The sequence below is a fragment of the Balaenoptera physalus genome (assembly GCF_965194825.1).
Source record: "Balaenoptera physalus genome assembly, chromosome: X".
In the NCBI taxonomy this organism is placed as follows: Eukaryota; Metazoa; Chordata; class Mammalia; order Artiodactyla; family Balaenopteridae; genus Balaenoptera; species Balaenoptera physalus.
In genome coordinates this window covers 97,589,989-97,711,884 of record NC_138903.1, presented here as the reverse complement: position 1 = coordinate 97,711,884, position 121,896 = coordinate 97,589,989, and the positions used below count along the sequence as shown (strand labels likewise).

At 44.7% G+C, this 121,896-nt stretch overlaps 2 protein-coding genes and 1 long non-coding RNA gene across 5 annotated transcripts in view; 1 reads left to right on the top strand and 2 right to left on the bottom strand.

Moving 5' to 3' along the window:
• Positions 1-10,676: 10,676 nt before the first annotated feature.
• Positions 10,677-25,184, bottom strand: RTL9 (retrotransposon Gag like 9). Of its 2 annotated transcripts, none has more exons than XM_082447518.1 (2): positions 15,720-21,672; positions 10,677-15,175 (listed from the first exon to the last, which is right to left on the bottom strand). In XM_082447518.1, the coding sequence occupies exons 1-2, from the start codon at positions 19,785-19,787 to the stop codon at positions 15,059-15,061; spliced, it is 4,185 nt and encodes a 1,394-aa protein (XP_082303644.1). In that variant the 5' UTR covers positions 19,788-21,672; the 3' UTR covers positions 10,677-15,058. The 2 variants fall into 2 exon arrangements, with proteins under 2 accessions (XP_082303644.1, XP_082303643.1); XM_082447517.1 differs by lacking the exon at positions 10,677-15,175 and adding an exon at positions 25,166-25,184 and having other exon boundaries at positions 15,294-19,864.
• Positions 25,185-27,091: 1,907 nt separating this feature from the next.
• On the top strand, positions 27,092-43,837 carry LOC309653247 (uncharacterized protein). Of its 2 annotated transcripts, none has more exons than XM_082447812.1 (4): positions 27,092-30,420; positions 42,389-42,449; positions 42,957-43,103; positions 43,315-43,837. In XM_082447812.1, the coding sequence occupies exons 1-4, from the start codon at positions 30,207-30,209 to the stop codon at positions 43,340-43,342; spliced, it is 450 nt and encodes a 149-aa protein (XP_082303938.1). In that variant the 5' UTR covers positions 27,092-30,206; the 3' UTR covers positions 43,343-43,837. The 2 variants fall into 2 exon arrangements, with proteins under 2 accessions (XP_082303938.1, XP_082303939.1); XM_082447813.1 differs by having other exon boundaries at positions 43,196-43,837.
• A 72,082-nt stretch (positions 43,838-115,919) lies between these two features.
• The window catches only part of LOC309653271, a 29,939-nt gene continuing 23,962 nt past the window's right edge, over positions 115,920-121,896 (bottom strand). Inside the window, exons 2-3 of the long non-coding RNA XR_014259057.1 lie at positions 116,769-116,825; positions 115,920-116,673 (exon numbers count right to left, since the gene is read on the bottom strand). This is a non-coding gene — a long non-coding RNA (uncharacterized lncRNA). The remainder of the gene's footprint in view (positions 116,674-116,768; positions 116,826-121,896) is intronic.

Below are 121,896 nucleotides of genomic sequence, written 5' to 3'. Positions count from 1 at the left end.
AGGTATCTGAGTCCTCTTCCCATAGACAGCAGTTTTGTTCACCCAAGTCTTACCTTCTTCAAACAAAACATTGCTTATTCTTTAACCACACCTCTCAGGCCCAGCCTGTTTCACTGTATTGTAAGTCCAAGTGTGTTGGTAATTGTTTAACCAGCTCTCTGAAGGAGGGAATTTGGGGTGGGAGAATTCTTTGCAGCATTTGCCAATTATTTGTAGCATTTGCCAATTTCCCATCATGGCCTACCATCATGATGATTTTGGATGCAGAGATGTACATAATCACTGCTCAAGAACTGGTGCAAGTCACCTCCAGCACACCACTGGTCTTGGACCCCTTCTTCCCTGCTCAGGCTTTTGGAGTCAACTCTACAGAAAACATTTTATTTGCCTTGGACCAAACCTTAATCCAAGGAACATGGGATCATGGCAGCCATATATACATGTCCCACCTTCCAGTGCAAAAGCAGGCTTTCTGCATTCTCCATCATTCCCTCTCTGTAAATGAGTAGAAATCCAACAGCCCCTTGCCAGATCAGAAAACAGTCAATTGGAAAGTTACAATGTCTTCATCATAAGATTGGCAATGAAATAGTGTGTTCTCTAGTGATCAGAAAGACTTAATGTGGCTCTCTGGACTCACATTACTTTACCTATATGTCGTGGCCAATCTGCCACAGGAAATTCTGCGTGAGTCTATAAGAGGAATTAGGTTTAGGGTATATATAATTCATTTCTGCTAAAGACATAGTTAATTTCATATACATCCTATTCTTTAGTCCTCGTTTTTCAGAAAGCAACTCTAAGCTTTCCATTATCTAGTCTGAGAACTCCAAACTCCAGCTTGCTGGTGCCAGTAACACAGACATGGCCCACACTGCTGTCTGGGAAACAACAGGTCTATTTGGTCAGGTGTGCAATTGACTTTACTCTCTTACATGAAAGTCTTGATAGATCACCTTTTAAGACTCACTTGACAACATGTTTCCGTCTTCCAGTGACTTTTAGGTGCCTTACTAAAAATGAAAAAAATGGCATTTTGTAAATAAATACACATCCAGGCGTTCAGAGGAGAATGGATCTGCCAAAACAGAGGCTAGAGGCAAGGTTCTGCCTATGGTTTACCTTTCATTCCAGCTGCTTGGGAGATTGTGTTAAGCTCTCCTCATCTGGCCTCATGGCCCAGGGATCCCTTAGATTCAGTCTCTTTTGACTTTTCCTTGTCCTGCTGAAAGACAAACTGGTAGAAATAGGTAAAAAGAGATTGTTCTCAGTCAAGTAAGATTTTTCAGAGTTAAAACATAGCAATACACAAAATTTATTTACATCAGTGATTCTCAGTCTTGCTCTACATTGAAATCATCTGCAGAGCTTTAAAAAATATTGATGCTGGGCTTCCCTGGTGGCGCAGTGGTTGAGAATCTGCCTGCCAATGCAGGGGACACGGGTTCGAGCCCTGGTCTGGGAAGATCCCACATGCCGCGGAGCAACTAGGCCCGTGAGCCACAACTGCTGAGCCTGCGCGTCTGGAGCCTGTGCTCCGCAACGGGAGAGGCCGCGACAGTGAGAGGCCCGCGCACCGCGATGAAGAGTGGCCCCCGCTCTCCACAACTGGAGAAAGCCCACGCACAGAAACAAAGCTGCAACACAGCCAAAAATAAATTAATTAATTAATTTAAAAAATATATATATTGATGCTTGAATATCACCCCCAGGGTTTCTGATTGATCTGGGGTGTGACCTGAGCATTAGGATTTTTAAGGCTCTACAAGTGATCGTATTACACAATCAAGCTTGAGAACTACTGATTTAGACAATTCCTTAATGTAATAGTTTTCCTATTGCTGCTGTAACAAATTACCACCAACTTAGTGATTTCAAATAACACAGATTTATTACCTTGCAGTTCTGAAAGTCAAAAGTCCAACATGGGTTTCGCTGGGCTAAAATCAAGGGCCAGGCAGAGCTGCATTCCTTCTGGAGGCTCTAGGGGTAATCTGCTTCCTTGCCAATCCAGCTTCTAGAGGTTGCCTGTATTCTTGGGCTCGTGGCCCCTGTCCTCCATCTTCGAGGCCAGCAACATCGGGCCAAGTCCTTCTCATGCTACATCACTCTGGTTCTCTCTCTTCCGCCTCCCTCCTCCTCTTCTAAGTACCTTTGTGGTTACATTGTCACACCTGGATGATCCACAATAATCTCCTCCTTTCAAGGTCAGCTAATTAGCAAACTTAATTCCATCTGCAATCTTAATTCTCCTTCGCCATCTAACCTAACTTATTCAGTTTCCAGGGAGTAGCATATAGACAGCTTTGGGGAGCCGTTTATTTGCCTACCAGAATTGAGCCTCTCCTGGATCATCTATAATAATTCTACATGGAAGGTGGAGGGGTTAGGTGGAGGAAGAGGAATATATACCAAAAGGAAAATACCCAAATCCATTTTTGTCTGTCTTTGGAGCATCTGAAGAGAGACACTGTCACACACTTATGCTCAGGTGCTCATTTAGTTTTTTATATATATATATATGTAGTCAGTAAACACTTTGGACAGAGCCTCATACACACTAGTCACTAAATAAATGTTCAATGAATGCATGGATGGATGAATGGCTGATACTGGTTTTGAATGTGCATTTTCTCAAGTTTTCCATACTTCTCTGTCTTGAGTTACCTGTGCCCCAGTGAAAAAGGTGATCATTGTCTTATCAAGCTCAAACTTTTTTGACACAGTTTGAGTAAAGAGAGAGATTTAGAGGTTGGGTATCCAGACTAGGGGTAGAATCCTCCGTAGCAAGGCCAAGTGAGAACAATAGCTACAGCAAAAAAAAGAGTGGCTAATGCTTTCTGGGCCTCATCAGAGGACAACTGCATTCAGGGATGCACCTGATACCTCCTTCTACTGGTGTCAGAAGTGAAGATAGTACTGGATGTTCTATAGTGTCTTGAAGGTTTAATAGATCAGTAAGTCAAATGCTATACAACAACATTCCTGAAAGTTAATAACATGAAGCAGTTTTTTGTTTGTTTTTTTGTGGATTAAGCCATCCCCATTTGGCTCCACTCGAGAACTGCAGCTCCAAGTCCTTGCAGACCCATTTCTACCTGGGTCAATTTTCATCTCACATCTGTCTTTCTAGCTCGAAGAATTTGGCTTTCCCACGTGGTTCAAATGTTCATGCTCTTTAGATCATGAGAATGTGGCCATTTTAATGGGGGTCTAGAGACCCTAATGCTAATTCAAATGCCAGTGAATGACCTCTGCTTCTGTCAGGGTTCCTGTGTGCTCATTTCAGAACCTGGGGTTGGGGTGCATGGAATTCTATGGTGAAGTGAAGGGGATGATCCTCCCATTGTATTTACACTCTGTTAAAGGGATGTTGAGTTAGGGACACAGCCGAATGACAGATGCCACAGTGTCCTCCGTATCAGTTCTCCTCTCCCACACTAAGGATAGACAATTGAACCAAGCTTGCAAGCCTAGCTTTCTCTCCAGGTGGGATGAATTCTCCCAGGAAATTTCCCGGTCCCTCACGCAAGTAAACTTATGTGCAAGGATACATCTGAAACCTAGTCATGGTCATAGTTTAAACTCAGAATGGGACCTTTTGCTATATAAGGTTGATCTTTAGGCCCTTCCCAAGTATCACTAATCAGTGAACAGTCTCTCCAGAAGGAAAATAAAAGCTTAAAAGAAGGCCAGGAGGGCAATTGAGATCTTGGCCTTGCTAACACTTGGATCCCATCCCTAGGTAAAGCCTACACCTTTTCTTCAACTATCACCAGTAGATTCAAGGGTTTTTAGCAAAGATCACATATCTCAATTATTTTCAGGCAGCCAGGGGATTTTTTAAATCAGAGATTCTGGGAAAGAAGTCTTGAACTATGATAAGTAAAGTAAGGAAGGAGAATTACATCAGAGAACATGGATACATAGAAATACAAATATTTCTTTTGAGTCCATCTACAGGTGGATCTAGAGTCTCAAAATACTTCTGAGGAGAGAAGAAGTTGGTGACAGGTCAAATAATTAGTTTTAGAGTTTAAAACAGTTAATTATTTTGCAATTAACGAGTTAGCCTTGAGTTGCTTGCTTTTAAAATACCTAGCTGCTTGAAGAAAATAAACTGTCATTTGTGCCCTTTTTTCCCCCAACTTGTTGGAATATATGTGAAAACAAGAGTAAATTGTTTTCCTAAAAAGTAAGAAAAATTAGTGGATTCAGAGTAATTGACTGTAATACGGAAATATCGAGACAGGATCATTCAGAAGGAGAGAATGGGAATCAAAATCCATCATTTTAGAATTTGTGAATATGAACCACATGTACAAAAGTGAACTCTGAAACATGGGCATTACCACCAGCTTTCTGGGTACTTCTACCTTGCAATGCCTGATTGAAGCTCATCAGTTTGATGAGCTGAACTTTTAATTTTTTAAAGAAGAAAATTACTTTCTCATAAAAAGACAGAAGGTATACTAATTTAGAGGTCAGATTGGATTTAGATAGACCTGGCTTCAAATCCCTTTTCCACCATTTACTAGCTGTATGACTTTGCAACATTTCTGAACATGCGTGATAGGGAAGGATAGTGGCCCACCGAAATTTGTATTCCCCGTTCCTTAGAGTACAGTTGTTACAGGGAAGTAGCCACCTGGCCATATTTTCCTGCCCCTCTTTCATCTAGATGAGGCCATGTGACTAGTTTTCACCAAGGGAATGGAATCTGAGGCCCTAGAGTATAGCCAAGGCACAACATGGAAGGATCCAATGTTCTTGAAACATCTCATGGAGGAAAGCTACCCACTAACCAAGAATACCCACCCTGGGCTGTTACATGAGTAAGAAATAAAATTCTATTGTGTTAAGCTAATGAAATGTTCAGGTTCATTTGTTGCAGTGGTTATAGTTCCCCTATGCATGTCTGATGCCCCATCTCTAAAATGACACTACCTGTACGTGCATGTTCCTGGATTTGTTATCTAAGGTCATCCGAGAGAGCTGCTTAGGGAAAAAACTAGATCAGCAAGCAGACTGAAATAATAGTTTCTGCATCCAAATCTAAGCTTTAATACTACCAGCTGTGACTTTGGACAAATCGCTTCACTTCTCTGTGCCTCAGTTTTATCATTATTATTATTACCATTATTACAATCTACACGTATAGAAAGGGAGATGCCAAGAAGACAGAAAAGAAGATAAGGCTCAGAGTCAAACGGTCTAATCACAGCCAGACTCTGCCCCTGGTCAGTTTCATCATCAAAACTAGGTCATTTGGTATCTCTGGGTCTCAGTTTCCCCACCTCGAAACCGGGAATAGGATCTACCTCATCTACAGGGTTGTTGGCTATATTCAAGAGAAGCAACTTTTGTGAGAAAGGGTTCTTTAAAATATAAAATGTTATTTTAGAGTTTGGACCACCCAGTAGTCAGACTGTTTTTAATGTACATCCAAAAGCAACACTTGAGTGCCTCCACATGCCAATGAACATGGTACGTGGGATCAGTCAGTGCTGGAGACTACCCACTTAGCCTAACAGTGGATGCTACTGCAATAAACACTTCTGGAACCTCTCCTAGGGACATAATAAAACTAGTATCATTGCTTTACATCAACGCCTCTTTTCAAAACAAACTTTTAGTATTACCCAGCTTAAGCACACATCTCACTCACTAGACTTGACCCTCGGTGATTTCTGACTCTTTCCAGAATCAAATCTACCTGGTCACATGTATGATGAGCAGAAGCTGGATGTAATTGAAATAGCTTTGCTTGAAAATAAGTGTATATCATCTTCCCAAATGCCTATCTTGAGGGAAGAAACAGTCTTTTGGTTGTATATGATGCTTATTTACAGGTCATTTGCCAGTGACAGCCTTGCCCCAGCTGAGGTGACAATGACTGAACTAAGGGAATGATACCTTAAGGATGGAGAAAAGTGGATGAAGCTAGAATCAATAGAACTTGCTACAAAATTGGCTGTGGGAACTAGAGGGTTTTTATAAAAAAGGCATTTAAGAAGATCCCAGATTGGAGGAGATCTACTGCCTTATTGATCCAGTAGCCCCCTCCATGCTTCTGGGAATTGTCTCTCAGGCTACCCCAACTTTTTGTCCCATCTGGAGCTGCTTTGTTCTCATGTGACTCTCCTCCACAGGCCACATAGGAATGCTCTAGGGGCGAGTCTCTGGTCCAGCTTCACCAATAAGGTCCCTTTATCTCATATTTTGTGCTTCTTTTGAAGAGAATTCAATCACTCCCCGAGTAGCTATGTAAGTTGTAATGCTATAAAGCAGAGCTGCCCAATAAAAATATAGTGCGAGCCAAGCATGTAATGTTAAATGTTCTAATTGCCACATTAAGAAAGGAAACAGGTGGGATTAATTTTAATAATATATTTTATTTAACACAATACAACCAATATGTTATCATTTAAACATGAAATAAATGTTTTTTAAACTAAGAGGATATCTTACATTCTTTTTTTTTTTCTAGTACTCAGTCTTCAAAATCCAGTGTGTGTTTCACACTTAACAGCCAGCACATCTCAACTTAGACTAGCCACATTTTGAGTGCTCCATAGCCAAATGTGATGGGTAGCTGCCATATTGGACAGAGTAGTTCTAGAGGCCCGGATCACCCACTATGGGGAGAAAGCCAGCCTCCAGAGAAGAAAGAAGTAAGTCAATATACAGAGAGCTGCAGACATGAAAAGCAAAGAGAAAAACCAAGAATACTGGTGGCATTCAGGTCTCTGATTCTAAGAGTTCTTGAGGATCAGCTACACCCTCCCAACCAGGACAAGCCATAGCCTGGATGTTTTTTGAGATATCCCAGTTCCATTTCAATAATATCCTACTTTGCTATTAAAAATATTATTTTCCTTATTATTATCATTATTAATAATAAAGTAAAGCCATTTGCATGAATTATCTTAAGGATGGCAATTTTCTCGATTTGTATACCCGCACCCCTGTTCTTAGCAGACATTACTAATGAATTGTTCATTTGCCCTCTTTCTTATGGATTCCAAATATGACAAGAATCCTTCTCAACAATGCTCTAAGCAGCTACTACCAAATAATTGGAGTAAACATGTAAGTGGAAAAGTATCTACCACCACTGCTATAAGAGCTGCAATGCATCCATTTTATTCTTTCCCTTAATGAATTATGAGAGAACTATATGAGCACATCACAATGAGACAATCCCTAATGCTCTTAGACAAAATGTGTGTGCATAGTGAGGTTGGGGGAGGAGCATGACCTCATAGAGAACCGAAGAAGAACCTGCAACAGCTGAAGGAGACACAGCTAGAAATAGATGGTTTGAACAGTTATTGCAGCCATATACATTTTTTGCCCCAGACAGATGGCTTGGGATGTCACCTAGACATTCAGAAACTTAGCCACTGTGAAATATAGCAAGTAATCAAAAGATTTAGTGGCAAACTTATGGATGATTCTTTATAACAAATCCAGTTCCTAAGTATTCCATTTTGGGGTTGTAATAAATATCAGCCAAGGAAGGAAGAGACTGAAAATAATAAATGCCCTAGTAAGAAATTCTGTCACTGAATCCGTGAACCAAACCTTGGGAAGAAGTTTCAAATAAATTTGAACACTTCCTTCGTGGTGCTGGTGGAATCTTCAAAGAGGAAAAGATATTTGTGCAATTGTATCCAAATGAGACCAAAAGTAAACAGGTTTAATTAAAAATTAAAATGCACAATCTTTCTTTTCAATCTTATTTTGTTAATGGACAATGAAACTTGCAGAAAGTCAGACATACTCTTCTTTCTCTGATTTCTATGTGGATTTCCATGAAATAGCTTCCTTTTGTAAGAATGCCATTTCTGGGAAAGGAAAAGACTACATTTTTGGATTAAAGAATTCTAAGGCGACCACACCTCAGCCAGTGCCCTTAGAATAATTGCTGATACAATGCTGCCCTCTAGCAATGGCTCAGACTGAGCTTCCGCCCCAGTAGTCCTCTCGCTGGGCCACTTAGACACCTTCCTACTTCCGGAGCATGTCCAAACAGGAAAGGAGTTATCCTCTTGTCTGGTTCCCTAATGAGAACTGAACAACCATAAAGATGAGGTCACTGAGGCCCAGAATGATCAAGTGACTTGCCCAAGGTCACACAGGTTGTCCTTGACTGGCACAGCTGGAATTGCAATGCAGATTTTCATTTTGTTTTGTTTTTCTTTAAATTTTTAAAACTAAATTTATTTATTTATTTTTGGCTGTGTTGGGTCTTCGTTGCTGTGCGTGGGCTTTCTCTGGTTGCGGTGAGCGGGGGCTACTCTTCGTTGCGGTGTGCGGGCTTCTCATTGCAGTGGCTTCTTCTTGTTGCAGAGCACGGGCTCTAGGCGCACGGGCTTCAGTAGTTGTGGCACACGGGCTCAGTAGTTGTGGCTTGCAGGCTCTAGAGCACAGGCTCAGTAGTTGTGCTGCACAGGCTTAGTTGCTCCGTGACATGTGGGATCTTCCCGGACCAGGGCTCGAACCCATGTCCCCTGCATTGGCAGGTAGACTCTTAACCACTGCGCCACCAAGGAAGCCCTTCATTTTGTTTTATTCTCTCTTTCTCTCTCTCCCTTTCCCTCTCCCTCTTCCTCTCTCCCTTTCTCTCAGGGTAGAGGATGGTAACTTTTGGTGAGCTGGGTTATGGAGAAAATCTGAGCAGTGTCAGAATAAGAGGGTCTTAGCCCAGTGAATGACCACAACAATGAATTATTTGTTTGGGTTATTTTAGTTTGGGGTTGAAGGAGGAAGAATCCACAGGAAAGAGGCCACATTTCTCTGGGAATTTTCTTTTGAGCCAGGGCTTCTGGGCCTCCAACAAACCCCAAAATACAAGCCCATACTCACCTTTGTTCTGAGGCAATCTTTGTTACAGAAGGCAGCAGTCTAAAGAAAGTAGTTAATGGATCTGGGAAGGACCATGAGAATTTGCCTTTCTAATCACCCCCCAAATCCTGAAAAGGTTTGGGGCAATAGCATTGTTAGGGTGGGCTGGAGAGCAAGGGGAGAAGTAGCTTCTCCCAGAATACTCTTAAAAAGTGAAGCCTCTAACAGTACTTATGGTAACATGTTGCAAGATAGTTGAGTTTGTAATAAAAATATATTGGAGGGAAGCTCAATATCGTTAGCCGTCAGGGAGGTGCAATTCAAAACCACAGTGAGATACCCACTAGAATGGCTATAATCAAAACAGGTAATAACGAGTGTTGGTGAGGATGTGGAGAACTTGGATCTTTCATATCCTGCTGATGGGGATGTAAAAATGGTGCAACCACTTTGGAAGACAGTTTGGCATTCCTCAGATGGTTAAACATAGAATTATCACATGCTCCAGCAATTTTAATACTATGTATGTACCCAACAGAAATGAAAATGTATGTTCACAAAAAACTTGTACAAGACTGTTCATAGCAGCAGTATTCATAATAGCCAAAAGGTGGAAACAACCAAATTGTCCATCAGCTGATGAACGTATAAACAAAATGTTGTATATCCATACAATGGAATATTATTCAGCTAGAAAAAGAAATGAGTACTGAGACATGCTACAACATGGATGAACCTTGAAAACATTATGCTAAATGAAAGAAGCCAGACACAAAAGGGCACATCTAACATGTGGTCCCACTTGTAGAAAAAGTCCAGAATAGGTAAAACTATAGATACAGAAAATAGATTAGTGGTTTCCAGGAGCTGGGGGGCAGGGGGAATGAGGAGTGACTGCTTAATGCGTACAGGGTTTCTTTTTGAGGTGATGAAAATGTTCTAAAATTAGATTGTGGTAAAATATAAAATAAAATAAAATTAGATTGTGATTATGGTTGCACAACTATGTGAATATACTAGAAAAAAATTGAATTGCACACTTTAAATGGGCAAATTATTGGTGTGTGAATTATAGCTCAATAAAGCTCTGACCAAAAAAATAATACATTAAAAAAAAAGATACTAGAGGATATTGTGGGCAAGCCAGGGTCAGTCTGTCCAGTACCCATTTATACATCAATGCTTAGACCAGTAAAATTCTCAGCAAAGGTTGTCAAAGCGTAAGAGTTTTTTTTTTTTTTCTTTTTAAATCTTGCCGGCTTCCCCAAGCCCAGCCCAGCTCTAAGGGCAGCACTTTTCATATGAATGGTGAATTGATTCAGTCTTTCTTGGAAAATGTCTGCATTTCATACTGACTCTCGAGTGACAGTTGAGCAGTGTATAGAATTAGAAGTGCACAGTTTTGCTGCTCAAGTGCTATGTAAATATTCTATTGTCGGCTAGCCTATATCTCTTCTGGCTCGACCACATTCACCCTGGAGGACTCCAGAGCTTATTGGTCTGCCATTAAGATCCCTCTTTGTTTTTTGCCCCTGGGGATTTTCCTTTCTTTATTTCAGGCCCAGCTGTGAATTTCCCCCCACACTTTATCCAGCATTTCTTTGAGTTTATCATGGGAGCAGCTACTCCAATTTATCTCTACCAAGTTGCTTAAACTGGGAGTGTCTGGTGCTTTTTTTTAATGTGAATACTTCTATTTTGTATCAGCAATGCCTCTAGAATACTTTAAATATACTCTGATTTATATAGACCCTTTTTTAAAATTGAGGTAAAATTGGTATATAGCATTGCATAAGTTTCAGGTGTACAACATTATAACTCAACATCTGTATACACTACAAAGGGATCACCAACAAAGGTCTAGTTCACCCATTGGGGAAGGGGGTTGAGGGGTGGAGGAGATGGTGCCTTTTAATGTGTGCACTCACACCAGTGTTAGATCTAGGATCGCTTTCCAAGGCAGGGGTAGGGGAAGGCAGAAGAGGATGGCATTGGAAGGCAGGGGCATGGAGTATCTAAATGATTGATCGTCTTCCTTCCTTACCCACTTCCCCCCTTTCTTGAGAGAAGAGTGACAAAGAGGGGGAAATAAGTACTGAGAAAGAATAGCCAGCTCTTGGTGTAACCACAAAAATCCCTTCCACTTTCAGAGATGCTCGGGCCCAAGATGCATTTTTTTTTCTCTGTGGGAAGATGCCCAAGGGAGAATCTTACCTTCCTTCTCTGGCTAGAGCCTAGAACAGAGGTTGTTCTACTTTGCGGCTGCAGCTAGCCCCTGGGCAGAACCCCCTGAGTTCAGTAGCATCCCACAATGATTGATTCTTTTCCTTGAATATTAAAGAGTTTTTCTAAATACTCTCAGGAGGATTCACATCTGGATCTAAGATAGGGAAGGGGGAAAGCAGGGCCATTTTTGCTCAGGCCTCAGACTTTATGGGCTTCAAATGTTGGCTGCTATTGGGCAGCAAATTTGTTCAGGGTAACAGGGTAAGTCTTCACAGTGGCCATCTGGCTCTGAGTAATGAAGCCATGCCTATATAGTGGAGTGGTTGCATATGGGGGCTCTGGGGTCAGACTGCATGTGTTCAAATCCCAGCTCTGCTCATTTTTAGCCTTTAGAAGTTATTTAACTTCTCTGTGCCGGAGGTTCTTGGTAAAAGAATAAAATAAAATAGGATCAATGAGAGCGCCCACTTCACATGGTCACTTTGAAGATTACATAGGATAATCCAGATGAAGCAGTTAGTCCAGAGCTTGGACTCCTGATAAATGCTCCATAGATGGCAACATTAAACTGTGGCTTATGCCAGTCTTCAGCCAAGGATTTACTTTTACATCTTCCCCCACAGTTTAAATAGCACCCCTGAAGAGACTGGATGCTGAATATGTCCCAACTAGCCCTATCCCACCCACTTCCCAACCTCCTCAGGGCCGAGCTTAGGTTAAGGGTAATAAGATCTCAGGCGATCCCAATGTGAGACTCAGAAATGTTTGGAAACTGTCTGAGGCATCAGTCATTCAATGACAGCCCGAGCCTATACTTTCATGGAGACAGTGATCTTCAGGAGAAGGTTCTATACACTATTGGTCCCTGAAGGGCAGAGACAGAGACCAGGTGATGGGGGAGAGAATGGCAGAAGGAGAGAGGACCAGGCCAGGGTGACATTTGCTCTCCACCTGGGCCCTAGAACTGGGCGTTTGGAGAGAGTCCCTGGCATCTATTCACCTGGAAGATAATGGTTTTGACGAGATCTGCGGACTTCCAGTGCCTTAAGGGGCAGGGCTAGAGATGCGGAAATAGGGGCTGAAAGTGGGGTCCAAATGGAGGACTTATTGGCTTTTGATCTCCAGACACAGGAACTGAGTCTGAAAGCCTGAGCCAGGGCAATGGGGGCAGGGGCAGCAGGGGAGAGTTTGCTGCAGGAAGAAACTGAAGCCCCTCTTCTCACGTGGGCCTCACTGAGGTACAGGGTAGAAGCAATGTGGTTTTGGTGTCCAGGTGACAAAGTGTGACACGGTATGAGGAGGGGAATTATCACCCCGACCCCCAACTCCGGTGAACCCATCAGTGGCTTCAGCCAAAGCTGAAGGGAAGACAGCAACGTTTAGGCCCTTTGTGGATTTGCAGAATCCTTGTACCACCCCTTCAGGGGCCTCCGTGTTCCCACAGCCAGAGGCACCCACCAGCAGCTGGGGCGGGGCGGAGCGGCTGCCCTCGCTAGCCGTGTGGGCAGCCAACCTCCACCGAAGCAGGGTAGGAATGGACGAACAGGAGAGGACTGTCAGAATCTGGGAGACTGCCGGGGTCTTCCACAAATAAGAGGAGGAAACCTTCGAGGGGCTGAGGTCCTGTAACACAGGTGGGCACGGGGGTCAGTGACATCTGAGTTTTTACTGCTTATGGGACCTTATTTTTACCCATGGGCCAGTGGGGCCTGGAGAAACTTGAAACACCATGTTACAGCAGATGAAACTGTCTTGAGTACTTGGGCGTATGATAGCCAGCTCCATGTAGATGCTGAGTGGTCATTTCTAATTATAACTTTGAGGTGGGTAGAGGAGCAGGGACAGGGCACTGGCAGGGTGTGATTGGGCTTCATTTATTCCACTTATCTCTAGTGACGTTAGCTTAAAGGAGAGGAAAGGCAAAAGCAAAGGGAAGAAAAATGACTGGGGAGAGAAATAAAGCAAAGAATTGCGATGGTTCTCCATTATTGTGGTTATCAGAAAATTAGCTTCATTTTTAAGACATTTTCCTTCCCATATATATTTTCTAGACTCAGATTGTGATTCTGTATCATCAATTTCTTTTTCAGTAGAGAGTAAAGTCAACAACACCCTCCTGAGCTAAGAGCAACTCTGGCTGAACAGGGAGATCAGAAGTCTGCACGGGTGTGGACTGGACCAGGTGTGAGCCAACAGGGTCAGAGAAGAGGGGAAAACTGGGTCCCCAGAGGCCTACTACCTAGAATTTGGTTTTCCCAACCAATGGCACCCTCTTTTTCCCCCCCGAGGCACCAGTACTGGTGATTGATGCATCCTCAGGCAGCCCGGAGAGCCAGATTCTTATCTCTATCACCATGGGGCTGCCAATTTGTCTGCTAATCTTTGTTTTTTCTGAGAATCATTTTCCTCTTCCTGGAATCAGACCCAGTGTTTAGGGTAATGGAGCAGCGGACTTGAATCCTCAGAAAGAATTTCGTCTCTGTCCTTCTCTTTCCATCCCCACTGCCCTGGCCCTAGATTGAGTCATCTGATGAGTCAGTCACCTGTACCATTGCAGTAGGGGGCTCGTACCTGCACTCTGACCCTTTTCCTATCCTGCATCCAAACTGTTGCCAAGTTAGCTTTCTAAAATATGTTTCTAATCATGTCACTCCTACTGTTTTTAAAAGATCTTTGAGTAAACCAATTACATGGACTATTATTGAATAAATAAAACGGCTCTGTTAGTATCAAGTTCCCCATTATTCTTAGTTCTTGTCTTTATAGCCTTCACCATGATTCCAACCTATCTTACGTATGCGTTTTCTTGCTTATTGTCTGTCTCCCTCTTCCATTGGAATGAAGTTTTCATTTGATCAAGGTTCTTATCTGTCTGTCCCCAAAACAGTGGCTGGCACATGTTAGATAATAAATATTGATTGAATGAAGGACTCAATAAATCAAATCCTGTTAGCCACAGTTAATTCTTCTTTTTCTTTTCGTAAATGGACTTTATTTACTTTTACGATTACAAATGTAATACATGCTTACTGTAGAGAATCTGGAAAGTACAGAGAAGTAGAAAGAAGAAAATTAAAACACCCATAATCCCACCACCTGAAGGCAAACACTGCTCATATTACGCTCTATCTATGCCTGTTTAAAGACCAAGATCTTTATCAAGAGGGCTGGCCACAAAGCACAATAGCCAAGGGGGAGTGAGGGCAATTAACAACTGAGGGGTCACCCAAAGGTCAGAGCTAGAGATTTGACACTGAGGGACAAGACAACAGCCACCCCGACAACAGATCAAGACGTAAGAAGTTGACAACACAAGAACAAGTCGGGTTATGGTAAGAATGTAGTGAGATGATGCTTGTCAAGAGTTTAGCCCAGTAACTGTCACACAACACATAATCAATAAATGTTAGCCATTACTAAGATTACTACTATGGGTCAAAACGAATGGTTCAGGATGGAGACTATAAACAGGGCAAGGGCCCTGGAGACCCGTCTTAGGTGCTATGAGTTGGGACATATAGGGACAAGTCTACTGGATGAAAAGGATGGTATTGGAGTGGGCTTCACTCTCCTTATAGGCTCCCCTGCCAGGTGAAATGGGACCAGGGCTTCCTCAAGTTTGCCTCATGACATGTGGCAAGACATTCTAAGGTGTTTTTGAGGTAGGACACGGTTTCTCCTGCCTAGACTTCTCCCTGGACCAGGAACTAGGACTGGCCTCGATGGTAATGGGAGTTCAGAACCTCATACACCAAACACTCTTGAAGTCCACGCTCTGATTGTTGGGGCAGGTCAAAGGCATGTGGGGTGAAAGAGAAGGTCAAGTCAGCCAAGTGGGAGATAGGGTGGGATGTGCCTGGAGGGGGATGCTGAAGGGGGAAGGCCACAAGGTTTAATGATGTAATTGAATGGAATGGGTCCAGGAACAAGTCCTCAAGTTAGCAGTCAAGCTGGATATCACAGGAGAAGAGTCCAGGTAGCATTACTTGTTAGTGGGGGCCTTCTGATGGCCTGTGCTCTGTCGAAGGTGGTCGTGCAGACCCTCTTGAGGGTCTCCATGCTCTTTCAGGTAGTAACAGCGTTTGGGAACATGCTGGTGCTGGGAGTGAGAAAAAACAAAAAATGGCAGAGGTAAGAGCCATGCTTACTGTGACGAGCGGGGTTCTGCCTGGATAATTTCAGTAACTTAGCAGGTCAAGCAACTTGGCTAATGTACCTTATTTGTATAAAGTGTGATCGAGGACTAGACTGGCCAGATTCCCTAGTGACCTGGGCCTATAACACCCGTGGCTGTAGGTGGGACCCAGTCGCCAAAACGTGACCCCTCTTTTAGAATTGGACCTGGAATAAGTGCAGAGTTGGGACTGAGCCCAGCCATTTCCCTCAGAATCAGAAGACTTAGACCTTTAACCATCCCAGGCCCTCCGTATCTTGGGTAGGGCATGCCTCCTCAAAGTGGTTAATACACCCAAAATAAGTACATAGCCAGGCCCGCTGATGAAACTCTAGGTTGGGGGTTAGGGTCTAGGAGCTCAATGCCTCTCCCAGCCTCTTCCTTAGGCTACTCAAAGGAGCAGGGTGACTTTGCCATCATTACCTCATTTTTCTATTCAGAAACCTTGAGTGTGTTTCCCCATCATTACCTCCTCGGTCTGCTGTGGAGAGTTCAGTTCATTCTCCATTGCCTCCTCGTTATTCCGCTTACAGGCTGACGGCAGAACCTGGCTTGAGCTGCCCGGGGAATCCTTCTCTCCAGCCAGCTGGCACTCGGTATAGAGAGACCTGTCTATTAGCTCCTTTAGGCTGCCGGCCACCTTCAGGAAGATCCGGCCCATTTTGGTGGCAACAGCTTCCGAGAGTCCTTCCAGAAACCTGGTCCGCAGAATGGCATCAGACCAAGACAAATGCCGGGCCAGCAGGAGGAAGTCAGTGGCATACTGCCTGACTGACTTCTGGCCCTGCTTGGGATGGCAAAGAACGGCACTGAGGATGTCTATTTCAGATAGGGAGTCATATAAGCCCTGGGATCTGCTCAGGAAAGATTTATCTTCATTGGAGAGGGGGTTTCCTACCTCCATCTGCAAGATGGACCACCTCTCTGCTGCCCCCAGATGAAGAGACACCAGAAAAGCCATTTTCTCTGAATCGTTCAAAAATCCCTTCACTTGCTTCTCCTCATCAATCTCCATCTCCTCCTCCACAGAGCATGAACCCCGGGCTGCTTCCTGTTCTGCTAAGAGGTAACAGAGTGCTGGGGTCAGCATGCCAAAAGATGGGACTTCCTCTGGCGGTTGGTTCATTGTTTCAGTGGTCGTGGCAGTCACGTGTGGTGTGGACTTTGATCCAGAGGCTCTGACGTTGATGTGAGAGGCAGATGTTTCCCCAGAGTCTGTGGCTTTGATTTCCAGAGTGGACATCATTCCAGAGGCTGTGGTTGCCATTTGAGGTGTGGACGTGGCTCCCGGGACTGGAGCCCTCATTAGCGGCATGGATACCCCTCTAGAGGCCGTGGCCGCCATCTGTGGCATGGACATCCCCCCAGAGGCTGTGGCTCTCAGAAGTGGCACGGACATCATTCCAGAAGCCGAGGCTCTCATAAGCGATACGGACGTTGCTCCAGAAGCTGAGGCTCTCATCGGTGATGCAGGCATCCCCCCGGAGGTTGCGTATGTCATTTGTGGCAGGGAAGTGGGTCCAGAACTCACAACTCTTTTTTGCAGTGTGGACGTTGCCCCAGAGGCCATGCTTTTCATCAGCGGCATAGACATCTCTCCAGAAGCCATGGCTGACATCAATGGCATGGGCATTGTTCCAGAGGCCGTGGCTCTAATGAATGGCTTGGACATCCCTCCAGAGGCCACAGCTGTTGTTTGTGTGGTGGACATCTTTCCAGAGGCTGGAGCTCTCATTAACTCTGTGGACGCAGCTTCAGAGGCTGAGGGTCTCCTTAGTGGTGTGGACATAATTCCAGACACTGGAGCCCTTAATAGTGGCGGGGACATCACTCCCGAGGCAGGGGCTCGCACTGATAGCATGCACATCTCTCCAGAAGCTGTGGGCATCATCTGCGCAGTGGATGTTGCCCTGGAGGCTGGGGCTCTCATCAGTGGCATGGACACCCCTCCAAAGGCCGCGGCTGTCATTTGAGGCACGGACATCACTCCAGAGGCTGTGGATCTCATTAGCGATGTAGATAGCTCTCCAGAGACTGGAGCCCTCATTTGTGGCTTGGACATCATTCCAGAGGCTGTGGCTGTCTTTTGCGGAGTAGACATTGCTCCATAAGCTGGGGCTCTCAGAGGCGTGGCTACTTCTCCAGAAGCTGGGGGCCTCGTTAGTGCTGGGGACGTCTCTCCAGAGGATGAAGCTCTTGTTAGCTGTGTGGGCATCTCTGCAGGGTCTGAGGCTCTCATCAGTGGTGTGGACACCGCCCCAAAGGCCGGGGCTCTCATTTTTGGTGTGGACATCAATTCAGAGGCTGGGGCTTGCGTCTGCAGTAGGGACATCCCCCCAGAGGTCATGGATCTCCTGAGAGACATGGACATCCCCCCAAAGTCTTGGGCGCTCATTGGCTGACTGGGCATCTTTCCAGAGGCTGTGGATCTCATTAGCGCCATGGGCATGGCTCCAGGGCCTGGGGCTCTCATTAGAGGCATGGACATAGTTCCAGGGGCTGCGGCTGTCATTTGTGGTGTGGACATGTCGCCAGAGGCTGGGGCTCTCATTAGCGGTGTGGACATCGCTGCAGAGGCAGTGTCTGTCATCTGCGGCACGGACACGGCTCCAGAAGCTGTGTCTCTCATTAGCACTGTGGAGATCTCTCCAGAAGCTGCAGTTGTCATTTGCTGCATGAACATTGCTTCTGCGGCTTTGGATGTTGTTAGTGGCTTGGACAATGCTCCCGAGGCCATAGCTCTCATCTGTGGCACGGACATCACTGCCGAGGCCGTGTCTCTCATTAACAGTGTAGACATGGATCCAGAGGCTTTGGCTGTCATCCGTGGGGTGGACGTGGCTCCAGAGGCTCTCATTTGTGGTACAGCTGTCACTCCCGAGGCTGTGGCTCTCCTCTGTGACACAGACATTGCTCCAGCGACAGGCGCCCTCATTCGCGGTGTGGACACTGACCCAGAGGCTGAGGCTGTCATCTGTAGCATAGACATTGTTTCAGAGACTGGGGCTGTGCTCGGCAGTGTGGACATTGTTCCAGAGGCTGGGGCTCTCATTCGCAGTGTGGACATCGCCCCATTGGCTGGGACTCTCATAAAGCCCATGGACGTGGCTCCAGAAGCTCTAGCCATTGCTAACTGCGTGGACATTGCTCTCGAGGCTGCGGTTGACATTTGCTCTGTGGACTTTGCTCCAGAGGTTGCAGCCGTCATCAGCGGGGTGGACAGTGCTGCAGAGTCTGGGACTGTCTTTAGCAACGTGGACACACTTCCAGAGGCTGGGGCTCTCGTTCTCGGTTTCGACCTTGCTCCAGGCTCTGGGGCTCTCACTGGCGGTGTGGACATCCCCCCGGAGGCTGTTGCTCTCATTGGTGGACTAGACACAACTTGAGAGTCGAGATTTTGTGTTAACCGTGAGGACATCACTCCAGAGCCTTGGGCTGGCATCAGCTGGGTGGGCATCCCGCCAGAGGTTAGGGCCATCATTACCAGTGGGGACATTGCTTCAGCGTCTGGGTCTGGCTTTGGCAATGTGGGCATTTCTCCAGCATCAGGGACTGACAGGAGCAGTGAGGACATTGCTCCAGAGCCCGGAGCTGTCATTAGTGGTGAAGACACTACTCCAGAGTCTGGGCCTGACATTAGCTGGGTGGACATTTCCCCAGAGTCTTGGGTGCTCGTTGGCTGGGTGGACGTTGCTCCAGAAGTTAGGGCTGACATTATCAGTGAGGAGATCGCTTCAGAGTCTGTGCCTGACATGAGCAGTGAAGAGATCTCTCCAGAGGCCAGGGCAGTCATTAGCACTTTAGACATTGCTTCAGTGTCTTCGTCTGTAATTTGCAATGGTGACATTCCTTCAGAGCCTGGAGCTGGCATTGGCTGTGGGGACATCACTCCGGGGTTCACATCTGGCATTAGGAGTGGGGAGATCTCTCCAGGATCTGGGGCTAGCATCAATGGTGTGGACACCGCTTCAGAGGATGGAGCTGGCATTGCCAGTGGTGATATTTCTGCAGAATCTGGTGTTGCCATTAGTGCTGTGGACATTGTTCCAAAGTCAGGAATTGTCATCAGCCCTGGGGACATTAATCCATACTCTGAAGTGGACAGCAATGGGGACAGTGTTCCAGAATCTGAGGTTGGTATCAACAATGGGGACAGCACCCCAGAGTCTGAGGTTGGTATCAACAATGGGGACAGTGCCTCTGAATCTGAAGCTGGCATTAACAATGGGGACAGTGTCCCAGAGTCTGAGGCTGGCATTAGCGGTGGGGACAGTGCTCCAGAGTTTGCTGCTCCCATTAGAGGTACGGCCATGGTGTCAAAGGCTGGGGATGTCATCAGCTGTGTGGACATCCCTCCAGGGTCTGATGCTGAACTTGAGACCATAGGCTGGACACTAGAATGCAGAATTTGGACCTCTGCTCTGTTCTCTCTCATTGTTCCAGAGCAGGTCGTCTCCCTGTTTGGGGGGTCGACGCTTTCCTCCGTCAGCACATTGCTGAATCGCAGTGAATGTAAGGGTATCGACATATCTGCCATGGCCAAAGGAGAGTGTGGAGGGAACCTCTAAAGCAGTTATATCAGGGATCCTACTGAAGCCCACGTGGCAAGAAAATCTGTAGACAGAAAACAAGTTTAGCAGTCAAAAGCAAATATCAAGAAGATTGGGAAATAGACAAATGATCCACGATGGAGACTTCTTTTATGTGTTGCCAGCTATGTGGCATCGGAGATGGGCCTATCAAGTTAAAGAAGCTGTGCAACATTAAACAAATTTGAAGCTGGAGCAAATATGCTCTCCACCCCTATCCTTTTCAAACCAACCCACCCCGTCACACAGCACACCCTCTCGGTTTATAAAAGCTGTAAACGCGGGCAACTTCAGAGCAGCCAAGAGCCCGTGAGGTCCTGGTTCAAATGAAACAGCAGCACCACCTGCTGGAAAACTGTGAAAAGTGCAGGTTCCAGAGCTCTGCTCTCTCCCACCACAGCACTAGCAAGCCAGCCAAGGAACTGGCAGGCCTGGATGAGAACGCCCTTTGCCCCAGGATGATCATTAGTTCCTCGGGCTCATTGAGTCCTGCCAATGGTTTAGTCCCCATTTTACTACTCTGATGGCCCTGAATGTCTTCCTCAGGAAAAGGAAGGCATTTAACTGATCAATGGTTGAGAACATCATTCCATGAATTGAAAATCCTGTTTATTATCATTTTTATTATTAATAACAAAAATCATCACTATTACTACCACTTATTGCCCACCTAGTGTGTTCCAGGCACTATACTTTAGGCAACTGTACACAACTTTAAACTGTCTATAGTGCACAGAGATGTGCAAGCATTACCCGTTTGAATCTTACAAGAGATAGTAGCATTATTCCCATTTTACCAGGTTTCTCAGATTAACTGGGGCTGGGGCTAGACTAAGAGCACTGTGACAGTAAAAACTGTCTTTGACTATCGCTTCCTCCTCGGGGTTGCCTAGCCTTTGGCATCCCTAAGGCCGCATTCAATTATCTCTCTGATGTCCTAGATCATGGCTCACTGAAGCCCAGTCTCTAGCAAATACAGATTTCAAGTTTCTCTGACGACATGTGGGTGGGCAATCCCAAAGCCTCAGCCCTCCGGCACACTCCCATAAGCAGCCCCCAAAGGGGCTTCTTGTCACAGAGCTTGGAAACCAACACACACACTACACGATGTTGATACACCCCCACAGCCTGCCCATACCCCCAGTGGAGCACTTGCTCATTTGGGACAATGTCACAGAAGTCATCAATCTTGTGCAGTGTGCCTCCATGATAATATTGAGAATACTAGCAACAGAAATGCCAACAGTCAACATTTCTTGAGCGTGCGCTGACTGGCGAGCACTCTGCTGGGCGCTTTACATGCATCGTTTGGTCCTCACAGCAACACTAAGAGATTTCGGTAGTACCCTATCCTCATCTTACAAAGGAGAAAACTCAGGCCCAGAGAGGCTTAATAATTTGCCTGCAGTCACTTGGATTCACGGGTCCACCCAACTCCAGAGGCCCCTACTCTTCTCCACTGTGCTATAATGATCCACCTTGTGTGCCCTCTCTCCCTCTTACTCAGTCACGTTACCAAGACAGCACCCCTCCCCATCTCCAGCCTGGACAACCCCGAGATGGGGTTTAGTAAAAGAAATACTGGCCTCCTGCTGGCACCTTGGTTACTCTAATAATTGGTGCAATGGGAAAGATGAGTCAAAAGGGCAGTGATAGATGACCACCCCCGCCCCCATCTTTAGAAAAATCCCTGAACACGCCACAGTTTCCCACTAGGCAGAAGCCGGAAAGATCTTACCTTGCCAGTTAGGGAGAAGAGAGGGAGTGTAGCTCTTTTGGTCTGGCCAACTTACTTATGCCCCATGCCCAGCCAGTTCATTAAAGTAAGACCCAATACCAGCAGCTGTTCTCTGCAATCTCCCTTAGCTATCCCCTGCCACGCCCCCCTCAGCCTGCCCGCCCACCCGCCCCACTGCTCCTGACTTGCTAGTGCTTGCTCTGTCTCTCTGGTCCCAGATTCCTGCCTCTATATAGGCTCTGACATTTGCCTCTGGCCGCCTTTCACTTGACAGCCCTCCAGAAGCTCCAGAAGTGCATAGCACTTGGCCTATGCAACTCCACCCTGCTTCCCCTCGCCCCCAGTAGCTGCACCAGCTCGCTCTGCCCGCCTCTGGCCGTCCCAAAGAAAACAGGAGAGTCACACAAAGAAAGAGATGAGACCGAAAGTGTCCTAGCTCAGGAAATGAGATGTTCCCTCTGCGGCTGAGCAGACACTGGCGTCCTGGGAGCCAGGCACTGCTACCGGTGGGCCGTGGAAGAGCAGGCAGGGCTTAGAGGGAAGGGAACCGGGGCTGGAGGCTGAGTGGAGCAGTGGCAGGAGAGTTCAAAGACGTTTGGGTGCAGGGAAACCACGGTTTGGAAGGATGGGCCGTGGGGCTTAAGACAGCCCAGCAATGGCGACAATTAAAAAGCCAACTGGCCCCGGTGTCAGAGACACGGAGGGAAATCTGGCAACCAGTGACTCTACCACAGGGCTAGAATTCAACAGCGAGCCTCCAGGGTGTCCAGACAGCTGGCAAGAAAAGCACACCGATATCTTAAGGATACCAGGTGAGGGCTTGTTCATAGAAGCAGGGCTTCAGCCTGCTTTCTAGAACTGGGGCACAAGGTCAGAGTAAAACTAACAGGAAGGTTTGCCAGAGCTCTCTAACCTTCTGAATCAGGAGCCCTCAAACCCCTATACTAAGGGCAGAAGTGGTCCCTGAGCCCTGGATAGGGCAAAGCCTTTAGGTGAAGTTCAAGTACCCCAGGGACTCAGAGTCTAGGGGCTGGCGGGGAGGCATTCAGGTCGTTATAAACCACCCCATGCTCCAACAACCAACAATAATTAGCAACCAACAATACCTGGGCACTCGGGCTAAGCACTACACTTACTTTATATCCTTTGCGCCTCGTGGCAACACCTGCAAGGTAGGCACTGACGCCATTCCCTTTTTGTTTGTTTGTTTTTTGCTTTAGAAATTTTTTTCCTTCATTTTCTTTTTTTCAATTTTCTTTTTTTATTGAAGTATAATTGATTTACAATGTTGTGTTAGTTTCTGGAGTACAGCAAAGTGAATCAGTTATATAGATAGATAGATAGATAGATAGATATTCTTTTACAAATGGGGAGAGGGGCTTGGAGAAGTTATGACCAAGGTCACAGAACTAGTACATGGCAAAGCCCAGATCTGAACCCGGGTCAGTCTGATTCAAGAATCATTTTCTCTCTTTGTAAACAGACAAGTGGTTAGAAACATTCCAAGTGCCACCTTCCTCTTCCCACCCCAACTAATGGCTGAATCATCGTAGTGATAATAATAATAGTAATAATAATAATAATACCAACTGACTTGGAACTCTTCCCATACGCCAAGAACTACACTGAGGGTTTTACAAGCATTCTCTCATTTGATCCTAACAGCTGTTTTTAACTCTCAGTTTACAGATAAGAAAACTGAGTCTCGGTGAAGTGAATTGACATGACCAAAAGCCTACAGCTCTGTTTGACTCCAGAACTCACTATAGTATACTACTCAAAAAGAAAAATTCCAGTCACTCTCCCCCTCCCCTAAAGCAAAAACTACTCACAGGGAACCCAACAACATTTACTGTGCCAGCCACTGTGCTAAGCACTTTACGCGCAAGATCTCATTTGTTACTCACGACAACCCTATGAGGTGGGTACTATCATCACCCTCATTCCCAGATGAGGCACCAGAGGCACAGAGAGGTTAGGTAGCTTTCCCAAGGTCACACAGCTAGGAAGCACTGTTGTTTATGATCATAAAAACTTGGAAACTACCTAAATGCCAATGTTAGAACCCAATCCACTTAATGATTAAACAAATCATGGTGCATCTGCAGTGGCCAGTGAAAATGATTATCTGATTTTTATGAAATAAATATGTATATTTTTGCATAGACAAAAATACAGTTTGGAAAGATATACACCAAAATGTTAACAGTGACCATACCGGAGTGATGGGATTAAAGGGAATTTTTACTTTTGTTTTTCTTAGCTGTATTTTCTCATTTGTCCATAATGGACCCATATTGCTTGTGTTAGAAGAAAAAATATATTTTTCTTTCTTTTCAAAGGTGTGTTCCTCTAGGGTTTTATCTCTAGCCCTCTCCCCTCCTCTCTCTGAGTGTCCCCAGTATCTCCCCGCCCAAGCAATCTTTCTCCCCCAATAGGCTTAATTCTTGCACCACTCAGATCCTTGGTCAGTAGTGACCTCTGAAAACCGTCTCTAATGGCTTGCTTTTATTTTTTTATTATTATCAAAAAAAAATTTCCTGTTTTTCTACTTTTATTTATGCCTAACAATTACACAAGTAATCTAGGAATATATTCTCAGGATAAAAACTTGAAATCCTACCTGCAGATAAAGCTAGTCCAGCACCTTCCCCACCCCCCATCCCCTCAAGTCTGTTCACAGTTGGGTGTGTCTCCTTCCAAACTTTTTCTAGCTGCAATGGCATTCGGAGTTCCTATCATGCAATTGCTTGCAAAACCCAGGGTATGCAAAGAGCTACAGTTAGAAAACCATCCTGACACTGGGCTCTCCAGGAGTTCAAGTTCTGGTCCACTGTGACCCTTTGTCATCAGCCGGCTCCTAAGGCAGCTACTGAGAGAGAGTTCTTGCAGGCTCAGCCCATTTGGGTCACAGACTTCCGTTGTGTTCGTGCCAGTGTCTTTACAGCCACAGAGAGGGGAGGCCTACTAAGGAAGGAAAAGCCCAGAAACTGCTGCTTAGCATCTCAGATCCCTCACGTCTGGCCCAGTCTGCAGTGATCAATACAGCTATGAGGTGTCATGCTCCCGCCGCCTCACAAAAGGTAATTGAGTTTGGGGGATTGCATGGCTAGCTGCTCGGGGGAAATAAGAATAAACAAGACACGGTTCAATATGTCAACAAATAGCTTCCCAGCTCTTGAAAATAAACCTTTCCTGAGATTCTGCACGATATCCTCCCCCCCGGCCCTAGCAAACAGGCACCCAGATAACAGAAAAGAGACAACCTCAGGCTAAAGAAATACCTGATCTACTTGAGGGTCCTCTACCTTCCCTGCTCAATCAGGGAGGGAGAGACCCTCCTCACCCCCTTGCTCGCCCCCTCTCCCAACAGCCCTGATGCTTAAAATGCCCACCCGGCTCTTTATAAATCGAGGGGGGAAATGGCTAGCGTTTACTGAGTCCTTACCCTGCCAGGCACTGTGTTAAGCTCTTTACATACATCACATCATTTATTGCACAATAAACCAATGAAGTGGGTTTTTTACCCTCATTTTATAAAGCAGCTAAAGAACCAAAGTAGAGAGAAAATAAAATCAAGTAACTTACCTTGGCTCCCACAGTTGAGAGGGAGTGAAGCTGGGCTTGTCACTCGGGTCTGTCTGACTCAGCTGGTGCTCTTAACTCACAGGAGAGTCACACACTGTCTTCGAGTCTCTGAAGGGCTGTCATATGGAAGAGAGGGTAGGTGTGTTCTGGGTAGCTCCAAAGAGAAGGATTTGACTGTTAGTTGGGAATTACACTTTCATTGGATGTGCTGCAAATTCCCCAAACAACATGTATATGCATGTCCAACTCTATAGGGAAAAGAACATTATAAGAAGAGCAAATGGAACTGCCTTGCATTAGGTGCTGTCCTGAAGGATCTGTGGAATTGGAGAGAACAGGAGGGATATCAAAGGGCTGCAAATGGGCAGCGGCCCAATTTTCTTAAATAAGGAAACTACAGACCAGTATACTGTAAACTCCAGAGCTGTAAGCTTGATGTCAATCCTCGGAGAGATTCTGCCGCAGATCATGAAGCAGGTAATTTATAAGCACTTAGGACGTAAGTGGTGATAGGAGGTACCCAGAGGTTCTAGCAGAACTGAACAAATTAAACCAGGTTCCCAAGACTGGCAGCTATCGCAAACCAAAAAACTGGGGGACCAACAGTGGGTTGCCAGATTTTTCTTTTTCCAAGTAAAGGAACAAACAAGACAAAACAAACCCAAATTATCATTTCCTAAAAAGGGTTTTCTTTAAACCCCCAAAGAGAAGGAAACAATCTCAGAATAAAGGACAGTCCTTTAAATGAAATAGGTTTCGCTGTACAGAACACTGGCTACGTAGCCCTCTGACTTTCTCACTGCACCCGTGGACTGCTGTGATTTTCACTCAGGGTGAAAATATCAACACAGATAAGATCAGATACCTGTAAGACAGGAAGTCTTTCTGGCCAGAAGAGGGAAGAACAGAGTTTGACCTTAGCCTAAGTGGGGACACTGACATAGATAAAGGAAGTGTCCACAGGAAGGAGCGTGAGAGAAATAAAACTTGCCAAGTGCAAATTCAAGCCCTGCTGGGGCGGGACTTGGCCAGCGCATTTGACCTCTGCCATCCCTTGGACCACACGACTGTCTTGTAGGAATATGTGCCTGATGCCATTAAGCATTTGGCTCACAAACCAGTTTCTGACTTGAGACGCTCCAAGCAACCTTCAGACTATGACTTGTCTCCCCAGGGAGAGTTCCTAAAGGCAGATGAATTCACAACTGGCTCAATACCATGGCTAGACTGGGGTTCTACAACAATCTAGAAGGCGGCTGCTAGCCTTGATCTCGTCCTGTTTGACCCTTTTATCGATGGTGTAAATAAGAGCACAGATGGAATTTTTACACAATTATTCTAGGGCTGAGAAGAACCTCTGTGTTCGCCTAGGAAGTAGGCTTACGTTTTTAAATCCCATGGTTTACAATGTACGTCTCTGCATTTGGTCGTTTTCTCTCCTGTTCTTTGTTGCCAATGCAGTAAGCTCCTGCAGCGTGCACTCTTCGTGGAAAATGCTTAGTGAACATATGGCAGCTGTGAGCTCTGCCCGCTGAACACTACATCTCAGGCCTGTCATCTTCCCCCAGGTAACTGGTGTCAGCGGATACTTTCCCGGATCCGAAAAGAGGACAAACTGATGTCCTCTTATTGGTAGAATTGGCCCCATTTCCAAAAGAGTTTCAACTGGACTTTGACCATATCTGTTGACCTTGACCTCGTTTCTCAAGGTGAAGGCAAAGCAGTTTACAGTACCTGCCATACTCGATCCAACTGCATTTCTCGAAGTGTGGCTGGGAAGCCCTCTGCATGAGTCTCCCCCTGGAAGGACTGTTAAAATGCAGTAGGTCTGGGGTGAGGCCGAGGAATCCGCCTTTTGACCCAAGTGATTCTGAAACCCTCTAGAGTTTAAGAACTGCTGGCTTAGGGGTTTGTACACCCTGATTTTAACATCAAACAAACCTGGGTTCCAGCTCCCAGCACTTCGAGTTACCTCGCCTCAGTTATCTTGTCTTTAAAACAGGGATAATAACAGTACCTACCTCCCAGGGTATTTGAATGTTTTAAACAAAAAACATGTGTAAAGTGTCTGGCACCTAGCTGAAGCTCAGTCATCTCTCCTGGACCTGCTTATTCATGGGCCCTGTTGCCTGCCTTCTGCCCCTGTTGCCAACTGCCCACTCTTTCTGGATCTGGTATTCAAACTGCCCAAGCAAGAGACTCTCATTGGTCCAAATTTAGTCACCACTGCGCTTGTTGGGCAAAGTTCTCATCCCAGGTTCCCTCCTAGGCAACTTGCCAGCCTATAGAGTGACTGCTCTTGAAACAGATGCCCTCTCCTGGCTCAATCGACTATTGCCAGGGGGATGCAGGGTCCCGTGGGCACCAAACATAGCCACCTATTCATAAGAAACTGCTCCTTCCCTCTGCTAGGGTCTGCGGATGGAAACTCCTTTTAGAAGGGGCCCGTGGGTGTGGCAGGAATTCTGAGGCTTAGCCCGTCCAGTACACCTAGGCTTCTCATTTATCCAGCCTGCCAAAGGAATGAAGCGTTCAAGTTCACTGAAGTCTCTATTTAATTCCAACTTTTCATCTCCATCAGGCTAGGAACACCAGTTTTCAAAAAACTAGACACAGTGAAGGGAAAAAAAAAAACAAAAAAACCTTAACCCTAAAAATGAGACCGTCTGTGTCTAGAACACATTTTTAAGTTTTCAAAGCACTTTCGCATCTACTTCCTCATTGCAGAGCTTGCAAACTGGCGGCCACAGGCTGGATTCAGACTGCAGACGGATTTTATTTGACCCCTGCAATGTTTTTACCATTTTTTAAAGTAGTTGCCAACATTTGAAAGTCAGGAGATTTCACCTATGAAGCTGGATTTCTGGCTTCTCTGGGGAAAACAGAAAGGCTTGGATCCTGGTTCTGAGATGGCAAGAGTCAGGTGGAGCTGAGTAAGCCGCTCCCTGTAGATGGGGCACTGGCTCACCATGTGGGCTCAGGACCCACAAGCCACTTTTACTTTTTCAAGTAAAAAGTAACTTGCTTGGCCTCTGTGGGCCTTTGAAGCCTCATTTTAACCCCACGGAGTAGGGAGAGAAGGTGGTTAAGAGCACAGATTCTGACGCCCAACTGTCTAGGTTAGAATCCCAGCTCTGCCCCTCACTGGCTTTGGGAGTCTGCACGAGTGAAATAACCTCTCTGAGCCTCAGTTTCTTCATCTGTAAAATGGAGATGATGATGATGATAATAATGCCTACCTCATAGGATTATTGGCCCAACTAAATCAGTTAATGCATATAAATTGCTTAGAACCACACCCGGTGCATGGCACGCACTAAAGAGACCTTAGCTTCTTTCATTGTCCACAATTCCCTACCTGGCTTTTTGACATCCAAAAGATTCTGAAAACTGAAATTTTGTGGCAAGCTCATTTGGTGGCCAAAGTGGGCCTGAATTGGCATGAGGCTATTCATTTATCCAACTTAGAAATATTAGTGTATTCGATCACAGGATACTTGCCCCAGATCCCACAAGGGGTGTTATATATGTTATATGTACAATATTGCTTTTCTAAAATCTAAAACTTCTGAAATCCAAAACATATCTAGCCCCAGTGGTTTCAGATAAAGGCTTGTGGCCCTGTATTATTAATTTGTATACCCACTTGACAGATGGGGAAACTGAACTCCCGGGCACTAAGCAACTGGCCCAAAGTCCTACGGCTTGGAATTGGAAATAATATTGACCATTAGGCATGAAGCCCCTAGCACCTAGTGCTGTGGTATATATCAGGCTCACTGTAAACATGTTGATACAGGACTCGAGTGGCTACCATTCAGGGTCCCTTGAAGAACTGAAGACTGCCACCATTTACTGAGAGTGACAAGCCCTTCCCCTAGTAGCATTCTTGTGACCCTTTGTATTAATCTCCACTATTCATACCATTGGATTAGGATTAGGATGGGGATGATTGTCTTCATTTTACAGAGGAGGAAGCTGAGGTCCAGCACAGAAAACTGACTTGCCCCAAATCACACAGCAAAAGACAGGCAGAGCTGGAACAAGAAACCAAATGCTGTGCTTTTTCGTCTTAAACCCCAAGGCTGATCCGAGGAAGACATATGCTGAACTTTCTACATACTGACCCACACTCTCTGCAGACAATCCTAAAATTTTCAACATACCTGATTAAAGGAGAATGTCCCAAGATCTCAGCAAATACAAAAATGAGACAGCGTGCCTGGGTGGACCTCATCCTTCCCAGTGCCATAGGCAGCAATGTACAGACACTATCCAGTCAGAAGCCAGGGAGGGGAGATTTCTCAAATCCCAAGGAAATCACAGAGACCCTACTGTTTGCTCTTCTCTGTTGATGTTTTAGGAGCTGACATTTACTTATGCCAAAGGCCAAAAGAAATGAAAAATCTACGGGAAAGGGAATTTCATCAGTTACGGAGCAATATCTTAAAGAAACCTTCACACAGTATCAGTTCCCTTGTTTGAAATGCAGAAAATAGAGCACTGCTATTTCATACTGTTAGCGCATCAGAGACCTGGGACTGAAAACAGCATCCCTAGGACCTCTTGCCAGCCCCCTGTCTCAGCACAGGGGAGCTTTCTGACACCACTGCCAACTTAACCAAGTTGGAAAAGAGAAGGCAGGCCGTGCCCCGGGTGACCTCGTGTCTCTCCTAACTAAGCTCATGGCTTGAGTTCCTCCTACCAACAAATCCGCACTTTGATCACACACCCACAGCGACCCAGATCTTTGAATTCAGCAATTCTTTCTCAGGTTTCAGCGAGGCATTGGCAGCCTGAGCTATTTTGGGACACTTTCTCTGCTGTGGATGCCACTTTCGGAATACGCCAGAGACATGCTCAGCACCAGGAGCTCTCCGTCCTGGACCCGCTTTCGGGTTTGCTCGCTCTCTCTCTTTCTCTGGGCTGATCGTTTGGAGGACGGTCGTTCTTGCCAACCTAATCCCAGGAGCTTGACTACCTTGCCGGGCCAGAGGCTCCAAGAGGCAGCGTGGCTGCCAGCACCCTCACGGTAAGGGGCATGGAGGCACCAGGCAGCCAGGAAGGACAGATGTCCTGGGGAGGGGGCTGGTGGTCTGAGTTTGGATGTGGACTGAAACAACCAGGGGAGGGGCGACAAGATTTTCCAAACATCTTATTCTCACAATCATCACTTCCTAATCTGATGCAACTGACTCAGCAGGCATTCAGGAGCCTGCGGTCTCCATTTTCCTGTCCGAAAATCCTCTGCACCTGTAAGTACCGGGGTTTGTTGCCACTCGTACTGTCTTTTGGGGAGGGGGAGAGGAGGGCAGGGCCTGGGGAAGGTCATCGATATCTGACTCAGGTGTGGGCAAGCCCATGACGTTGGAAGAATTCCTGCACTCTCCCCCCACCCCCCGACGTGCTTCTTAGTTCAGAAAATGAAAATGCCTCCTTGTTCTTTCCCAAGCCCCCAGCATACCAGAAACTCTACCCGGCCTTCAGGGTCTTCTGTTCAGCGGTGCTGTGCACACCTGATGTCTCATGTTGGACTTAATGGGAGAAGTGCACCCTCGGCATTTGAATTTCTTAAATGCAACCACAGCTACTATTGAGGGCACAGCCGCTACCGGCTTCTCCATTTTTTATGCAGCAATTTGTTGAAACGGGGAAAGAGGTACTTGTAAGCAGGAGGGTCGGTGGAAATGAGAATTTAGACACTCCTCCATGGTGAAAAGAGCAGTGTGGCTCGGGCTGATTCTCAGCCCTGTTAGAAACACTGCCACAATGGGGAGGCTCCATGCTCTGCGGGGAGAGGGCCCCTTCCAGTGCCTTCCTATTTTGATGGAAAGAGAGGCCAGAATAGCTACAGGCTCTCCAGGAAAGGAGCATTTCTGATGCTCTTATTTACCACTTTCCTGAGAGACTGGACGCTGTCTCTGGCCAGTTTGTCAGTCCCTGAAGCAGTTCAAATGACTGCTCCAAAGGGGACACTCGGCCCTTTCTTTGGGAGACTAGCGAAGTTCCCTCAAAGGAGCCCCGGATGGGGACTTCCCTGGCAGTCCAGTGGTTAGGACTCCGCGCTTCCACAGCACAGGACTTGGGTTCATTCCCTGGTCGGGGAACTAAGATCCCGCGTGCGACACAGCGCAGCCAAAAAAAATTTTTTTAATTAAAAAAAAAGAGCCCCGGATGACAGAGCCAGGCCCTGTTACCTACCCTTCTCCCCCAACACCAAGACCAAATCATTCTTAGGGGACAGGATATGTTTGGAGGCGAGGGTGAGGAATGCCTTTACAGGAAGTCATCTGGATAAACCTGCCAGGATTCACACTAAAACTTTAGTATGAAGTCCCTTTGGGCTTTCATAATGACTTCCTGGGCCATGAATAAGAACAGAGCGAGGTCAGAAGGTCTTGCCCTTTTTTTTTCCACACAGCACCATAGAAGGAACATTGTCCTTAGCAGAGAAAAAGAAAGGCTGGCTACCTTCAATTTTTCAGACTGGCAAAATAAGCAGCTCCTTATTTGTATTCTGCTATGAGTACCGGGTCTGAGGTGGATTTGAGGAGAAGAGTGTTAATATCAGTACTGGAGAAATGAAAAAAGGAAATTCACCTTGTCTCTGGTGGAGACTGGATTAGTTATCAGACTATAGAAAGAAGCTAGAAGCTCGGGAGGAATTCGGTTTTGCTTTGACTACTGCCTGTTTGTGTGGTCTTTGGTAACTCATGGAGCTTCTCAGCCCTCCTCCTTCCAAAGAGCTCTGAGAAAATGATGCTTGCATCATAGAACTTCATTATCTGGAAGACTTTTTAGTCGAAGCCTTGAGTGGTGGGTGAGAGGAGGGAGATCGTCCTATGTGATGGATTCTGATTATAACAAAATAATCCAGGTTCTGGTTTAGTGGTAGCCTGAATTTGATGTCTACCTTATGGCATTCCGGGATTATTAAGAACATTCCCTTGCCCTTCCAAATCTCTCCCTATCCACTCCCAAGGGCTTGAAAATTCTTAAGTACGTAATTCCTTTGACTCAGGGCTTTGGCATCAGTTAAAATGCCAACCTCTTGGGAGGGTCAATCTGTTAAGCCTCACCTGGATGCATCCCATCTGGCAGCAAATTCTGATAGAGGGGAGAAGAGAAGGAAGGAACATGAGATCATTGTAGGTACAAAGATAAGCCTCAGAGCAAGAGTCTGGAAGCAGGACCCGGGTCAAGGCCAAAATTACCAAGAAAGTCCATTGACAGAAAGGGAAAGTTCTTGCTAAAATGAAGTACAAGACCACTTACTAAGGCAGAGACTCAGGATTTGGGTAATAGGACAAAGACCCACTTAAGGAAATGGGGGACATGGAGGAGAAAGAATCCCATCTACTAGCATGGGACAGGAGATAGGAGAGTTCCCTGCAAGGGCAACCTTGGGCTCGGTTTCCTGAGCCACTGAACTAGGGACTCTCAAAAATGTTGAGGCCTCAGTACACAGAATCAAACAGATCAAATACTCTGTGACTCCTCGACCCTGGCATTTCTCCAGCCCAGGAGGGCAGTTCAAAGGAGGGGATCACACAGGAACCTAGACTTGGAGACTCTGCCCCACCTTTTCCTTCATATGGGACCAGAGTTGAACTCATACCCAAGGGGATTCATGATAGATACAGTCACTCACCTGGTTCACCAATAGCTGTAGGATGCAAAGAGGGGCTGCCCATGAAGAACCACAGGCCAAGGGCCTAGTAAACAGGGTTTCGGAGTAAGACTACCTGGGTTGAAATCCTGGCTCTGCCACTCACTAGCTGTGTGGCCTTGGGCAAGTCATATAACCTATCTCAGCCTCATCTGTAAAATGGGCACGATATTAGTAGGCTCTCTCAGAGAGTGTTGTGAAATGAGATGATGCACGTGAAGCCCAGCATAGTGCCTGGTACAAAGTAAGTACTTAACAAAAATCAGCCACAATTAAGATTCCCAGCTCTCTGCTGTATGAACCATCATCTAAGAATGGGTGCAGATCTAACACCACCAGGGTTTTGGGGGGCTCACCATTTCCTTAAAGTAGCCCTCTTCTCCTTCGCCTCCCAGCCTCACTAGATGAGAGCATTCCCAAGCCTTTCCTCTCACTAATTTTACATCCACTCCATCCCCAGCTAACTAAATAGACAGATTCACTGCTAGCTAAGGATTCATGAAATCTTTTTCTCAGCTTTCCCCAACTGCAGACTGAGCTTTGCTAGCCATTCCCTAGTGGTGAGATGGAGTCATTTCTGGGCGGGCAGGGTCCAGAAGGGTGCGGCTCCCTGAGCACTCAACAAAAGGAAAGGAGTCCCACCTAAAATGTTGGAGTCTCTGGTTCCTGTAAAGCTCACTGCCGCTGTAGCATCAATACCGAGCCACGGTCACTCCTGCTGGGGCTCCGTGATTCTGTGAATGCTGACCCACGAAGGCACTGCCCCCCCACCCCTCCCTCCCTCCCTCAGGACACTCCTTTGTCTTGGCCCCAGGGTGCTGCAGCTTCAAGAGGCTTTCCTTCGCTTCCTCGCTTCCCCCTCCCCACCCTCTCCTGAGGATACAGAATTCACTCTCCTTCAAGGGGCACGGTGGCAGAAAAGAGCTCTGCTTTCTGTGCAGGCGGGCCCTCAGCATGCTCTCTGCATTCTAGCCCTCCCTGACTCTCTGCTGGGCAAAGGGGAGGGGGAGGAAGCCCCCCTGGGCATGCTTTGGGTACCTCCAGAATCAGAAGACAGGCCTCCAGCCTCTCAAAGACTTAAGTGAGAGCGGTTCTGGAACTATTTCAGCCTGAGAGTTTGCTCAAATGCATGTTCCAGCTACAATCTCCATAGAGATACAGAGTCTCTGGGTTTGGGGTTCATCTCTGGAATCTGCACGTTTCAAAAGTTCTCCTTGGGCCACACCTTAAGAAAGATGGCCCTCCGTCTTATGGAACGAGGGCAGGGCGTAGGGAAGAAGATCACTGGGCTCTGATTCCTCTAACCAGCCCCAGCCTACATCTTGACTCTATCCAGGAGCTTGTGTAAATGCTTTCTGAGTCCTGACTTCTCATCCAGACAGCAGCTCCTAGGCTGTTTCACAAAGACCCAGAGCAGTCTTAAATATCTGCACTGTAGACCTAAATCAGGGATGTTACCAGTCCGAGGTGCTAAATGGACACAGAGCTCTCATCTAGAGGTGTTTTGAGCTATTGGGGGCTATAGAAGACCTGGGTGGTTGATAGCATACTGAAGCCACACTGGCAAGCTTTGACTCACAGCCCAGGCCTCTTATAAGCTGTGTGACCTTGAGCAGCTTACTCAGTCTCTCTGTGATTTGTTTCTTCACCTGTAAAATGGAGATAGTAATAACACCCACCTCACAGTGTTGTTCACGTGGAATTAGGAGTTATTTTGTCTCCTGTGTTTAGAACCATGCCTGACCTACATTAAGTTCTCAGGAAACATGACCTGTTATGATTGTTACTATTAATATTATATATATAAACAGGGTCTATAATATTCATGAGGAATAAACGAGTTCATGTGTGTAAAGTGTTCAGAACCATTATTGGTGTGGTCCAGGGATTTAACACAGGAATCAGGAGCCGTCCTCGGGGTTTCAGAGGAGATCCAAGCCATCCTGGATAATAGTTCTACGGGAGAAGTTGGTTGGAGGCTCAGAAAGAAGATGGCAGTTTGGGTCTCTTACATTCAGAGTGTAACTGAAACTCTCGTGGCTAACTTGTTGCTACAGATTTATGGGATTATGGGATTTGGTTATGAGACCCACTAGGTCTAATTAAAGTTTTAGGGTTCCTAGGAGACCCACGGTGGTTCACACAGACTGGATCTTTAAAAATGCCCTCGTGAATGTGCTTCTGGCTCCGCAGCACTGAAGGCTCAGTTGTTTGCACTGAACGCTCCAGGGGTCACCGTGTAGCCCTTGTATTTGTCCTTTCTGTCCCAAATCCCCGGTGGCTAATTTATTGGATTTCGTTAGAAGACATTCCCCCACTAAAGAACTCAAAGCTGAAGTGACTGTCCTTTCCGTGGCTCGCGGCCCCTGCGTGACATGAGTTCTGCGCACAGAGCACCTCCCTTCGCTGGCGGGAGCGCAGCCCTGGAAAGGGGACACTGGTCCCGAGGGGAAGGGACAAGGTTTCTGGGAGGGGCTGGGAGAAAGGTGTCTTCCCACCCTGGGCCGGTGTCCTCCCCACATCCCGCCCCTTTCGTGCTGGGGCTCACCTGGCTCTGTCCCCAGCCCTTGCCCTGGAGGAGTAAACGGGAGAAGAGACACTCCATCTGGTCCCACAGGGTCAGCTAATGCCACTTGAACCCCAATGGTCTCTCAGCCCCACCTCCCACCCCGCTTCCTGCTGGACATGTCCACTCGCACGTCGCACTGCCACCCCAAACCCAACGGGTCCCAGCTGAACTTGTCACCCGTCCCCACTCGTGCCCCTGCCAACTACTAGCTCCCATCTCAGCTAACAGCATCACCACGGGCCCGAGCTGGAAGCTCAGGGTCACTGTCACCTTTGCTCTCTCCTTGACCCTCCATGACACCCAGCCCCGTGGTGTCTGCCTGTTGACACGTCCCTGGACTGGTCCCCTGCTCTCTGCTCCCACTGCCACAGTCCTGGGCCAGAGCACTTGCCACCTCTTGTCAGGACCCTTGAGAGGGCCTCCCAACCAGTCCACCCGCTTCGAGCCTCTCCAAGAATTGTCTTCCTGGCCCATCCCTCCTCTGCCTTCACAACAACCTTTGGCGGCTTCCTCTCGCTCACAGAACAAAGTGCAAAACTCTCAGCCTGGCCAACAAAGCCTTGAACGAGCTGCTCCCAACCCCCTTCTCTGCCCCCTCTGCTGCTGCCAATCCCGCACCCCACCAGCCATCATCCCGCCCTCCAGGACAGGCGCTGTCCTGCAGATACTGCCCCCTCTGCCCGGAACGTCCCTCCCGTCCCTCCACTGCCCCTCCTGGCAAAAGCCTCCATCCCTCACAATCCAGCTCAAACGTCCTTCATCTGAGAAGCCTGCCTAGCTTCTCGGTACCAGGTCACTTACCATCAGTGGCCCCGTGGCGCTGCTACGTTCCTCGACCACAGCACCGTTGGACCGTGAGTGTTCATGTGCGCCCCAGTCCCTCCTGCTGGATGGGGAGGTCCCCAAAGGCTACCAATACAAAGGTATTGGGTTCTCATTTGCATTCTCAGTACCCCCCCAGGCTTGAATATAATAAACTATTGGTTTCCTCATTTGTAAGTTGGGGATGAAAAGAATAGTTGCTACCTCCCCGAGGCAGAAGGATTAAATGAGATCATGCATATAATATGCATGCAGAGAATGAGAAAGAAGATGGCAACGATAAGAAGGAAGAATAGTTACCATCCACTCGGTGCTTTCAACGTGCCAGAGGCTGTCCTAAACCCTTTGTATGGATGAGAGTCAGGTAAATAGACGAGTTAATCCATGGAAACTGATTATGTATGCATGTGTTTGTGTGTGTGTATAAGGATATATTATAGACGTCATTTAGATGACGTATGTATAACATATACACTCCACACTGTGCCTGACACCTAGCGGAAACTCTAGTTTTTCCTTTCTTCCCGCATGTTCCCCATCCTTCACCCTTAGCCCTTGCTACCCATCATTCCACAGGGCTGGGGCAGGAGAAAGGTGAATGCGGAAGGTGTCTCTGCGTCACGGTCCCTGGTAACAGACTGGTTAGCGGAGAAGAGTGAAGCCCTTGGGATTGCCTTTGGACTTGCTGTCTAAGCTTAGTCTCTCCATTCAGGTTGTCATGTCTTTGAGGGCGGGGGCTATGCTGGACCCCTGTTTGAGGCCCCCATAAGCAGCGGTTGAGTGGTAGGCACGCAGCAGGCCCTAAATAAGCTCTTAGTCTGGGCTCAGCTCCAGAGGTCCTAGTTTTCAGCAACTGCCGAGGCAGGTCTTGGAGTCACGGCTCCCGGCTTCTCAGAAGCACAGAGGGCAGCAGCCCAAGCCACCCGGTAGCAGCCCTCTCGGCAGTGCCCTGCTGGGGACGGGGCACCTGCACCCCGGACGCAGCTCTGCCACCAACCGGCCAGATGACCCTGTGCCAGCCTCCCTGCTTGCCTGGGCCTCAGGCTTCTCACCTGTAAAATGCTGGCCCTTGGAGCTGTCTGAGGAGGCACGGCCTGACAGCTGTGAAAGCTCTTTGCCAGAAGGCCGCGCAGAAGTGAGGTGTTGTTAATTTCAAGTGCCGGGCTTCGCTCAGTAGGAAACATTCAGGAAGCGGGGGTGGAGGGAGAGAGCAGGGGCGCTTGTATCCAGGACATATGGGGGCCTATATTTGTTGTCCTCCTGCTTAGCAGCATTAGTGATTCAAGCTGGTGCTGCCTGCGTGGAACACTCTGTCCTTCGGGATCCTCAGGGACAGGAGAGATTGCAGAGCTGCGAGGCCGAAGCCAGCGCACAAGACGGTGAAAAATAGAGTGATAGCAATGAGGGGCCACGCACACAGGTTCATCCACATGCATTCACACTCCCCACGCCCCCAGCGCAGCCGCACAGCAGCAGCTGGAGCCAATTACAGACAGACAGACAGCTCCTTCTCCGTCCGACTCTTTTTCTCAAAAGTGTCAACCCTACCCACACACCCGCCCACCAACCCGCCCCTGGGGATGGCCTGAGCTCTCACTAGGGGTGTAGCTGGCGCCACAGTTAAGTGCCTAGAAAGAACATGGAGGGGGTACAGGGTGTAGGAAGCCGCCATGTGGCTCCCCGTCTTGCGGGGGCGAGGGGAGCAGGCTGGGATACAGATGCAGCTTTGTGTTAACAGATGTGCTCTCCTGGTAGGAGAGAGCCCAGGCGCTCAGCCCCTCCCTCCTCCTTCATCTGAATCCACCCAGGGATCCCCCTCTTAACCCTTCTCCCTCTTAAATCCCCAACTTCCTCTTCAAACTCTGTATGTGGCACAAAGCTCAGTAAATGTTGAATGAATGGACGGATGGATGAATATACGAATGCCCCTCAAACCCACATGACTCCCAAGCCCTGTTCCCACCTCACAGACCATGATAACTCTGCAAGCCCCTTCCTCTGCTTTTCTTTCTATATACTCCCTTCGGGCAGTTTCAACCCTCACCTCTACGCTTCTAACTCCCGTATCTCTTTCCAGCCCAGACCTCGCCAGCTACCTGCATGTTCCACATGCTCCTCAAATGCAACAGGCCCCATATTACATTCTTCAGCAATGACGTCCCCGGGGGTTTTCTAGCAGTGAGTCCTGGTCTGGCCAGGGAGTGGGGGAGGGAAGCACTTGCTGTATGCCCCCTGGCAGGATAGAGGCAATGAATATATCAGCACAGTCACGGGGCAAACTCCTGTTCCCAGGGCCTCTCTTCATTCCTCTTAACGATCGCACCGCCGCACACCCATAAGGAAAGCCAAGTTGGGAACCTGGGTGGCTAACTGCCCAATCTGGACTTCTAAGATTGGCACCAGGCAAGTTGTTTCAGCAGAGAGGAGTCCTTGGAAAGGAACCAGTGTGTACTGAGGAGTTATTTCTTCTCCAACACTCTCCATCCAGACCTCACTCTCATTGCCTTGCAATCCTGGTACCGCCCAATCCCACCCCTGCCATTCCTCACCCAGTACACACACACACACACACACACACAGCCCTCCCCTCACTCCTCAGCTCCATTCTGGAGCCCTGTCCCCAGGCTCACTGCAAACCCCCAGGTAAATATTGAACCAAGATTGGTGGAGACTGGGGATTTCATTCCATCAGACCAGCGCTGGAGGGAAGACTCAATGTTTACTGAGAGCCACACTCAAATTCTTTCCTGGCCTTGGCAAGGATAAGAGCAAATAAAGCCCCCTTTCCTTCAGGCCCTCCTAGATTTGGACAGCAGCCAAAGGGACGGGTTACAAACACAGTGGCCTTTGGTTCCTGACAGCCTCAGGGCCTATGAAGGCAGAATCCAAGTTTCTTCCTTCTTTCCCAGGGGGTCCTGAGTACCATACACTGAGACAAATGCAAGGTGTGACTATACCCAACTGTGTTATGGTCACATCTAGGCATTTTCAGGTTTTAAAGCAAAGTGAAACCTTTATCACCAATTTCAGTCTGACATGCAACATGTGAAATACTTTATTTAAAGCATTCACGTGTTTAATCTCAAATGAATTTTAAATTCATTTGTTCATTCAGCAAATATATATTAAACATTTCAAAGAGCTGTAAACCATGGTTCCTGCCTTCATACTGCTCCTATTCTAGTTGGGGTGGGGAGCTACATACAAGGTTAACTGACAATACAAGACCATGCCATGTCCCCTCCCATACCTGGTGTGGCCTGTGTGACTCTTGCAGTCCCTCTGGCAGTACTGAAATTTTCTACTCTATTGCTACTCTCACGACTATTGCTCTCTCCTCCAATATAAGACAGTGGTTAAATGTATCTCCAGGGTGGGGTGTATCTCTGGGTTCATATCCGAGTTCTGCCATTCACTATCTGTGTGATCTCAGCCTGTCTGAGCCTGGTGCCTCCTCTGTAAAGTGAGGACATTAATAGTACCTACCTCACAGAGTTACAGTGAGACTCAAATGAATTAGTACACACAGTGCAGTAAGAATGATACCTAGCACATAATTAGTGCTCAATAAATGTTAGTAATTATTTTCCTGATGCACGTACTGTCCTTTGTTACCACCAGAGGTTACAAATCTTATTGGGCTTCCAAAAGAACCTCATAGAGGCCTTGTTCATTCATCCATTCAATCAACAAATCCATGTTGGGCATCTACAAGCTAAGCCTGGGTCATATAGACAAATAAGGCACTGCTCCTGCCTTTGGGAATAAACAATTCACTCAGAGTAATGCTGGCTTACCAGTGCCCTGAAGCACCAGGAAGAAGCAAACACAAATTCTTCCTGGAGGAATACACCCTCCATCTGGTTCCAGATTCCCATGGACAGAGTCAGGCTGAACATGAACTCCTAACCCAAAATTACAAAGCACACCATGAAGCCAGAAACAACAGAAACAGAATCAGATCCTCCAAGACTGAGACACTGCAATTATGTGATATAAAATATGTATTTTTTTACGTTTTAGGTGCATTAAAAAACAAAAGAGGATTTTGAAAACATTAGCAAAGAACGAGCTATTAGCAGAAAATAGAGAAAGTATCATCTTTTTATAGATGGCAAAGCTAGAGCTCCGAGAAGGATGTGACTCCTTCAGCATTACACAGCTAATCACGAGGGACTCACGTCAGCCTCTCAGTGTCTAGTGTTTTATTGTCAGACTCGGTTACTGGGGCTGGGGCATATTTTCCCTGAGTCAGTCAATGAGTAAGATGAGTACGAAGCACTGTGTTCGACCTGTAGAAATGACAAAGATGAGCACAAGAGTGTCTCTGCCCTCAAGTAGCTTAAAATTCAGTACAGAGACATGACTACACACAGCCATAACCATGGCTCTCAGGCTGTGTGGTAGAAGCTACTGTGGTCTGGAATGGTAGGAGGTCCCTGCAGGACAGGGAAGAGGTGGATCTGTGGGCAAGAGGAGCTTTGGAGTGGTGACAGGGGTAGAGGAGACTGGGAACAGCCAACGTCATGGAGAAAATGAGGCCACACAGCAGTTCAGGGAACGGTGAGTTCATTTGGCTAGCACGCTGGCTACATGCAGGGGCAGGCCTGTGCCCGATCACAGGACCCTGCACTCACGAGGGCCCCCTGCTTTGTTGAATGTGCTGCTGTTGCTGTCCTGAAAGTCTTAATAATTTTTTAAAACGGGGCGCCACGTTTTCATTTTGCCCCACGGCCCACCCACAAATGATGTAGCCAGTCCTATACTGGGGGGTGGGGAGAGGCATGACTGGAAAGGCAGGGCACTCTTGGGAAGGGCCTTGAATGCCACTCTGATATCTGCTCTGCAGACAATGAGGAATCACTGAAAGTGTCTGAGTCTGAGAAGGCTATGGTGACTGTGGTTTTTAGAAAGCCACGTGGTGGGGTCGGGAGGTGACAGATGGATTGGAGAAGGGAGAGATGGTGGCTGGTCAGGAGACTATTGCAATAAAGCAACGGGGGTCTGGACCGCAATAGTGGCAGCAGACATGGAGAAGGAAAGGGTCTTCACTTTATTCAGTTATCCATTCTCCAGATGTTTACTGAGCACCTGACACGTGCTAGGCCCGGTGCTAGGGGCTGGGATTCAGGGATGCACATGACCCCAGCCCCCGACCTCAGGCTGCTCACAGTGAGGAGGCAGATAAGTAAACAGACCATCACTGCCCCATGTGCTAAGGGCCAGGATCCGATTAAGGTTAGGGTGTTGGGGGAGCCCAGAGGAAGGGTCCCTAACCCAGACAGGGGATTCAGAAAAGATTTCCGCGAAGATGTGATATCTGAGCTGTATGTTGAAGGTGGAGTAGAAATTCACCCCATGAACAAGGCACAGACAGGCAACCCGGGAAGAGGGCACAGAATGTGTAGTAGCCTGCGACGTCTACTGTGTGCCAGGCACTGTCTTTGAGGCTGATAATCCCTGTTCTCAGGCTGGTAGGGGAAGCAGACAACTAAGCAGAGAATAACAAGACGATGGGGAAAGCGCTGTGATATAGCTGCTGTGGGAGTATCTAGATGCAGGGGAGAGGCATCTAATGCAGACTGGGGAGGTCAGGGAAGTGTCTTCTGAGCTGTGTGTTGTAGATAAGAAGGTGTCAGCTAGGTGAAGAGGGGGAGGGCGGAGGGCCAGGGCCGAGGAGAGCTGCGTGCAAATGCCCAGAGGTAAGAAAGAGACTGTCTGTGGCCTCAGAGAATTGTAAATGATTCCCTATCACTCGATTCTAGAAGGAGCATAGGAGGAGCAGGGGGAGATAGGACCAAAGAGATAGGCCTTAAATGCCAAGCTAAGGAGTTGGGACTTCATCCTGGAGAACAGTAGTCCTCAGCCCTGACTGCATACTGAAATCACCTGGGGAGCTCTGAAAAAACACTGATGACTAGCTCCCACCCCCAGGGACTTGGATTTAATAAGCCCGTGGGCGAGGCGTTGGAATGTTTAAAAGCGCCCCGGGTTTATTCTAATGTGCAAGCAGAATCAAGAACCGGGGCTTTAGGGTGGGAGGTCTCAAATTTGAGCACTCATCAGAATCACCGGGAGGGCTTGTCAGACACAAATTGGGAAGGGGGTGCAGGACTCCAAGTTTCTGATTCGGTAGGTCTCTAAGAAGTACCTACTCTTACAGGTTTTCAGAGATGCTTTTGCTGCTGGCGCCACGACCACACTTTGGGAGCCTCTGGTCTCAGGTATCGTAAAGTCAGTACCACTTCAGTGGAGGAGGGGGTGGGAAATGGTCTGATCTGCATCTTGGAAAGATCGCTCGGGCCACTGGGGGGAGAATGGTCACCGAGGGGAAAAAGAGAGGTGAGGAACCAGGAAGCTACTGAAGGAACCAAGGCAAGAGAAGACTGCGAGGGAGTCCTAAACTAAATAAAGCGCTGGCAGGAGGAATGGAGAAAATGGGTCAAATCTGAGGTACGCTTAGGAAGTAGGCTTGGCAGGGCTTAGTGACTGGCTGAATATAGAGGTGAGAAATCAGGATGTGGGAAAGACAACTCTTGGATTTTTGCCTTGGGCAACTGGTGACTCTGATTGTACTGGGCATGCTGGTTACTGTAATCAAAAGCTAAAGGTGTTACCAGGCTTGGGGTGGGAGGTTGCGGAGGGGGGCATTTCTGCCCTCAAATCTCACAGCAGTAGTCCCAGGGAATTTAACAGGCATCTCCCACTGTCCACTTAACCCCTGCTTTCAGCACCATGAGTCTTCACCTTGACCCTAAGCAACTTGGGATTCTCTTCAAAATACCTGGAAAGGAAAAGGAAGACTGTGGTCACCCTGACATGATTGACCAGCCGCCCGAGCCCCAGGTACAGGGCCTGCGCCTCTGCTATTACCCCAGGTGTGTTTCATTCACTTGTTATTTTAATGTGTACAGGGCTGTTGCCTAGAGGGGTTTTTGAAATATTCACAGAGGCCACACTTCACACACAGGTAAAGAATTCATAACCTGCTCTTATATAGCCATGGAAACAAACGTAGCTTAAAGGGCAGCCTGCAAAGGCATTCATTTGGCGTGGATTTGAAATGTGTAAAAATGAGCAATTTTCCAGTGCATCATCGGTCGTGACTACTTGTTAAGTCTTCTCCGTGGGCAAGTGGAGTGCCAGCAATCAGCAGGACCAGGAGCGTGATGGATGGGATAATTGTCCATTAGAGTACAGATAATTTTTGTACCGTGGGAGGGTTCGACAGCATACAGACATGATAGATGGAAGATGAGCTAACTAATGTGATAGGAGTGGCAGCTCCGTTTCTGGTAGTAACCATTCTCTGGCTGAATCGATGATTAATCAAAGACACTTTCCCATCTGAAACTCTTCGCTCACCGGTGCACAACTCCCGCTTTGGGTTAAATTTAATAGCATCATTAAAAACTGCTGTTCAAGAAACTCAGATTACTTTTCGCCAGAAGAAATCGTGCCACATTAGAGAGTGCTTTTGTGAGCTCACGGGCAGGGGCCATGGAGGGGGGTGTGCCTGTGTGTAAACGTTTAACATTGGAATCCTCAATGCTTAGCATAGGGGCTGACACAGAGCACTCAATAAATGTTTGTTAAAGTAAAGTGAAATGAATTAATACGTTTGTCCATTCATTCATCTGTTTATTCCTTTAACAGACATTTATTAAATACAGGAATTAAGAGCTCTGGTCCAGGAACCAGATGCTCCAGGCTTCAAATTCTAGCTCCCACCAGCTGTATGAACTTGAGCAAGTTACTTAGCCTCTCTGAGCTTGCCGCCTCCTGTGGAAAATGGGGGAAACTATAGTACTTGCTCTCATAGGGCTGCTCGAGGGGTTAAATGAGTTAGTGTCTGTAAGTGTTCAGCACAGGGCTTGGCCCATAGTAAATGCTCACTAAAGGGCAACTATTATATCATTATCATCATTGTTATATATACTATGTCTAGGCCTTTCTCAAGTAACCAGGTCCATATAAGAGGCCCAGAATCTCTTAAGAAATGACAGGGCTCTTGGCCAAAGCTGGCTTTCATTAAAGTGGTTATTTATGGTTTCCAACCCAGAGCCCGACTGCCCTAGGCCTGGCAGTCCTGGCCTGGTGCCCTCGTGTGGCGGCTCAGGCTGTCTCTAGGTGGGGAGTGCTCTCTAGAGAAACCTGAGAAATTGCGGAGCAGGAAGGTGAAGGAGGAAGGTAAGGGCTGGCGGGGATCCAATTAACCATCAACTTGCAACCGCTGCCCCGCCCCCAACATTGTTAACTCCCTTGGGTGTCTTTCTGCGCTTTTGTATAGCTCTTCCTGGCAACATTTCTACCTACTAATTGCTATTTCGAATGTTTATCCTCTTGGCTGGGTTGAACAAGACTCTCCTTGATTTTAATTTTAATTTTAATTTTAAGGCAACAAAGTAGAGAACCCTTGCCTTGGAGTTCAGTCAGGAAGTAAGGGAGGCGATGCAACTTAGCGGCTTGAGATGATCTGGTGATGGAAACGATTGGCCACTGAAGAGCTGTGTGACCTAAGGCGTATTGCCTACCGTCTCTGAGCCTCAGCTCCAGAAAAGGGAACGAGAGAATAATGGTCGTCAAGACTAAATGGGGACCACTTAGGACTGTGCCTTTTTTTTTTAAATTTAAGTTTTATTTTATATTGGAGTATAGTTGATTTATGCAGAGCCTTCTTGTTCCTTATTCTCACGATTAAACTAGTCCAGCCTCTTTCAAGCCTTTTACAGTCCCCCGTTTACACAGACTCTAGTATACGAATTACAGGTCATGCTTGTTTTTTACATCAGGTAAATTAATACATTTAAATGTGTGCTTCCCATATCTGTCTACCTGGAAGGTCTTATGAACAACTCGAGATCTGATATGTGCTCAATAACCGTTGGGTGAACGTTGGTAGTTGAGCTAGCAATCAGTAACCTACCCTAGTGGTGTATGTCTTCCATCTCCCAGGTGGCATTCCAAGCAGCACAAAAAAGTGGAATGGCTGCTCTGGACTCATGTGGTCCTGGGCTTGAACTCTACAACTGGCAGCTAGGTATAAAGCACGTGCCAGTGCTGGGAAAATGATAATAGGACCAGTAACCATAGCAGCAGCGGCAGCAGTAGTAATAGCAGTAGTAATTGTAACGATTAGCAAAATGTGGAGTAGGAAATTTTCCTCAAGGATTCATTTTGTTCTCAAGGGCTGTGAGGGGCCTGAAATATGCTATGTGGAGGAATTATAGTGTCGTTGACTCAGATAAACCTGGGTTTGAATCCCAGCCCCCCATATATGGACTGTGTGATCTTGCATTACGTTCCCTGAGCCTGTCTCCTCATCTGTAAAGTTAAGATAATGACAGTACCTACCTCACAGCTTTGCGGTGAGGATGAAATAAGATATGGTATAAAGCATATCATAGTACAGTACCTCACACATAATAACGACTCAAAAAAATCTATTTGAATTAGTGAATATGAATTTTCAAAAACATGGCATGAAAGAAACTCCGGACACCTTTGAGCATCTGCATGAGATCTGAAGGAGGAAGAGAGAATTCCCAGTAAGAGCTGGTTAAACACTTAACCAGCTGTCTCTTCCAATGTAATACCTCGTGTTGGAAACAGTGGGAAATTAACATTATAAGAACAAACCATTCCCAGTGAATGCAGAGAACAAAGCCACTGTTTCACGGCACAATCACCCAGTTGCTGCATCTCAGAGGGTCTCTGAGAATGTGATTAAGTGTTGAAAAGGACAAATTTGACACACACACAGTAGGTCATGTCAGCCCCTCCCAAATGGGTAGCAACAAATGCACCAATAACCAAGGAAGCCAATGCAGAAAAAAACAAGTCAAAGCAGTTGAAACCTGATCATGGTAATGACCTCACTGGACTGACCCTTCACTCTTGGCCCTGGGGTGACCTGCCAGACTGGACAACCTGTCAGGCTGAGCGGTTGACCCTGGCAGGGAAGTCTACTGTCACGATGTCACCACATGTCCTCTCTCCTCTTTATGAGTCGAGGGGACACCGGACATGATGATGGGGTGGGATTGGCTCCCAGTCTGGGATGCAAAAACTACCTTTTTTCCACTTTCTGTTGTGCCGCCTCTGCCCACCCCCCCCCCCCCCCCCCCCCGCCATTCTTGTTTGGGCATGCACCGAGAATGGCATTCAGGATTCCTGCATTCTCTGACTCTTTTTTAGTGTTTGGATTGGCTGTTTGCCAAGGCAACTGAAGAGCATTTTCAGAAAGGAGGTGAGTTTGGGGAAGATCTCGTATCTTCTCCAATATTTTAACTCCCTGCCAATTAAAGCAGTCAGGGACCCCCTTGGAAAGAACATATAAGCACTCCCAGAGCTTCCAAATTAAAATTCCTACAAGACGCCTAACAAGGTGGTCATTTTCAAGGGAAAAGTACCCAGGTATGGCAGCTGCTTTTAAGAAATTTGAGAAGTGACACACAGGTTACATTTCTGTTGCGCAAACCGCCCTGTGTTCCTTGTAAGCAACCGTTTGGGTGGCATTGCTGTCATGGGTGTGAAACATCTGGTTGTAACCAGAATGTGGGTGATTGGCTCACAATTGGGGAGGGCAGGTAAATATGGCTTGGCCTCTTGTCTTGTATCTGGCCCAGACGTGCAAATTCCTATCAGGAAACTGATTCTTCCCTGCCAGAGTTCAATAGGTTAATAGTGAGTGCCACATGGCGACAGGTAAAGGACAACAGAAGGCCGCCAGAGAAGGGAGCTTGGATTGTCTGAGGAGTAGGCGACCTGGCTTGCCAGTCAGGGGAGGGAACAGGCCCTGGTCCGCCAATGTCGGAGGTGCAGGAAACACAACCAGAAGAAGCCTGGACAGGGAAAGTACTACTGGTTGAGCACTCACTCTCTCCCCACCAGGCACAATGCCAGGTCTGGGTAAGTTGTCTCATTTGATCCCAGCAAGAGCCCCATTTTACAGAAAGGGAAACTGCAGCCATAAGGAAAAGACAGATCAAAGGCAGGAACCTGGAACAGCACAAATACCAAAGCGCCCAGAAGGCCCTTGGAATCAGTTGCCAAGAAAAATTCAGCAACCTGAGTTCTTTATAGTCATGGCAATGGGGATTAGGAGATTTGCCTCTAAGCCACTGCGTCGCTTCAGCTGACTCCCTTACTGGACCGCCTGTGCCTGTCACACCTCGAGGTGGCTGGTAAGGGCTGGCTTGGCAAGGACTGGGACCAGACACGAGGGATGGACGGGTGTCTGTAATGGATTCCTTCGAAGAGTACATGAATGGCCACACGCCATAAAACTCCAGCTAGCACACTAGTGGGAGAAGATCAGTGAGCTGCAATAGAAGAATTGGCACATGAATTTGAGCTCTGTTTATACTTCTATAATCAGTGCTAATCATTTCCTTGTTTGCAACTGAGATGTTCTGCCCTCATTAATACCTGTTGATAAGTGCAAATAGGCTTGAATTTCATTCTCAGAGACCCGCGCTTAAGCACACTGACAACTGCAAGCAAAGCACGGGTCCTACCGAAAATAACACACAATAGAAGTTGCCGCAGAACTCTGATTCATAAATTGTCTAAATAGTCTTCCTCCACAGACAGCATTAGCCCTCATTTGTTCTCCAGCCAAAACTGTCCTTGGCTCTGATCAGCAGTGAGTAAATGACACTGTATTGCAACATTCTGCCGCTAGAGTGTACACCTCCACACAGCAGGAAAAGCAGGCGTCTCTCACCTTCAGCCCGCTGTGCCTACAAGCAGAAAAGTCCAAGTGCATGAAAAGAGTTAGATCCTGCTTGGTCTTTTGAAGGGCGAGAAAACCTCTGAAAGGTGACAGACATCAGAGCTATCCATTTACACTGGTTGGGCTGTGACACAAAGTCAGAGGGGTTGGATGAGAACCTCAAATAATGACAACGGAGTTGCATTCCCAGCTGTGCGAAATGACCAGCATATCATGATTGCCTTTTCACGCAAATGTCAATGACATAATCCTAACAGGCTTGCAGCTCTCTCACTGGTGTAATAAAACAATGACCCAATTATTCTGGAGGGCTGAAGCAGCAGATGTGATGACTGGGTAGGCTGTGCCGGGCACTGTGTGTGATGGACGGGGCACAGTAGGGCAGCAAACTGTGTGCCGAGGATTTGAAATTTGCCTCCCAAGCCAAAACTTCTACCATTCATCTGGTTGGAAAAAAAAATAAAGCCATTCAGTATGAAAGTTCCCACTTGTTCTCATGACGGAGGCCAGTTGGGAAAATGTGGCGCAGCGCTGATTGAAGCAAATTCTGTTTAAAAAACCAGCCGGTTTGTGGGTATTTGTTTATTTATAACTCTCCCCTCCTCCTCCTCCACACCCTGCCTCGTTCTGCAAAGGATTTGAGATGGGATTGGAACACTGAAAGTTTGTTTAAGTCCTAAACAGGTCCAGCTACTTTTTAGATGGACGACAAAACGAAATGCTTAGAATCAAGCGCCTTGCTCTAGAGACGCTGCCTCCGTTTTCCCAGTCAGCGCCGGTCCCCCTTGTATCCCGCAGGGAGAGGGACCTCTTGCATCAGAACACACCTTGTCGCCAGTGCTACATTTTAATGTAACGCAGGGAAATAAACATGAGCCCATAAGCCCGAGCCTGAGAAAATAAAGGAACATGGATTCACTCCCTCTCTCACTCATTCACTTACTCAACAAATATTGATTGGTACCTGTTCTGGAACAAGCTCTATTCTAGGCACAGGGGAAGCAAAAATGAAGAAGACAGTCCTTGAACTTGAGAAGCTCCCAGTCTAGCGGGAAGGTTAGCCGATCAGGGCTGTGGCAGGGTAGCTTCGGGGCTGCAGGGGGCGTGCATGATTCAGTTCATGGCCTCAGACTGCCTTGGGTTCAACTTCTGGTTCTGCCTCTCGTTAGCTGCCTGACCTTGGGCACTTTGCTTAACATCTCAGAGCCTCAATTCCCTCATCTGTAAAATGGGGCTAATAATAGAATTGACGTCATCGCATTATTATGAGGATTAAATGAGATAATCTGTGTAGAACACTTAGAACAGTTCCTGGCACACAGTAAGCACCCAGTAAAAAGTTAGCTTTTTATGCTTTCTATTCCTTTTGTTTGACTTTCGTAAGACTGTGTCTGGTGATGAGACTCCGAGGACTGGTTTCTAAAACAAAACTGCTTTCAACAAACTCCTCCCTTTAGCCTGATTTTTTTTTTTTTTTCCATTTCGAATGACACAGTTCTGTCATGATTTTTCCCTCGGCAACCAGATGTCTGGCAAAAACCTCAGGGAGAAAATATTTCCCACATGGTTTTGTTTATGTCGGCCTACTATGTGCCAAGCACCCCTCTAGATGAGAGGAACACATTGCTGAGTGATAAAGACAAGGTCCCTGTCCTCCTGGAGTTTACATTCCAGTGGGAAAGACAGACTCTAAAGAGACACATAGAAACAAACATAATTACCCAGAGAGGTAAGTGGGATTAAAGAACTATGGCCAATGAAAGGAATATTAGGAGGGAACTAACTGTAAGTGGTCGGAGGAGGCGTATCTCAGGAGGTGACATTTAAGCTGAGACAGAAAGGTGAAGAAGAAGCCTCCCGTGTCAAAAGCAAGAGCAAAGGCAGTCCGGGTAGAAGGAACAGCATGCACAAAGGCCCTGGGGCAGGAAAAGACTTTGAGAATGTTGCAGAAGTCAAAAGAACTGCGTGGCTGAGACATGCAGCCCCGACAGGGAGGGAAAGCAGACAGGATTATTCTATGCATTTTGAATGAGGACACGGAAAGCCCAGAGAGATTAATGGACTTACCCACAATGCCTTGCACACAGTAGGCGCTCCACGTGTTGTAGAATTGTCAGTCTGCAGGGCGGGGCTGAGGCCCACCGCTTTCCAAATTCGGACTGAGATTACCCACCACAACTAGGAATCAGCTACCCAGGAAGACTGAAACATATAGTCTTTTTCGTTGGTGAGTCATAGGCAACACGCATTAGAGTGTAGGGTCGAGTGGCCCCAGCTGCCGCCTGAGTGTAAGGGGCGGGGGTGGGCTCAGGCCACGGCTGAAGCTTTTTAGCATGTTTATGATGAGCTGAAAGCACTCACTGCTTAATTTAAAATACCGCTCACACATACACATACAATTCAGCAGCTGGGGGAGCTGCCAGGAATTGAGGCTAAGTGTAGAAAATTGGAGGATCAGGAATATCGGGTACCCGGTCCTGTTTCCCAGCTCGCACGGGCTGTCTCTGACCCCGTACAGTCCCATCTTCCCTAGTAAACTCCTGGAGGTCAAGACGTGGATGGGGGCAGCAGCGGACTGGGGAAGGGAGGCCTCCGCAGAGCCCTTCGTGCCAGCGACACTAGTAGTAGTTCTACCTGGTCTTGAGCTCGCCAGTCTTCCTCTCCATCCATGCCTATTAAAATACCCCCTCAAAGCCCAAACCCACTGTCCTGGTGAAGCCTCCCTTTGCGGCCCTCCCCAAGCCCCCTCACTTTCGTTTTCCCGGAAATCTGCCAGTTGGGAAAACTCATTTGGCCCTGATCACAAATTGCCTGAGCCGGCTGCTGCTTTTTCTAGTGTGCGTATCTTGTCTTTCCAACCACACGGGGGCCCTCGGCGCACATTTGAGGAACCGTGTTGCTTCCTTCTGTCTTCCTCCCAGCTCTCAGCACAGGAGTATGTACACAGTGAGAGTCCCCAGTGCCTTGGCTCATGGGTTACATGACAGTATCATTCAAAAAGCCTTTTGGGTGGAAGCGCCGCTCTTGAGTAAAAAACAAGAACTTCAACTTGACAAAATGTGAAAACACCCTCAGGGGTATCCAGTTTCCTTCCCATTGCTCCCCTACACCCAGGGTACCCTGCCCACAAACTGGATGAACCTGCAGCCTTCGCGATCAAAATGCCCCACAATCCATCTCTTTGTTCATAATATCCCTTCTGACCGGGAGGTGCTCTCTCCCAACTCTACCTATCCAAACCCCGACTCACCCTTCAAGGTCAAATCCAAATGCCACCTCTGCCATGAAACCTTCCCAGGCACAATTCATTGCCTTGTCCCTGAACCCGCATGGCACCCTGTGTCTACCTCTTGTAGGCTATAGGCTGGTGAGTTGGAATAACCTAGGTTCAAAGCTCAATTCCGTCACTTCCCTAAGCAACCTCAGTTTTCTCTTCTGGAAAAGGGGATAACAACCTGCCTCAATGGGATATTGGAATGTGCCAATCAAATAATAATATCTGCAGCCCACTCAGCCCAAGACTCGGTCTAGGGAGCTTAGTGAGGGTCACTTATCATCATCATCTTCATCATCTCTGGGAAGCAGGGTGAAGTCAAGGTTAAGAGTGTGTGGGCTTGGGAACCAGACACATCTAGCTTCCAGGCCTGGTTCCATCACTTCCTAACCATGCGACCTTGGGCTGGTCACTTCCTCTCTGAGGCCCAGTTCCCTTACGTGTGAAATGAAGTTTCCCTGCCCCATCACAGAACCTGTTGGGAAGGTTCAAAGACATACTGTACGCAAGGTATACCGCTCAGCACAGGATCCGTAGCACAAAAATTGCTCATTCAGGTCTACGCTCCGCTACAACCTATAAAACTCCTTTAAGGGCACAGACAGTATTTGACTTATCTTTGCATCTCTCCCTGCCTAGCCTAGCCCAGAACCTCTGCAGCTGGCAGGCCCACAATAAATCATTGTTGAATTGAATTGAAAACCCAAACCAGATGTGCCTCCTTCCCTGTCAAATGAAGCTTTCAAGCTGGTGGGTTGGGCCTGCTGCCCCTTCGACTCCCCTCCCTCACAGCTGAGCTGCCGCCATTGTCTCGCAGGGCTCTGGGGACTGAAGCCCGGTGGCGGGAGGGATGGGAAGTGGGGAGAGCCAGGCGGGATACGCCGGGTAGGCAAGAGAACGCTGTCTGCTCCTGGTGACTCTGAGCAAACTGCCTTGGAAAGGTGCTCTCCAGAAGTCTCTGCTGAATGAAAAGAGGTGGGTTGGATTCCTGAAGTGACACCTCGAAAGCCCCTCAACCCATCCAGGGCCTAACGATTGAGGAAACCCACCTCTTCCCTCCAAACAGCGAAAAATGGACAGAAGCGAAGGTGTCAGGAGAAAGCTCCCTTCCCCTTTAGTAGACCTGGTGAAACTGAGGTTCAACTCCGAAATCATGAGTGGGCTTCAGAACAGAGTTCAGCTGGTGCCACAGAAAAACTCTAACCGCTGAGATACCTTGCCTCTAGGTGAGTCTTGTTCCAGAAGGACAGAGGTATGTATTTACTGCCCCACCGCCTCAAGACCCCTGGGAAGAAAACACAGAGCTTTACTGGGGAAAAATACTGCCCCAAATACAAATCAGTTTTAAAACTACAGAAAGAGGCCCACGTCTTCAGTGTTTCTGAGCCAGAACTATGTAGACAGGGCACAGGGAGCAGCGTGTTGTCCAGCACAGGTCAAGGCGAAGAGCCAGGCACCAGGACATGGCTGTCTGCACTGTAGCGCTGGGTCTGTCACACACTAGCCTGCCTGACCCCAGGCAAGTGACTTAACTTCCTGGTGCCTCTGTTTTCTCACCTGTTACAAGGTGCCAGTAATAGTACCTCCTCACAGAATTGTCTACGAGAATCCAATGAGCTAATGTTTGTAAAGTACTTACCATGCCTGGTGCGTGGAAACACCGTAGGACTATTTGTTAAATAAAAATAAATACATACCTCTTTCTCTCTGGAGCAAGACCAGCCTAGAGGCAGGGTGGTCCAGTGGTTAGACCTTGCCTGCAGAGCTAGCTGAACCCGGCTTCCAAGCCCAGTCTCATGACTTCAGAGCCGGATCTCCTTGAACCTTCAGTGTCACCGTCTGTAAAGTGAACTGCTAGGGGATTCTAACAGTCCCTAGCCCAAAGGCCGTTTCGAGTTTTAAATGAGATAGCTCCAGAGTCCTGAACACAGCGCCTGACCCAGCGGAGTGAGTAAGCACCCAACAAAGGCAGAGTACTCATCATCTGAATCTTGGAGAGTGCTGCTTCCCAATTTTTTTTTTTTTTTTTTTTTTTTTTTTTTTTTTTTTTGCCTCTTCTGGGTTAAGTTAACACACGATATGTAGTTTTGGAAATCCTGCCGCAGTAAAGGAACAATTTCATCGTTTTGCCAGTGAAATTCCTAAACATTTTATTCAAGAGCCAGAAAAGGGAAACATTTTTGGTCATTTCCAAACCACGCGAACATGGGCAATCCATTTCCCCAGTCAGTAAACCTGACCCCCCGCCCCCCCCTCCCCCAAAGTTGCAGAAGTCACTTACTTTGCAGGACAAAAAAATCCGAAGGAATGAGTATTTTACTGCAAACAAAAGCCATCTTTGTTTGCTGCCCAGCTTTGGGAGAAAAAATACCTCAACCCAGGAGCTTGGAAAATTCTTGAAAGTTCTCATTTTATTCCAGCAAATCCAACCGAACTGGCAAGACTCCTGGCCATGTGAACCTGAATCAGAATGAGTCGCCTCTACCCACCACCCTCTTCACAGCACCCAGAACCCAACAGGGTACACTGGGCGTCAATACACATTGGTTGTCGACTCCTCCATGGGAGCCCCAGATTCCACTGCTACAATGTCTGCTACGTTGCCAAAACCCTCGGAAAGCAGCACTAAAGAACATTTTGAAAACAGGAAAAAAAAAAGCATCCATCAACTCACCACTCTAACACAACTCTTAATTTTGTGTGGAAAGTTCTCTTCCAGTCTTTATCCACGTGCAGACATATTTTTACAGCACTGTAGTCATAGGGAAAAACTGCGGCAGCTTCAGCCAAGAACCAGATACCATACAGCTCATGTCACTAAACTTTCCAAGTGAGGGCTTTTTCTTCCCTCATTCACTCCATTCATTCAGTCAGTCAGCCATTCGACAAACATGGATTGAGCCAGGCTGTGGTGCTACGCCCTGGGGAGTGCGGAGATGGAGATGACTAAGTCACAGCCCCCGCCCTCAAGCAGCTCCCAGTTTAGCGGGAGAAACAGACTAGTCAGCAGGAAACTAGAGCGCACTGTCATCAATGCATAACTGCTCTGAAGGCACAGAAGAGAAGCATTAAAGGTGGGCGGGAAGGGGAGGGGGAGCGGAGGACGGGGGAGACCAGGCAGAACATACACAAAGACATGAAGTTAGGAGAAAACAAGGTGTCCTCAGGTAGCAAAAAAAAGAGCTGAGAATGGCTGGATCCTAGGCAGATGGCAGGGGACTCAGCGAGGAAAGAAGCAGGGGGGCAAATCATTAAGACGAAAGGTTTCAGTTTCATTTTGAAGACTGGGGAGGGGGGAGCTTCGGAAAGATTGAATTTAAGCAGGGTAGTAGCACAATCAGACACACATTTGAGGAAGACTGTCCCAGCAACAGAATGGAGGGTAGATGGGAGGATACGAGACAGGTAACAGGGGGACCGTTTAGCAGGCTGTCACAGTCATTGATCAAGATAAGGAGGGTCTAAACGATTGAGATGGCTTCTCCTCTTACACGCTGTGTCATCTTAGTAGGTGATTTAACCTCTCTGTGCCTTAGTCTCTTCTGTAAAGCAAGGATAACAACAGCATTTCCCTTGTGGAGCTGCTGGGAGGACTAGATGAGATGCTGCATGCAAAGCGCCTGGCACAGTGGCTGGTACCCAGAAGACACTCAAGACATGTTACTTCCCCTTCCCCTCATTCCCTTGTCTTCCACCTCACCCTTCCTTAAAGGCCGGCACGGTATGGAGCATGGAAGTGGCCGAGGCAGGATTCTAACCCAGACCGTCTGACTCCAGAGGGCAGTGGAGAAAGTTTGAAAGTGCTGTTGTCAGGACAGTTACTTAGAAGGATTGTTTAGCCGAGTCGAGGGCCCAGCTGAGGTTGGAAACTATGACTTTTGAGTGGGACTAATCAACAAAGTGATGGGATTTCCTCCAGCAGTGTTCCTCCATCTGGGTGTAAGCACAGAGGAGGAGGCTGTCAGTTAAACTTATCCAGGCTTGGGTTTTTGCCTAGTGGATGTGTCAGAAAGACACAGGGCAAGGGAGTTCAGGATATAGGCAAGATCCTGAAGTCTACATTCCAGGACTTAGGCAAACAGACCTGGCGTCAAATCTCATCTCTGTCCTGTACTAGCTGTGGGACTTTGGGTAAGTCACTCAACCTCTCTGAGCCCCAGTCACCTCATTTAAAAAAAAAAAAAAACAGTCCCTGTCTCATAAAGTTATTGTGAGAATTACATGAGGTTATTGAAATGATGTTGTGAGATGCCTAGTATGTGCCTGGCACATACATATTCATTATTATTTTTATCATCATCATCATCATCATCATCATTTTCAAGTGATGGAGAGGGAAGGAAGGAAGGCAGGAAGGGCTGACGGGGTAGGAGAATGAAGGGGGCTCAAGAGCCTGGAGATCCTCTTGAGGCAAAAGGATGAGCTTTGAGGTCAGTGGGCAGGATGTGGATGGTGGGGTGTTCTGAGATGGACCGATGATGAAGCATGGTATGGCTAGAGTGGGGGTGTGTCCTGCACATGGATCATGGATGTCAACTCACCCAGGATGATATCAGGACTTGGGGTGGAGAAGAAGACAGTGAGCCAGATGTCGAACTCTTCCTTGAATGGGTAAGGGGGATGGGGTGGCTAAAAAGAAGAGTCGATGAGGAGAGGAGAGGAGAGGAGAGAAGAGGGTGCTGTAGCCAGATGGCATCAGAAGGAGGAGTTCTTGGCTGAAGGCGGAGGAGTAACGATCTGGACGCAAACAGGGGAAGCTAGAGCACAGACCCCACCTCCCAGCCCTAGGGTGTCTGTGGTGTTGGAGTGTGAGCAGTGTCCACCAGAGGGCGCTGCAGGCAAAGCCGTGAGCTCCTCCGCGGAGACTCAGGTTTCAGCGTTTGCAGGCGCAGAGGTAGAGAACAGTGTTCTGTGAAGCTTATTTAGAGTGTAGGGGGAATTGTTTCCCGTGGGGTGGGCCTTCCAGAGGGTACAGAGAATAGTGGGAGAGGGCAGGAGTAGGGAGATGGAGGAGTCAGGGGTGGTGGGGAACGGGAGCACAGGGCAGAATGGGGACGGTGTGGGAGAGGACAGATGATGGGCAGGGAGGCTCACGTTTGGGCTGTAGCCAAGGACTGGGGGATGTGAGGCTTGGTGGGATTAACTGTCCTCAGACTTCCAAATGAAGCTTTTTTTCCTTTACATCTTTTGTTTATTATAAAAGTAACACATGCTTATTTCAGACAATTCTAATCATTACTGAAGTGAAAATCCACCTTCCCCATCCCTTTCCCCAGAGGTAACCGCTGTTAACAATCTGTCTATCCTTCCAGATTCTTTGCCTGTGAATAACATATAATATCCTTAATGAAAATCAGGTCCTATTATACTAATTTTTCTGCAACTTGCTTTTATCACAATATTATACTGGAGACATCAATCAGTATATAAATTACATCAGTATATAAAGATGTAGCTATGCATATCAGTATATATAGATCTAACTTGTCCTTATTTATGGCTACATTGTCACTGTCATCATTACAGTAGTAGTAGGGGTAGTACTAGGTGGCAATTATTGAATGCTTTGTGCCAGGTACTATTCAAGTATTTCACACGCCATAGGGATTATCTCATTTACTCTTCACAACTTTATGAAGAAGGTAATAGTACTATTATTCTTCCCATTTTAGAGATGAGACCACTGAGGCACAGAGAGGTTTAGGAACTTGGGCAAGGTTACACAGCTCACAAGGGCTAGAGGAGGAAATCAAACCTAGGCGGTCTGACCACAGAGCCCAAATTCTTAATAATTAGCATAAGAGGCTTAGTCTGCCATTATTTGGACATGCTATAGATTATTTATAAGTTATAAATTATGACGCCAGTTCTCCACTGAGGTCATTTAGGTTATTTCTAAATTTTTGCTATTTACAAATAATGTTTAAATGAAGATCCTTTATACATGGAGCATTTCAAAAGGCTAAACTCCTAAAAGAATACTTGCTGGGTCAAATAATATTTCAAGTTGCTCTCCAGAAGTTGTGCTAATTTAGACGCGTGCCAAGAATCAGTATGTGTACCCGTCTCACCATATCCTCACAAACGCTGGGTTTTAGCAACCTTTTAAACTTCTGCCAATCTGAGAAGTGAAAAACAACATTTCAGGCCTCTCAATGCTGTTTTAATTTGCATTATTACTACTTAATTATTACTGAGGTTGTGAACCTTTTTATATGGCCTAAACACTTTGTGTCTCCTCTGTGGATTGCCTGTTCATTATTTTTTGACCGTTTTTCTAGTGGACTGTTCATCCTGTTCTCACTGATCTATAGAAGCTCCCGCATTCATTCTTTCAGTGAGTATTTATTGAGCACCTACTGTGTGCCAGACACTAGCACTAGGAATACAGTGGTGAATACGAGAAGCCTCAGCCTTCTTGAAGCAAACATGCAGGTAGAGGAAGCGGATAATAAGCAAATCATTAAATAATGTAATTGCAGATAATGGTGAGTGCTATAAAGAAAATAGTGCACATCCTATAATGGAGCTCTTGAAATATTATGAATAATAAACCTCTGTCTGCCTTTGACTTTATGCGGGTTTGTCCTTTGTCTTTCAGCTTTGCATGAGATATCTTTTGCTATAGCGAAGGTGTTCAGCTTTTTTCACAGGCAAATCTGTCATTCTTTTTCCTTATAGCTCCTAGGGTTTTTTGTTTCTTTGCAAAGACTTCCAACCTCCATATTTTTAAAAAACATTCTCCTATGCTTTCTTCCATTCTTTCAGTGGTTTCTCTTTTGAAAATCGAAATCTTTGACTAAGCTGAGATCTATTGGGGAATAAGGAGTGAGGTAGAGATTCAGCTTCATTTCTTCCGGTGGCAGGCCACTTGTCACAGTAAGTGGCACCACGGATTAAACGGTGTGTCCTTTTCCCCAGAGATGGTCAAGCGAGGCCCACAGAAAAGAAGAGCCTTGCTCAGGGTCACGCAGCAAATTAGTGGTGGCAGAAGTGAGCAGAACCGTAACGTCCCAGGGGTGGCGGACTCCCACGGCCACAATATGGGACTGAGCTCGCCACAGCTCCATCCATCAGTGCACTTGAACGGCCCTCCCTGACCCGCGCCAGGATTCACTGTCTGCGGCCACGGCGCTTTCCCTTTCCAATAAGCCCTCTGACCCCTGGCTCAGAGATAGGAGTGCAGCGGCCCACGGCAGCTCTGCTACTTATAAATAGGCAAACACCTGCTGATCTGTGCTAAGCTACCTGACATTGAGGCAGTTTGGGCTGCAGAGGGCTGGGGGCAGAGGGCAGACAGATTTGCCGTTGAGGAATCAAACTAGGAAGTGTCTATTCTAAATAAAGAAATCTGGCTGTGTTTTCATTCAGTGGCTGACAGAGCAGCTGCCGTCCCGGGAGCCTTCCAAGGGGGCTGCCTCGAATTAGGTCAAAGTGATAAGCTGTTCTGGAGACTTCTGGGCCTTGTTCTGAGGCCCCAGCTAGAACCATCCTAGGATCTAAAAGGTTATCTTCAAAGGACAAGGGCCTACACCATCTCCACTGCAGCTTGGCCTAGTATTCCATTTCACGTGGCGTCTCCTATACAGGGTTTCCCCCTCCGTCCACATTTCCCAGGGCTGTGGACATTGTCACACCCCCAGGAGAAAGGAGTGCAAGAAGGGGTCTCCAGGGGAAAAAAAAAAAAAGTGATGTGGGAGTTACATCATTCAGGCTACGTGAGGCGACATTTAAAAAAAAAAAAAAAGAAAAACACTCCTATTTTCCCTCAGTTACCAGGAGATTTTTTCGGTCAAAGTGTTCGAACATAATAGGTGGATAATTGCCTCCATTATTTCGCTTGGCTTTCTGTGGATAGACACAGCCAAACATATTGACAAGTTCTTATCGTCCTACTAACCTTGGTGGGTATTTTGTTGCTTCTCTCCTAAACCCAGCAGTAAATTTACTGCTTGTGATAAGGTAAAACAACCTTGTGGCATCCCATCTGCCCTCTACCTACAGGCAAAGTGGGCAGCCAGCCTCTGCGGTGAGATAGATATAAGGTCGGTGGGAAGGGACCCGAGTTCCAGCTCCAACTCTACCATGACTTGCTGTGTGACCTGGAGCAAGTCACTGCCCCTCTCTGGGACTCGGGTAGCTTCCAGTAAAATGAGAAGGTCAGTCTGAGTGGACTCCCTAAGCAAGTTCCTCGTCAAAATCACCAGCGGTACTAATTGATATGCGGATTTCAAGCCCCAATTCAGACTTACTGAATCAGACTGAATGTTAGGGGCCACTGCATCTGTCTGTCCCCAGAACCCCCAGGGATGCCACTGTGCAGGCAGGTTTGCGATCCAGTGACCCAGATGACCTCAAGGCCGCTTCTGCCTCTGACGTTAGGTGGTTTGATACCTCCCTCGGCATTTCTATATTTTATCTCGAAGAGAGGTGCTCCCCTTTACCGCCCCCAACCCTATGCAAAGGGGGGGGGCCCACTCTCTCATCAGGAGCCCTGAAGGCTTCCACCATTCACTTGTCGGACATTGAATAGTCCTTTGAGGACAGGCCCCAGGAGGAAGGGGTACACACATTATTGTTGAGGAAGGGGGCCAGGAGAGAGAAAAGCAACAGTAGCAACAACAGAAAAATGGGGGGGGCTAGATCTGCCTGAAGGTCAAGGCAGCCTGAGACCCCACTAAGGACAGAGAGGACATTGACGTATTATAGGGACCGCACTTGAGGCTTATGTTCCCTGGGGTCGTCTCTGCCTCAGCCCAGGTAACACAACGCAGAGGGCTGCAGCCACACTGGGGAACAGCCTGCTTTTAGCTGGCGAGGTCTTATGTTTCCTGAGGTTGGTACCAGTCAGCAAGGGCGTGAACCCATCTCTCTCCACCACTGGGACCATCTGACCTCAGTCCCTGGGCCCAAGCATGACTCGGGCCAAGAGACCTATAAGAAGCACTGGGCCTTGACATCAGGACACTCTAACTTTGGGGGAAGCTTTGAACTAGGGTCCTCTTCTCATAGCTGGCACCCTGCGCTCTTTTGGCGATCAAGAGTCCCCATCTCCTGCCAGTTTTATCCCCCGACTCTGCCGCCCTAGATCCCTAACTCCCTGGCTCTGGGCTTGAGTCCACATTCATTATTCATTCTCCACTCACCCGTTATTTACTAAGCACTTACTCTGACCTGGCCCTGGGTTAATTAGGCCAAATGGAAGCAAAACAGGCATGGTCCTGGCCCTCAGGAAGCCAACGGGCTAGCACAGTGATTTTCAACCTTATCAGAATCAATACCTCTTTTTTTTTTATCATAAATGTCTTTGGTTGTCCCCCTTTATTATCCTGAAATTACAATCATAGATATAATAACCTGCATGCCTACGTAAGTTCAAGAAGGTCAAGACATCTCCTGCCACACAAAGAGGAAATGAAAGTAATCCATAATCAACTACAATATATTTAAATATGTAAATGCTCATGCAGGACGACACTGAAAAGCTAAACGAAGGAGGCAGAGGCTTGTGCTTTCATCTAGAAGCCCCACAAAAGCAACAACTACAAACACAAACTGGTAAGGGATGTTGCATGGACGACTCGAATTCCAAAAGCAACATCACTACTGTCAATGTGATTTTTGAAATGGTGAACGACTCTGGATAAACCTCAGGGAGAAGGAAAAAAAAGTTTGATCTTCCCTCTCTTTATACAATAGTTTCATTAAAACTGTGTGTGGAGGTGGGAAAGCAAAACCTTTTGTGCATATATGTAAAATATTTACAGTACACGTTCTGATCATTATAAGTGGGGTTTCCACGTCCACGGAAGTCCAACAGAACATTTGAAAATCATGCGGGACGCTGGACTATTCTTCATTTTGCAAGGCTGTCCTGGGCAGTGCAAGACATCTAGCATCTCCCTTTCCTGTCCACTAAATGACCTCAAGAATTTCCCCAAAGTCCCCTAGGGGGCAGTATCGACTCACTTTCGAGTCACTGGTCTAGTCTTTCAGTTTCCATAGAATCGGGGCTTTGTCTGGTCTCCCCAGATTCCCATCCTCTTCACCCCTGCCCCCAAGGAATGGAGTCCCATCCTTGCTACCAGTGTCTGCTGGACTCGTAAGCCTCACCCCCTCTTGATCAGTTCGGCTAGGCTGGGTAGGACTGCTGCTTCCACCAAAGGCAACTGCTTGTCTGGATTACAACCTGTTGTTGCCACTCCCTTTGGGTGACCTCACTGAACTCAGCTCTGGCAGTAGAGTCTCCTACCTCATGCCAAGGGTGCCGCTACTTGCAGATGGCAGCCCTTCAACTCTGTAGCTCAGCCCCCCCGGCCCCCCTCCATCCCCACCCCGGGCCGTTGGTAATCAGTAGGACAGGCCCAAGTACAGCCAGGTTAGAACTTGGGTCTCACCAGATCCCTGTGGTCTTTTGCCCGCAGCTAGATTCCCTTAGGATACTGAAAGACAAAAGCATTCTCTTCTGCAAATAGGAAGACAAAGAGAGTTGGCCACTCTTGCGGCTTTCCTATACCAGTCTTTAAACAGCTTTCTCATCAGCATCACACAGAGAGCCCCCAAACATCTGAGAAGCCAGCCTAGTTCCCTGCAGAGCACTATAGCCAAGAGTGTGTGCTCTGGAATCAGACAGACCTTGGGTTCAAGTCCAAGGTCTACCTCATACCGCTGAGCGACTTTAGGAGCTTTACTTAGACTCCCTGAGCTGAAGTTTGTTCATTTGGAAAAAGATGGCAATAATAATAGTACCTACCTCCATAGTGTCCTTCTAAGGATGAAATGAAACGAATGCCCATGAGATGCTTAGCAGAGTGCCCGGCACACAGCACTCCACCCGAAAATGATAGTTACTGTTGCTGTTCTGGGAATTACATGGTGAGCACTGAAAACTGGCTTTTGCTGACTTGACTTGTCCCATTCTGCATGTTTCCACTTTATCTTCCAGACCAAGTTAGAAGTTTTTGTGAGGCTGACCAGGATGGGACTGCATCTGGGTTGAAGTTCTATCTGCTGAGAAATACCAAGCTGGAAAAATCTTAAGGGCTCTCATCACCCAGGCAAAAAGAATGATTTTTAAATTTTTTGTATCCTATCTCATCCCACAAAGACAATCTGAGAAGTAGTCATTGAGCAGACCAGAATTGGGGAGCAGGATTAATTAGGAACTATATTTAAATATGGCATCCACTTTCTTGTCTGAATTGGTGTCTGGCACAGTTGGCCGCATGGTTAATCACCTCAAGTCGTGTCTGCACGGTGCCAGAGATTTTGGAGGAAAAGGGAAAAACACAATCAATCATCCAGGTGCCAAAGAGAGCATTCAGCTCCCGTGCAGAGACGATATTTAAAAAGTCATCTCAGTGCAAGCAGCTAGGTTAAGGCAACAGACATCTTGAAGGTTCTAAGCCGTTTGTTTAGCATTAACAAAGGGTCTCGAACAACCCAGAAACCACTGAAGGGAACATCCAGACATCCGTTAATCGGTCAATATTTATTGAGCACCTACTATGTGTGTGGCACTGTGCAGGCTCTAGAAAGCAGAGGAATATAAGAATCAGTCTAGAACCTTCCCTTGAAGGTTGCTATCTAATTGGGGAGTGGTGGGAGGGTGGAGAGAACAAATTCCTAGACAAAGCAATAGAAAGCCCATCAGCTAGGTCTTTCAGAGTAGGCCAACATCCTTTAGTTGCTGTAATTACAGTCTCACAAAATCAAGCAACCCAGATGTTCTGCTATTTGGTGAAAGAAAAAGACAGCTGGGCTTATTGAGGTGCCTGTTTGACTTTACAAGGCCTCAGATAGAATGGTTTAAAACCAGATCTGGTGTCCGGCAGATCTGGGCTTAAGTACTGGCTCTGCCACTTTACCAGCTGTGTGACGTTGCCCAGGTTGCCTAACCTCTCTGAGCCAGTTTCCCCCTGTGGAAACTGAAGGTAATGACAGTACTTCCTTCAAAGGATTGTTGTGAGAATTAAAAGAGATACCTTATCTGAAGCACTTGGCATAGAGCCTACCTCATAGTTAATGTTCCCGAAAAAGGCAGCTTACTATAATCATTAAAAGAGAGAAAATGGCCATCACTAGCATTGGCCAAAGACATCTAGAAAGTCTGGAAAAACAATTCCAGCCTCTCCAATTAGCAGTGAGGGCAGGTTCTCCTCCCCTCCTTGGAGCGCTAGCATTCTCAGGGAAGAGCCAGCCAGGCCTGGTGAGACAGGGAGGTAAAGAAAGCATTCCCAAGACAGCTTCTCCTCCCCCAGGTTAATCTGGCTTTTATGTTGCCACCTACTCGCCCAGAAGGAGCTCCCTTCTGCCATTGAGGCCCCTCTCTGGGAGCTCTTGGTCATCCAATTTCAACATTCCTCCCTTTACAACCTCCCTTTGCAATTTGACATCCTACATCTCCTTCCCTGAGGTATAACAACACAAGAAAGGATAGAAACATTGTAATGTGACCTTTTTAAAAAGAATGACCTGTATGTAAAAATCCATCAGCACCTCTTAAAAAATGCATATACACAAAACCCCACAAAAGGCTCTGACTCATGCTTGGGAGAAGCAATGGGCACACCTGAATAGATTTTTCTAATTTGACTGGCAAAAATGTATCTTTGAATCTCCCATCACAGTATGTAGTTTCCGCCCCAAAAGGAAACACTTTGGGTTATTAGGAGAAATCATAATGGCTGTTCCGACAGAATGTGGATGACAGAATCTGCTTCCGAAAATGCTACCATGTGTAGTATTTTGTTGTTTCCTGGTTATTAATACAATACATTTTTGCCTCTGAGTCAAATGTTTTTACTTATGCCAAGAAAAATCGTGAGTTACAGGAAATCTAACAGGCTTAATTAGTGAGGAGTTTAACTTAAGCCAGTGGTTTTGCAATCACCCAGCCCAAGTCAGGCTCACTCCCCGCATTTAATGGGAAATAAATGGTCAGAAATGGCCTTTAGCAACCCTGTTAGAGAAAAGGCACACGAGGGGCATACTAGCAAGGCTGGCTCTCCCGAGGTAAAAATGGCAGGTTGAGGTCACTGTGATTAGCAACAGCACTTTTTGCATGCAGGTTACTATTACATGTGTTACCTGTTGCTTTGCTTTCAACTTTCTGTAATTACAGTTTCTTCTGGTCAGATTGTGCTGCTTTCCCTGCCTTTTACCAACCAGCCCACTTGGGAGAAAGTCATTCATAGCCCCTTGAGTTTGCCCTGTAAGTTTATTTTAAAAGGCAAAGCTTCTTAGCCCAGCCAAATGAAACTGATTAGAAAAGTTCACCATAGAAACGGGAGACCTATTACGTGTAATGGCTGAGCTCTCTGCAGCCGGATCCTAAGCGTTAGGCCACAATTTCAGAATGAAAGAAACTTTAAAGGCTTCGGAAGATAGCCATGAAGACGATTAAGGGATTGGAAAAGAGGCTCTAGGGGAAAAGGTGAAAGGTATTAGGATTAGGAGGACGATTTAGTCCCAAGAGAAAAAACAAACAAAAAAGAATGAAGTAGGCCGACCAGCTGTTCTTCCTTGCTATTGATGGCACAGAATACATGAATGGCAGCGCGAGATACTTTAGGTTAGATGCAGGAAAGAACTTCACAACAATGCATCTCCTTCAACACTAAAGGCCATTCATTCTTCAGTCCTAAAACATTGGTGGAGCCCCAAGCACATGTTGGACTGTGTGCTGGGCGCTGGAGAAGTTCACAGGTTAATGAGGGAGAGACCGCAAATAGATCATTACAAGACAGTGGGATGCATTCTGCAATAAAAGGAATTTGGAATGCTTTGGATTTTAAAAAGGCCAGAGGGTGCATATAGCATAATATTATATATCACCTCCAGTGGGGTCTGAGACAGCACCCAGTAATCAAGTACATTGATATTTAGGGAGCAAAAACGCATGAATATTCACACAGGGTGTGATAAAGAAAGACTATAAATAGCCTCATGCCAGTTCAGGTTTTGCTGCCAAATGAGTTTGCCATAAACTCACAAAAGGCCCTCAGTTTTCAGAGCTTTGGGGGCTTGGGAAGGATAGACATGGGAGTGTGGAGTGAGAGAGACAGGGGACTTTTGGCTGTAGGCAGAGCTTGTGTCTCTAATGTGCTCTGCGGCCTCGGGACCATGGACACATTTTGAGGAAGATGGCTCTGTGTGTGTGTGTGTGTGTGTGTGTGTGTGTGTGTGTGTGTGTGTCTGTGTGTGTGTGTCTGTGTGTGTCTCTGTGTGTGTCTGTGTGTGTGTCTGTGTGTGTCTGTGTGTGTGTGTGTGTGTGTGTGTGTGTGTGTGTGAAGCAGGGGGGACCTCCTCATTACCCCTCAGGTCAAGCCCACTTTCAGGGCCTATATATATATAACGTGGCCCCTGGCAACGTGTCCCGAAGGAATTAACCGAATGGTCAGTCCTTGGTTTTTGTTATGATTATGATGATTTCAAATACTTGGCCCCATGGTCCCTATGGGCAAGGCCACAGAATTTCAGGATCAACATCCACCTACTGCATGGATAATGGAGCTCCTCAAGAGACAAATCGAAAAGCCTACAGGGAGGGGCACCTGAGCGCCTGCTTCTCTGGACCGGGGACCACCCAGTTACCCTCTACCAGCCAAGCGGCTTCACTTAGGGGCTAACCTCCCTTGAGGGGGAACAGACAGTGAACCCTGCCACACCCTCAGAAGTTGTTTGCTTTCCGAAGGAAGGGGGCTGGTCCTTGAGCTCGGTCTCCTGTTCCTAGTCAGAAAAAGGAGACCCCTTTCAGGGGCCGTTTTCTGCTACTACCCACCTACCTGCAGCCGTCACCTACACCTAAAGCTGAGAGACACCAAGGCCCTCTTTCTGTCTTTAGACCCCCCGCCCCCCAGAGTATGGCCTCCTCCTTGGTCCTCCTCTCTGCCCTCTGGGAATCCAAGCCCACATCATTTCAGGATGAGCTCAGCCTACAACCACTCCCTCTGAGGCCTGGCTTCCCAACCTTGGTGATTCCAAAGTTCACATCTGTTGCAACACACAGGGCCCACCCTAGGCAAAACTGAGCCGGAGACACCCCTGCTTGCCTCTTCCCCGGGGAGTCAGCTCCCTATAACCCTTCCCTCTCCTCCCCCTGAGAGGAAAGGCTCTGGTAAAGGAATCTGCACTCAGATGTAAATAATAACCCTGCCTGGCCCAGGCATCCCTGCCAGACCACCCTAGGCAGATGGACTCAAAGGAATCATCCACTGATGGTAGAGATGGTGGCAGCAGTCATGGGCCAACATCAAGTCAGCCCTCACCGTTCTCGTTGTAAGATGGACTGCGGTGGCACTCCTCAGAGGAACGGACCCTGTTTTCTGAATTCAAATCAGCTCGTGCAGTCAGACAGAGTCAGAGAATATCTAGAAATGGGATTGGCCCCAGGAAGTCTGACGGGTAGTTGTGCTAAAAGTTGAGGATGCCGGAGGGAGGCCCTGGGAAAGGAAGGGGAGGGTTTGCAAAAGACCTGTTGGGGGACTTCCCGGGTGGTCCAGGGGATGAGACTCCGCGCTCCCAATGCAGGGGGCCCGGGTTTGATCCCTGGTCGGGGAACTAGATCCCACATGCATGCCGCAACTAAGAGCCCACATGCCGCAATGAAAAGATCCTGCATGCCGCGACTAATACCCAGTGCAGCCAAAATAAGTAAATAAAATATTTGAAAAAAAAAAAAAAAAGACCTGTTGGTGAGGTGAGGAAAGAGCAGCGGGGGAAGAGAAACCTGGATGGCAGTGGGCAGGAAAGAGTTCACATTCTTTGAGTGCTTATTTTGTACTGGACACAGTTGCTGTGTTGTCTCATGTCATCCTCACAACCACCCTAGGAGATGAGAAGTAGTATTAGATCCATTTTACACAGGAGGAAACGGAGGCTCACTGAGGTTCAATAATTTGTGGCAAATCACACAATCCATCCCAGAATGGTGGAGACGAATTCAAACACTTGTTGTTCTGACTCCAGTGCCCTCAGCCCTCTGAGGGAGGGGCCCAGCATCTTGGGGTTGTGGGAGGAGCCTCCATGGTGTCTGTTGAAAGACGTGCCCAGACAACCTGCCCCCCCCCCACTTCACCATAACACAGAAGCACCCACACAGCTCCTGCAGGGGCCACCCACTCCTGGGTTAAAAATTGCATTCAGGGAGGGCACCATTAACATATAAACATGTGCTCTGGAAAAGGTTAGCACAGCCCAGAAGTCAAGGTCTTAGAGGAGTTGGGAAGGACAAAGCTCCCAATGGGATGGGCTACCTTGTAGGAGCCATAGCGGGGGCTTACAGGGGTGGGTGACACTGTGGCACTGAGTCCCCGAGGTACGCTGGGAGTCTGAAGACACTGAGGACAAACTTGACTTAGTTACCGTTTTACCCAGGGCTGGCCCCGTCCTCCATACACACAAAGGAGAGAAGGCATTGGAGACCAACAGCCTAGGTCCAATCATGGCTTTGCAACCTCCCAGCAATGTGACCCTGGGCAAGTCACCACTCTGAATTTCCATTTCCTCATTTGTAAAATATGGATGGACATAAAAACATCTTCTTCAGCATGAGATCGTGCACGTAAAACATTCAGCACGACGCCTGGTACTTAGTAGAAACTCATTAAGTATCAAGTCCATCTGGCCTGTTCTTACCACCCTCTTGGTGGAAAAGGGAGACCAAATTTGGAAGCCCTGAAAATAGCCTCTGAAGATAACCGGGGACTAGGACATTCATGAATTCATTCAACACGCAAGCCCTGAATCCCTCCTTTCTATTCTGGAGAGTCAGACATGGAAAAAAACCAGTCTTTGTTCTCAAGGGGCTCACGCTCTAGTGGGCAAAGATCGAACACACTACTGCCATGCGTTGGAACACATTATAATAGAGGCAGATCTAGGAGGGCTAGGGGGACTCCTGAGGGTGCTGAGAAAGCTTCCCAGAGAAGAGATCTGAGCTAGAACTTGAAGGAGAAGTAGCAATTGTTAGGCAGGCAGGAAAAGAAAGTATATTCCAAGTGAAGAGAATAGCATATGTTAAGTAACAGAACATGGCTGGTTTAGATGGAGCTGGAACGGTGAAGATTGGTGAGACATCACCCTGGAGGAAGAGTCAGATGGGGTAGAGGATTCTTGTGCGGAGAGAGATGATATTAAAAATGTATAATAACCAGTGTGGCATAGGCATGAAACACTTAGAAAAAACCCTGTGGCCACAAACAATAAGTAAGGCCACGATGGGGCCTCTCAGGAAGGGATTCCTCATATTTAGAACAGTTTTGGCCACTGAAGTGAATATAGGTGGATAATTCACGCATTCGCTATTACTGAGGCTTCCATGCTATTTGAATGTTTAGCCTGACATTGACAGTAATATCTGGCATACAAGATATATGTGCAGTGGCACGTAATACTGTTTTACAGAAGCAATTTTCTAAGTTGCATCCATATCTGTAGAGAAGAGATGCTTTACTATCCTGCCAGAACTTGGGTGCCTATTCAGCAAACTGCCAGGGGGAAGAGTGTAGTATCTTCCTAGCTTCCCTAAGCGTGTAGGCCACTGCCACACGTGTCACCTGTCCCTGATCAATGTTGAATTGCTGTAATGTAGTCGGTTGAATTGAATGTCTTTCCTTTGAAATTTGATCCCTGTCAATTTCTTTTAAATGTCTTAGCTAATCATTCGAATTAACTCACCTCTTCCCCTTCTCCTATTCGTTGCCTTTGCTAATAATAATAATGTCAGATAGTGTTAGGTTAGAGAAGGAACATTTCTTAAATTATCTTTGGACCCCATAGAGCTCTCTCTTCGTTAATTATCTTCTGATTCCCCCTGAGTCATCCATGGTCACCCCACACCATCGTCTGATGCTAGCATGGATTTTATTGTCTGACCTGTTGTTTTTCTAAGCCTCCCAAGTGAGAGAATCAGTAATGCAGTCTCAGCGCACAATGAGGTTATATTAATCATTTATTTGTAAGGGAACCAGGTCACCTTTCACGTCAGCTCTCCTAACATGTCAATTTTTAACACATCTAACATGAAACAGCCCACAAACAAATCAGTTCCATCTAGGTAAGGGCATGCAAGCAAATGTTTTTAGAAAATTAGTAAGAACAAAAATGATGGTTTTTTTCACCGTAGTTTAGTCCTAACCAAGTCAATGTGACCAGGGTCATCTCCACCTGCTGTAGGTCGTGAGGGCAAGTTCAACATTGTGTCTGTAGGAAGTGAGAGCCCAGGGTTTAGGCTTTGGAGCCAGACCAGCCTCTGTTTAAATTTCAGCTTTACCTCTTGCTTGCTGTGGGTCTTAGGCACGTTTTTTAACCTCGCTGGGTCTAGGTAAGTTGGGGATAAAAATACCTACCTGTGGGGTTGTTGTGAGGATTGAAGGTAAGGGATGGAAACTGGAGGGTGCTTAGCGCAGTGCCTGGCAGCGAGCAGACACTCATTAAGTGGTAGTTATTATTATTGTTACTGTGCGTCCATTATAAAGCGGAAAGAACTCGAGACTGTGAGTCAGGGGCCTGGGTTCTGTTCTTAGCTGTACCACTAATGAGGCAAAGACACTGTCTCCTCTCTGGACCTCAGACACTCTGTAAAATGAGGAGATTTGCTGAGGGGTGGCTAGCGTGTCACATGGGTTCCACCATTCTCCTCATCAACATTCACGACAGGCATCAATAATCAATCACAGCACTCATTCCTGTGGAGCAAACACATAGACTTGGAATCATCCTCAATGCCGGATCCCGCATAGCCTCTACTGCTCAGTTAAAACTGGCAAGTGAAATGAAGCTTATTTGCCTTCCCTGAATTAAGTGGCCTCAGACGTACGCTTTAGTGCAAACATTCTGTGGCTCTGTGGAAGAAGTGCCTTCTGATAGTTTGCAAGCCAACTCCAAGATGAAGTGAAGGGCTCCAGGTTCAGAGAGTGACTTCCCACCTAACGAGATGGAAACAAATAATTCAACCCAAAGGTGTAATGCAATAAGAGCAACCTGGATTTATGTCTGTTTCTTCTGCTGTGTCCTAGCTCTGTGACCTTGGGCAAATCACTTAACCTCTCTGAGCGCCAATTTTCTCATCTGTAAAAACGGACCTAAGATGGTTATGTAAGATGTTAACATTCGGGGAAACTGAGTTGTCCTTGCAACTGTTCTGTAAATCTAAAGTTATTCCAAAGTTTAAAAACATTTCATTTTTAAAATGTAGGCAGAAGGGCAATTACCTTGAGGGACTGTGAAGATGAAATGAGATAAAGTGTGGAAAGCATGGAGTTCGGTGCTTTTCTTTTTCCCCTCCCAGACATCTCCCTTCACCTACACATGGGGACTTGCTGAACACCTGAGGAATCAGCAGGTATGTTTTCTGGATTGTGATGCCAACAGGTTCACCGGCTTGACGGCATTGCAGTTCAGAGCCTCGTTGCCAAGCCGAAACCCTGCAGGCAAGAAGGTTGGGTTTACACGGTCCTGGGATCCAATGAATGTGTCACACGTTGCCAGAAAGCAAAGTGGCCTATCTTTGTTGGACTCTGAGTGAGGGGCGGGGGGAGTGGGGCAGAGACGTGTGCAGGGGGGTGCGAAATAAGAGAACTGGGTAGAATCTGGATAAAACTTGCAGGTAGCTAGTCAGGGAAGCAGGTTCATGCTCCAACTGCACCCTCCTACTTGCAACTCTTTCTTGCTGTCTTTGGGTAAAAGCACTTTTTCCAGATAGACCCTGTTAGATCCAAATAAATTGGAGGTGGGGGGGCAGAAGGAAGAGTATATTATCAGCCATTAGGTTCATGCAGGTCCCGGGCCTGTTTTCCCACAATCCATCCCTTCCTCTTCCCTTCTCTGCTCATACTGTAGCAGGAGAGGGACAGAGAGGAGAGGGGGACGAGTGGACCCTTGTAGGCTGTTTTCCAGGCTCCCAATGGAAGGCACTGGTAGGACATTGGAAGGAGGAAGAGAGAATCTGGGGCATTTCTCTCCTTCCCTCTCTGCCTCATGTGATGTCCGCAGCAGTGACTGTGTCTCTCTTGTGGCTCCAGTTTCCACTGGGCCACCCAGACCCTAGGTTGGAGCATAGGAGCTCCTTGCTGTGGCTAATCTCTGAGTGGCCTCACAGTCCCCTGTTTGGCACCCAAGCTCTCTCATCAGCTGGGTAAGCAATCCCCTGCGCTGAATTCCTTCTCCCTTAAATACTCAGTGGTTCCTGTTGTCCCAGACTGATCAATCCTCCACTGGCCCACAGCCAGGATTCCTTCTCTCCACTAGCCAGTTTTCATTTTGGAATGCAAGGCTCTGAGAGACTTATCTGGCAAATCTCGGTGGGAGATGAAGGGTAGTGGAAGAGGTCTGGGGAATTAGAGATGGAGGTCAAGCTCGGGAGAGCCCCGGTACCTAAGAAGTCTCTGAAACAAGAAGGGAGCCAGAACAGAAAAGCAGCGGAGCTAGTTTTACTGCTTCTCGAATTTGCCCTGTCTCGACCTGTGGGAGTCCTCTGCTTTGGCAGAGAGCAAGTCAAAGCCTAGAAAGAGAAGAGAGATGAACGCCACCCCCTGCCCCGCCCCTCTTGGGGCGGGCCTGCCTGTAGCCAGCGGCTGCATTCCAGTCAGATGGAGGAGAACAGTCCCACTTAGCCCCTCAATCAGGCAGTCACAATGGGCCATGATCAAACTGTCCCAGGGAGAAGATTTGCTTGAGGCTGAGTGGCAGGATTTCAACAGTAACAGAAACTATGCAGGACTGTCCCCAGGACTGGGGTCCTTTCCCTTAATTTCCTTGCAAAATGTGTTTGGGGCTGTATGGACCCAGCTGCAGTGCTCGAGTCTCATTCATCAGCTACTAATTGACTGCGTGACCTTGGAGAAAACAGGGAGAGGGCAGTTAGGTCCTCTGACTACCTAAGGGGACAAATTGTGAGTACCCGATACACATCAAACTGTAATTCCAGCTAGGAGGAGGTACAAGAACAGATGCCTGAGAAATGTTTCCTGCTGGGGGCCAGGAAAGAAAGCAGAATGGAGGAACTACTCTGTAGTGCCCAAGAGCGTGGTTTTAAAGAAGTTATTGTTAGTTTGGTTAGGGGCAATGGCAATATTGTCATTGGATATGAAAATATCCCTAATTTTTTCAGATGTGTCATCAAGCATGTAGAGGTAAATGATATAACACCTGGGATTCCTTTCCAAATATTTAGGCCAGGTATAAAAGAAAAGAGAAAAACAAAGGGAGATAAATAAAGCTAAGATGAAGAAATCTTGATAGCTATTGAATCTGGTAATGGGTACATATATAAAGGAATTCTTCTCCATTACAGAATATTACAAGATATTTAGTGTAGTTCCCTGTGCTATACAGTAGGTCCTTGTTGTTTATCTATTTTATATATAGTGGTATTATACTATTCTACTTTTGTGCGTATGAAAATTTTCATAATATAGTTTTAAAAGCATGTATTTTAGAGTCAGGCCTGGGTTTGACCACATTCATTCGGGCAACAAATGTGTATGGAGTCATACTGGCTACCAGGCCCTGTGTTTTGACTCAGCAGTGGTGGGTGGAAGGAGCACAAAACAGACCAAGTCGGGATTCTCAAATGGAGGAAAGGCTTTTGATGTTAGATGGCCGGAAAAAAAATGACAAATGTCCACCTCCTCTCTGTAGGCTCTTTCTAATCTGCCTCTGCTGTTTCTGAAGCAACTTTCTGCTTGAAAGGCCAGAGTGCTTTCTGATGAATTCTCCCATGATCCCTAGAAGGACACAGGTGCCCTCTTTTGTGACCTGTGCTGCTGTAGCCAGTGGCTGGGCAAGGAGGAAGCCCTCCCTAGGGAGGACCACTGCCACCTGGGGTGGGCTGCATTTCCAGTGCCCTGAGCAATTCACATAGGCCCACCCAATCCTCGCTCCCAGGAGATTCTGAACCTTCTGTGGGACACTCCTGAGTCACAAGCAAATCGCCCTTTCCCTCCCTCGCCTGTCTCTCTCCCTCACGCCTGCCCAGGATTGTGTACTTGAAATCACGTGGGCAATGAGGCCATCTCAGAAGTTAGACAGACCTGCGTTTGAATCCTGGCTCCACAAACTGACTACCAGTGTGACCTTTTAGCAAGTCACCTCCATTGCCTCTTCTGTAAAATCGTGACAAAACGGCACCTCCCTCACAGGGTCGTGTGAGGGTTAGTGAGGAAATGCAAGGGAAGTGCTTACACAGTGCCAGGTACAAGGTAAGCCTTCCCAAACCTGGGCACGGCTATTACTGAGGGAGAGGAGAGGAAAGAGATTATTCTCTGCCTGGGTGGGAGGGGGGACAGGAGTTGAAGTATCTCTGAGTCACAGCCCGATCATCCAGAGCTCAGGGTTCCTCTTTCACGTAGTCCCTGAGGCAAAAGACCTGATGCACCTCTTCACTAGGGAGAATACAGAGGCCCCGGATGAGGTGGAAACCCTCTGGCCTGGAGGGCACCCTAGGATTTTACAGGAGACCCAAGAAGGAAACCCAGTTCTGAGCTCACGCCAAAGGTTTCAGGCTAATTCCAACAAAGCACCCCAGAAGCAACCCTCACACATTCCCTGCCTTCCAGACCACATGCTTTGCCCAGACCCCAACGGTTATCTAGAAATTGCCCTTGACTTGAGCAGGCTCTTTGGCCCTGCAGTGTTCTAGAACCAGAAGCCCCAGCCAATAGCTCAGCATCTGGGACTGCGAGCCTGGGATAGCGGGTGGCAGGCCCGTGCCAGCTGAATGAATCACACGTAGCCCCCAGCTGCTCGGCATATGCTGGCTGGACACACTGAGGGATGGCCTGCTCTCCCTGAAGGCCAAGTAAGATGTCACAGAAGCAACCTTGACGTGCAGTTTGCAGATTCCACTTTCCAGGTGAAGGGACAGAAGCTCAGAGAGCTTAAGTGTATCACCCACTGCAGTCCAACTCATGTGCAAGAGCTGGCCTGCAGGCCTCCGCATCCTCCAACCAACGTTCTTGCCCTTGACTCCCCGCTGTCTCTGAGGGTAGCTTTGTGGCAGACCCGTCTCAGGCCAGGGTGGGCCATTGGCAGGATGAGGAGAGAAGAGGGATGATTCCTAGAAGAAGAATCCCCCTTTTCAAGAGCAGTGTGACTTGGCCCTGGTGTGTTTGTACATTTGTTTTATTTTTTTATTTGTAGTTCCCCTCATTTATTTATTTATTTATTTAACATCTTTTTTGGGGTATAATTGCTTTACAATGGTGTGTTTCTGCTTTATAACAAAGTGAATCAGCTATACATATACATATGTCCCCATATCTCTTCCCTCTTGCGTCTCCCTCCCTCCCACCCTCCCTATCCCACCCCTCTAGGTGGTCACAAAGCACCGAGCTGATCTCCCTCTCCCTGTGCCATGCGGCTGTTTCCCACCAGCTATCTATTTTACATTTGGTAGTGTATATATGTCCATGCCACTCTCTCACTTCATCACCTCTTACCCTTCCCCCTCCCCATATCCTCAAGTCCATTCTCTAGTAGGTCTGTGTCTTTATTCCCGTCTTGCCACTAGGTTCTTCATGGCCTTTTTTTTTTTCCCCCTTAGATTCCATATATATGTGTTAGCATACTGTATTTGTTTTTCTCTTTCTGACTTACTTCACTCTGTATGACAGACTCTAGGTCCATCCACCTCACTACAAATAACTCAATTTCGTTTCTTTTTATGGCTGAGTAATATTCCATTGTATGTATGTACCACATCTTCTTTATCCATTCATCCGATGATGGACACTTAGGTTGCTTCCATGTCCTGGCTATTGTAAATAGAGCTGCAATGAACATTTTGGTACATGACTCTTTTTGAATTATGGTTTTCTCAGGGTATATGCCCAGGAGTGGGATTGCTGGGCCGTATGGTAGTTCTATTTTTAGTTTTTTAAGGAACCTCCATACTGTTCTCCATAGTGGCTGTATCAATTTACGTTCCCACCAACAGTGCAAGAGGGTTCCCTTTTCTCCACACCCTCTCCAGCATTTATTGTTTGTAGATATTTTAATGATGGCCATTCTAACCGGTGTGAGGTGATACCTCATTGTAGTTTTGATTTGCATTTCTCTAATGATTAGTGATGTTGTACATTTGTTTTAAATAAGCACATGTTGAAGGTTTTATTTAAGTCATTCGTGAGGAAATCAGAAAGATACCACAACTGGTACGAAAGAGAACTGAAAATAACACACATTTATAGTCAGGGAAGGAGTGTTAAAATGAATTTACAAATGGATGTGAAACAGGAAAAAGTGGTCAGTATTCACAGCAATAATCAATTGTATTCCACCAGACACTGGACGTATACAATCCCCAGAGCCTCCAGAATTACGTTGAGAAGATAGCCAGTCATTTCTTTTGCTCATTTCACGATCTTCTATAATTATCCGTACACCTGGAAACTGCAGAGATGTAGGGGGGTCTTGACCTGACTGGTGCTTTTAATGAAGCAAAGGAAATTTTTGAAGCGTGGGTGCAGTGATGATAGAGGAGAGAGCACGGGCCCTGGGAATATGGGAGGGCGGGACTTGAAGCCTGGTTTCCGCTCTTCCTAGTGGTGTGGCCTTGAGCAGGGGACTTCATCTCACTGAGCTTCAGTCTCCTCACCTGCAACATGGGAATAAAGACTGGTAGTATCTGCCTCATCTCGTTGTTGTGAGGCTCGAGGATAAAGCTAAAGCACCTGGCACACAGTAATTGGTCAAGAATCCTAATAGCCAACATTGAATGGGTGCCCATTCTAGGCCAGGCACTGGGATAAACAGTTTACATGCCTTAATTCATTTATTCCTCACAACAACTATGAGGTAAGTACTGTTATTAGCCCTTTTTATAGGCAAGGAAAGTGAGGTTCGAGGAGGTTAACTGGCCCGAGATGACCCAGCTAATTAGTGATGGTACCACTGTTTGAACCCAGGCAATGGACTTCACAGCCCAAGCTCTTAGGTTCTCTACTGCTTCCCTGTTTCCACAGGAGATGTGGTCTCTGGTCAGAGGCAGGCCCAGAAATAGAGGGGCAATGTGCAAATAGCACAAATGTGGTCTTAATCCAGGAAGCAAGTTTCCTGTAAACACAGGCCCCCGTAAAGAAGTTGCAGAAGGGAGACCAAGGCCCAGGCTTTCTTTTTTTTTTTTTCCATGATTATTATAGTATTTATTTAACAACATTATTAAAGCATTCACACTGCACCAGACACTGGTCTAGGGCTTTACACATATTAACTAATTTAAGGCCCAGGCTTTCTAATCCACCCACAACTCCCAACCCCAGCTCACACTCACGCTCATGTACACACATCACATCAAACCTTTTGATTGATCCTCCTCAGTGCTTCCCAGCCTTTTTAATTCCATGGAAAACATAGAAAAGTATATTTTTAAGGTCCAAGGGCCCTTGCTGCCCCAGGCCCCTCCCAGCCTCTCTGAGGGTTGAAGCGATCAATAGCTTGGTACATCAATTGAGTCACTTTGTTGTAACTCCCAGGTACCTTGTATATACTTCAAGCAAAATGATTTGACTGTATGTTCCCTATCAAACACAGACTCAAAAATCTGTGGAAAGCTGAACACTTAAATCTTCCACTACATTTCGGGCTTTGGACCCCACTTCCTTCCACTCACATTAAGAGTTAGTAGATAAATAACTGCCTGATAGTTGATGTGATGCTGTACGTTTTTAGTCATATTATTTTAAGTGAATAATCAATATGAATTCATTTGTCATTCTTTCCTACAAGCATGGATCATAATAAACTCCTCTGTGATTCACAAGAATGTAAAAATTACCCCCATGGGAATTTTATCTTAATTCAGTATTATTGGTCTTTCTAAGTGAAACGTTATCTGTTGCTCTTCTGAACACAGGGTTCATTGATAATTGTTCATTAGAGGAGAAGCATAATATTTTTCATATTTTTTTCAGCCTTTGACAAAGTCATGGGTAAAAACTGGCTGGGTCCGCACGATGCCAAAAGATCTGGATGAATAAAAAAGGAAGATGTGATATTGTTCAATGACTATGCTGTTTGGTCCATGTACTACTTGCCAACATCTGGGTGTTTGGCCTGAGAGGGTTCAGAGTATTTCCTTTTCATCCACATGTTATGGCTTTGTGTATATAGATGGCTTCTCACTAAACAACTTGGGTGCCTCTATTATGAGGGAATATATGGAAGCAACGAGAAGTTGAAAAGAGAAGGGGTAGGACAAAGGGGAAATTGTGGCAGAAGACATTCCTAAAATGGTTCTGCCACTGCCATGGAGTTGGAGCCCGAGCAAAGGAATTTGCAAATTTTCTACATTAAAGCAGTACTGGGAGGCTGCCATAATGATGTAGAAAAATGTGGTTAGCATAACACAAAACATCAAAAGGGGAAGAGAAATCATCAATATTATACCACTTATCAGAAAAGTGTTGAGTCTAAGTTGGCATCTATTAATCCATGTTTGCCATAGACCAAGGGGGTGCCCCTGAACATGATGGTTGGGGAAACAATGACTTGCCCATGAATTCAGCAGTCCAGGGCCCATGGGGCAGTCACATGGACTCTTAATACACTATTCAATTGTAGCTCTGAATTGAGTTAGTGGACATTCACAGCCTCAGTGTGAATGTGCGGAAAACCAAACAAGGGGATTTCATTCTATAAAAGCAAACCCAGAAAAGCTCGGCAGAAACACTGAAAAGTAGCCCAGAAGAGCAGAGCTTTCAGCACACATTTTAGAACTACAGATCAATAGAAAGTAACTTAAAATTATAGAAGGCAAGAGGCAAAGGGAAAGAGCTTCACGGGGATTCTCTCCCCTTCGCACTCCACAGTGAGCCAGTCTCTTTTTGAAGTTGAGGCTACTCTGAAAAACTATGTTCCAGCTGACAAATGTGGAGAGAGGAGAGTGGCGGCCAGCTGCTGTTCACCACTGACGCTGGCTCAAGGGTAAACAGCTTTCAACAGTCATGGGAAGGAGAGGCCTACTGCAGAAAGGGTTTATAAGAGAGACTCGGGAAGCTTCTTTCTTGAAAGCCATCACGGTCAAACTCTAGATGAAAAACCAAGTTTGCCTTCTTGCCTTGATTGATAAGGCAGTTTGACTGGATTAATCGGCTGCTTGGCTAGAGGGACCAAACAATTTAGTCCATACAGCTCAACCCCTCCAGAAGCTAGACAATGATGCAAGAACTCAACAGAGCCATCTCTATTGTGCTGTATGATAGCACGTGCTACTTCTATTCAGCCCTGTGCTTTTGGGGTCCCCAGCAGGAGGGAGTCTCCTGAGACCTTTTGGGCATGTTCAGTTCACCCAGCTTCAAGATATATAGGAGATTTCGATTTCAAGAGAAAAGATTTAAAAGCTACTTCTGAGTCATTACTTCTCAAATATTTTAGTTAAAAGCAGTGCTGATGTTTTTCTTGTCATTCTTCTATGCAATCAAATAGGTAATCAGCATTATTAGAATATATATTTTTCATGCTATTAAATATTATTTGCACTTCGAAATAAAAAAATACAACAGAAAGCTTATAAACATTTTATTTTTTAACCTGAATTGACCCTTATATTTTTTTAAAAAAAGGTTTCACAGAAATGTACAAGGGACCCCATGTTGCCTATATTTATGTACAGTGTAGAAATTCAGCAAGTATTAGTTGAATCTTAAATCCCATCAATTTCTTTTCAAATGATTGTTTAATGTGGGCATGTGTTTTATCTATATATCAATGTAGATACGTTGTGGCACCCTGCCACATACAGCTTGCCACGTTTCTCCACTGGGTCAAGTTTGTGTTTTGTTCAAGTAGAAAAAAAACACAAGTAATGATTAATTGGGGGACAGACACACTTCCAATGCTCTGTGGTAAACAAACAAGCTGACTCAGTGTTCTTGGTGAAACAAAACTTTCTCTAAGAGCCAAGAATCAAATAAACACAGGATGTGTCTACGCTTCTCAGCCTGTTCATTCCAGTTGGAATCATGGTCTGTAATGGCCTGTCTCTTCCTTCCTTCTTTCCTTCCTTCCTATCAAACTCTCAGCATAAGGCTTCTCACCCTTCTGGCTTTGAAGATTGAATACTCTTGAGGACATGGTGAATTCCAGATTAAAAACAAAACTGTGTGTGTGTGTGTGCTCGTCTGTCTGTTTTGGCTGGGGCTACTGGCTACCCCCATTTGCAAGGGAATGATAAATTTCAGTCACACCCATCAGGATAGGAGCAAGTCAACTTGTGGCAGAGCGAAGTGGCAGAAACAGGACAAAATCCCAGACATTTTGATTTCCAGTCTGGTGCTGTTTTCATTGTTACAAGCAGCCTCATCCACTGATAAAATGCTTTGGCATTTGGATGTAAACCGATGAATGTTTCTCAAGCTGTATTCTACAGAAAAATAGCCAGGCATTAGTAAAGGCTCCTTAGTCTACTAAATTTGAGAAATCCTGCATATTCTATCTTCCCTTGGAGATCTGCAGTGCATGTTAGCATTTGAAAGGCTCTGAGAAGACTTGCAGTAAAGAACCCTGTTCAATTTTATTTAACTCAAAAATTTCCAACCTTATTTGACCACAGATCTTTTTTATCCCATTGAATGCCTATTAACATCTTGTATGCTTCCATAGTGTGTAATTTGAAAAACACTAGTAAAATAAATCAGGAACGTGTGGATTAAACTGTACTTACTATGTTTGGACACTGCTTAAGAAAATATCACTGGTACTGGAATCCAGCCCTTCTGGTTTCCTGGCCAGTTCACACTCTCCCCACTGCATACATCACATGCTTTCCCCATGGTCTTTTTTTTTCTTCTGGTTGCTAAGTGTTGCTCAGATCTCTCTAATTAGCTACTCTCTTGAGACAACTACCTTGTTAATCTAAGGCAATGGTTCTCAAAATGTGGGCCCTTGGTCAATGGCATCACCATTACCTGGGAACTTGTCAGAAATGTAAATTCTTGGGCCCCACTCACTTCAGAACTTTTGAATCAGAAACTCTGGGGCAGGCACAGTAATCTGTGTTTTAACAAGCTCTCCAGGGGATTCTGATGAGCCCTCAGGTTTGAGAACCACTGATCTTCTAAGGCAAGGCTTTAAACCATTTTCCCTACATCTTCTATTATTTCATCTTGTCACTTCTTTTCTCTTGTCACTCAGAAAACAGCCAAGACGAAGTAAGGTACATCGCAGGGACATGTGCCCCCTGCCTACCCCTCCCCCGATCAAAAGATGATTCCTTCAACAAACAAATCACTCATTCCCTCCTTTGATATATTCAGTTTAGGATGAAAAGCTTTGCATGAAATATGAAAAGATTATCCTTGAGCCAGCCTATCAATGCCAAGCAGCTTGCCCCACCAAGTCATCGCAAAGCTGAAACTTCTTAAAGGTAACAGACATGTTTGTCTCTAAACAATAAGCACATTTTAACGCACCCAAGTTTTTTTTTTTTTTTGTAATTCCATCTGTTTATATTTTTTAATATGGCTACTAGAGAATTTAAAATTATATATGTGGCTCATATTTGTGGTCTGAACACACCCAAGTTTTGAAGAAAGGTTACACAGTGAGTTCTTCACAATCCTATTGATCAAATAAGCCAACAAATATCCACTGAGTGTCCCTTAAATGCAAAGCACTGCGCTCCACGCTCTGGGCTTTCATGGAACATAATGTGGGCACCTTGCACAATGCGATGTTACAATGTAGCTTGAGAGAGACAGCTATCGTATCAAAAACTGTCCAACAAAACAAAGTAGTGATCAGAAAGTGACAGAAGAATGCAACTAAGCAATAGGCATCTGGACTGGAAAGATAAATCTTTGAAAGAACATTGAAAACGCCTACGAGCTGACCGTCTGAAGAGCAGAAAACTTGGGTTGTAGTTCTCCCTCTTTCACTTAATAGTTCTGTGACCTTGGGCAAGTCTCAACCTCTATGGGTTTTAACTGACATTCTGTAAATTAAGGGTAATGATACCATACATGCACAAAGGCAGGGAACAAAAACAGATGCACTCTTAAGATAGCTTTCAGTCTAAGTCCTCTGACTCTAGGAGATCTCAAACCGATAAGTCTGCAGGTGCATGCTGGGTGGGGCGGGGGGTTGGTGGTGGTGAAATTAGCAACATTCCTAGAGCGCACATGCTCCAACCCAGGGCTGCCGGGTCTTCTGATTTTTGTAGGGAAACAGAAATACACATTTTATGTGAAATTTGCCCATTACAACTTTTTGCAACTAATTCTACAATTTTTTTAAATTGGACCAAACAAAATGTATCTGTGAGCCAGATGCCTCTTGTTGTATTGCTAATTGGTAACCTCAGGACTAGACAGAGGCCACTTAAGTCTTCATAGGGAAGGTGGAACTGTGGGGAATTTTGCTGAGGTTGAAATGAAATGGTGGTATCAGTTTAATCATTAAGATGCCTCACTTCAAACAGAGTCAATATTTTTTTCTCTCCAAGTCTTTGTTTAGTATTACACAGGCATAGCTGCAGTCAATTATAGAGCGCTTAGATCCCTCCTCCTTAAAGCTTTCCCTGACCACGGCAGCCCCAAGTGCGCTCTCTCTCCTTTGAGTCCCCATAGCAATTATTTTCCATGCAATTCATTTGGCAATTAATCACACAGTGCCTTGTGGCATCTTTTCTATTGTGGTCTTGAACTGCTATTTAAACATGTTATAATTATTTAAGTTTCCACATGTTTGCATCTTCTCTTCCATCTAAGTTAGTAAGCTGTTTGAGGATAGAGGCCAGATCTTACTCCTTACAGGGCCTGGCACAGAGCAGAAGATTAACCTGCTTTGGATTTAATTTCAAAAGAGCATAGTAGAGAAGGGTAGTGTACCTAAGAGTATCTCTCAGTTGGTTTTTAGATCTCATCTTCTCCTCTACAGTCTATGCTCTTTATCATACGTGAACTTGTAAATTTCTATTTAATAACAATAGCTTCAAGAAAGTGGAAAGATAACATATGGCATGAGAGAAAATATTTGCAAGCCTATATATGACAAGGGACTTTATATAAAGAGCTATTAAAACTCAATAATAAGACAACTTAATCTTAATATGTGCAAAGGATTTGAATAGACATTTCTCCAAAGAAGGCGTAAGAATGACAGGTGGAAACTAAAACTTTGGTGATGAGCACGCTGTAGTGTATACAGAAGCCAAAATATAATATTGTACACATAAAACTTACATAACTTTGTAAACCAACAAGAAGTATATTTTTAAAAAGAATGGCAAAATTTACAAGCAGCTCATGCAGCTCAATATCAAAAAAACAAACAACCCAATCCAAAAATGGGCAGAAGACCTAAATAGACATTTCTCCAAAGAAGATATACAGATTGCCAACAAACACATGAAAGAATGCTCAACATCATTAATCATTAGAGAAATGCAAATCAAAACTACAATGACATATCATTTCACACCGGTCAGAATGGCCATCATCAAAAAATCTACAAACAATAAATGCTGGAGAGGGTGTGGAGGAAAGGGAACCCTCTTGCACTGTTGGTGGGAATGTAAATTGATACAGCCACTACGGAGAACAGTATGGAGGTTCCTTAAAACACTAAAAATAGAACTACCATACGACCCAGCAATCCCACTGCTGGGCATATACCCTGAGAAAACCATAATTCAAAAAGAGACATGTACCACAATGTTCATTACAGGTCTATTTACAATAGCCAGGACATGGAAGCAACCTAAGTGTCCATCGACAGATGAATGGATAAAGAAGATGTGGCACAGATATACAATGGAATATTACTCAGCCATAAAAAGAAACGAAATGGAGTTATTTGTAGTGAGGTGGATGGAGTTAGAGTCTGTCATACAGAGTGAAGTAAGTCAGAAAGAGAAAAACAAATACCTAACACATATATATGGAATCTAAAAAAAAAAACAAAGTTTATGAAGAACTTAGGGGCAGGACAGGAATAAAGACGCTGACATAGAGAATGGACTTGAGGATATGGGGAGGGGGGAGGGTAAGCTGGGACAAAGTGAGAGAGTGGCATGGACATATATACACTACCAAATGTAAAACTGATAGCTAGTGGGAAGCAGCCGCAGAGCACAGGGAGATCAGCTCTGTGCTTTATGACCACCTAGAGGGGTGGGATAGGGAGGGTGGGAGGGAGGGAGATGTAAGAGGGAAGAGATATGAGGATATATGGATATGTATAGCTGATTCACGTTGTTATAAAGCAGAAACAACACACCATTGTAAAGCAATTATACTCCAATAAAGATGTTAAAAAAAAAAAAAGAATGGCCAAAAAACACATGAAAAGATACTCAACATGATTAGCCATCAGGGAACTGAAAATCAAAATCACAATGAGATACCATCTTACACCTTCTAGGATGGCTATAATAAAAAAGACAGATAGTAACAAGTGTTGATGAAGATGTGGAGACACTGGAACTCTCATTCCCACTACTAGCAGGAATGTAAAATTGTACAGCTGCTGTGGAAAACAGTTTGGCAGTTCTTCAAACCATATGACCCAGCAATTCCACTCCTAGGTATAAAGCCAAGAGAATTGAAACATATCATCACACAAAAACTTGTAAATGAATGTTCATAGCAGCATTATTCATAATAGCAAAAAAAAGTGGAAAACAACCCAAATATCAATCAACTAATGAATGGATAAACAAAATGTGGTATATCCATACAATGGAATATTATTTGACTAAAAATCAGTGAAGTCCTGATACATGCTACAACAGAGATGAACCTTGAAAACATTATGTGAAGTGAGAGAAGCTAGCTACAAAAGACCACCTATGATATGAATCCATTTACATGAAATGCCCAGGAGAGGCAAATCTACAGAAAGTACATTAGTGATTACCCGGGGCTGAGGAAGGGAGTTAGGGATGGGAACGGCTGCTAATGGGTGCAGGGTTCCTTTTGGGGGTGATGAAAATGTTACAGAGTTAGATTGTGGTGATGGTTGCACAACTCTGTGGCTATATTAAAAATCACAGAACTGTACACTTGAAATGGGTGAATTTATGGTTTTATTTATTTTTTTAAAGATTTTTTTTGATGTGGACCATTTTTAAAGTCTTTATTGAATGTGTTACAATATTGCTTCCGTTTTATGTTTTGGTTTTTTGGCTGCGAGGTATGTGGGATCCTAGTTGCCCAACCAGGGCTTGAGCCCACACCCCCTGCATTGGAAGGCAAAGTCTTAACCACTGGACCACCAGGGAAGTCCCTATGGTTTTTGTTGTGTTTTTTTTTAACATCTTTATTAGACTATGATTGCTTTACAATGGTGTGTCAGTTTCTGCTTTATAACAAAGTGAATCAGTTATACATATACATATGTCCCCATATCTCTTCCTTCTTGCATCTCCCTCCCTCCCACCCTCCCTATCCCACCCCTCTGGCTGGTCACAAAGCACCGAGCTGATCTCCCTGTGCTATGCGGCTGCTTCCCACTAGCTATCTCTTTTACGTTTGGTAGTGTATATATGTCCATGCCACTCTCTCACTTTGTCCCAGCTTACCCTTCCCCCTCCCCGTATCCTCAAGTCCATTCTCTAGTAGGTCTGCATCTTTATTCCCGTCTTGCCCCTAGGTCCTTCTGATCATTTTCTTTTCTTTTTTTTTTTAGATTTCATATATATGTGTTAGCATACTGTATTTGTTTTTCTCTTTCTGACTTACTTCACTCTGTATGACAGTCTCTAGGTCCATCCACCTCACTACAAATAACTCCATTTCGTTTCTTTTTATGGCTGAGTAATATTCCATTGTATATCTGTGCCACACCTTCTTTATCCATTCATCTGTCGATGGACACTTGGGTTGCTTCCATGTCCTGGCTATTGTAAATTGAGCTGCAATGAACATTTTGGTACATGACTCTTTTTGAATTATGGTTTTCTCAGGGTATATGCCCAGCAGTGGGATTGCTGGGTCGTATGGTAGTTCTATTTTTAGTTTTTTAAGGAACCTCCATACTGTTCTCTATAGTGGCTGTATCAATTTACATTCCCACCAACAGTGCAAAAGGGTTCCCTTTTCTCCACACCCTCTCCAGCATTTATTGTCTGTAGATTTTTTGATGATGGCCATTCTGACCAGTGTGAGGTGATACCTCATTGTAGTTTTGATTTGCGTTTCTCTAATGATTAATGATGTTGAGCATTCTTTCATGTGTTTGTTGGCAATCTGTATATCTTCTTTGGAGAAATGTCTATTTAGGTCTTCTGCCCATTTTTGGATTGGGTTGTTTGTTTTTTGGATATTGAGCTGCATGAGTTGCTTGTATGTTTTGGAGATTAATCCTTTGTCAGTTGCTTCACTTGCAAATATTTTCTCCCATTCTGAGGGTTGTCTTTTGGTCTTGTTTATGGTTTCCTTTGCTGTGCAAAAGCTTTTAAGTTTCATTAGGTCCCATTTGTTTATTTTTGTTTTTATTTCCATTTCTCTAGGAGGTGGGTCAAAAAGGATCTTGCTGTGATTTATGTCATAGAGTGTTCTGCCTATGTTTTCCTCTAAGAGTTTGATGGTGTCTGGCCTTACCTTTAGGTCTTTAATCCATTTTGAGTTTATTTTTGTGTATGGTGTTAGGGAGTGTTCTAATTTCATTCTTTTACATGTAGCTGTCCAGTTTTCCCAGCACCACTTATTGAAGAGGCTGTCTTTTCTCCACTGTATATTCTTGCCTCCTTTATCAAAGATAAGGTGACCATATGTGCGTGGGTTTATCTCTGGGCTTTCTATCCTGTTCTATTGATCTATATTTCTGTTTTTGTGCCAGTACCATACTGTCTTGATGACTGTAGCTTTGTAGTATAGTCTGAAGTCAGGGAGCCTGATTTCTCCAGCTCCGTTTTTCTTTCTCAAGATTGCTTTGGCTATTCGGGATCTTTTGTGTTTCCATAAAAATTGTGAAATTTTTTGTTCTAGTTCTGTGAAAAATGCCAGTGGTAGTTTAATAGGGATTGCATTGAATCTGTAGGTTGCTTTGGGTAGTAGAGTCATTATAGTATGTGAATTTTGTCTCAATAAAGTTGTTAAAATAATAATAATAGCTAACACTTATATAGCAGCTCAGTGTGACACTCTTCTAAGTGTCCTAGATGTATTAACTCATTTAATCCTCACAAAGCCCCTAGGAGGAAGGTCCTTTCATTGTCCCTATTTGACAAATGGGGAAATGGAGTTACACAAACACTGTCATTAGCCTGAGGTCTCACACTAAGTGGTGGAGCGGGGATTCTGATTCAGGCCATCTCAGTCTAGATAGAGTGTTGCATTCTTCAATGCAGTGCTATATTGGACCCAAATAGTCAATGCTTTTCATCTCTCCATTTATTCTTCTGGAGCCATGATGAAGAGAGTCTGCACAGACATGGGCTACACTGGAAGCGAGTGGAGGGAAGGTTAATTAGCAAATAAAAGGGAAAAGCCTACAGAAGACGCAAGAGGAGTGGATTTATAGACAGTCTGTCTCTGCTGTGATTTTGCAACTCTTTCTTCTGCCCATCACAAGAAGAGTATGTACCCTGTACCTAGTATGTGAGAGACTGTGTCCAATGGGGGAGGGGAGAATGTGTTAGGGTAATCCTTACAGAAAGGATTTTACAGTGATTCAGCTGGCCATGTCTGTTGCTTTCTGGGGGATGGTGCCCAAGTTCAGAGTGACCCATGAAGTAGAGTGGAGATGACTCACATTTTCCTTTTGATTCCTAGGAGGATATGGAGTAATCCTATCTGGAAGATCGCTAGGGTCATTTACTCAAGCACAAGTATTTATTAAGCTAAATACAAGGGGATACAAAGTTGATAATAACAACCATTTAGTGAATGTTTACCGTGTGCTGTGCCTTTCATATAATGGCTTATTGAATCCTTAAAACATCCCTATGGGGTAGATACTCTTATTATCATCCCCATTTTACAGATGAGGAAACTGAGGCTCAGGGAGATTGAGATCATACAACAACTAAGAACAGAGTACAGATTCAAGCTCAAGTCGCTCAGATTCTAGTGCTTTTTCCACTATTAAATACTGCCCCCAGCAAATATTTAATGAGCTCATACTTACACAAGGCACTATGGGGGAGAAGGTAATACAAGTCTCCTCTCCTCAAAACACTTATAAACTGGTTGGGTGACAAGATATAAACACAGTAAAAGTTTTAAAATGCTATAATAATAATAGAATAATAACAAAAGTATACTGTATATACAAGTATGCTATTTATATAGAAACAATACAACATTAGAAGAGATGATGATGATGTCTACCCTTTATTAACATTTACAATTTGACAGGCTCTGTTCTAAAGGCTTTACAAATATTACCTCCTTTATTGCAGTTTATAGGTGAGGAAACTGAGGGAAAAGGAGGTGAAGTAATTGGCCCAACATCGTATAACATCATAAGTAGCAGCGTCAGGACTCAAACCCAGGTAGTATGCCTCCAGAGCCTAGTCTTCTAGTTATTACATTGTACTTCCATGATAAGTATGGTACTACAGTAAGGGTTTGAAAAAATGCTATGGGAACCCCAAGGAGAAGGCCATGAATTCTATCTGGGGCAGTCAGGAGTGGTTTCCCACAGGATGCAGTAGTTGTGCAGGGTCTTAAAGGAGGGTAGGAATTTACTGGCAAGATAAGAGGAGTAAGGGTGTTCTGGGCAGAGGGAACAGCATGTGCATGAACTTCTGTGAAGGCCTCGTTTATCTGAGGAATGTTGAAAAGTTCAGTATGACTGGCGTCTAGAGTATGTTGGGATTGTGAAAGGGTGGGAGTAGCGGTGAAAGTGGAAGATGAGATTGGAGAAGTAGGCTGGGTAGTCAGAGGGTGAAGGGACTTGTGCACAGCAGAACTGATTAAAAAATGAGCTCAAATATGATATCTACTGGGAGATTCTCCCCCTTTTTAATTTGCCCCTGATTTTTTAAAGGGTCCCTTTCCTTTCTGCAAGCTTGGGAAATGAGTTTTGCTAAGCAAGGATAAGAGTTCTTGGGGGGAGGAGGGTTTGAAGGGTGTACTCTTTGGAAAGGAGCTGGGCCACGGTGGGAAAGAAGATTGTAATGGGGAAACCTTCTGGGAGGAACAGCCTCAGATATTCAATTGAGAGACAGAGAGACAGATACCCTTCTCCAACCTACCATTAGGTTGAGTGCAAGCAGAAGTTACTCGACACCCACTCACCCCCCCATACACATACAGACTGGGAAGAAAAATGGTCTGAGATCTGGAGGGAAAAGCTACTAGTTGGCTTGTTTCAAGAGTTTCTCATCACAGACATAGTTCTTTAGTTGTCCCTTTGTCCATGGGTCTGGGGGAATCCTTTGGTTCCTTTGCCACGTCATTGTGCAAAATTGAGGGAGTTCTACTGTGTCCTATAGGCAATGGACCACCAAAGAAAGTCGATAAGCAGGGACGTGTTAGGAGGCTCGGTCTTGAGGCAGATTGAAACCTGAACTAGAGGGAGGAAGAGACTAATGGCCCAGATCAGAGAGGATATGGAATTTAATTAACACAGTGACCCTGTCAGTGGGAGTCAGAAGGACCTTGATTCAGGACAGCCTTCTGAGGTAAACATATAGCAACTTGGTGACCAACTGAATGTAGAGGAGAGAGGACTCTCGGAGATAGCCAACTAATTTGACAAACTAATTACCAGCAGGAGGTTTGTTTACAACACTTGGCTACTTTCAGTATGACCTTCTAATGCTAGTGAGCTTGCCTTGGTTGTCTCACTGGGTTGACACACCAAAACTAGCTACGGGTTACACCCTTCCTTCTTATTTCTCTTCTGTTTTCCTCATTTAGTCTAGCGCTCAACCCCATGGTTCTCCGCTGCCTCCTTTGTAGTTTCTTTTCTGCTCTTTTAAGAAAAGGAATCAGGAAATCTAAAAGTGCCATTTCTGCAACCCTCACCCATGTCTCCCAGACCCTGGCAGCCTTTGTTTCTCGTTATCGATGGTGGTGTTTTGGTTGCTGTTTCTTTCCTTTGCAATTGGTACACTGCTTACTCACACTCTGTTCAATAAAGTTTGTCAGGACCCACTGTGCTCTTTCTTCCCAGACTTGCGCATAAGTATCTTGTGTTTCTGTGTAGTTTGTTTCTTCTGTCTCTGTTTTTTCCACCTAGCCTTCTGAATTTTTGCTACAGTATTTAAAAACAAAGAGAGAATTCTGACCAAAGCACGGGCATGAAATAAGTAATTCTTAGCAAAGAATTGTTTTAAATACTATCAACAGCATAGAGGAGGCATGGATTCAGACCTGAATCAGATTAATCTTCCTAAAGCACCTGTTTGATTATAACATTTTCCAACTCCAAAATCTGTCATTATTCCCTCAGGTTGGCGGAAAGAAGTTCAAATTTCTAAAGCTTGTATGTTCTGTCCCCAACATAATTTGACAACCTTAACTCTTACTACACTCATACACACAGCTACCCATTCCCATGTTTGTACCTGTAGTCATATTATTCATTCTAGCTTTCTCCCCCTGCCCCGTTCCCACCTGTTGAAACACCAGCTGCTCTTTTGTGCCTGGAAGACCTGATGATGATAAGGACTCAGACCTGGCTTTCAAACTCAGATTTACTACTTGCTGATTGCATGATCCTGGGCAAGTCATTTCCCCTCACTGAGACTAAGGTCTTCATTGGTAAATGTGGATCATAATAATCTATTCTCAGACTTGCAGTGAGGAATAAATTACATAACATATGTTTAGCGACATCTACCACAGTGTCCATCATATAGTAGGTGCTCAATAAATTATCGAGCTGATAGGTTTCAGGGGTTTCACAGACCACCTAAAGGTCATCCGTGCATTTCACGTTAGAAATCCTTGAATTTGAATTCATCAGTATTGGGCAGTCTATCTAAATGAAAAATAATACCTCAAGAGTATTTTCTGTGTGTGCACATGTGCAAACATATGCACATGCATGTGTGTGAGAGAGATAGAGTATGTGTGTGTTGCAGGGTAGGGGCGGGGGTGGGTATTTATTTCAGCAACTACATTTCAGAGGGAGTTGAGGAAACAAGACTTGTTTTCAAAATAAGTCAAGTCAGATGCCAGGGAAGTTGAGTCACTCTAAGGAAGGCCCAGAGTGGACTCAGAGGAGTAAAAGAGGACTGTGCAGAAAGCCATGATGGGCTGCAATGTTCTCTACTTCTGAAGTCACAAGTCATCACTGAGGGAAAGTGAAGAGTCTCTCGAAAGAAAGGCAGCAACCTGACAGAAGACTTTTGTGACTTATAATTTAAAAGAACACTAAAAGAACAGCTGAAAGCAGATCCTTTTTTTTTGTTTGTTTTTTTGGTCTCTCATGGAGAATTAACATCACATGAAAATCAGAATCTCACGAAACCATTTACTAAGAAAGTAGACCATGGAAAGGCTCTCCCTGAAAGCTATCAGAGAAATGGAAAGCAATCAAGAATGGAACACTAGAGAACAATTCAAAGGTGCAGTAAAAAGGGGAAGGGGGTGGTGTGATACAGAATATCATGAAAGAGCAAGCCTATTGTTAAGGGAAAACCAGTGAGGGGCGTCAAAATGTCATCTGAGTGGTGAGCAAAGTGACGGGAACAGAGAGCCAGCGTGAGCAGGGGTTGTGAAGAAGCTGTGCTTGCTGTTGGGAGAAGGGATGCTCCAGCAGATTGGCAGAGCCAGCAGTGGGGGGCAGCAGCCGCCATGTCAGTGTCTCTAAGGACCACTCCAATGTGTCTTCTCGGAGAACAATTCACAGAAGGGAATTGGGCAACGCCCAGGGCACGCCCGATTGGTAGCTGATTGCCAGTTGTGGACATAATCATCTCCACCATGGGGTCTTCATAAGCAGCAATTATTAATGGAAATGGGATTGCCCCAGCGAACTATAATCGCTCTAATCAGTATTACTATTCAATTCAATAAATTCAGCATAATATTGAGCCACCTGGTATGTATTCTGTGCTGTGCTGACTCAGACAGGACCTTCCATTCATTTATTGAGCACCTACTGTGTACCAGGCACAGTTGTGAGCTCTGGGGATATAGCAGTGACCAAAACAGACAGAAATTCCTGCCTTCCTGGAGTTTACATACGAATGAGGTCAAAGAAGAATAAAGCAAGCTATCTGCTACTGAGCGTCTTTTATGTATCAGGTACTTTACATACATTATCACATTTAATCCATATAACAACAACATATGAGAAAGGTTATTCTCACCATTTTACAGAAGACAAAACTGAGGTTCAAATAGATTAAAAGCCAGACTAAGATAACACAGCTAGGCAGTGAGAGAACTGACATTGGAAACCATCCATGTCTGTCTCCTTCCAAAGTGCATGGGTTTCTCCTCTTTAGCTTTCTGATCTTCCACAGACCCTTAGTGTCAATTTCAGCACCCTCAAGATTTAACTTTTAGAGACTGCTAACAGCCATTCATAAATGCCAGGATTACTCAAATCAGTGGTCAGAGTCAGATCTTGGGGATATAGATGTGAAAACACATAACCTTTGCCCTGAACTCCTTCTCTGAGTAGGTGGAGAGGCAGTCTGGCAGAGTGCGTAAGAGCCCAGGTGCTGGGGAAAGGCTAAGTGACTTCAAATCCCGGTTCTGCCTCTGCCTGTTACTACCTGCATAACCTTGGGCAAGTTATTTAACTTCTCTGTGCCTTAGTTCTCCCACCTGTAAAATGGGGATAATAGTACCTACCTCACGTGCGGGGAGGATTGTGAGGATCAGGAAGATAATAACAGCATACAATTACATACTGCTTGTTATGTGTCAGACACTATTCTAGCCACTTCATATATGTTAGGTCTTTAATGACAACCAGCAGTTCTCAAAGCATAGTTCAGGGACCCCTGGAGATCTGTGAGGTCAAAACTACTTTCATAAAAATACTCTGGCCAGTTTTGCCTTTCTCACTCTCATCTTCTCACAAGTGTGTAGTGGAGTTTTCCAGAGGCTGCATGATGTGTTATATGATCTTTTTTTTTTAAGAGTATCTTAATGTTAAATTTATTTATTTATTTATTTATTTATTTATTTATTTGGCTGTGTTGGGTCTTCATTTCTGTGCGAGGGCTTTCTCTAGTTGCAGTGAGTGGGGGCCACTCTTCATCGCGGTGCGCGAGCCTCTCACTATCATGGCCTCTCTTGTTGCGGAGCACAGGCTCCAGACGCGCAGGCTCAGTAGTTGTGGCTCACGGGCCCAGTCGCTCCGCGGCATGTGGGATCTTCCCAGACCAGAGCTCGAACCCGTGTTCCCTGCATTGGCAGGCAGATTCTCAACCACTGCGCCACCAGGGAAGCCCTATATGATCTTTTGATTGAATACAAAAGCAGATATGAGAATCCAGCTAGCTCCTATTAATCCAGATGTTTAAAAGATTTGCAAAAATGAAAAATAATGCTATTCTTCTCAGTACGTTTTTCTTTTTTTGGTTTTGGAAAATATAGTTATTTCCCATTAAAAAGATGTCATTTATATTAACCTAAGTAATGCGTTTAACATTGTTATTTTAATACATTGATAAATAATTTTTTTAAAACTCTCAGTTTCAATTTCTAATGAGGTAAATATTGACAGATATAAGCCAAATAAACAAACACCCTTTGAGGTCCTCAATAATTTTTAACCATCTAAAGGTCCTGCGGCCAAAAAATTTGAGAACCAGTAATATATATAACACCTAAAAAGCATTTAGCACAGTGTCTGGCACATAGTAAGCACTCAATAAAGCTAAGTGGTTATTATTATAACACCTATAACCATAATAGGCACCATATGATGAGTATCTTAAATGAAATTCTAAGTGCTGTGGAAGTTCACAGGAAAGAAAGCTCACATCCAGCTGAAGGATCCTGGAAAGGCTTCATGAATTAGGAGGCATTTGATATAGGCATTAAAGAATGAATAGGAAGGTGAACGGAGAATTCGGTAGAGGGGAGTTGATTCCAGGTGGGAGAAACACTGAAGCAGGAGAGCAGAGGGTGTGCTCTGGAAACAAGGAGTGGTCAAGTTTGGCTGAAACCAAAGCTATGTGCAAAAGAGTAATGGCAGAGAAGGCTGGAAAGGAAGATCGGTGAGTGCGTACCTGTGGAGAGCCTTGAATGCCAGGATGAGGAGTTTGCACGTTACCCAGTAGGTAAGGGGGCGGCCACTAAAGATCATTAGCCAAGGGCTGAGATTTAGAGAGATGACTGGCAGCTACATTTAGGATAGTTTGAAGAGGGAGAGGCTGGACGTGGAGGAACTGGTGAGGAAGCTATAGCCACAGTTCAGGAGAAAGGGACGAAGAACTGAGCTAAGGTAATGGCCCAGGGGATGGAGGGGAGGAGAGGGATGTGAAAGAGTATGAACATCTATTAAATAAATATTCAATGAACTTCCATGACGTACTCTGTTTCTCTCTCCAACGTTAAGGACTTCCCCACCCCACCCCCAAAGATAGGTCATAATGGACATATTTCATATTTATGGCCCCTGAACTGTGCCACATTGTAGCCAAAGAAATTGAATAGAATAGAGCATGTCAGGTTTCAAAATGAATGTCCACAAGGAAATTAGGGTCCTGAAGAAAAGGACAAAAGTGGAGAGGTATTGGAAGTGAGGGTAGATATTAAAATCCAGACTCCCTGTACAAATCAAAATGGGTGCAGATATACGGCTTATGCAATCTAGTGGAAAGGGAAGTTATGAGATGAGCCCAAGGCCAAATGAAAAGTAATTTTTCAAACAAAAGCAAAAGAAATGTTCCACCCGTCCTGAGTAAGAAAATACTCTGCAGCACATGGACAGAGTGGGGTGGGGATTAGTACATAACAGTTCCAGCCTTTTGCCCAGTTAATTAATGGTTTGTTTTTGGGCGTTGTTCAAAAAAAAAAAAAAAAAAAAAAAAAAAAGCAGCCAAGCTATTCAGTGATTTACTGCACTGTTCCCTTAGTTCTCATACCATTCTTTCTGTACTGCATAAGGGACAAATGAAGTTCCTGGAAAACTGTGGGCATCTGTGCTCTGCTATGCCAACCATTTCACAGAATTAGGAGGAGGTAGACAGAGGTCTTGCAGACAAATAGAGAGGTATTAAGGTTCTTGCTATTCCAAGTGGCTAACATTTATAGCTTTGCTTGGCAGGCGTGAATTGTATTCTTAGTTCTGATCCTGTGAAAAGTCACCGTAGGTAAAACATTCTCCTGGCAGGATTCCAAGATTGGATTCAAACAGTCCTCTTCTGTGAGGGAGACCTTCAGGGCAAGGGGAAAACCTTGAGAGTCCCATTCTCCTTGAAGTTTCCTTATTGCTGTCCACTAGCGGCTCTGCTGCACATTCACCCACAGCCCACCACCAGTATCGTGCAGTGATCAGGAAGACCCAAGTGGGAAGGGGTTTCTGTATCCCAAGGTGGGTCTGGCAGACTTGTCTACTGAGCTATGAAGTGCTCAAGGAGAAGCAAATGACCAAATGTCATACCTCCCCCTGCCCCAATAATAGAAAGAAAACAACGGCTAATATTTATTGACTTACCAAGTGCCAGATACACTTGACTTGAATCATCTCACTGGAACCTCACCACAACCCGGCAAGGGAGGCACTGTGATCATATTGTAGGTGAGAGAACAGTGTCAGAGTTTTCAGTGACTTGTTGAAAGGCACACACTAGCTAGTAAGTGGCAGAGCCAGGACTTGAATCCACACGTGTCCGACTCTTTCTGTTATGCCTCACCACCACTAAAAGAGGTTTGTTGGTTTTTTAATTGAAATATAGTTGACGTACGATATTATGTTAGTTTCAGGTGTACTACACAGTGATTTGATGTTTGCATACATTACCAAATGATCACCACAATAAGTCTAGTAACCATCTGTCCCCATACAAAGTTATTGCAATACTATTGACCATATTCCTTAGGCTGCATGTTACATCCCCGGGGCTTATTTGTTTTATGACTTCAGGTTTGTACCTCTTAATCCCCTTAAAGAGTCTCTTTTCTTTTCTTTTCTGTTTTCTCCTGAATGCTGTGCTGCCTCACAGGGCAGAGCATGTTTATGGTGCCCCAGACTATCATAGCACCATGGAGCTCCACGTCACCTTGTAGAATTCTCCATCATCTGAAGGCCTTTGAGGTGTCATGTCAGCGACGTCGGGAAGCTACCTTAACCCGTTTGGGAAAATAGAATCTCAGATTAAGGTCATCTGGTCCAGTGCCTCGGTTCATGTTGACTCTTCTCTCTAACATCCCTATCTAGAGGCTGGATCACTTGTGATTGAAAGCTTCCAGCCGGGGCTGTCTTCATGGGCATATGGCTATTTCATTTTGTGCTGGGTCCTGCAAATTATGTGGTGATCCTGCTTCCAGTGAAGAGAAACTCATTAGCTCAGGAGGCAGCCCATTCCATCGTTGGGCTGCTCTGTCTCTTAGCAAGGGCATCCGTATGGTGTGAAGAAATCTGTTTACCCGCAGTTTCTTCCCACTGGCTTCAGAGACAAGCAGACTTGAGGTAAAATTTCTAGCTCTGCAACCTCCAGTTATAAAACAAGTCACAGGGATGTAATGTACAACACAGGAAATATACTCAACAATATTATAATAACTTTGTACGGTGTGTAGTCTATAAAAATATCAAATCACTATGTTGTACACTTGAAACTAATATAATATTGTAAGTCAACTATACTTCAATAAAAATAAATAAGATGGAAATATTATTACCTTCTTTGCAGGGTTTCTTTTAAGGACAGATAGGACATTGTAGGTAGTCAATGAACGTTAACTACAATTAGCACTATTATTACCCCTACTATGAGCGCATTGAGTGCAAAGGACTGAGCACGGTACAGAACACAGATCCTGAAATGTTCCTTACCTAAATTACCTAAATTAGAAAAATCGCTTTACGTGTCTTACATTTTTGCTATTCTTCTTACCTTCCATGCTCAGAAAACTTGATATCATTAGCCCACTTATCATTTTACCTTTAAAGTACTCTAACCAGCCTTCTAACTTGATAAAAAAATATACTTCTCAGTAGTAGCTGTAGTATTTTACCATAGGACTGCTTAGTGTTTTAATTTCGTGTAATAATTTCTCATCCCTGATCTCATCTGAATCTCATAAGAACTCTATGAGGCAGGCAGGGCAGGCATTAGTTCATTCATTCATCTATTCAACCACTATTAACTGAGGCTCTACTATGTGCCAGGCCCTGTACTAGGGGCTAGGGATACCATGGCAAACAAAGCAGACCTGGTTACAACCCTCTAGAGCTCATACTGTAGTAGATTTGCAGGTAAGGAAACTAGCCTCAGTGTTTAAGTAATCGGCACAAGGTCACGTGGTGAGCAGGCGGTGGAGCCGGGACTAGAATTAAGGTTTTCTAGTGATGCTCATTCCAGTGGATATGCCACTTTCCCCGTCTGTCTCTTGCTCCCCTGTATCCAGCTCTAAAGTACCTTGAGTTTGCTATTAAGACTATTCTTTCTAAACACTGCATCTAGTCTTGCCGTTAGTTTGATTACACATAGTTCCCACTGGTCTGGTGGTCCAACATCAAGTCTCCCCAGTGTCTCTGAGCTGTTTCCTGAGCTTGACCACTTGTCTGGATAACCTGTTAGTAACCCCAGAAGGAGAACTAGGGGCCTGCATGACTTCAACCCAGTCTCCTTAACTCCTTTCAGGGTGAGTTAACCTTTGTTTGGCTGGCAAGATAACACAATTTCCTTTTTAAAAGGCTGAAGTGGCTCCCAATCGCCCATGTATGATATCAAGTCTGAACATTCTGCCTGGCTTTCTAGGCCCTCCATAATCTGTTCCCACTCTGCCTTTGCACTTTATCTCTTTATTCCCCCACCTTTCACACGTCCACCCCAAGCTCATTTCTAGCCAAGGCACCTTCATGCACCTCATCACCCTTGTTACCTCCATCCCACAAACCTAGAAGCTCTCTTCTCCTCTATCTAAAATAAATCCTACTCAGCTTGTCTTACTTCCTTTAGGAAGCCTTCTTTAATGGCTCCAGTTCTCAATGATCTCACCAGTAACCGAATAGTTCTACATCCGAGTTTTAAAAATTAATTGCCGGGCTTCCCTGGTGGCACAGTAGTTAAGAATCCGCCTGCCAATGCAGGGGACACGGGTTCGAGCCCTGGTCCAGGAAGATCCCACATGCCGTGGAGCAACTAAGCCCGTGTGCCACAGCTACTGAGCCTGCGCTCTAGAGCCCGTGAGTCACAACTACTGAGCCCACGAGCCACAACTACTGAAGCCCACGCACCTAGAGCCCATGCTCCGCAACAAGAGAAGCCACCGCAATGAGAAGCCCGCGCACCGCAACGAAGAGTAGCCCCCGCTCACCACAACTAGAGAAAGCCCGCGCGCAGCAATGAAGACCCAACGCAGCCAAAAATAAATAAATTAAATAAATTAATTTTAAAAAAAATTAATTGCCTAAGTACATGCTAGAGAAGACCTCATTTGACAGCCCTTCATCTGAAAAAGTCCTGGGGATTTTAACTGGCCTCCTGCTCAATATGAATCTATAGCGGTGATGCAGTTGCAAATTTATAAATAAATAGATAGCTGGGAGTTACAATCTCAGGCTATACTAAGGGAAATATCATGCCTCGATTGAGAGAAATAATGCCTCTAACGACTCGTTAATTCATTCACTCATTCATTTAAAACACATCCATCTCTTTTCAATGTGCTTATGCTTTGTTCCACCTTTAGGAATTCCACCTTTAGGAATCTCTCCCACAGAAATACTGTGCAGCATTATTTGTCTCTAGTAAGTTTTGAGATTTTCCCTTTATCCTTGATGTCCTGAAATTCCATCATGATGCATCTAGAAGTTATCCATTTGTCCTCATTTATTCTGCTCAGGTTTAGGTATAAGATTTTAACCTGAGGACTCATGTCTTATGAGTTCTGGGAAATTCGCAGCCATTTCTCTTCGAGCACTACTTCTTCCTATTTTTTTCCTTCTGGAATTCTATTAGATGTATGTGGAGCTTCTTATCATATCATCTGTATCTTCTAATTTCTCTTCCATATTTAGTATATTTATAATGTGCTATATTCTAGATCTCAGCTTCATTTGTTATTTCACTAATCCTTCCTTCACTCATGCCTTATTTGTAGTTTAACCTGTCAGTTGACTTTTTAATGTTTCAATGGGACTAGAACTAATGTCTTCCAATGATCATCCCATATTTTCTATATTCTTCATTTCTAGAATTTTTCTTTGATATATATATAAATGTATATACCATATACACCATATTATATACCATATACATATATATATATATATATATATATATATGTATTCTGGGTTTTTTCCTCTTTAAACCTTTAAACATACAATATTTTAAAGTCTGTTCAGATTGCTGTATTATCTGTAATTCCTTGGAACTGAATTCTCCCATTTCTGGTACATACTGACTAACTCTTATTGTAGTGGGTTTCTTCATGTGCTTTATAATTTTCCATGTGAACTTATCTTCTGTAGGAGCTGCATTCTGTGAGAATTTGACTCTGAGTTGTAGAGTCAAATTTGCAGTGGCAGAGGCAGTTTTAAATTTGCCCCTACCAGAGTTCTATGGCATTCCCAGTTCTGGACAAGTTTTTATGTAAAGTTCTCAGGTCAGGGTTTCTGAAATACATGGGCACTATGAATTTGGGTCTCATACCAATGTGTAGCTCAGGTTAAGATTTTTTAAACTTCTTAGGGGTGAGTTTATTTCTACCCCATCCGAGGGAAGATGGCCTACACCTTGTTTGTAGTGACACAGTATAGGATAATAAAGAGTATGGACCCTAGAGTCAGGATACCTGGGTCTGAATCTTATATCTGCTGCTTCCTGGCAGTGTGACCTTAAGCAAGTTACTTAAACATTTTGTCCCCTATTTGTAAAATGGGGATTATAATAGTACCTACCTCAATGGGGTTTTGTGAGGATTAAATAAATTAATACGTGCAAAACATGTAGAACAGTACCTTGCACATTGTACGTACTAATCAAGATTTGTTATTATTTTGCCTCTGGCTATTTGGCAAATCTGGTTTCAATTAACAGATGAGGCAGGTCTCTGCTGCTCCTTGGTTTGTGCAGGAAGCACAGTTCTAACTCAATTCCAAGCCCTTCGAAGGACCTAAAACCTCAGCCTCTAAGGTACTTTTCTGGTCCCATTATCCCCGTGAGTTGTGACACTTCAATTCATGCTCATTGCTGTGATTTTAAGTTCCATTTTTGTTTCTGGAATCTGGGATTTTTCTTTTCTTGCTTCTTGAATTCAGCTATATATTTTTGTGGTTAAATTTTATCCAGTGTGTCCCTGTGTTTTGAGTTGCATTGCTTCTAATAGTGACCAATATTAGATAACCTAAGTGTCTGATAATAGGGGATTTGTTAAATAAATTATGATACATTCTTCAAATGGAATACAATTCAGCCATAAAAAATAATGAAGTAGGTCTGTATACCTATATGAGCTGACATAGAATACAGCCTGTTGTATTGTTAAGTGAAAGAAGCAAGAAACAGAGGTGGGTGTCTTCATTGTATGTATATAAATGTATGCATTTTTTTTTGTACATAGAAAAGGTGCTGGAAGGATGCCAACCACAAACTATTACTATGGTTACTTCTAGCATGAATGTGAGGGATAGACTTTTACTTCACTCTTTTTCCTTTAGTTATAATTTTTAAAAAATAATATGTAGACATTTCTTTTAAAAATCGAATACTCTCTCTTCAATTTCATCCCCCTTCTCTCCAAAAGAAAAGCTAACCAACACTTACCAAGTATTTACTTGGCCAGGAGCTGAGACAATAATGATGAATAAGCTTCATTTCCCACCACAAGAAGCTCAAGATCTAATGGGAGAGACATGCATAAATAATCAGGGTGCTGTAAGAAATGTTCTCAAGGAGGTGGGGGAATGTCTCACTTTCTCAGAGGGAAGGGCACTCAGGGAAGCCTCACAGGGGAGCTGGGGCCTGAACAATGTGGAGTTCACCAAGTAGACAAGGGAGGGAAAATCATGGTAGCAGTCAAGGGTCAAGTAGGAAACCAATGGCACACTCAAACAGGGACTGTGAGGGAAGTTTAATAACGGGACTGTTTACAACCATGTGAGCTGAGTTAAGGGAAACCAACAAAGGATGGTGAGGCACCCCAGGGAGATTTTACCACCTTTATACCTGAAGGGCCAAGAGGAGGGAGCTGTTACGAGAACCCAGAAAGAGTAGCTGTAGCTATAAAAGATGACCTTCAAAAAAGCCTGTGGCCTAAGATAGATTCTTCTAGAAGGACACAACCAAACTGCTGACACTCCACAGAGAGGGAGACAGGAGAATAAATATCCAGACTTTAATCTGCTTCTGATCTCCAGTCCCTTGCTAGTACCTCCCATTGGCCACATCCAACGAGAATTCAGAGAAGAAAGAAGCCAGTTAATACAGTCCATAAAGGTCAGCCTCTGGAGGTACAGAGAGAGAATGGACAAGCGTGAAAAGTGGATCCGCTGAGGGTATCTGGGAAATCTCTGTACGTTCCTCTCAATTTTTCTGTGAACCTAAAACTGCTCTAAAAAAATAAAGACAATTTTTTTAAAAAGTAGGTCTGGAGGGACAAATAGAGAATATTCCACATAGGCATTTTATGCAGAAAGAGCCATATGGGTAAAGGAATAAGAGCAAGAAATCACAAGGGGTATTTGAGAAGCAGAGCAGAGTTTAGTGTGACTAAATTGTTGGGTTTATGGGGAGGACAAAGGTGAGGTGATAGAGTGAGGAAGACGTGAAAGGAGTGTTAACAAACTGTTTGAGTTCCCAAATTCTTAGATTTGCAAACTGCCAGCCCATGGGACAAAATTGGCCTGTAAAAGTCTTTTGTCTTGAGTTTGAATATGAATATCTTTAGACAACTACATGGACTCCACAGGTCCCACCACTTGCCATTGTCTCACAACTGGTCTACCTGACCTTTTTTTTATTATCTATCTGCCCTTGAAGACATTTGGAGGGGAAAATCCATATTAGAGCTTGTCCAGGGGAGAGCAAAGCACATGGGTTGGAAACCATGTCAAATTAAGAGTTTTAGGGCTTCCCTGGTGGCGCAGTGGTTGAGAATCTGCCTGCCAATGCAGGGGACACGGGTTCGTGCCCTGGTCTGGGAAGATCCCACATGCCGCGGAGCGACTGGGCCCGTGAGCCACAACTACTGAGCCTGCGCGTCTGGAGCCTGTGCTCCGCAACAAGAGAGGCCGCGATACTGAGGGGCCTGCGCACCGCAATGAAGAGTGACCCCCGCTCTCCACAACTAGAGAAAGCCCTTGCACAGAAACGAAGACCCAACACAGCCATAAATAAACAAACAAACAAACAAAAAATTGAGTTTTAGCTTTGCAAAAGAGATGACTTAGAAGGACATGATGGCTTTCTTCAAGTTAACCAAAAGCTAACATAGAGAAGAGGGAGTAGACTCATTTTGTCTTATCCCTTCATTCACTTGGCAAATATTTGTTGCCTGTCCTCTGTGTACCAGGCTGCAAAGAGCTGAATTAGGCTCAAAGGGTATAAGCTTCAGGAAGGCAGATTTAGACTCAGGAGAGTGATTCTTAACCATTTTAGGTCTCAGACCCCTTTGAGTCTGATAAAAGGTATGGGTCTTCTCCACTGAAAGATGTACCTATACACATGCCCACGAATAACCACGTGCAGTTTCAGGAGATTCATAGACCTGGTGAAACCATTCATAGACTCCAGGTTAAGAATCCCTGGAGAGGAGACTTCCTTGGGGGTCAAGTGGTTAAGAATCCACCTTTCAATGCAGGGGACGCAGGTTCGATCCCTGACTGGGGAAATAAGATCCCACATGCTACGGGGCAACTAAGCCCGTGCACCACAACTAGAGAGCATGCAGGCTACAACTAGTGAGCCCACACGCTCTGCAGTCTGCGCACCACAACTAAAGAGAAGCCCGCGCGCGGCAACGAAGAACCTGCACGCTGCAGTGAAAGATCCTGCATGCCGCAACTAAGACCTGACGCAGCCAAAAATAAATAAATAAATATTTAAAAAATAAAAGAATCCCTGGAGAATATAATAGTCATATAATGGATAACTATGCAGCCATTGCAAAGAATGACATAGACATCAAGTGAGAGAAAAGAAATGTACACAGTAGTGTGCATAGTTTAAGAAAAAGATTATATACATACAGATATGTATATATAATGTATAGGCTACCTCTAGAAAAATGCATAATAAACTGGTAACAGTGATTGCCTCCAGGAAGGGAACTTTGAAGGAGATGAGATGACTTGGGCTAGTGTTCGCCAGGAAGTGACATGATCTGACTTATGTTTCTAAAGGATTTGTGCAATAATTCTGGTTAAAAAAATGGAGGATGGCTTAGAATACGGTGATAGCAGTGGGAGGTGCTAGAATACATTTTCCACTACGTGCACTTTGAACATTTGGCATTTTGTATCATATATAGCTAATACCCATTCAAAAGATATTATGTATCAAAAAGAACCCTTGGCAAAGATCTTTCCAGAAATTAAATACCTCCAATCATGGAGCATTCTGCTTTAGACTATATGGAGCTTCCTGGAAGTCCTCATGTAAACACTAAATCCACCATCAGGAAAGTGGTATTGAGGAGTCCTGCACTTAGAGGGGCATTGCTTCAGATAACAAGAGTGATCTGTCTCCACCTGAAGATGCCAGGAACCTAAGAACTCCTATTACACTTATAATCATTCTTTCTTTATTTCACAGATATTTATCGAGCACCTTTTATGTGCCAGGCACTGGGGTAGGTACTGGGGATAGAGCAGTGACAAATAAAATCCCTGTATTCCTGGAAGCTTACATTCTAGTGGTAGAGATAGACAATGAACAAGCAAGCAAATATTAATATATCAGAAAATAATCAGTGCTATGGAGAAAAATATAGCAAGGTAAAGTGATACGAAAACATGCAGAGAATGGCAATTTTTGAATAAGATGGTCAAAGAAATGTCACTGGTAGTGTTATTTGCACAGAGGTCTGAGGGAAGCAAGTGAGTAAGCCTCTATGGGGAAAGAACATTCAGTTAGAGGGAACAGCAAAGGCCCTCTGGGAGTTACCTTGGCATGTCTGAGAAACAGCAAAGAGGCCACGTGGCTGGAGCTGAGTAATCAATGGGGAGAGTGCTACGAGTTGAGGTCCGAAAGGCAACGGGGAAGAAGCCAGCTCCTGTAGAATCTTCTAGGCCATTCTAAAGACTTTGACTTTTACCGTGAACAATATAAAAAGCCATGGGTGGGTTTTTTGGTTTTTGGTGTTTGTTTTTTATATTTATTTATTTATTTGGCTGTGTCGGGTCTTAGTTGCAGCCTGCGGGCTTCTCTCTAGTTGTGGTGCGCGGGCTCTATAGAGCGCACAGGCTTAGTTGCCCCGCGGCGTGTAGGATCTTAGTTCCCTGACCAGGGATCGACCCTGCGTCCCCTGCATTGGAAGGTGGATTCTTAACCACTGGACCACCAGGGAAGTCCCCATGGGTGGGTTTTAAGCAGAAGCAGGACATGATCTGATTTACATGTTTAATGGATTTTGTGATGATCCAAATAAGAAATGATGCTGGCTTGGACTAAGGTAGTAGCAGTGGAAATAGCGAGAAGCGATCAGGTTCTAAATATGTTTTGAAAGATTCAGCCCACAGCATCGCTGATAGATTGGATGTGGGGTGTAAGAGAAAAGGAGGAGTCAAGGAAGACTCCAAGTTTGGCCTGAAATTCTAGAAGAATGGGTAAAGAAGACTGTGGGAGAAGCAGGTCTAAGGAAAATAGTCATTTTGGTTTTGGAGAATTTTGAATTGAGAGGCCAATTAGACGGCCTAATGGTTAGAAAGATGAGGAAAACCCAGTAAAAGATACTAAGAAAGAGGAGTTAGTGAAGTAGGAAGAGAACCAAGAATGTGTGGTGTCTCAGAAGCCAAGTGAAAAAATTGTTTCAAGAAGGGAGCGATCAACGGTGTCAAATGCCGCTGCTGGGTCAAAAGAAAATGAGAACAGTAAAATGATCGTTGGATTTAACATTGAGGAGATACTGTTGACCTTCACATGAGTCATTTTGGCGGAGTGAAGGGGGCAAAAGCCTGATTGGAGAGGGTTCAAGAGAGACTAGGAGGAGAAACATTTCTGCTCTGAGGAGAGAGAGAGAAATGGGGCTGAGGCAGAGAAAAGTTGTTTTGTTTTTTAACATTGGAGAGGTTGGGTTGGTGAGAGAAAGATTGCTGATGTCTTAGAGGGAGGGGAAAATGCCTAGAGCCATGACCTTGGTAAGTCCAGAAGGGGCAAAATACAGTACACAAGTGGAAGGGTCAGCCATCAGTGGAATTACAGACAGTTTGCTCATAGTGACAAGAGGGAAGGCAGAGTATGTGGATACAGATACAACTAGGTTTGCAGATACCGCGGTGAGAGTCTGCAGTTGTTCTCTTCTAACTGCTTCTATTTTCTCAGTGAAAGAGGAAGCGGGGTCAGCAGCTAAGAGGGAGAATGGGGGAAGGGGTTTTGGAAGTTTGAGAAGAGGGAAGGTGCAAAACAGCCATCAGAGAGAGTTCAAGAATGACTGGACGAAGAAAATGTAGTGAAATTGGAGCGTAGCACGAAGGGCCCACTTGAGGTTAGTGGTCATGAATCGAAAGTGAGACTAGTTAGCATGGTTTTAAGTTTTTTCCAGTCTTGTTCAGCTGCTGGGGCAGGTTTGGAATAGACAGAGAGTTTGATTTAACCAGGATTAGGTGTCTGTCACTCAACTAGGATGAGGGCAGAGAGAGGCAAGGGAGGCTAGGGCGTATGCAAAAGAGTGAATATAATGATGGACATAGGATCTAAGCTGTACAAAGAAGAAAGCGACAACACTAGGGGACTGAGGAACAGTTCAGCACATAATTGTTCTCTTGTTACTTTTATCATGTCAGGGCTAAAAAGTGCCCATTCCTGTTGGCAAGTAGGAGAGCACAAGTGACCTTGAGCGCTGTTCTCATAATTGTGTTCCTCAAAACCACTAGCCCCTCCCATCACCCCATGAGTGCAGTCACAAAACTTCGAAAACTGCATGTCCCCCATCCCTCTCTTGGAGATTCCCATTACCTGTTAACATATCAAGGACTCTGAATATTCTTGTACTTGGGAAACCACATTTGACCAATCCAGTGGTTCACAACTTTGCCCGTTCATAGGGCTCTTTCTTAATGTAATACTATCAACATCAATCCCCAGGGACTAATACTCCATGGAACACACTTTGAGAAATACTAATTTAGGAAGCATGTTGGGGATTGGAAGCTGAGTTTTAGACCAAAACCTCATTCACTGCAGCCTTTCTCCAAGGCAGTGTGTGTGGCAGGAACCCACGCCCTCCCCAGGCCATCACACTGTGCTGCAGCTGAGCCTGCCCTTGGAGACTGGGGCTCTAACCAGTCCCCCTACAGCCAAAAAACCCCCTGATATTGTCAATACAGCTGATTCCCTAGTTTCCATTCAGCTGTAGCTCTCTGATGTTATATCTTCAATAATTCAAGAGACATTATTGTGACAATGCATTGGAAGCGGCATGAACGTTTATTAACCACTTCCTTGCATCAGGCACTCTGCTTGGCGTTTCACATGTATTTTCTCACTCACTCTTCACAATAACACGGTGAGAAGGTATATGCTATTAAAAAAAAAACATTCGGGAAAATCACCAGCAACCAATTTTCTTCAGAAACTTGTTGCCTGGAAGAAGGGAAATCGGTTTAGTCGGTAACAAGCGATGTGTTTGTGACAAACAGATTTGAAGCTCTAGGAACTTCATAGAATCTGAATGTTGGAGCTGAAAGGGACCTTAGAGATCAATTTAAGATATGAGAGAGAGGTTATTGCATTCTCCTCAAAAGTTATTACGTAAATTGTCTCAGGAGAGTGGGATTAAGAAATCTTGCCATAACTGCTTTGATTTAAATCAAGCCATATAAAATGATATTGTCACACAAACTAAAGCCTACAGATCATGCAGCAAGAATGTAATATTGTAATTGGTTATTAGCTGGAATTGCAAATGAACATTTAGAGTTTAATCTGTGTTTCAATGTTGTGGAAGCCTGATTTCACCAGAATGCAGCGATCCTCAAACCTGAGTGTGTATCAGAATTATTCCAGGTACCTGTTTTAAAAGGCAGGTTCCTGGACCCCATCTTCAGAAATACTAATTCAGTAAGCCTGGTTTAAGGGCCAGGAAATTGGCACTTTTAACAAGCTCTCTGGGTGGTACTCAGTGATCCATCACTGTGGGTAGTCCATAGACTGACCACAATCTGAGAAACACATCCCAAAGGATAGTCTCTTCCTAATCAAGGTGTGAGCCAGCCAATGTCAACAAGTTAGCTGGGGCAGTTGCTCTGCAGAGATTGAGAAACTGTTTCGATGTCTCTACTGTCATAATAGCCCCTCACCATCATCCCTGTGAGTAAAGTCACAAAACTTCGAAAACCCTGTGTCCCTCAACCCTCTCTTGGAGATTCCCATTACCTGTTAACATATCAAGGGCTCTGAATATTCTTGTACTTGGGGAAACCACATTTGACTAATCCAGTGGTTCACAACTTTGCTTGTTCATGGGGCTATTTCTTATGTAATATACTATCTACATCCATCCCCAGGGACTAATACTCCATGGAACACACTTTGAGAAATACTAATTTAGGAAGCATGTTGGGGATTGGAAGCTGAGTTTCTACTGTTTCTGGATCCCCATTTTTCTACAGAATCTCGTCTTAGTGTTATAATGAACTCTTAGAGACATCTCCTTCCCTGTGTCTGGATGATGGGGGCTGAGGTTCGGGAGCAAACACAGTAGGTGCTATGGAACCTTTCTGGGACATAACACTGAGGTAGAATCAAAATTCCTCTTGTAAGCTCTTAGGTGATTAGAAATTATTCTGCATACCCAGAAGTTTGTGGCATTTCATTACACTGTGGTCACTTATATAGTAAAGAAACGGGCGTGGATTGCAGGCTGTGGGATGCCTATACCCTGAAGGGATCTTGGTTCTGAGCCAAGATACAATCCTCAGTTTCACAGGTTCTACAACTCAATTTCGTCTGTTTTAACCAGGGAGTGATTAGGCTCTGGGGGGCAAATTTCACACAATCTAAACTCACAAGGCAATGGTTTGGAAACCAAAATGTCAATTTATTAATTCATCTTGATAATTAACTACAAAGAACACCTATGTCAACCAGTGCATCCTCTTCCCAGTAGGAAATCTACTTAGGAGAGCAAATAAAGGCAACGCAGAAGGCTGTTTGGTGGAGGCAGCCTGATCTAGTGAAAAGAGCCAGGATTTTAGAGTCATACAGATCTAGGTTAGAATCCCAGCTAGGCTACTTGTAGTGAGTTGAATGGTGTTCTACCAAAAGATATGTCCAACTGGAACCTCAGAAAATGTGACTTTAGTTGGGATAAGGGTCTTTGCAGATGTAACTAAGCTAAGGATCTCTATATGAGGTCATCCTGGATTAAGGTGGGCTCTAAAGCCAATGATGAATGTCCTTAAAAGAGAAAGAGAAGACTGAGACATAGGGGAGAAGGCCATGTGAAGACAGAGGCAGAGATGGGAGTGATGCGGCCACAAGCCAAGCAAAGTCTGCAGCCACCAGAAGCTAAGAAGAGGCAAGGAATAAAATCTGCCCTAGAGATTTCTGAGGGAGCACGGCCCTGCCAACACCTTGATTTCAGATTTCTGGCGTCCAGAACTGTGAGAGAATAAATTTCTGTTGTTTCAAGCCACTAAATTTGTGGCAATTTGTACGGCAGCCACGGGAAACTAATACCATTCATTTCGTTTTATGGACTTGGGTAAGTCACATTACTTCTCTGAGCCTCAGTTCCCTCAACTGAAAATAGGACTAATCATAGAACCCTATGAAATCATAGGGTTACTGTGAGGATTAAATCAGTACATTTATGTAAAGTGCTTGGTACAGAATAGGTGCTTATTATATGGTAGCTGTTGTTACTGGTGAGTGAAGAGGTTAGTAGAGGGTGTGGGATGTTCTGAAAAGATGGAGTCATATAGTTTATGGACTCTCCTGCCACCATCCATCCCCCATCAGAAAGACAGTAAATATATCAGCAGGTCAGAGCATGGCGTGAGAGAAACTTCTTTCTAAATTATTTTTATTTTTGTTTCTATAATGGTTAAATAGCTTGCTCGGCCATATCGTATCATGAATCCCTTCTTGGTTTTGATGTGCTTTCCCAGCCATAGCATTTACAAGGCTACAGTAGGGTTTTTCCACTGTTTACATTTTAGAGCATTGCCTCTTAATGACCTCTTATAGGGAGGTTCCTTATCTTATCAGTACATGCTTTTTTTGTGAGCAACCAATCCCATTTCGACAGTGGGCAACTTTCCGGTCAGCTTAACTCCTTGAGAGTGGCATTTTTCTATCCTACCAGTTGTCCTGAACTCTAGAGTTGGGGACCTTCTTTCCTTTCAGTCTGTAGCCCTCTATCTCCATTTTTCAGAACGCTGTGAATTCACAGAGCTATGTCTACTTCCTCACCAACCTGTTTGTAAACAGAAAACTCTTAAGTTTCTGTATCTGATATCCTCCATTCCCACCCCACATGGCCCCAGCCAGTGTTAGCTCTGGGAGGCCAGGGAGATCGTGCCCTATTCATCTTTGTAGATAATGCCTTGTATACTGCATGGCATATGGTAAATATTTGTTAAGGTGAGGAAAAACAATAAATACATCTTGGCCCTGGAGTCAGGCAGACCTGGGTTCAAATCGTAGCTCCGCTTTTTGCTAGCTGTGGGAACTTGAGCACATTACTTCAGCTTTGGGGACCTCAGTTCCCTCATCTGTAAAATGATGATAATAATGGTACCTAGGTCCTAGATGTTTTATAAGGATTAGATGGGTTAATATAAATAAAGCCCTCAGGACAGTACCCATATATATAGTGAATGCTCAGTAAGTGTTCACAGTGCCTGAAGGACTATTTAAAATAATGAACAAGTGAATATACATTTTCAACAGGAAGGTGTATAACTCCAGGACATCTTTAGTGTCCATAAGAGATCCAGGGAAGAATGGGAGAAGAATCAGTAAAAATGGGTGTATACTTCATTTACCATATCTCTTACCATGTGATTCCTACTGTCGGGAGTACTTGAAAGCTGAAGTTTATCAGAACAAACCATTCACATTGAATGCATGGAAGGAAAACAACATTTCATATCATAACAGTAACAGTTGCTCAACTTCAGAGAGTACTCCAAAATATGATGACGTGTTGAAAAGTGTAGCGTTGTCAATAGAAGCTATCGCTAGCAGTTGTCTTAAATTAATCAAAAATACTGATTCCGGCGTTCTGGTTTTAGTGCAGAGTACTTGAGTTATTATTGTTATTAGAGAGAGTCTGAGTCAGGAGGATTGAATAGACAAATGACAACATTAAAGGAAGTCAGATGAAATTTCACACATCAGGAGAGCTGCAGAGGCAATGAAAGCAACTTTTACTTTATATGACATTCTTTTAAGTAGTGGTGTAGGGATGATGGGGGAAGGGAGGAAGGAGAATTGATATGCTGGAAACCTAGCCAGAATCAGCTCTTGCTCAAGATTCTGCACCATCAATGGCTCTATTATACTTATCCTGACCCCCCCCCCAGTCCTCCTATCTCCCCCTGTTTCATTCCTTCAGCAAAAATATATCGGGTGCCTACTACATGCCAGGCACCGTTCTGGGTGTCAGGAATATAGCACTAAACAAAAATCCTTGCCCTCCTGGAGCTTACATTCTAGTAGGAATCAGCACAGTATGGCTCATGGACAAATTCTGGCCCATCACCTGTTTTGGTAAATAGTGTTACTGGGACACAGACGCACACTCCTTTATGTATCATCTATGACTGTTTTTGTGTAACAACAGAGTTGGGCAGTTGTGTTGGAAACTCCCTGGCCCACAAAGCCTAAAATGTTTACTATCTGGTCCTTTAGAGAAAATATTTGCTGGCCCTTATTCTAGCAGAAGGAGGTGGACAGTTTTTTAAAATAGATAAATATATAATGTCAAGTAGTGTTCAAAGTATAAAGAAAAAGAAAACCGGGAAGGCAGGTAGAGAATGGGGAGGAGGAACTTACAACTTTAAACATGGCTGTCAAAGAAGATCTCACCAAGTAGGGGACATTGGATCTAACACCTGCAGGAGGTGAGTGAGTGAGTTATATTGATATTTGGGTGGTATACAGCACTGTGGGCCATTGTAAGGAGTTTTACTATTACTATGTATGAGATGGGAAGTCACTGGAGTTTTGAGCAGAGGAGTGACACGATCTGACTTTCATGTTAATAAGATTAGTCTGACCTTTAAATCAATAAGGGAATGATAGACTTGGGTGAGGGCGGCAAGGCCAGGAGCAAGGAGAAGAGTTGCAAGGCTAGGGCAATATAATCCAGGAGGCAGATCATTGTGACTTAAACCAGATGATGAAAAGTAGTCGGATTCTAGGTATATTTTGGAGATGGACCAACAAGATTTGATGATAGAATAAATGTAGGATGTGACAGAAAGAGAAGAATCAAGAATGATTCCAAGGTCTTCTGCCTGAGTGACTGGAAGAATGAAGTTCCCGTTTAGTGAGATGGGGAAGACAGTAAGAAGCAGGTTTGATGAGTGGAGCAGGTCTGGGGGGAAGTCTAGAGTAAGGGTGGAAGCAGGGGGAATTAAGAGTTCAGTTTTGGATGTGTTAAGTTTAAGATGCCTATTAGGCATCCAAGGTGATATGTCAAGCAGGCAGTTGGATATAAAAGTAAAGTATGGAGGGTCCAAGCTGGAGATACACATCTGGGAGTCATCAGCATATAGACAGTATTTTAAGCCATGAGAAATAGAAGCGTCACCAAGGAGAGACAAAAGAAGAAATCTAAGGCTTCAAGCCTTCCCCTACCTTTCAACTCTAGATTTAGTCCATGTCAAAATCCTATCAATTCTTCCTTTATGTTTCTCAATCCAACATTTTCTTTCCATTCCCACTGCTGTCCTCCTAACCCGGGATCTCATTCTGTCTCACTTGGCCTTTTGCAATAGCCACCTAATTGGTTTCCTTGCCTCTAAATGTCAACTCGAAACTCATCAACTCATCTGTCCCTCCCCTCCAAAAAATCCCTCTAGTTCTCCTGGGCTTGCCATCTTAAAGAATAACATCACCATTCATACTTAATTGTTCAAGTTTGAAACCCGGAAATTATTCTTATCTCCTCCATTTCTCCTACTTTCCATATGCAATCCATTATCAAGCCCTGTCATTTTTACCTCCAAAATATAACTCCATTCTGCCCATCTTCCTCTCTCTCTGTTACCTCCAACATGTCCCACATGGACAATTGTAATAGCCTCCTAACTACTTGCCTTTCCTCGAGTCTATCCTCCATACTGATGTCAGTGGGATCTTTTGGTTTTTTGTCATGGAAGTCAGCACTGGTTTTTATTTTTATATTTTAAAAAAATTTTATTAGAGTATAGTTGATTTACAATGTTGCATTAGTCTGTGCTGTACAGCAAAGTGAATCAGTTATACATATATATATATATATATATATATATATATATATATATATCTCCACTCTTTTTTAGATTCTTTTCCCATATAGGTCATTACAGAGTATTGAGAAGAGTTCCCTGTGCTATACAGCAGGTTCTTATTAGTTATCTATTTTATATATAGTAGTGTATATTTGTCAATCTCAGTCTCCCCAGTTTATCCCTCCACTCCTTATCCCCTGGTAACCATAAGTTTGTTTTCTACATCTGTGACTCTATTTCTGTTTTATAGATAAATTCATTTGTACCCATTTTTTAGATTCCACATATAAGTGATATCATATGATATTTGTCTTTCTCTTTCTGACTTATTTACTCAGTATGACAATCTCTAGGTCCATTCATGTTGCTGCAAATGGCGTTATTTCGTTCTTTTTTTTTTAAACAACACTACGTGGGCTTCGCCTACCTATTTCATAGGTCCACAGAATAAAATTCAAAGACCTTTCATGATTTGGCCACAACTTTCTCTCCAATGGTATCTGCCATGGTTCTTCTGGAAATTCCCTCCATTTTAGCCCTGTGGCCTTGTCAGTGGTCTTTACACCCACCATGACCACAGCATGCCCCAATAACTTAGTACAGACCTTCCCAAGGGTATTACAAGTATCTGAGGTAAAGACAGTATAGTTGAAACTCCTAGGTTGCTTGCCTCTGGGCTGAAACTGCTTCCTCCATTCACTTTACAAATACTATGCTTTTCTTACAAATACTATGTGTGCCATGATAAAAGTTGGGAAGCACTGCCTTAGTGCACTCTATTCCCCCATCCTGGAAAGTGCTGTTCCAACCTCTTCTCTAAGTGCCCGTCTATGCCAAGTTCAAGACTCACCTTCCTGATAAAGCTGTCTTGGATGCTGCATCCTCAGCCTCAAAATTCCCATATGACCTGACTAGACCACTCACTTGGCACTTAGTATATGTACCTGTGTGTTGTTAACTTTTAATGGTGAGATATGATCTCAGTTGTGTTGTCAGCTCCTTAAGAGCAAGGAGTTTTATACCTACCTATCCTCCCACCTAGTGCCTTACCATATACTAGGTACTTACTACATTGTTATAATGTGAATAAGCAGAGGAATAGATGAATAAATGAATGGATTTGTGAAACCCATCTGATGGTACAACAGAAAAGATCACTGGATTAAGAGTCAGAGAACCTGGATTCTAGTTCACTTTGCCACTAGATGGTTGCGTGAGACGTTAGGCAAGTTGCTTGCTTTGGTTCCCTGATTCACAAAACAGGAACAACACTTTCCATCCTCACTTCCAAGGTGAGATGGGACCATTTATGAAAAAATTCTTTGGCGGGCAAAAAGAGCATGCTGTTCGAGAATGAGGAGGCAGTGTGAAAGAGGACACTGCAGAAAGTCATGGGTGGAGGAAAAGCCAGTGGGGTAGGGGAAATTTGCCAGCAAAGCAGACTTGCCCAGGAGTGGTTGAAAAAGGATGGCAAGTACGAGAGACAGAAAAATCAAGTATCTCTATTGAGAGGCAATATAACATAGCCATTAGATCCAGACTGCCTAGGTTCAAAGACTGGCTCTGGCACTTAGCAGCTGTGTGACTTTGGACAAGTTACTCAGTGTAACTTATAAACTGAACTTCAGTTTATTCATCTATCCTATGGGGATAATAATAGTACTAATTTCCAGGGAGCTATTGTAAGACTTAAGTCAGTTCATGACTGTGAAGTACTTACAGCAGTGGAGACCAGTGTCTGGCACACAGAGCACTACAGAAGCGTGTGTTAGTTAAAACAATGGCCCAGCTCCTCCTTGCCAAGCAGAACTTCAATGCCCACCATTGGGACTTCCTCCTTGGGCCTGAAGCAGTGCTCAGAGAAGCTCTGAGTTGTTCCTCAGTGGGCATGTCTTCTTTCCAGTTTCCAGAGCCCTGTCCTGTGAGCCTGGTCTATCTCACTGTTCACAGGCCACTTTTACTAGTTTCCAGCCTGCAAAGTTTCTTCCCAATTCTTCAGCCTCTTTCAAAGCCCAATAAGAGTTTATTATGAGGACAGATTAGAGTGGATTCTGTGAGATCCCCAAAGCAAATAGAGTGAGAATAGCCTACTCTTTAAGAAGAATGGCTTTGCAATCAAGCAAAAGTGAGTTTGAATCTGGGCTCTGCAAATGACCAACTAGATGACCTTGAACAAATCAACCTCTCAGCCTCAGTTTGCTCATCTGTCAAATGAGGCCTCACAGGTGGTTTTCAGGATCAAATGAGAAAAAAATGGACATGAAGCATTCAGTACAGGGCCTGGCACATGGTAAACACTCAAAAAGTGTTGATCCTTTTCTTTTTAATCAATTACTTAATTTATTTTTGGCTGTGTTGGGTCTTGGTTGCTGAGTGCAGGCTTTAGTTGTGGCGAGCAGGGGCTACTCTTCCTTGTGGTGCATGGGCTTCTCATTGTGGTGGCTTCTCTTGATGCGGAGCATGGGCTCTTGGGCGCACGGGCTTCAGTAGTTGTGGTGCACGGGCTTCAGTAGTTGTGGCTCGCAGGCTCAGTAGTTGTGGCGCACGGGCTTAGTTGCTCTGTGACACGTGGGATCTTCCCAGACCAGGGTTCGAACCCATGTCCCCTGCATTGGCAGGCGGATTCTTAACCACTGCGCCACCAGGGAAGCAGCAGAAAGTGTTGATTCTTATCAATAATAATCCTAGGATTATCGGTCTTGATCTTAGAATGTAATTTAACAGCATTATGGCTTTCATTCACTACTGCTCTGCCATCCCAATGTGCCCCTTCCAAACCTAAAAAGTGCAAAAAAAAAGTTCTTGGAGCCAATAAATTGAGAACACTCCATTTGAGGTTTATGCCCAGTTCAAAAGCATTACAGAGAAAGAACTGGCAACTCTAAGTACACCAGATTTCAACATGTCTGTGAATACCTCAAAGTGGGGTACTCTCATCCCCCATAAAATCACCAATCTTATTTTTAATTTCATTAAATATATTCTTCTTATAAAATGGCAAAAGTTTTGCCAACGCTCATACTTGCATTTACCCTAGAAACAATTCTCCTATTGAAACAAATCTCCAGTGTGGACACAAGTAGCCAGGCAAGTACGTTTTGCTAAAGTTATCCACATGAGTCTGGTAAGCACTTCTGCTCCGAGTGAAGGACTGGAAAGTGAGTTTGGGGGAAGAGGTCAGGGCCTCTCTTTGAGAAGAAATCCAAGAAGGGCAGGGATAACCACTCTGCCTCCCACACAAAGTGGGTGTGTAGAAAAATGCCCGGCACCCACTGGGGGAAAGCAACCGTGTTTTCTCCTCTATGCATTAATCATGGAGGAATTCCTTCCTATAGTTATCCAAGCATTATCCTTGACACGCCAACTGGAGAATTGTGCTCAGTGAGAAGACAAAATTTATCCCATGCTTCAAAAATGCAACTCTATTTAATGACTGGATTAAATATATGTCGTGTCTAAAGGTCAAATACTATTTAATGTCTAAAGCAAAGAATGATTACCAAATAATGTAAGTATTTTGGATTTATACAACTGTTCCCAAAGCTAATTGTTTGCTGGGAAAAACTGGCCTTGATTATGAACATTAGTAAGTGTGCTTACTTTTCAAATCAAGAAATCAGTCTCTCAAATGGCTTTAATCAAAGAAAATAAAAACAAATAATTCTCAAAATAAAAGCATGAAACAAAACAAAGTGTAAAAAAATAATTGATGAAGTTGTTACTTTTTATTCCCTGATATATATATACTAACAACTTCATAAGTTATGATTTGTAGTTCAAAATATTGTTGATGTTTTAAAAAATAGTTTATATTTGAAGAGCACTTTTTTTTTAAAGGGAAGTCTTTTTTTTTTAATTTAATTAATTAATTTATTTTATGGCTGTGTTAGGTCTTCGTTTCTGTGCGAGGGCTTTCTCTAGTTGTGGCAAGCGGGGGCCACTCTTCATCGCGGTGCACGGGCTTCCCACTATCGTGGCCTCCCCCGTTGCGGAGCACAGGCTCCAGACGTGCAGCCTCAGTAATTGTGGCTCACGGGCCCAGTCGCTCCGGCTCCAGATGCGCAGGCTCAGTAATTGTGGCTCACAGGCCCAGTCGCTCCGCGGCATGTGGGATCCTCCCAGACCAGGGCTCGAACCCGTGTCCCCTGCACTGGCAGGCAGATTCTCAACCACTGCGCCACCAGGGAAGCCCTGAAGAGCACTTTTAAGTTCACCATCTAACATATTTTATAGCAACTCTTGATATACATTATATAAATATATATTATAAATATATGACATACAAATATATACATTATATATACATACATATATAAATATATATTATATATAATATTAATATATGTTAATATATAACATATGTAACACATATATATGTTAGATGCACCTATGTTACTTTGGAGGTCCACCAAAAACTTAGATGTTTCCCATAAAATATCTGAAAATTTTAAAGTAAATTTTCATTTAAATCTTTCAAAAATAAATAGAATGTCAAATTTCTTTTTCTTTTTTTTTAATTTTTATTTTTTTGCCTGCGTTGGGTCTTCATTGCTGCGCGTGGGCTTTCTCTGGTTGTGGTGAGCAGGGGCTACTCTTGGTTGCGGTGCACGGGCTTCTCATTGCGGTGGCTTCTCTTGTTGTGGAGCACGGGCTCTAGGCGCACGGGCTTCAGTAGTTGCGGCACGCGGGCTCAGTAGTTGTGGCACGTGGGCTCTAGAGCGCAGGCTCAGTAGTTGTGTTGCACGGGCCCAGCTGCTCCGCGGCATGTGGGATCCTCCCAGACCAGGGATCGAACACGTGTCCACTACATTGGCAGGAGGATTCTTAACCACTGAGCCACCGGGGAAGCCCTCATATTTCATATATATATGTGATCTATAGTAACAGATCTATACTTACAGTTGACCCTCCACATCCTCGAATTCAACTGCACATCGTGTAGCACTGCAATATTTACTGTTGAAAAAAAAATCCGCATATAAGTAGACCTGTGCAATTCAAACCCCTGTTGTTCAAGGGTCAACCATATAGTCAAAGAAATAAAGACTTTTGAAAAATAATACTTCAAGAAGAAATGCTAAATTCATTGAGCTATTGGTGTCAATATTTCAATACAAGGATGCAAAATTTATAATGTAGTTAAGCATACAGACTCAAAAATCAGGTAAAACTGATTCTCATTTCCTTCCAATCTCTTGCTAACTATGTGACCTTGGGCAAGTTACTTCACTTCTTTGAGCTTCAGTTTTCTTACCTGCAAAGTAAGAATAATAATAGCACCTATGTCAGAGGGTTGATGGGAAGATTAAGTGAGCTAATTCATATACAAATTTTTAAACTGTCTGGCATGTGGTAGGTGTTTAATGACTGTTTTGAGATTTTGTTATTATTTCTACTAGAATGTAAGTGGCAGTTTCCTTCTCATTGTCTTCTCTGTTGGATTCCTATTGCCTAATATAGGGAGTACTCGATAAATATTTGTTGGGTGGATTAATTTATGTGACAGCTATATGAAGGTCTAGGGCAGCTGTTTATTGATTGTGCCACTGCTTCTAATCACACTTGGCAGCTGCACAAGTAACTCAAGGTGAATTTTTTTATAGTAGCTTTATTGAGTTATAATTCCCTCATTTAAAGTGTACAGTTGGTTTTTAGTATATTCACAGAGATGAGCAACCATCACCACAGTCAATTTCAGAACATAATTATCACTCCAAAAAGAAACTCCATACCCATTAACAGTCACTCCCCATTAACTCACAACCCCTTCCACTACCACCCCGCAGCCCAAAGGTACCACCAATCTACTTTCTGCCTTTATGAATTTGCCTGTTCTGGACATTTCTTAAAAATAGACTCATACAACAAGCGGTCCTTTGTGACTGGCTTCTCTCATTTAGCACAATGTGTTTTCAAGGTTCATCCATGTTGTAGCATGTATCAGTACTTCATTCATTTTCATGGCTGAATAATTTCCATTATATGGATATGCCACGTTTTGTTTATCCATTCATTGGTTGATGGACATTGTGGTTGTTTCTACTTTTTAGCTATTATGAATAAGGCTGTTATGAACATTCACATACAAGTTTTCGTGTGGACATGTTTTTATTTCTCTTGGGTACACACGTAAGAGTGGATCTGCTGGGTCAGGTGGTAATTCTCTGTTTAACTTTTTGAGGAAATGCCAGACTACTTTCCACCGAAGCTGCACCATTTTACATTCCACCAGCAGTGCATGTGTTCCAATTTCTCCACTTCCTTGTGAACACGTTATTATTATCTCTCTTTCGATTATACCCATCCTAATGGAAGTGGTATCTTGTTGTGGTTTTGATTTGCATTTCCCTAATGACTAATTATGTTGACCATCTTTTTATGTGCTTATTGGCCATTTGTATACCTTCTTTGTAGAAATGTGCATTCAGATCTTTTGCCCTGCCCATTTTTAATTGGATTACTTGTCTTTTTATTATTGAGTTGTCAGAGTTGTTTAGATATTCTGGATACAAGTCCCTTATCAGACATACAGTTTGCAAACATTTTCTCCTACTCCATTCTGTGGTTTGTATTTTCATTACCTTTGATTCACAAAAATTTGTAATTTTGATGTAGTCCACTTACCAATTTTTTTTCTTTGGTTGTTTGTATTTTTGGTGTTGTATTTAAGAAATATTGCGTGATTCAAGATCTTGAAGATGTACACCTGTGTTTCCTAAGAGTTCTATAGATTAGCTCTTACATTTGGGTCTTTGATCTATTTTGAGTTAATTTTGTATATAGCGTGAGTTAGGGGTCCAAACTCATTCTTTTGTATGTGCATAGCCAATTGTTTGAGCACCATTTGTTGAAAATACTCTTCCTTCTTCATTGAATTGTCTTGGCACATTTAGTGAAAATAAGTCAAACATAAATGTAAGGGTTTATTTCTAGATTCTGAATTCTATTCCATTGATGTATATGTCTACACTTATGTCAATACCACACTGATCACTGTAGCTTTGTAGTAAGTTTTGAAATTGAGAAGTGTGTGTCCTCCAACTGTGTTCTTTTTCCAGATTGTTTTGACTATTCTGGGTCCCTTGCATTTCCATATGAATTTTAGGATCATGATGTCAATTTTTGCAAAGAAGCCAGCTGGGATTTTGATAGGGATTATGTTGAATCTATAGATCAGTTAGGGTAGCACTGATATCTTAACAGTATTGTCTTCTGAGTCATGAATATGGGATTTCTTTCCATTTACTTATGTCTTCTTTGATTTCTTTCAATAACGTTTTGTGCTTTTCAGTGTACAAGTCATGTACTTCCTTGGATTAAATTTGTTCCTAACTATTCTTTTTGATGTTAGTGGAATCAATGGAATTGTTTTGTTAATTTCATTTTTAGATTGTTCATTGCTAGTGTATTGAAACACAACTGATTTTTGTATATTGGTCGGGCAACTTTGCTGAACTCCTTTATTAGCTCTAATATTTATTTTGTAAATTCTTTAGGGTTTTCTACATACAAGATCAAGCCATCTGCAAATAAAGTTTTACTTCTTCCTTTCCAACCTGGATGCCTTTTATTTCTTTTTCTGGCCTAATTGCCCTGGCAAGAACTTCTAGAACAATGTTGAATAGAAGTGGTGAGAGCAGACATCTTTGACCTGTTCCTGATTTTAGGAGGAAAGCTTTCAGTATTTCACTATTAAGTATGATGTTAGCTGTGGGGTTTTTATAGATACCCTTTATCAGGTTGAGGGAAAAGGTGAAATTTATTTGAAACTGGAAGACCATCACCAATGATGAAACTCTCAGGCCCAGTTGTATTTTCTCTCTTCTAGTTTGGTATAATTCTTCTGTTTCATATTCTCCGAACAGGGGGAGAAGGCCTTACAAGGCAGACCTATACCTTATTCTGGGTTTCAAATTGGGAATGTTTCGTTTCAGAGGAAAGTGCTTTAAAATACAGCCTACTGAGAATTGTACAGATACTTAATAATTAATTTGTAAAACATAAGATAGCAGGCTTTCTTTGAGCTATGACTTTATTTAGTTTGGTGAAATTTGGGTTCTGCCAGTACATCTCATCTTTTCCTTAATCTCCTTGATGGGAGCATGGGAATGGGGGGAGAGCATGGAGGACTCTATTATGCATGATACCTAGAAAAGTAGTGGCATGTATGACAAGACCTCCTGGGTGCAAATCCTTGCTCTGCCGCTTACACATTTGGCAAGTTATGTGATCTGTATGTGTCTCAGTTTCCTCATTTGAAAAATGGGGATCATAAAAACAATAATGATGATGATAATAATAATACCTACCTTATATGCTTGTTGTGAGGAATAAATGAGTTATTGTGTATAAAATTACTTAGAACAGTTCCTGAAACTATAGTGAATTCTATTTACATACTTGCAATTAGGCTGAGGTGTTCAGAAACAAAAACGTAGGTTTAAGAGCCAGATAAATCCAAGTTGAAATCCTTCCTCAACTGTTTTGCCAGCTATGTGGCCTCTGACAAATTACTTCATCTCTCTGAGCCTTGGTTTTCTCATTCCGAATAGGAAACAGAACTTACATTACAGGGTTATTGGAAGGAACAAATTAGATAATTCCTGTGAAATACCTAGCACAAAGTAATTGTTGAACAAATTGCAACTACTACACTGCTTTACTTATATATTCCTATTTTAAGGCCAGTGAGATCCTATCACTGAACTTCTCATGCTCATTTAATAGTTCAGGCCGGGGATGGCAAAAGCAAATTCTATAGGGGGCTTTAGGTTTAAAAAAATTGTTTCTAAAATTACAAAAGTAACATATACTTGTAAAAAAATTCAAACTTTCAAAAGTATATAGTGAAAAGTAAAAATCTGTTTTCATACCCATTCCCCCACCCGTTTCACTTCCCCTCTCACAGATAACAATACCAACAATTTGGTGTATATCCGTCCAGACCTTCTTCTATGTATATGCATACATATGAATATATACATAAGAACACATACATGCACATGTATATATTTCTACATAAATGATACCTTACTATGTATATTATTCTATGACTTTCTAATTTTACTCATCAGTATGCCTTTTTTCTTTTTAAACATCTTTATTGGAGTATAATTGCTTTACAATGTTGTGTTGGTTTCTGCTGTATAACAAAGTGAATCAGCTATAAGTATACATATATCCCCATAGCCCCTCCCTCTTGCGCCTCCCTCCCACCCTCCCTATCCCACCCCTCTAGGTCATCACAGAGCATCGAGCTGATCTCCCAGTGCTATGCAGCTGCTTCCCGCTAGCCATCCATTTTACATTTGGTAGTGTATATGTATATCAATGCTACTCTCTCACTTCATCCCAGCTTCCCCATCCCCCCTGTGTCCTCAAGTCCGTTCTCTAAGACTGTGTCTTTATTCATGCCCTGCCATAGGTTCATAAGTACCGTTTTTTAGATTCCATACATGTGCGTTAGCATACGGTATTTGTTCTTCTCTTTCTGACTTACTTCACTCTGTATGACATACTGACAGACAGTATGCCTTTGACATCTTTCCATTTGAGTACATAAAGATCTACCTCATTCTTTTTAATGGCTACTCAGTCATCTATAGGATGGATGTGTCAGTGGTTTACTTTAAAAAATCTTCCATCGTTGCTCTCAGGATAGCAGCATGAGTATCCAATTGCAGGGTGCTTTTTTCTCAAAGCCTATATTTAACAATGTAGCATGTAAATGTGCAGTTTAAGGAAAATTCATAGTTTGCATAGATGATGAGTGTTTTGTTGAATTCTCAGTTGTAGGGACAGAATGGAAAGCTAAGCATTTGGACAGAAAGGAATTTCTTTAGATAAGTCAGAAGGAAAAAACAAGTCACTCAAAATATTACCAGCTTTTGAATTTTTTTTTTTCCTGGCGTGTTCTAATATTGAGAGACTAAATGAAAAAGAAGACCGGAGTGGAAAATCAGTAAGTTCAAAAAAGACCTTGGGACGCTTACTAGATACAAAAGTTACTGTTGATCTGGTGGATAAA

Bases quoted from the DNA above. Each gene is read 5' to 3' on its own strand.
- LOC309653247 (XM_082447812.1), top strand. From the start codon at position 30,207: ATGGAGGCACCAGGCAGCCAGGAAGGACAGATGTCCTGGGGAGGGGGC. The intron at 30,421-42,388 runs GTAAGTACCGGG...CTACTCTTACAG, and splicing joins TCCGAAAATCCTCTGCACCT to GTTTTCAGAGATGCTTTTGC. The intron at 42,450-42,956 runs GTATCGTAAAGT...CCCTGCTTTCAG, and splicing joins TTGGGAGCCTCTGGTCTCAG to CACCATGAGTCTTCACCTTG.
- RTL9 (XM_082447518.1), bottom strand. From the start codon at position 19,787: ATGGCAGATATGTCGATACCCTTACATTCACTGCGATTCAGCAATGTG. The intron at 15,176-15,719 runs GTAATGATGGGG...TCTCACTCCCAG, and splicing joins CTCCACAGCAGACCGAGGAG to CACCAGCATGTTCCCAAACG.